Here is a 144,179-nt window from a genome sequence, read left to right on the forward strand (position 1 = left end):
TGAGCAAGGCAAGCCCGCCACCGATTGGTTTTGATCTAATAAAAGCATTCCTTCCATCTCTGGTCGGAACTCTATTTGCATGTATTAGCTCTAGAATTACCACAGTTATCCAAGTAATGTGGGTACGATCTAAGGAACCATAACTGATGTAATGAGCCATTCGCGGTTTCACCTTAATGTGGCTTGCACTGAGACATGCATGGCTTAATCTTTGAGAAAGCATATACTACTGGCAGGATCAACCAGGGTGCTATATATATAATAGCATAGTGCGTAAATCCCTCGGCGTCACCCCGAGAGATTTCATTTCTTAAAACAACGCAATGAAGCGAATGTTCAAATTCGCACAATTTGAATAAAATGTGCAGAGTATATAGAATACTAACGCAAGCGTTTACTACAATCGACTTTAAAACACTAGACTTCATCTAGCGCCCAAGAATTGATTGAGCTATGCGTTTAAAGTATAATATTCAAAAAGAACGCCGTTTTCACAACGAACTTCGTCATTTGCTCAGGCATCTGGCGATACCGAGCAGATATACATGGCAGTGCTCTCACACAATGCATAAGAGCGCTAAGCGGTTGTAAACTGCGTCACGCTGCTTTTGCACACTGCGCAATATTTTGCGACTAGCTCGGTCAAACGTTAATGAAACGAATGATCATTGCCAGAAGCTTTTGCCCACAGTATATTATACTATAGGAGCGTACTTGATTACAGCAATAATTTGTCGAGTAATCACAAGATTTCATATTTGTGGTCAGCAGACCCAAATAATTTTAACTCGCACCGATCGAACGTTCATAAATGAATGATCCTCGGGCGAGAAGCTTCGTCAGTTCTGCTTCACCACCCATCTATTTGACTTTAGTCCATTTGTAAAATAATCCTATATTATTAAAATATATAGATTTTATATTTGCGGTCCGCAGACCCAAATAATTTCAATCGCTCCGATCAAACGTTCATAAAACGAAAGACCATCGCTGCGAGAAGCTTTGCTAGTTCTGCTACATTCACATATATTTGACCGTAGTCAATTTGTAAAAATTCTATATTATTAAAATATATAGATTTCATATTTGCGGTCCGCAGACCCAAATAATTTCAACTCTTCTGATCGAACGTTTAAAAACGAATGATCCTACCACCAGTTATCTATAGCCGCAAACCAGCATCCGAATATATACGGGGTATATAATTCTAGATGGGCTCACAACATTATTAAAAGTTACGCTAATATATCATTGACAGACTAAAAGTATCGAATATGATGTTAAAAACTACACCGGGGAATGATATCCGTACCCGCCCGAACAACATAGCGTACTTTAGCCAGAGCTTGCTCGCATCGCACTCGACACGACCTATTCCCTATATAAGGCGCGCGGCCACAGCGTAAGTATTAGACTGAGTCCCAAGCGACTGTGCATTTTGACTGCGGCGAGGCGGCGCTCCGGGTTACGGTGTGAATCGTCAAGAAAGTCTGGGAAAATTTGAACTGTGAACCTTTATGATAGAAAAAATTTTTGTCGAAAATTGTTGTTAGTTCAAACAGTTTTATATATATGGACAATATGAATTATAGTTAATTATTGAGTTTTTAGGTGTTTTTTGGGGTTTTAAACTTTTGTATAAAATTATGTATTTATTGATTTTTTATAGATCTCAATGAATATAAAACGAATTTATATATAGTTATATTATTTTTATAATTATTTGTTTAAATTTTCTAATTTTACAATAAATGTTCAAACCAGTTTTCCTCGATTTTCTCTTAAACCGTAAAAGATACAAAAAAACTTTGTTCGTACGAAAGATGCAGAATAAAATTACGAATAAAATGGTATATAAATGGTTAGGTGTGTTCATATAATTTTCTCTAGATTTTCCGATTTTTCCGAATTTTCACGACGGCAACTCGCCTGTAGGCCACACCGTTGGGAATTCGAAGTTGTGATATATGGAAAAAGAACTAAGAATTTTGAGACCTTTCTAATGATGTATAATACTTTATATGTTTTTTTTAGAGAAATATCGAATCGTGAGGAGTATTGCTCCAACCTAGCCGCACTTTGCATTTTGACAAGTTAACAATACACAGATTGCTTATACTATCTAAACGTAAAAAGATACGAAAAAATTTGTTCGTACGAAAGATGCAGAATAAAATTACGAATAAAATGGTATATAAATGGTTAGGTGTGTTCATATAATTTTTCTCGAGCTTTCGATTTTTCCGATTTTCACGACGCAACGACGGACAACGCCTGTAGGCCACACGTTGGGAATTCGAAGTTGTGATATATGGAAAAAGAACTAAGAATTTTGAGACCTTTCTAATGATGTATAATAGTTTATGTTTTCTTTAGAGAAATATCGAATCGTGAGGAGTATTGCTCCAACCTAGCCGCACTTTGCATTTTGACAAGTTAACAACTACACAGATTGCTTTTATACTCTAAACCGTAAAAGATACGAAAAAACTTTGTTCGTACGAAAGATGAAAGAATAAAATACGAATAAAATGGTATTTAAATGGTTAGGTGTGTTCATATAATTTTTTCTAGATTTTCCGATTTTTTCCGAATTTTCACGACGGCAACTCGCTGTAGGCCACACCGTTGGAATTCGAAGTTGTGATATATGGAAAAAGAACTAAGAATTTTGAGACCTTTCTAATGATGTATAATACTTTATATATGTTTTCTTTAGAGAAATATCGAATCGTGAGGAGTATTGCTCCAACCTAGCCGCACTTGCATTTTGACAAGTTAACAACTACACAGATTGCTTTATAACTATCTAAACGTAAAAGATACGAAAAAACTTGTTCGTACGAAAGATGCAGAAATAAAATTACGAATAAAATGGTATATAAATGGTTAGGTGTGTTCATATAATTTTCTCTAGATTTTCCGATTTTTCGAATTTTCACGACGGCAACTCGCCTGTAGGCCACACCGTTGGGAATTCGAAGTTGTGATATATGGAAAAAGAACTAAGAATTTTGAGACCTTTCTAATGATGTATAATACTTATATGTTCTTTAGAGAAATATCGAATCGTGAGGAGTATTGCTCAAACCTAGCCGCACTTTGCATTTGACAAGTTACAACTACACAGATTGCTTTATACTATCTAAACCGTAAAAGATACGAAAAAAACTTTTGTTCGTACGAAAGATGCAGAATAAAATTACGAATAAAATGGTATATAAATGGTTAGGTGTGTTCATATAATTTTCTCTAGATTTCCGATTTTTCCGAATTTTCACGACGGCAACTCGCCTGTAGGCCACACCGTTGGGGAATTCGAAGTTGTGATATATGGAAAAAGAACTAAGAATTTGAGACCCTTCTAATGATGTATAATACTTTATATTGTTCTTTAGAGAAATATCGAATCGTGAGGAGTATTGCTCCAACCTAGCCGCAATTGCATTTTGACAAGTTAACAACTACACAGATTGCTTTATACTATCTAAACCGTAAAAGATACAAAAAAAAACTTTGTTCGTACGAAAGATGCAGAATAAATTACGAATAAAATGATGTATAACTCGATATATGTCATAATATATTTTTCATGAGATTTTTCAATTTTTACTTTAAATTAAAAAAGGTTTGAAATTTTTCGCTGACTTTAATTCATTTGCGGGTTATGCTTTTTTTACAATATTGTTTCAAATGAGTAAAAGTTAAATTAGCGAGGGCCTCAATATGCAAAAAATTGGCCCACCCTAATCTAATATATATATATATAATAGATATATATATATATATTTATATTTCAAAGAACTAGCAGCCCATTCGTCGAATAAAAAAGGTATAAAGTATAAAAACTTTTATTTATACGTTTCGACACAAGATGCGTGTCATCATTCAGCAACTATAACAATTTGAAAATTTTATTAACTAAATAAACACCAATATAGATTAATTATAGCATAGAGAAAACATTATACAACCACAGGACAAAAACACTTAACAAAAATTTATTTAAAAAATAACTTATAACATATTAGAGAAAAAATTATGAATAACTAAAAGATTTGAAACTAATTTGACTAAAAAATTATGAATGCATCATTGTGAACCATACTCGACTGAATTATTTCAATAGGCGTATTGATAGAATGGGAGGGGACGCATCAAGGACAAATGCTCGAGGCACGAACGCATCGAACACAGGTTTGAGCTGGAATTGATCAAAAGAAAAAGCAAACAATGTAAAGTTAGAACAAGAAAAACAATATTGTAAAAATAATATAAAATAATATAAAAAGAGATAGCAAATTATTTTTTTGTTTTTTTAATAAAATCAATAACAATCTGGTAGCTATCATGTACAAGGTGGGATGAGTTGCGTTTATTACACAAAGAGGAGGAATTTAATGAAATAAAAAAGGATTCAGTGTTAAAAGTATGATTGAGATTGAGCATATGATCTGAAAACATCGTTTTGAATCGGTTTGGATTTTTTGAATTATAAATATGTTGATTAACCCTCTTATAATATACTAGGAACTTTCTCAATATAACACAGTTGCAATCATTGCAATCCAACCTGTAAACAGAATCGGTGACCCTATCAGACGGGTTCCAGACTTAAGAACCGAAAAAAGGCAATTAAACGTATTATCAAAACTAAAAACTAATCGGAATCCTCTGAAGAAATAACTTTTTTTAAAAAATACGAAAAATTGCTTAAAAAGGTAAACAGATAGTTTTTTTGTATTGGCCGGAAGAGGAAGCTATGAATTTGAAACAAGAAGGTGAAAATGAATTAAACAAGAAGGTGAAAATGAATTAGAATTCGTTTGTAAATAATTTAATCTATTATTAATGATGTTGTTGACCAAGTGCGAAGGGTAACTATTGTCTTTGAGAACGGTACGAATAAGGGTCAAATTTTTTTCCCAAAACATACTGTTACTTAGTAAAATAGCCCTGTCTATAAGAGAGATAATGACAGAAATTTTAATGGAACGCGAATGAAAAGACAAATAATTTAAATATCTTCCTGACCACGTTGGTTTCTGATACCAATCAGTCAGGACAGAATTGTTTACTTTTTTTTTAGTAATTCTTAGGTCTAAAAAACTAATAGAGTCATCCGACTCAATCTCACAGGTAAACTGCAAATGTTTATTAAAAGAATTAAAAGAGTCTAATGTGTCTACAATCTGAGAATCGTCAAGGCACAACAGAACGTCATCAACATATCTATAATAAAGGTGAGGTGGAACAGAAAGATTAGATAAAACAAAATTTTCTAAAATTTGTAGTGTTAAATCAGCCACAGGGGGGCTAATACTAGACCCCATGGGTAAACCAAAAATCTGCGAATAAATTGATCATCAAAACAAAAGTAAGTGTTAACAAAAAATGAAATTTAAATCGTCTTAAACCAAACAAGTCAATCGAAGTGTGTGGTTAGATATCATTCCAACGGGCAGAAACAGCTTCTAAAGCCAAATCCCAAGGAATGTTCATGAAAAGGGAAAAGACATCAAAACTAACAAAGGAAGAATTGGAAGGAATTGTAAAATTCTTTAAATTTTTTACTAAATCAAAAGAATTGGAAACATTAAATTTAGATAAAACAGTAACCTTAGAGAGAATGGAGCTGATATGTTTGGAGAGTTTGCTTAAGGGAGAATTCAAGTCGGAAACTATAGGTCTGAGAGGTAAATTAGGTTTGTGAACTTTAGGAAGACAATACAACTTGGGAAAACTGGAATGAAAAACTTTTAAAGAAAAACCTAATGATTTGGAGATTTGTTTTTTTGTGATTAAATTGCCAATGAGTTTGTGCGTTTGTCTGTTTAAATGATCGGTGGGGTCGTTAGTTAAAGGTTTATAAAAAGTTTCGTTGTTTAATAAATCATAAGTTTTTGAAAAATAATCCGACCTATCCAAAACCACAGTAAGATTGCCCTTATCAGCTCTGGTAACTAAGATATCTGGATTATCCCTCAAAAACTTTTTGCAAAGTTTTAAATCTCTAACAATTTCTGACTGTAAAGGAAGGGAACTAAATTTTGAATTAATAATTTTGATGAAAGATAAAAGTTTGTTACAACACAAGGATCTAAATTTTGTTTCTTTATCTGGGTTGTTCAATTTTTTTAAACCCAACTCCAAATTACTAAGTACCTTTATAAAATTAAAATTTGATTTGAGAGGCGGAAGAGAAAATTTAGGACCAAGGGCAAAAATATACTTCAAGTTTGAGGGGATAGGAGTGTTGGAATAGTTTTTGAGCCATTTATCTATCAAATTTTCACTTATCAAAGGTACATTAGATTTATTAAAATGATCCAAAAGCTTATCAAATTTTTTCATGTGAGCCAATTTTAATTTTGTAGAAATTCTGTCATATTTTAAATTCTCAAATTCTAGAAAATTTTCTAAAATAAGAGGTTCTAAAATAGAGGTTAAAACATTTTTTAAATTTTCAATTTTAGATTTGATAGAAGAAATGTAGGAAAAACTATTCTTTAATTCAAGAGACATAGCTTCAAAACTAATGTTACATAACTTTTTGTTAAAGGAAAGAGATGTTAAATGATTAAACTTAAAAAGTAATGATTTAGTGTCAAAACACTTAGGAATTAATTTGTATTTTCGGCAACGTAAAAGAAAATTTTGTTTAGTGATAGCATTGATCAATTTTAAATTTGAAGAAGAAAATGTGGAGAGTTTTACTCTGGTGTGGTATCCATAATGTAACTCAATAAAGTTAAAGAAGGACAGCTGATCAGTAGATGGAGCAGGAACAGCAGGCCCAGAGTAATTTTGAAACGAAGGCGGAGGAAGATGATCTTGAACACAATTCCGTGGATGAACGCCGAAAGGGTGAAACGGAAATCGATTCCGATGCGAAGAACCATAATGATGAACAGGAAAAAACTGAGGTCCAAAAAACGGAGGTGGGTGTAAGTATAAAAAATGTTTCTTTGAAGGCCTAGGAAATGTATCTTGATAGTTTTTTCGACGTTGAAACATATTTCAAAGTAACTAGCAGCCCATTCGTCGAAATAAAAAAGGTATGAAGTATAAAAACTTTTATTTATACGTTTCGACACAAGATGCGTGTCATCATTCAGCAACTATAACAATTTGAAAATTTTATTAACTAATATAAACACCAATATAGATTATTTATAGCATAGAGAAACATTATACACACCACAGGACAAAAACACTCAACAAAAATTTATTTTAAAAATTAAACTTAATAACATATTAGAGAAAAATTATGAATAACTAAAAGATTTGAAAACTAATTTGGCTAAAAGTTATGAAATGCATCATTGTGAAGCGAGAAACACGCCCATACCGAGCAACCATACTTGACTGAATTATTTCAATAGGCGTATTGATAGGAATGGGAGGGGACGCATCAAGGACAAATGCTCGAGGCACGAACGCATCGAACACAGTGTTTGAGCTTGAATTGATCAAAAGGAAAAAGCAAACCATGTAAAAGTTAGAACAAGAAAAAACAATATTGTAAAAAATAATATAAAATAATATAAAAGAGATAGCAAATTAATTTTTTGTTTTTTTAATAAAATCAATTACAATCTGGTAACTATCATTTGAAAGGTGGGATGAGTTGCGTTTATTAACAAAAGAGGAGGAATTTAATGAAATAAAAAAGGATTCAGCAAATTTTCTAAGGTCACTATTTTTTTCGATATAAAGAATAACAGGATGTGAAGTGGTAAAAGTATGATTGAGATTGAGCATATGATCTGAAAACATCGTTTTGAATTGGTTTTGATTTTTTGAATTATAAATATGTTAATTAACCCTCTTATAAATATACTGGGAACTTTCTCCAATATATCACCAGATCCAATATACCAGAGCTGATAAGGGCAATCTTACTGTGGTTTTGGATAGGTCGGATTATTTTTCAAAAACTTATGATTTATTAAACAACGAAACTTTTTATAAACCTTTAACTAACGACCCCACCGATCATTTAAACAGACAAACGCACAAACTCATTGGCAATTTAATCACAAAAAAACAAATCTCCAAATCATTAGGTTTTTCTTTAAAAGTTTTTCATTTCAGTTTTCAAGTATATATAACAAAATTTTCAAATTGTTATAGTTGCTGAATGATAACACGCATCTTGTGTCGAAACGTATAAATAAAAGTTTTTATACTTTATACCTTTTTTATTTCGACGAATGGGCTGCTAGTTATTTTGAAATATGTTTCAACGTCGAAAAAACTATCAAGATATATTTATATATATATATATATATATATTTTGTATGATTCTGAATTTGATGTTGACATATGTATTAACAAAGTCTAATAATCGGGCATAACATCAATAAAAAACATGAATTTTTTCAAAAATTTATTTTAAATCCATACGTTTCGGCTATAATCCTAGCCTTCATTCAGTGGAAACTAAAATCAAATTAAAAACTAAAACAATTGAATTGGAGTGAAAGGAAAAAAATAAAATAGTACTTAGTACTTACAATTAGTTGATCTTATTGTTAAATTGGAAAATGTTAATAATCCATGGTATTAGGATATGGTAATGCACTACACTATGTATTATAAATTAAATAAATTTCAAGTTAATGTTTATAATACATAGTGTAGTGCATTACCATATCCTAATACTATGGATTATTAACATTTTCCAATTTAACAATAAGATCAACTAATTGTAAGTACTAATTACTATTTTATTTTTTTCCTTTCACTCCAATTCAATTGTTTGCAAGGAAATATTACTTTTTATCTCATATAACGAACTCAAAAATAATTAAGAATATACATAACTAATAAATTAGAATTACAAAATTTGTTCTTTGTCTGGAAAGAATATTATAAAAACACATTTTTTATTGATAAAATCGTTTTTAGTGAAAAAGTGTTAGTGTATAATCAATCATACAGATAATTAATTCTGTTTTTTCTTACCCTGCTTTCAAACTTTCTAACTTCCTAACATTTCTAATATTTATCCACTCATTTATTTATATTATTTTTATTTTTATTATATTATCATATTTTTATAATGTTATCTCTTCCACAATTTTATTCATTTTATATAAAAATCCACAATTTTATACTTTTCTTAAATATATTGTTTGTTTAAATTTTATCAAGATCATGTTACTTGACAGATGTCCTAAAGATGTAATAAACCTAGTAGCAAAACGTTGACAGTAAATAAATAAAGAAATGGTTCTTTAAATTTTTTTCTATTACTTTTTGGATTCTTTGTTCGGAGCTCTACAATATATATATATATATATATATATATATATATATATATATATATATACATATATATATATATATATATATATATATATATATATGTTGAAAATGTTTAAATTTGATGTTGAAATGTATGATTGATTTCTTGGAGGGCGTAACATCAAGTAAAAAAAAAAAAAGTGAAGTAAAGATTTTTTTCAAAACATTCTTTATTTTTCCATACGTTTCGACGTAAAATTCTACGTCATCTTCAGTGGTTCTACAATTTAAAAAACAGAAAGTAACGTTACAATTTGAATATACATAAGCAATAGTAAAAAGAAAAGTTTTAACTAAAGAGAATAGCAAAAAACATTACTTACTTGAATTATTCATATTATCACTAACACATATTATTATAACTTGTAAAAATTAATAATTATAGACAAGCACTAACTGTCAGTAATTTTTTTTTTTTAACCCGGTGCCAATGACGCTGGGTCATAATGACCCGAGACGTTTTTTAACGAACATATATTTTGTTTACCCGGGTTATGTGGTTTAAGCGTTTGAGTAGCTGAAGCGATGCCTCCCCGCTACCCGCCCCGATGGTTCGCTCAGTGCGACGCCGCCCGCGCAACGAGCAACTCGTGCGTCAAGTCCAATCGGGTATGTTTGACCCAGCGTCATTGTAAATGTAATATTTTCGTGACATACTTTTATTTTCTATTTAGTGATTATAGTGACATATTATGTGACCAATTTAGAAATATATAGCGGAAAGCAGCCAAGTGGCCCATACTCACTCAGCAACAAACCTTTTGACGTTGTAAATCGCGTCGTCTTGCCCGTTTCTAAAAGCCATCGTAACATAACATTCGACAATTGGTTCACGAGTTATGAATTAGTATCTCACCTCCTAACGGAACATAAACTTACAGCAGTTGGAACCTTACGCAAAAACAAACGGCAGATTCCACCTCAATTCATTACAACACGTGGAAAATGTCCAGGATCATCTACCTTTGGACATCAAAAGGACATAACTCTAGTCTCCTACATTCCAAAGAAAAATAAAGTTGTCTTATTGATGTCCAGTCTACATCATGACGAAAAAATTGATGAGTCTACAGGTGACAAAAGGAAACCAGACATCATATCCTTTTACAATCACACCAAGAGTGGAGTGGATGTAGTGGACAATCTTTCTGCGTCATACAACGTGAGTAGAAACACAAAACGATGGCCATTGACTATCTTTTTTGCAATGCTAAATATATCGGAAATAAACGCAAACATAATATACCGGGCTAATAATGATGATACACGCATGAAAAGAAGACATTTCCTAAAAATCTGGGACTCGCCATGGTGCAGGAACATTTACAAGTGCGACGAGCTCGAGTGAATTTACCACGTCAACTGCGCAAAAGAATCGCACAATTCACAGGTGAAACCACAGATGAACCACCTCGAAAGATTCTAGGCGTTCGCAAGAGATGCCAAATATGTCCGTCCAAAAAAGATAAGAAGACAAGTCATACCTGTCATGAATGTCAAATTTATATATGCCCTGATCATTTTATTACCTACTGCAATAATTGTAGTAGTTCGATGTCAGTAAATGAGGAAATAGAAGACTGATTGGCATTTATAATTAAAAATAACTTAATTTGATCTCTTTTTTAGTATTATAAGATGTTTGTTACCAATGATTATTAACATTACTTAAACCAAAACTTATATTTAACATATGTTGTTTGTTCAAAGTTGATTTTGCATGTCTTGTTAAGTATGTCAATAAAAGTTTAATTATTATATATTAGTTTTATTTTATTTATTTTTATGCAGAAAATACCTTTATTTAGTAAACATTAATGCAATTTAGTAAAAGTATATATTTTTTATTATAAATCCTCAATAAAACGTCGGGTCAAAATGACCCAACGTCATCGTTCTTGCAATTTTTTTCGCGTCATTGGCGCCGGGTTAATAAAAAGAATAAAAGATAAAAAGTGATTAATAAATAAAATATTATACGTAATACACTTGCATCCGAGGCCAGTGCCAAACAGAATAATATGTTTGTAAGTGTCCGAGATGTGAAGTCAAAATTTTAGAAAAAACAAACACATGTGCTCGTTTTTGACCGAACGTCTTGGCGCGCTAAGCAAGTGTGCGTGATAGTGTTTTGCAACCGTGGTGTTAGGTATTCGATATGAATTGGGAAACATTATTTAGAACAAATTGGTAATTTTCGCAAATGAAGCTAGTGTCTGTGCGTTTATTTAAACAATTATTTCTATTCAAGAAAATATAGGCCGATTCTGAAAAGCGCCTTTGTGAGACTTTCGATTCGTGATGAAGAAACTTTGCGTCATAAAAATTGAAAGTATGGTTATTTAGTTTTAAATGTTCTGTGATCATTGTTTGCCCTTGATTTTTGTTTTTTGAATTATTATCGTGTTGTTTCAAACGTTTGAAAAGGTTCTGTCCTGCTTTGCCAATATAGGTGGAATCACAGTCATTGCAAGATATTTTATAGACCACATTGGATACTCGTTCTAAACTAGTGCGCGGTTTTAAATTTGAGAAGAGGGAGTTGAGAGTTAAATCGATGTTGCATACTAAACGGAGATTTGCGTTGTAAAAAAGTTTTTTCCACATCGGATAAAGTTCTTCGATGTAAGGAAGGCAAATGGTACCTTCAAAATTATTGTCTTTTGTGGAAATTAAACTTAGGTTGGGGTTAGTTATTTTGTTTTTTAAAAAAGTGAGTCTATTGTTTGTGACGGATTTTATAAGATGTGGGGGATAGGACTTTTGTGTAAGGGTTTTGAAAAATAAATCTAAATTTGAGGTCCAAAATTGTTCATTAGAAAGGAGAACAGCATGGTCTACAAGATTAATGATAGTACCTATTTTCATGTTAGAGGGGTGGTAAGAGTGAAAATTTAAGTACCTACCTGACCAAGTAGGTTTTTGGTACCAATTTTGACATCCAAGAAGCTGATAGAGTTATTTTGTTCTTTTTCAAAAGTGAACTGAATGTGTTTGTTAAACGAATTGAAAGAATGAAGCAATAAGTCAAAATTTTGGGGAGGTATACAAGTGATAATGTCATCAACATATCTGTAATAAAAATAAATGTCTATGTTGATGGAATTAAAGACTCTAGTTTCTAAATGTTGTAAAGATAATTCGGCTAGGGCAGGGGATATAGAAGAGCCCATGGGAGTGCCAAAAATTTGAAGATAAAAACGGTCATTAAATTCAAAATATGTGTTCGTGATTATGAATTTGATCGATTCTAAAAACCAATGTAATGAAAATGTAGTATGGTAAGAGATTTCATCCCATCTAGCTGTTATAGCATCTAACATTAATTGTAAGGGGACGTTGGTGAAAAGGGATCATTAAAATTCTAAGTCGCTTAGAAGCAGGTCTTTATAATATTAAAAACACAGACCTAAGAATGAATACAAAGGCTACCTTTTGCAAAAACTTTATTTCCGCTATTAAATCCTTTAACTCAAAGAAAAATATAGAGTACAAAGACATCCTGAGAGATATTAGAGATTGCAAAATCTTTTTAAAAAATAATCCTGATTTGTTAGTAACTAGAGCCGATAAAGGTAACGTCACAGTTATAGACACACATATTTGGAAAAAGTCTCAAGATTAGTATCCGATACCAATACTTACTCTCCAATTATTTCTGATCCGACAGAGCGCATTAACCGTTCTCTTCACAAATTAATCAACAACCTAGTGTCCCATAAACAAATTTCAAAAGACCTTTCATCCACTTTAAAAAATTTACATCCCTATAATCCCAAACTTTATGGCCTCCCTAAAATTCACAAAAAAGACGTTCCTTTCAGACCCATAGTCGCTGACATAAATTCTCCTCTGTCCAAATTCTCAAAATTTCTAAGTAATATACTCTCCATCATAACTGTCCAATCCCCTCATTTCATAAAAAATTCCTTTGAATTTGTAAATAAATTAAATAATATAGTCTTACCCCACGAAACTCTATTAGTGAGTCTAGATGTTGTTTCCCTTTTCACCAACGTCCCCTTACAATTAATGTTAGATGCTATAACAGCTAGATGGGATGAAATCTCTTACCATACTACATTTTCATTACATTGGTTTTTAGAATCGATCAAATTCATAATCACGAACACATATTTTGAATTCAATGACCGTTTTTATCTTCAAATTTTTGGCACTCCCATGGGCTCTTCTATATCCCCTGCCCTAGCCGAATTATTTTTACAACATTTAGAAACTAGAGTCTTTAATTCCATCAACATAGACATTTATTTTTATTACAGATATGTTGATGACATTATCACTTGTATACCTCCCCAAAATTTTGACTTATTGCTTCATTCTTTCAATTCGTTTAACAAACACATTCAGTTCACTTTTGAAAAAGAACAAAATAACTCTATCAGCTTCTTGGATGTCAAAATCATTGAAAGCACAGACAACCGCATTATCACTAACTGGTACCAAAAACCTACTTGGTCAGGTAGGTACTTAAATTTTCACTCTTACCACTCCTCTAACATGAAAATAGGTACTATCATTAATCTTGTAGACCATGCTATCCTCCTTTCTAACGAACAATTTTGGACCTCAAACTTAGATTTAATTTTCAAAACCCTTACACAAAATTCCTATCCCCCACATCTTATAAAATCCGTCACAAACAATAGACTCACTTTTTTAAAAAACAAAAAAACTAACCCCAACCTAAGTTTAATTTCCACAAAAGACAATAATTTTGAAGGTACCATTTGCCTTCCTTACATCAAAGAACTTTATCCGATATGGAAAAAACTTTTTTACAACGCAAATCTCCGTTTAGTATGCAACATCGATTTAACTCTCAACTCCCTCTTCTCAAATTTAAAACCGCGCACTAGTTTAGAACGAGTATCCAATGTGGTGGCGAAACAGGATAGAACCTTATCAAACGTTTGAAACAACACGATAATAATTCAAAAAACAAAAGTCAAGGGCAAACAATGATCACAGAACATTTAAAACTAAATAACCATACTTTCAATTTTTATGACGCAAAGATTCTTCATCACGAATCGAAAGTCTCACAAAGGCGCTTTTCAGAATCGGCTTATATTTTCTTGAATAGAAATAATTGTTAAAATAAACGCACAGACACTAGCTTCATTTGCGAAAATTACCAATTTGTTCTAAATAATGTTTCCCAATTCATATCGAATACCTAACACCACGGTTGCACAACACTATCACGCACACTTGCTTAGCGCGCCAAGACGTTCGGTCAAAAACCAGCACATGTGTTTGTTTTTTCTAAAATTTTGACTTCACATCTCGGACACTTACAAACATATAATTCTGTTTGCACTGGCCTCGGATGCAAGTGTATTACGTATAATATTTTATTTATTAATCACTTTTTATCTTTTATTCTTTTTATTAAAAAAAAGAAATTACTGACAGTTAGTGCTTGTCTATAATTATTAATTTTTACAAGTTATAATAATATGTGTTAGTGATAATATAAATAATTCAAGTAAGTAATGTTTTTTGCAATTCTCTTTAGTTAAAACTATTCTTTTTACTATTGCTTATGTATATTCAAATTGTAACGTTACTTTCTGTTTTTTAAATTGTAGAACCACTGAAGATGACGTAGAATTTTACGTCGAAACGTATGGAAAAATATAGATATTTTGAAAAAAATCTTTACTTTACTCTCTTTTTTTTTACTTGATGTTACGCCCTCCAAAAAATCAATCATACATATATATATATATATATATATATATATATATATATATATATATATATATATATATATATATATATATATATATACGAGGTGTGTTCAAAAAGTACCCGGAATTACTAATAATTAAATTTCGCGGGTCTGGAGTGTCTGATTGTCAAAATTTTTTTTTATTGTGTTGGTATACATGCCCCTAAAGTATGATGAAATTTTCAGCTATATTCACTGTTTACTTTGTCTGTGGTAGTCGCTAAGGTTCGACGTGTTTTTCTGAGCTCGGCGATTTTTACAATGGAAGAATTGAAAAGTCAAAGAATTTGTATTAAATTTTGCGTAAAAAATGAAATAAAGTGTTGCAAAGTGCAAAAATTCACCAGATATGGCTCCGTGTGACTTTTTCCTATTCCCAAAGTTGAAGAGACCCATGAAAGGACGGCGGTTTTCCTCGATTGAAGAAAATCGCTGAGAGTGCTCAAGGACATATCAAAAAGTGAATATCAAGGGTGCTTCGAAAATTGGAAAAAACGCTGGCATAAGTGTATTATATCTGGGGGGGGACTACTTTGAAGAGGACCACATTAATGTAGACGAATAAATAAATATTTTTTTGAAAAAACGAAAATTCCGGGTACTTTTTGAACAGACCTCGTATATATATATATATATATATATATATATATATAAGGAAAGTCCCCGAGTGCCGGACACCTACGGTTATCTATAAATAAATTAAAAAATATTTGACGAAATGTTCATTAAATTATGAGTTATATTAGATAACAAAGTTAGAAATCAAAATAAATTAACAAAAACGCAACCTTTACTAAAAATAATTAATATTATCAATCAAACTTTGGTAACAAAAAATATGATTTTAAAAGTGGCACCTAGTACCGGACATTTCAAAATAACCTGTATTGAGCACATGTGTAGCCACGGCTACACTTTGGAATGTCTGCACATGTGTGTTTGACGAATATTCTTAGATGTGGCAAACAAAAATCACTATTTATCAACCCTTTTGGCTGGGCTACACCGATGCTCTCAGACGGTGCTTTTATCATAAGATTTTTATTCTTTGACTAGAAAATACGAAAAATAGGGGTATGCAGTGACCGCACTCATACAGAACAAAATTAAATAATTAGAATAAATTACGTCAATTCTCACAAGAAATATTAATATGTCCGGCGCTAAGGAACGATTTAGTGTCCGGTGCTAAAGGAAAGACATGTTTGTTTATTTGGTGGTACCTACTAAAATTGCATAAAATATCTAATAATATTTTACCACTTTACGAATAACAATCAAGTACTACTGTTATTTTTAAATGCCCATGCCAATTAGCAAGATCAGAAAACCATTTAGGAGAAGTATTAAATAATACACCCTTACAGAAGAATTTTATATATGAGATATATGTGTGTGTATGTGTGTGTGTGTGTGTGTATATAGGGAAGCTAGCGGCTTGTTGTAACAGTTTTTAATGAAATTAATTTGTCATATAAACTCTACTAGCTACATTTTTACGAAAGAAATAACCAAATACATAAATGCAATGGATATATAAGCAAATCAAGTAGAAATAATTACATAACTTGACTGTTATTCATTATTTTACAATCAATAATTCCCTAGAAAAAGTGCGTTGTTACAAATATTCCATATTTGGGGCTACACGGGCAACAGTAATGATAAAAAAAGGACAATAATATCCAGGGGCGTAACGTGCCTTGGTGGGGCCCCATATCAAAATCGGTTTGGGCCCCCCCCTAAAGATTATTCATAATTTAAAGAAACATAAAAAGATTAATAAATTCATTTAATAAAATTAAAAGAACATTTATTTATCAAATTTTCAAATATACATCGAATATTATTCTTAATATTTTACAAATAACTAAAATTAAATATTCACTCTCTTTGCCTTTTTATCAGCAAACTGATTTATTAAGTCATTTATAGCTGATGATGTTTTTAGTTTTTCTAATGTTTCTGCCTCTATGGACAATAGAGACAGGGCTGATAGACGTTCCTGTTTTATTGATGTTCTGAGGTAATTTTTGATTAATTTTAATTTTGAAAAACTCCTTTCAGCAGTTGCGGTTGTAACTAGAAGGGTCAAGAATAAAATGCAAGCTGCTATTACATCCGGAAAACTGGATGCAATACTATTAAATTTTATTAATAATAATTCAGCGAGTTCCTTAATGGAATGAATATTTTCGATTTCTGATTTTAAGCATGCTTTTAGAGCTATCAATTGATCGCAAAGATTACCTGATAGATCTTTGCAGTATTTTGTCGTCAGTTTTCCGGAAGCAATTATTATTTCTTCATTTGAAGAAGACATGAGTTTTTCCGGTTGCAATATTCTGAACATACTATTTACGTCACAAAGGTTTTGAAACCTTTGTTTTGTTTGAGAAATTAAAATATATAAACAGCAATAGTACATGTTTACTTTAAAATATGATTCAGAGTCTAAAATTCTCTAGTCTTGTGATAACTCATTGTAGTGCCCAAAGCGTGAATAAGAATAAAGAACTTAATTTGTAAAGCAGAAATTATACAAAACACTGGTTTGATAAAAGTTTATTCATAAAGAAAGAATGATTTAATGATATTTGTAATTTTGTTGTTCGCTTTTTGAAGACTGCTGTGCGAGAGAGCTCTAAAGATTGTGTTTTCGATAAGGAAACCTCGGTCGAGTAGTCTTCTGTCGTCTTCGGGGATCCTCGTATAGATTCGGTCCATAGTGCATAGGCATAGTTGCATAGATGGGACCTGTGCATCTTATATGTTTAAGTCGAAGCTGCATCGGGGAAATTATGCATAACATCATCGAAAAATCGCTTTGTTATCTTCCGCCTCTTGTTTTTAAAAATTGTTTTTATATTCCAATTCTTTGCTAAATCCTTAGTATTCCTTAACAAAATAATGAATGAATTTTTATGCCTCAATTCGCGCAGACTCTTTAAAAGATTTCTTAATAGTATGCTAGTTTGTTGTAAGTCATTACTCACATCCTGTATAGCTTTCGAAATTGGATTAATAATTTGAAACAATAAAGAAAAAATGTTACGAGCACTAAAAAATCATAGCTTTCTAAAAGGTTAATTAAATTCTTACATTCTTCACGTTCATCTTTTTTTAGAAATTAAATTTAATTTATACAGAGTTTTTACTATTAATGAATAGTTTTTGCTTATTGCTAATAAGGAGTCGTTCCTTGAAGACCATCTGGTAGGGCATACCCTTTTAAGTGTTACTAAATATTCCTCGGAAGAATCTTGATTTAGCATTGACCAGCGTTGTATTAATATTTTTTCGATCTAACAAATTTTTGGCACTTTTTATATGACTTCATCTTTTTTTGTTTAATTTTTCATTTCATAGCTTCGCTGGCGTAATCTCTTTTCTTTTCACTCATTGTTTTCTTTAAATCACCACAAACACCTTTCTACAAATCACCACTAAACCAAAACACTAGTGGTTTGTATTGTAATACAAAATGATTCAGAATCAACTGAAATATGTAAATAACCCCCGCTGTCTTTCAATATATAAAACCTTCGACTAACTCTGGCAATTATCATATGATTGTATTTTTTCTAACGTCTTTAGTTCTGTACCAAATGTTGTACTTCTTGTCCATTTTGGGTCAGTTGTGAATAATATTACTTATTAAAAGAAATCCCTGCTGTTCGTTCGTCGCTTGTCAACATATCATTGTATTTTGGGTACGCATAACTGTACATTGTTTATTGATGGTTTTTCATTGATTATTGAGGGTTAAACGCGGAAACCCCGTAGGCCAAACATGGCAATAATCGATGTAGGTTGTTCCGACAATAAAAATAAATTAATATTTTGACTTTGTCGTTTGTGAAATTAATAAAAAGTTTTTCTCAATTTCTGTTAACGCTCGTTGGGCGCCCCCTGAGCCCGGGGGCCCCGTATCATTGATACGGCTGATACGGCGGTAGTTACGCCCCTGATAATATCTCTGTTAAATTACTCTTAACTCATTTTTAAGAAAACTGGCAACATACCAAATAATATTATATTTCAATGTTACAACTAACCCAGATATGTTACAACAAAACCCAGGTGTAATTTTTTACATTAATAAAATTAACTATTTAATTTAGCGTTTAAAACTGTAACACATTATCAAGGATTGATCATTTTAATACGAAATGAGATATATAAAGTTTAAAATTAGTCGATAATAAGTTAATAATAATGCAAACTGAAATCTTGTAATAAGACAATTTTATATTACATGTTATAAATGACGGAGCTCTAATCTTTCGTATACAACGTCGGTCTGCGGAACGGTTGCCTTAACAACATGATGCGAGAGGGTGAGATTTAAAAACCCATTCAAGACAAAGAAGTTTATTAATATTACTTAAGATCCTATTGAAAAAAAGCCGTGTGTACTTGTTCCTGTTAAAATAAGCTACTAGCTTCCCTACTTTAGATTTTTATGCAAAAGATTTATTTTGAAACATTGCAATAAATCTATTTTTTAAACCGCTAGGCGACTAAAGATGTTTGCATTTGCCTCTGTCTATTGCGCAATGGGCGCCTTCTCACTGCGGCAACCCCGCCGGCAGCAAGGCATCCAATTCGGTCTTGCGCAATGGTCATATGGTGGAGCTTTGCGGGCCCGCTTGTGAACGGCGGACAGTCGCCCAGTCGCACAGTCGCACAATTAGAGCAGAGCGCGCTCCGAGGACTCGCAACGAAACATTTTGCTTTTCACCATTCCGCGCTCGCAAACCGAACACGCAACATCGGTAGAGAACATTAATACACGCGCGACACACCAAATCTTGCAGAGAATATAAAACATCACTAAAAGCGAACGGTTCCAAACGAGATATATTCGCGGGTTAGTGGTAAAAAGACTGATATTTTACTCAAAAGTGGTAAATAAAATAAATCGATATCAAGATGACGAGTTTTGGGTCGACGCAGATTTGTGCCAGTTTGTTAGTTCTTGTAGTGATCGTACAACAAGGTATTTTTAAATTTAATTGTGCCATATGTGAAAAAGCTTAATATGTTTTCCGCAAAAATATTTGCATATATATCACTGTAGCTCACATTTAATTGTTATATATAAAACTCATGCACATCAAAATAAAATCTTAAATGATGTTTAGTCGAAAATAAAGATTGACCACATGAAGAGAAAATTGTAAATTTAAATAAGCACGCTATTTGCGACGAAACATTTCAACCTTTAAATAGTAGGTTTATTAATGACAATATCAATATTTATAATCTACTTCATAAACTTAACTGCATTAACAGTTTTACATTATATACCTAAAGTTTTTGAAGATTGACCTGAACGTAATAACATTCGCACTATTTTTAAATTTATAACTAAATTAAATTTTCGCATGCTATTTCCTGCTGAAATATAATGCCGCTTTTTGTGATTTGAACTAATTTTTCACGTATTATTAGTAAATTCAAATATTATAACTTAGTATAGCAATAGTCTCTACTAATAATACTACACTATATTTCTAATCTTCACCGCAAATATATTTAACGAAATAGGTTTTATTCGAATTAAAGCATCATAATATTAATGCAGATATTATGTATGTATGAGTTGCTATTTTATAGTGGCTATAATAGGTATAATCTAATATAGCAAACATTTAAAACTATAATTTTTTTATATTTCAAAAATGTTATTAACTTCCCGTAGGGTAAGTTTGTAATGGGCCGAAAATCGGAATTGAAAATTTTTACATTTCTCGACGTTTTGAAGGTTTCTGAACGTTTTGGCATACCTCAGAAAAAATGGATGTGTGTGTGTGTGTGTGTGTGTGTGTGTGTGTGTGTGTGTGTATGTATGTATGGATACAAATTTTCGTCCACGTTTTCGGGCGTACGGATCAACCGATTTGAATGGTTTAAAAAACATTCGATTCCTATTAATAAGGAGAAGAGCTGATTAGTTTTTGGCAAAGACAGGTCCAGCAGTTACGGAGATAAGGAGCAAAGAGTGCAGAAAATAGAAATCGAGTTTTTGAGAGAACGGAGCATCCGATTTGAATGATCTAAAAAACATTCCATTAGTAATGATTGGGAGAAAAGGTTATTAGTTTTTCGCAAAGGCAGGCCCAGCCATTTCGGAGATACAGAGCTAAATGTACAAAAATGGCAGTTTTTGAGAGAACTAAGCGTCCGATTCAATTGATTCAAAGAACTTTCTGCTTGTCTTAGCAAAATAATTAATTTTGGAAAAAAAAAAATTTAGTACCATTTTTTTTTTTTTTTTTTTTTTTTTTTTAATTTTTTGTATATCGAAAATAATTCAGATTTTATTTTTAATTCTGACTATAGTTCTAATATACTTTAAACAAATAATTTCAACTCTGCAATTCAGTTTATATAATTATTATAAATATTAGACAATAATACAATATTTATAATAATCTATTTGAAAACATTCAATATTCCTCGAACGTTTCGTTACGGTACGGGAAGTTCCAGCAATTTGCCTTAAGGCACGATGCCACCCACCCCACTAGTTTTATAATGTTTTTATATGATGAAGTGCAATTGCATATTATCATCATTTTGTTTGCCACTTCCTTCGATATATTACCAGAAATGAACATACTTGTTTCTATTTCTAAGATATAAAAATAGATAGATAGTAAGGCAGATTTTTTTTAATTGTGTAAAGTAATGACTTTTTTATATTCTCATACTATTTTATTTTCTTTGCTACAGTGTTCCGAGTTTGAAATATTTTTCATTTGTTTTATTAAAAGTTATTAAATTTTGCAAATTCGAATAATATTGATCACATTATATCATGATTATTACTATTAGTAAATTTTGATATAATTAGAAAGTATTTAATAGTTTTGTATCTTTATAATAGCATGTAATTAATCTTTATCCTGAGCAAGTTGAAGAGATTGAAAAAACCAAATTGACATTTGAATAAAATATAATTTTCAAAAAAAATTTAAATGAAAAGATTAATGATTTTTTGTATGCTAACATTTTTGAAATCTATTATAATTATAAATTTGCAAACACAATTTCCAGATTTGAATCCATAATGTAAAAATAAGTTTGTTTAATATTACGCTATTTAAATACAACTTCATTGAATAGACTAATATAAACGTAAATTAAAGACTGATATAAGTTTTCAAATTTATGAAATAAAATTATATATTATTATTACAATAATTTTAATGCAAGTTTCTGACCGAAATTATATACTAATAATAATAAAGCAATGATTCTCAAACATATTAGTAAAAATATAAAGTTAAAAATTAAAAAAGTTTATTCATTTTTAACAGAAAAGCATAATTCATTTATGAAAAATAACTCACTATTAAATAGCTGTTTGATTCCTAATTAAATGTTCACTGATTATCGTGGATGGAACTTTTATAGTCAAAAATTTCTATGTGTATCTTTGAATCTTTATCGCCAAAACATTTACTTTTAATATATATTTAATCATTACAATTGTCAATAATATAAAATACATTTGTTGCAATATAATAATGATCGAAAAGGTATTTATTTGTTTATAAAATTGTAATGCAGTAATGTTAATATAATTAAAGGTTTACAACGAGCAATTTCCTTTTATTGTAATTCGAAATATTTAATGCTATATATCTGATTGGTTAAATGTTCCATGTTGTGTTATATTGCCCTGTTAGACTGTAAAATAGTATAATTAATAATTAACTGAATATATGTAATCTATTATTGTTGATTGAAATTAAGATGCGTGTTATAGTTTTTCATTGACAAAATAACGTTAATAAAATACTTCCTTAAAATAAAATGAAATATTGAATAAAATCTAACATATTCTATAAAAAAAAAATATTAAATCGAACAAATAGTTCAACAACGGGTTAATTTTCAAACGAACAACAACAATATTAAGAATGTATTTACTGATTTTTTGAGTGACTATGCGATATTTTTCAAGTCGCACTTTATTACATTCCCATAATTTAAGCGAGTATTACTTTATGATTGATTTCAAATAATTATCGAAATATAGATTAAACTACAGTTTAAGGTTTACATCGTATGATACATTCAATGGTACGATTGTACATTGAACTGTATTAGGTTTTTAATAAAAAGTTATATTTCTGCAAAACGTATTTATATTCAAATTTTTTAGCTTTACTACGTTCATTTACTGAACCAATATTATGTAGATATATATTGCAAATAATTTAAACTCGCTCAATAATATTAATATCACTGTTAATTCATAATATATTAATTTTAATACACGCAGTACATGCGTAATTTCTCACTTTTAAGCAGAAGTATGTCATTCATTGAAGTTCTTACAAGTTTTTTTAATGCGCGTATTATTATCTTTTTATTTATTTATTTATTCTAGCCTAATGGCCTAGAAATACAGCGATATCTTAATCCTACCTTACCCTTACCTTAATTTAAATTTATACGCAAATTATAAGCAAATTAATATAAACAAAAACCTAATTAATAATTTAGTAACTTTAGCGTATTAATAAAATGCGCTTATCAATATATATATATATATATATATATATATATATATATATATATATATATATACGTATATACATTGCTGGATTCGCAGTAGGGGCAATCGGGGCTACTGCCTAGGGCGGCAAATTTTGGGGGGCGGCAAAATTTGGATAATGAGAATAAAATTCTATACAATATAATCAACTTTTTTTTAACAACATTTTTTATTTCAAGAAATATAATTAACAAAACATAATATGATTGCAATGCAACATTTGGTTGAAATAACCGATAACTAAAATTTATTATTTTGCATTGCCTCCCTCTCCGAACGTAAATTTTTAAATTGGTTAATAAGTTATCAAATTTGGCAATTTGGCTAAAATAAAGATCCATAAACAAGATGAAAGTTTAACAAAAATATGTTTTTCAGTTCTCTAGCCCTCTTAAAATGACGAATTTGTGCACTTTCAAGCTTATAGCGTCGAAAAAAAATTTAAACTAGTGACTCATGGCATTGTGCCTTAAGACAAATTACTGAAACATCCCGTACTGAAAATTACATTTTATAAAGAGCTTTAAATTTTTTTGAAAAATGAAAAAAAAAGACTTTTAAAGCACATTTTTTGTATTTTGAAATTTTTCGAAAATTATGAACTTTTTGCAAAGCAATCGCGCTGCGTAGCTGTTTCAGAGAAGCAATATCAATAATTACGAAAATTACCATTTTTCGTAATTGCCTGTACCAAAGGCTAATCAGCACGACTCCCCATCAATACATATCTAATATTTTTTAATTATTCAAGTCGATTTCAAGAACACGGATAAACCGATTTAAATCATTCAATTCCTATTGATAAGGAGACGTGCTGATTAGTTATTGGCCAAGGCAGGTCCAACAGTTTTGAAGATACGGGCCAAAATGCCAAAAATGATAATTCGGTTTTTGAGAAAAAAGCGTCCAATATCATTCAAAAAATTTACAGAATAAATAACTACTTAAATTTGTGGGGGGCAGGTTTAGCGGTTTCGATGATCCAATAAAAAAAATTTAAAAAGAAACATTTGGCGGACAAAAGTGATCATAAGACATATGCACTTTAAATTATCAGATATTTTGAAGATATTATAATAATAAGTTTAAATTTTGTTTACATATTTATATGCGTTCTACAACATTGTTCACCCGTTAGACTGCGACGCGGCGCTTACGCGCTCCTATATTTTGTCCCTACGCAGCCGAAGCAGCGCGATTGCTTTAAAAAAAAGTTCGAAAGTTCGTAAAATTTCAGGGATGGGGCGGCATTTTTGTTAGTGCCCCGGGGCGCCAAATTTCTAAATTCGGCCCTGTATATATATATATATATATATATATATATATGTATACATATATATATATATATATATATATATATATATATATATATATATATATATATATATATATATATATCTTATATATAAAAATGGATCTCGGTATTATGTCTGGTATGGTAAAAAGTTAAAATGGCTGTACGGATTTGGCCAGGGATTAGTCTTGAAAAATTCGTGCTAATCCATAGATTGCGGGAAAGGTGAGATATTTTTACATTTTTAAATTAAAAAGTTTTGTCGTAGCGTAATTTAAAATGAAACAATAGACGGCGGCTCATGCGTCAAATGTAAAATGGTTTTGGCAGATGTTCAATTTTATTTAATAGAATGTTTAGATGAATCTTACTTAATTGTAGTAAGTATAATAGTTTTTTTTTGTAATTTTATTTATACACAAAAACGTTATTAAACGGGCAATAAATGTTATTAGAAATTCAATATATCAACTACTTTAAAATGTTAATATTAAAGTGCACATTTTGGTGTTATAGCATTCCATTTTTTAAATCATATTTTTTTCAAACTCGGTGCTCTGAAAGAACTCATTTGTATAATATATACTTATTGATATTTATAAAGCATTTTCTAGATTATATTATTTTTTTTATTTATGTTATTTAAATAAAGAACCTAAATTAGGAATCGATCAAAGGGGACATTTTGTCGAATAACTTATTCTCAGTTCTAACAGAATGAGAAGATTTGGTTGATAATATATAAATTTGGAACACACATCTGTAAAAATGTCAATGCACAAAATTACAAGTTCTCTGGAAGGAAATATTTTGATAATTGATTATAAAGCTCGCATTCTATTAAATGTATCAACAGTTTCAGTATTAGAACTAGCTTAGCAGAAAAATGATTCACTATGTTTATATTTTAGGCCTTGACAAATGTCCTACAATTTTGAAGGAATTGCTTTCACACGATATGTCAAACTCTATGCATTTTAGACACAGCCAGGCATCGTTCAAGTTTCATTAAAGTACTCTACAAGTTAAAAAAGATAAAAATCTTTAACTTTGGTAGTCAATATTGTTGTCGGCGCTTCTCGACAGCAGCCAAATCGGTTAGCCGATTTTGCTGGTTTCAACTAATCGTTGGCCACCACCACAACGGGTTTGTCAAATGAGTTTTGGAAGTATAAATAAATATATATTTGATCCAATTTAATAACCAATTCTCCCTATAATTACAAATAGATTTTTTGTGGATCACTCAAATCTAACGCTATGTTCTCTTAAAAACTCGAATTTTATTTTCTGCACTTTTTGCTCCGTATCTCCGAAAAGGCTGGACTTGTCTTTGCCAAAACCTAATTAGCACATCTGCCTTTCAATAGGAATCGAATGTGTTTTGAATCTTCCAAATCAGTTGACCCGTGCGCCCGAAAACGTAGACGAAAAATTGTATCCATTCATGTACGCGCGCGCACACACCCATACATACATCAATTTATTCTAAGATGAGCTAAAATGTTCAGAAAGCCTTGAAACTTAGAGATATGCAAAAACTTTCATTTTCGATTTTTGGATGATTACAATAACTTAATCTTTGGGAAGTTAATAAAATCAATGTTCTTAAAAAAAGTCAGCCCCGGGTATCGTTTGAGTCGCTCCTAAAATACTAAAAAAGTTTTCTCATAAATATATATTACTAATCGTTTTTCAATTCTATTTTTTAATTTGATACTGGTTTCTGAATTCTTTAAAACTACTAGTGTATGGCATCGGGCCTTAAGACAAATTGCTGGAAGTTTCTGTACAGTAACGAAATGTTCGAAAAATATTAAATGTTTTTAAATAGATTAGTATAAATAATGTAACATTGTCTAATATTTATATAATAGTTATATAATCTAAATCACAAAGCTAAAATTATTTATTTAAATTATATAAGTGAGCTTTAGAACTTTAACCAGAATTGAAATTAAAATCTCAGTTATTTTCGATATGAAAAAAAAATTTTTTGAAGAAGAAAATGGAAAAAAAATTAAAAAATTTTTTGAAATATTTTTTTTCCAAAAGCAATTATTTTATCGAAACAAGCAGAGAGTTTTTTGAACCATTTAAATCGGATGCTCAATTTTCTCAAAAACTGCAATTCTTTGCACATTTAGTTCGTTATCTCCGAAACGGTTAGACCTTTTTCTGTCGTCATTACGAATTGAATGTTTTTTAGGTCATTCAAATCGGATGCTCCGTTCTCTCAAAATCGCGATTTCTATTTTCTGCACTATTTGCTACGTATCTCCGAAACGGCTGGACCTGCCTTTGCCAAAAACTAATCAGCACATCTCCCTATCAATTGGAATCGTTTGTTTTTTGATCCATTCAAATCTTCAAAAATAAATATTATGGACAGAAAAATGAAACATCAAAATCAATGACAGAAAATCACAACATGTAATTATCTCATTGAAACCACTTAACCTTTGTATAATACTTGAATAATGCAGTAATTTCAAGTCTAGAATCTGTAACAGAATCATTGATAGAAAACTCAACTAGAAATAATTGCAACTATACATTGAAAAAAAAAAGCAAATAGATCTTAAAATAAAGACACTGAACTGGCTCATAGGAAGATTATCCAATCTCTCACTGCCTAATATTTTTTTAATAAATTATCAAACATATAATATTTATGCTTTAACTTATTATTTACTGTATATTTTTCATGATGTATATATGTTTACACATACCTATAGCATGTAATTAATATAACTTAGATTAATTGATATTTTATTGCGTTCTATAATTTTTGGAAATAGCAATATGCATTTCTTTTCAATATTGTTTCATTAATGTAAATCAGTCAACAAATGTGTCCAAGTATCGTACGACGCATTTTCTGTATTAATTTGTTTAACAACTTGTATCCATACACACATATCCAATTTTTCTGAGGTATGCCAAAATGTTCAGAAACCTTCAAAACGTGAAAAATTTTGATTTTTGGACGATTACAATAACTTGGGTTAGGGGTACTTAGAACCAAAAAAATTGGGAATTTTCAGTATTTTTTTTGTTAATAAACTATTTTTTTTACAAAAATAGGCAATATTGTACAATGTTTTGACTTGAAGTTACAAAAATTTCAGAAATTTTTTTTTTCCAAAGTTATAGCTGTTTATGTTGACCCAGTTTTTGAAAACGGTCCTGGCGGTGACAGGCATAACTCCTTGGAGATTCATCTAAAATCACTCGAATAAAAAAATTGTTTTATAAATAGATAATCCCAGGCCTGATCGAAGATTTTCTTTTTTTTGCAAAAATTAACAAAATGGCGGCATCAGAAAAAGAAAATCTAGATTTTTGGGAAAAAAATCAACAGTTAATTGGTCTTAAAAAATTTCAATTCTTGAAAAAATAAAAATTCTTTGATCAGGCCCAAGTTTACTATGTATTCTAAAAGCTGTATAAACTTCATTGAAATCTACTAAGCGGTTTTTGAGTTCCAGTTGTCACCAGTTTAAAAAACATAGTTTTGAGAAAAACGCGTTTAAAGTTTCACATTAGATTTACGCACAGAAATACAAATAATTAAATTACTAAAACCGAGTCATCTATTTCTCGGTCGTATATAATAGTTCATCAGTCATTGTGAAAGTTTCCAAAATTTTCATTTGCTGCTGCCTACGAAGCATTCTGGCCTCCTGAGTGTTTACGTTGGCACGCTGATCTGCCACTTTTGCACGTGCAGCATCCAATTTTTCAGCATACCAATGAGAATTATACCCAAAATTAGGTCCTAGGGTATCCATAATCAATACTAATGATTATGTATATATGCGTGCAGCAATTTGTACGATAGTTAAACTAGTATTCACGGTTTTTGGGCATATTATTCACACTAGTTGGTTGAAGCTCGCATTTTTTTTCTGATCATGGATTTAATCTTGAATTATACATCTTGAAAGTAAATTATCATAGCTGAGATCGTTTAATAGCTTGTAAAACATCAGGAGGTGAGGGAGAATAATCTTGAGTATAAGTATCGAGCATTCCACTTGCTACTGGGCGCTGGTGAGAGTCTAATAACTCAACAAGTAATCATTGGATATACTTGAAATTTTCGAAAAATATTTTCAAGATATTACACTTACCGAAAATTCATAAACACAAAAATCGATTTTTCAAAAATTCCAAGAACCCCTAACCCCTTATGTTAGATAACAAAGGTAGAAATCTAACTAAATTAACAAAAGCGCAATCTTTGCTAAAAATAATTAATACTATCAATAAACTTCGATAACAAAAAATATGATTTTAAAAAGTGGCACTTAGTACCGGACATTTCAGATTATTCTGCATTGAACACATATGTAGTCATCTCACTCTGGAATGTCTGCACATATGTGTTTGAAGAATATTCTTAGATATTTTAAAAAAATCACAATTTATCTACCATTTTGGCTGATCACACCGATGCTCTCAGCTACAGCATTCATCATAAGCTTTTCGTTCCTTGAGTAGAAAATACAAAAATAGGGGTATGTAGTGACTGTTAGAACTCATACAGAACAAAATTGAATAATTAGGATAAATTACGTCAATTCTCACAAGAAATATCAATATGTTTACTGTCCAGCGCTAAGAAAGGACTTAGTGTCCGGTGCTAAGGGACAGACATTTGCGTTCATTTCGTGGTACTTACTAAAATTGCTTAAAAAATCTAATAATATTCTTCCATTTTACGGTTAACAATCAAGTACTACTTTTATCTTTGCATACCACTCACATGTAAGTGCATTAATATACTAGAATTACTTCAATTGATATTTAGGTAACGCCGTGGTTTTGCGCCTAAAACAGCAAACGGTTGCTCCCGCCGTGGCAGTATGCGTCACAGGCGAGCCTTGGCGCGTGATCCTGTACTTGTCTGCCCCTCGCGCACCTTCACTTGTATTTTGGAATAAAAAGATTTATACTCGCTAAAATAATACGTGTTAAATAGAGTGTCTGGCGCTGGGTACCGACCGGCATTATGGGACTTCCCCCTAATAAAAATAAATATCAATAATCTTACACATATATTTTGCTCACTACACTTTTTGCCAATAGCTTTCTCTCAATTCATTAGAAAATCATAAAAAAATGAATTATGTACCAGTCTAAAGTAAAGAAAAGTATCTAAAAAAGGTTTTATAAATTGAGAAGCAAAAATTATTTACCTGTAATAATTTATATATCCATATCACCAATATTCTGTTAAAAGCACTCGTTTTTTCGAGAAGATTTGTAAATGTTTTTGACTTCACAAGACTATGTAACACACTGTAATGCAGTTCTGTCAGCCAGATGTAGGCAATATATAGGCGAATATCTTTTTTTATGGCTCTTGTATTGACAATTTTCAAAAAAAGGGAATGTATTGCCTTAGCAAATACTGAGAAATATTGTTAACTTCCCGACGGAAAAGTTTATGTTTTCATCAAAAAATCCGATTTGATAATTTTATGTTTACGTTTTTTTACGTTTCAAGCCATTCTGAATCGAATGAGACCAAATTTGGAAAAAGTATGTGTGTGTGTGAACAGATTTTTTGCCGTAAATTGATTTCAAAAATTTAAAAGCCATTCGATGTATCTCGATGAGGACTAGTGTTTCTCAATTTTGTGCGACTATCGGCTGAGCCGTTTCTATGTAAATCGCAGAAAAGCGAAAATAAAATCGTTTTGAAAATTTTATTGTCCACGTTTTAGCCCGCAATTCTGAATCGATTTTGAAAATTCCAAAACCGTTCGAAAGATATTGGTTGTGAAAGATACTGATTAGTTTTTGGTAAAGATCGGCCGGGACGTTTTCTTGTAATAAAGTGTTAATTTTTTTTTCGACGATGTTCATTTTTTTTTGACAATAGATACCATAGTCTTCTAGATCACACTAAAATATTACGGCCCTACGACAACTCGTTCAGCTTTAAAAATTCTTCAAAGTTTGCAAAACTTAGTATCGTTTTTTTGGCGTTTGTCAAAATTAGAAATTTCATCGACGTTTGCTCAAAAACCCCTGAACCGGTTTCAGTAATTTAAAAGCGATTTGATGTATCTAGATGAGGATTATTGTTTGTCATTTTTGTGCGTCGATCTGTCGTGTCGTTTCTTTGTAATTCGAAAAAAGTTGTACAACTTTTCGTCCACATTTAAGCTCATACTACCGAATCGATTTCAAAAAGTCAAAAACTGTTCGAATCATATCAGTGGGCAATGATGCAGATTAGGTTTAGGTGAAAATCTACCGAGCCGTTTTCTTATAATTAACTGTTGAAAAAAATAATTAAGTCGATTTTTATGGAACTTTTTTTGGCGTTATATATCATGGTCTTATAGAACTTATTAAAATATTACGGACTTACGACAAGTAGTTTAATTTTAAAAATTTATCAAAGTTTGAGAAAATGAGTATTTTTGACGTTTGTTAAAATTAAAATTAGACGATTAATGTAACGATAGAGTACTTAGTCTTAATGAACATACTAAACCTTTGAAGTCCTACGGAAACTGGTTCAATTATAAAAATCATTGATTTGTGAAAATTTCCTTTTTAAAAAATATTTTGAGTTAAAGTATTCGTTCGTTTTCAATCATGCGTAATAAATCCATTCGGAATACTTTTAATCACTAATAAATTAATTTGTTATTGATTAAGTCGATTATTCACACATGTCGGGAAGTTCTTGTAACTTACCTCAAGGCAAAATACCATTACTAACTGGTTATGTATATATTTTCATGTATAACCACATGCACACATCGACATTTATGAAAACATATATATATATATATACATATATACATATACATATATACATACATACATGTACATACATATATATGTACAAATATATATTGTCATGAATGCTCTTTTTATTTGTTATGAATTCCCTTTTATTAATGTTCTAATTTATTATTGTTGTTACATTCGCGGTCTTTCTACAACCTTACCGTGACGTCGCGATCCTGTAAGAGACTGATTACTTTAATAAAAATGCATTTGTTCGTTACTTAATTAACTAACCTATATTTAAACATAATAATCCCTTAATCTAAAACATTTCTTATTCTAACATGCACCTTATTCTAGACTTATCTTTAACCACGGCGCAACCAGTGCCCATAATCAGTTCATACATCGGGCCCGATTCACTTCACATACAAATACTTTTTACATTTACTTCACTCCAATAAACTATACAAAGTCTACTTTCGGATATGGGGGCCAGCTTCCGAAATGCTGTCTCCCCATAACGTTCCCTAGACTCACATTATAAACATTTTATTAACACTTTTGTGCGCTGGACCGCACGTTTGCCGGCTCTGAAGCCATGCAGGCAACTCACACCCTCGACCACGACTACATCAAGACTCTTTCTAGACTGTCTATGCAAACAACTCTCAGCCCTCGACACACTCATCATCAGAGACATGGCGGTTTTATGCATATAGGAAGAGGGGAAGTTACGTGTTATCTGTGTATGGGTGCTCCCCCACACATTCGTAACACTACCCCACCTCCTCTAAAGATCGCCCTCGATCTTTCAAAGCTTCATCCCTGGTGCCGCACCAGCTTTCTCTGCTTTGGATATCCTCGGTGGCGCACTCTGACACCTGTCTGCTCCCCGGATGAAACGACGATGGCGCATTCCACCTTGTCCGATCTGTAATCTGCTCAACTCCCGTAAGCTCAGACTTTTCCTCAGTCTGGCATGGCATCTCCAACGCCCGATCCACTATTCGGGTCGCAATGTTTCGGTCATGTAGTCGTACACGTATTTAATTTTTCACTGCACGGTCGAATTTACTTACTTTACAACAGTTTTCCACAGAAAGTAAGATCACATTAACAGTTTTAACGTTTTTATCCAAAAAGTGTTATAACCAACAAAAAAAGAAAATAAAACATCACTTAGTCCGCTTTTATCCACTGTCTTTTAAAACTTTCACCTGAACTTATTGCTTTTATTATTACCTACCTAAATTACATTCTAATACAATAACATAACTAAACAATATAATATAAAAAAACAAATAACAAAAAAACACTCGGAAACTGGCTACAAAAATATCTAAACTTACCACTATTATTTATATAAAACAAAAAAAAACATAACACTATATCTTAATATTCTTATATTAACGGTTTTTTAATTTATTCTACCAATGGCAACATTAACAACACGTAAAGACAATGACATTATAACTACAACAAATATACATTGAACATAAATATTTGACTTGTGTAAAACATAAACGCATTTGTTTCTTAATCAACCTAAACCTAGTTACTTACTTATTACCAACAATGTTTACTTAACAATGTAAAAACAGAAAACACAAAAAAGAAAAGTATTGCAAGAGTAAGACTAAGCGAGAATAAGAATAATAAAACTCAAATTGAACACAATAATTAAAATACTCTACATATTATTTTAAAATTTGAGAACTGCTGATTGTTTTGAATTCGGCGGTCCCATCTCTATTAAACGTACAAAGCAAACATAAACGTAATTTTACTTTTACCCTAGTCTAACTATTCCTATTACTATTAAACCGTGTACAGCAAGTGCGCTTCTCAATATAAAAACAAGAAGTGAGTCGTCGGAATGCTTGTTTCCCCGGTGTTTCTAGGCTCCAAACGGTGCTAGATGCCCATAACACCTTGCCTATCCAATAAAAGACCTGAAGCAGCATCGCGCCCGCTTATAATTTCAGAAGGAAATTACCATCAGCAATAAAAACCAAACAATACACAACGTCGCGCGACGCTTACTGATGGCGGAAGTTTTTGAGCGGGTATCGGGAGCGGATATCTGCTCAAAACTTCACATTAGCGGCAGTACAATGTGGTAAAAAGTACCGGCCCTAGCGTGAAATCTACAAAATTTCACTAAAATACAAATATCATAACAAAAAACAACCAAAGCTTCAAAATGGATAGCGTGATAGCAATCAGCTTGTATGTGATATATCACGCTTCAACGGTATCACTCAGAGCACCAGAACCCTCGCTGGGGGTGCTTCCACAGCCCAAATCTATATCCCCATGCTGTGAGATCAAAATCAAATCCATAATCAATAACCATAACAACAACAAAACATTAGCACGGGCGATTTTTCCCCAAAACCGTAAAACCCCAAATTTTCCCAAAAATCGCGAAATCCAATTCTATCCTCAATTTACTTTTTACAATTTTAACACAAAACAACAATCAATTAAAATTTACATTCACTTAAATCTTGCATTAAAACCTAAAATTTTAAAACGAGGGAAAAATCAAAATACACTTATCTTTTATACTTTGCTGGCCAGCTGACACTCATAAAAATATGCATACTCACACACAATTTCTCAATTCCCGACTGAACTAAACAACCACTTTCACAATCAAATCAAAATAATAAGAAATACCATTAATCATTATCTCAATCATCACTCAACCCCAATTTTCTCTTTTTGCGTCGTTTTCCTTCATACGCGAATTATTTTCCCGAATCCCTCACAACGGCATATTTTCTTCAACATATTTTTCCCCAACATCTTTTTATCCCAATTTTTTTTTCTCAACGGTTATAAAGTATCGCCCAGTGCTCTCTGAGTGATGGAAAAGAAACACCAAAGTACAAACCAACGTCTCTGTACTTGCTGTCAATTATAACCTATTTACTATCCATATCCCTAGCATTACCCCTACATCCTGCATATTTATCTCTATCAAAAATATATCCCTAATACAACTCGTCCGATCGCGCCTGCATTGCAAAAACGAATTTATAATTATTTTATTTTTTATGATGGATTTACTCACGAGAAGAAAAGCAGGTACAACAAATAGATACTATAACAAAAAAAATTAAAAAAAACAACAACAAAATAAAATCATACGAATTTTTTTTAATATTTACTATAATAAACCGACACAACCAGATATTTTAAATTTTAACAAATTATCAAATTATTCAAAAGTACTCAATCTATGAGCTATTCTGTAATTCGCCTTTTTTTCACTTTACTTTGTAAACAATCTCACTTATAAGATTTGCTACCTATGCATTTATTTTTATTTTTCGACTTATGTATTCAACCTAATTACTATTCTTAACACTATTCTATCTGGGCATACATGATTTGTCAAAAAAAAACAACTCTATAAACAAGCAAATTTTTTTTTAATATATATAATAAGTCTCGTAAAAACAACAAAGAAACAACAGGCGTAATAAATAACAATTGTATCAAAAATAATCTTACAGAATTTATAAAATATTTGCAAACCGAATCATGCATTGAACTAAAAAAAAAAAATTATTAAATAAACTAACTATTTGACCTATGTGTTATACGGTAACTCGCCATTTTCGTTTTTTCTTCTCGCTTTGCTTTTTTTTTGTAACCTATCTCTTTCATAAAATTTGCGACGTATGTATTTACTTTATCTTATTACTCCGTCTTAAGAACAACCCTCTGTCCATCCTTCTCTTCGACGTTCGTCGCCTTGCGCCTTGTAAACGCCTCTTTTTACGCATCTCTAACAGTTCCGTCTCACCTAGAGAGTACCCGTTCGCAAATTTATGTAACTAGATTTCACTGCGTATCTATTAATTTTCTCCTATTTTGCAATTATGATCTTACTAAATTATTATATCCCTAATTCTTTTTCTTATCTACCTTATCTATAGTTAAATATACATGTGACTGCCGTCTTGTTTCGCTGATGGAATAATTGCAAAATAACATAACCGGTTGAATGAGAGGGACGAGAAACCTATGATTTTTAAACTGAAAATAAAATTTATTCGACGTTTTCTTTAACCATTTTTTCTACCGCAAAAACTGACTATCAATCATTAATTTAAACACTGTAACAATAATTTAAAAAAATTAATAATGAAAACAGCATCAAAATATTTTTCAAAAGTAACAACCATAACAAAAACTATCAGATATAAAAGTTAAATTTCTAATCCCATTTCACTATTGGCAGTATGAGCCGTATCAATCTTGATGTCAGTGGGCTCGACTGATTACAATTTGATCGGGGTGACTAAGTTCGCTCTAATTGAAAACAACCAAAGACACCCTGATCAATTCAAATGCATATCGAAAATCGGTGTCACCAAGATCTTTTGCACTGAATTATATACAAGCTATCCAGGCGGTGGTGATCTACCTAACAAAAATTTGCCACAATTCAAATCCCTGAAAGCAGTTGTTTTCGACGCATTCCCAAATAAATATTCGGCACCTCATATGCACGGAGGCGAATAACTCCGCAATTCTCAAAACTGCTCTAAATTTTGAGATAAAACTAAATGATAAAAAAATACTATAACGCAATAGCGCAAACAAAACTAAACTAAAGAAGAAATTCGCTCGTATTTTACAAACAACCACATGTATTCAAAAATGATTGTAAACCCCTGGCCGAGACAAAAAAAACGGATTCCTACAAATTTAAAATCATAAAAACATAAAAAAAAACTTTTAAATTATTGCATTACGAGTGCATACCGCCCGCGATATAGCTCATGTCGCAATTCTCGGACGTGCGACGCTACGAACGGACGGGACCGTCTCGAATTCAGTTCCGCGTTTCCTATTTTTTTTTACTAAAGTGCTCTTGCCACACGCATTTTCAAAGAATACTCGAAACCCTAGAATCAAATCAATCAACTTTGTCAGTTAAAATTCCTAAGTCCCTGGAAATAAATAAATACGACGGTTCGCGTACTCTTGCAATACGATATTTTACAAAAACTTCGAAGAATTTACCAATATCTCAAAGCAACAAAAAAAACTCACAAAGCGGTAACTCTGTAAATACATATTTTTAACTAAATCTATAATTTCTAAAATAAAATATCTTGAACAGTAATTTATTTCAAAACACACGCACACAAATTAAATTCTGTCAAATTTTATACCAAATAAAATCTACGAAGTAAATGATAATATACTCAACATTATAAGAATAATCAATATTTTTCCTAACAAACGAATCTTCAAGCGTATACGAAAATATAACTAAGACCAAACTGTATAACTCATTATAAATATATAATCTGGTTTCACTAATTCTAACTTAAAATCTTTGTAATTATACTTAAAAACCTATGTAATTTGGACGAACAAAAGCCTTTCCTGAAAACCGAAAAAAAACTAAGAAACCCGCACGACCGAAAGAAAAAACGATCGAAAACACACAAAAAATAGATTCAGCATTTCAAAATTATTATAAAGAACACTTCGACATCAATAAAATAAATCTCTAATAATCACTCGAACCACGTGATTTTTCATTTTCGCGCAAACACATTTTGCGAACTGCCTTTACAATCGCGCATTAAACACATCATCAAATTCTATAACCGTAATCAATACCATTTATGTACTCAGAATAACAACTAATTTTCAAATCTCTTTGCTTACGTGTTCTAGCAATCATTTGTACACTAAACTATAGTAACCAAGAGTTCAACAAATCATTTCATAAATACCAATTTAATACTAACGCGTAATCAAGAAATGCCGAATCTTCGCGAAAAAAAAATCGAAACCAGAAATTGATCAATAACAAAATAAAAACAAAAATAAAATAACGAAACTGTAAACTTACGCGGAAGAAAAAATAACCGCGAATGAACCAACAATAAAATTGTTTTACCGAGATCGTAATAATGCCGTCGATGGTGGATCAAATAATTGCCAAAACAAATTAATACTATTTAATCATTTGATCGTTAAACCAACGAAAAGCATACCCGAGTGCTTGCCACCATTTGTCATGAATGCTCTTTTTATTTGTTATGAATTCCCTTTCATTCATGTTCTAATTTATTATTGTTGTTACATTCGCGGTCTTTCTACAACCTTACCGTGACATCGCGATCCTGTAAGATACTGATTACTTTAAATACTACTAATGAAAAGGCGTTTGTTCGTTACTTAATTAACTAATCTATATTTAAACATAATAATCCCTTAATCTCAAACATTTCTTATTCTAACATGCAAATTATTCTAGACTTATTTTTAACCACGGCGCAACCAGTGTCCATAACCTGTCCATACATCGGGCCCGGTTCACTTCACACACAAATAGTTAACATTTACTTCACTCCAATAAACTATGCATAGTCTACTGTTGGTTTGGGGGACAGCTTTCGAAACGCTGTCCCCCCATAACGTTCCCTAGACTCACATTATAAAAATTTTATTAACACTTTTGTGCGCTGAACCGCACGTTTGCCGGCTCTGAAGCCATGCAGGCAACTCACAATTTCGACGATTACATCAAGACTCTTTCTAGACTGTCTATGCAGACAACTCTCAGCCCTCGACACACTCCTCATCAGAGACATGGCGTTTTTATGCATATAGGGAGAGGGGTAGTTACGTGTTATCTGTGTATGGGTGCTCTCCCACACATTTGTAACAATATATTGAAATGATATAGGGTGTTCTTTGAAATGGTATCAGGCTCAGTTGATATACACTGTCACCAGGATACAGATTGTCCACTTCTTGGTCCACGCCGTTACTAGTAAGTTACAGATAGTCGTAGCCTTCTTGGTCCAACCTTTCAATAGTGTGTAGAATTCTCTCAACTCCTGGCCTAGTGTCGTGGGCAGAGTAGTAAGTTTTAATATAATATGATAAACACTGGTAGTAATTTCCTCGGAACCGTGAGCACTTCATTCAGGTGTAGGCTGAAAGAGTTCTCTACGCAAAATCTAATTGAAACACTGAATTTAGTTGACTGCCACTTTATTTTAATCTTCAATTACACTTTTAGCTTATCAACTATAAAATTTGCAATGACTATAAAATAATCCTAGACCATTTTAAAAACACCTCTATATCTGAATGAAGCGTGTATTTTTATTATTTTATTATTTTACAAAAAACATATGTTTGCCGGTCTTTTTACACTTTCACAAAATTTGTAAACACAATTCATTCAGTATTTAGACGTTAGCCAATTTGTACACACTATAATGTAACCAAAACATTGTCAAAGAAATAATTAGTTTAAATGTTCCAGTTATTAATAGCTTGGTTTATCACAGTGTAATAGTGTAGTGTATTTTTGTATAATTAATTCTGTAAGTACTTATATATATATATATATATATATATATATATATATTAAGTTCTATAACTTTATATTATTTTCCTCCTACATCATATAAAATCTTTTAGTTTTTCCACTAAATGACGGTCTCGATGAAGACCGAAACGTATGGATGAATAAAGTATTTCAAAACTACTTTAGTTTTTTTACTTGGTGTTACTGCCCGATTCTAAATAACTCATCAAAATATATATTTATACCATATAATACCTTTCCTATCAGTTATAATTTGTTTGTTGTTAAGTGTTGCTGTTTTGTTAATTCTTTTCTTATATTTATAGTTTTTTACCAATCCACATATATTATAATTTCCTAGTTACACTAATTTTTATACTGTTTTTAGATCCACTGATGATGACATTAAATTGAATGTCGAAACTTTTGGAATTAAAGATTAATTTATAAATCTTTGCTTTTTATTTTTTTATGTATCGCCCCACAAGAACTTACTCATATATAAATAAATAGATATATATATATATATATATATATATATATATATATATATATAAAGAAACTCGTAGTCTTTATATTATATATTATATCATTTATAAAACGTAGATATTATTTGAGTATTTATAATGAAAAAGAAAAGAAGTGAAGAATTATAATTTTGGCAGTTCGACAGAGAGAAACAAGAGAGAGATCCAAACTGACACTTGCACTTTTTGTTTTGCGCAGTGCTGTCACTATGATGAGCCAAAAATAATATTTATCTGTCAAGTTGAGATGCGATGTGTGTTGACAGGTCACTACAGATCACTCCCCCCGACGAGGGGCAATCATTGCAATTTATTTTGTAGACAATATTGCCCCTCTACGTACATAGGTGAAACCGGACAAAATTTGATAAGAAGACTCAAACAATACGACAATAATTCGAAAAACCCCAACCAAAACCAAACTATGATAACAGACCGCGTCAAAAATTTCAAACACTCTTTCAACTTTTATAATGCCCGTATTCTCTACCACGAACGGAACACCATTCAAAGACGTTTTGCAGATTCTTGTTTCATAGCATTAAGTAAACAGGCTATAAACAAAAGATGTGATACCTCCTTACTCTGCAAAAACTACCCAGTAATACTAAATAATGTTTCCAAATTTATCTCCTCTGAACATAACTAATTCTGACCATACAAACCTTGCCAACACTACTAGTTCAGAGCCTCGGAGCTTGCACATTCCACAAGTTGAGGCAGAAAATACTTAATTTTACTCACATTTTTGTTCAAATAAAACTATCATTTTTCTTTTTACATCTTACAAAAAATGATAAAAATTCATAGTGTGGACAAGTATATTTATGTATATGTATATTTGTATATGTATATATGTATACTAATTTTTTATACTATTTTTAAATCCACTGATGATGACATTAAATTGAATGTCGAAACGTTTGGAATTAAAGATTAATTTATAAATCTTTGCTTTTTATTTTTTTGATGTATCGCCCCGCAAGAACTTACTCATATATCTCAACATCAAAATTAACAAATAAATCAAAAAATAATATATATATATATATATATATATATATAATAATATATATATATATATTAAAGCGGTCGATTTGTATGGGCAAGAATTTTAGTAGGATATATTATAAGATCTTTATTTTATAATAAATTATATAATCGTTAAGATTTTTGTATACTAGGGATCAAATTAAGGTACTTTGCCGAAGTAACCATATTTTTTAAAATTAATTCTGATGTCCCGTGCATTGTCCATAGAGGAAAGTACCACGGGCTCAGGCTTGGCCCAACTATGAACAACTCTTGGCTAGGCTCGATTACGACGACTGGACCATGCTTATTTGCCATGACTGCGCCATCCTTATATGCCACGACTGGGCCGGGCTCGGTTGCCAGAATGCAAATTATTTTTTTTTTGTTCTATAGACAAAATGTAAGAGCTTATGAATTAGACAATGACGTTTATTTAACTTAAATAATCGGAATTAAAATAAGGACATTGTCTAATATTAAGATTAAATATTGGAAGTATATAAGAGATGTTCAGAACTTTAGCTACAATTAAAATTCTTTTTCCTTTTAAAAGTACTACAAAAAAAAATTATTTTTTCTTTCTGTCATTTTTTGCACATTAAGCTTTGTATATCTGAAACGATAGGACCTGTCTTTGCCAAAAACTTTGTTTTTTTGGATTATTCAAATTGGACGAAAAATTGTATCCACATATACACACACGCTCCCACACATTCATTTTATCTGAGGTATGCCAAAATGTTCAGAAACTCCTGAAATGTAAAGATATGCAAAAAAAAATCCATTTCGATTTACGGGAAGTCAATAATACCAATAATAGTAAATACACATTGATAATGACTTACTTTTTATTTATATTTATAGTTAAATTATATTAAATTAAATTAGTTAAATTTCATTATTAATAATACGTAATTAAATTAGGTACGTCCGCTGAGCATGTCCACCACCTTCTCTGTCTGTTATTCAGTAACAATTGATATTTTGTTATAATAAATTCTGAAACAATAATGAACAATAACAATGATAATAATAATAATAATAATAATAATAATAATGATAATAATAAATTAACAAATATTTAAATGAAACAATAAGTTGTAAGATTCAATTTCTCTTAAATTTTTTTCCCTCGCCTTTTATTTTATGACCAAACCCACTGTATTGCAGCTGAACTTTTTGCTTTATACATTTCCATTATTTTATGAACATCTTCGACCAATCCACTAGAACTCAATATCACAAATTACTGACTGAAGCAATATCACACTTTCATAGGATGTCGGCCTAACTGCCGCCCGTAGCGGGTCTTCGATTCTTAAAATTATTTCGCCACTGGTACATATTTAATACAGCATTGCATCTTATTTAGTTTGTGCATTGTTTTAACGTTGTTTAATAATAATAACGTGACGGAACAAATATATCTATGATATAATACATTTTTATAGACAAAGTTTTTTAGGTTGAAATTTCATTTAACAAATCAATATTAAATTGCAAATATATTATCAAAACATACTAAACATAAAAGTTTTAATTATGTTTGTGATAATATCTTACAATGATATATACGGTTTTGCGCTGCTAATAGAATATATATCGTGATGTTTTTTTTTACAAACGCGATTATTACTTTGAGATTAGTGAACATTGGATAAATCGAGTCAGAAAAAATATGGAATTCATCAAAAATTTTAAAGATTTAACTAATATTGAATTTTGAAGTATTTAATACGTAAAAGTTATATTATCATATACTTTTTATTACATGCAGTAGCGGCGCTAGGCATTCTCTCGCAAGAGGTCCCGGATATTTTTTAATTATTTAAAGTTTAGTTAATTTTTATACTAATGTGCGAGTAAAGAAGGTGATTAGTGGTTTAAGGGCACTATCATATTACTGTCTTATCGGTTATAGACACTATCTAATATTGTCTGTCAACAGTATAGATTATTAAATTTAAACAACTTCGCCCGAACTAATTCTATGATTGTTTATATTTGTGTATTTCTTATGTGAGCACAATGTAATGTAAACCATTATTCATTTTGGGAATAAATACGAGTGGAATCTTAACGTATTCAAACAGTAATTAAATATTCGAGGAATAAAATTAATCAATGATCAATAAAAATTTATCAAAGAGATAATACTAAAAACACAATATTTTTTTAATCATTCTATGAGAATGATCAGTTTTATCAAAAACTGCATCACCAAATTGACAACCTTTTTTATCTCTCCAAAACCGCTGAACCTGCCTTTGACAATTTACCAACACGAATCGAATGTTTTTTAAATCATTTAAATTGATTGATCCGCTCCCATAACGTCAACAAAAAATTACAGATTCTTAAAAAAACGACATTTAGACATTTCTAAACCAATTTGGAAAATTAAAATCTAAAAGTTTCGAAAGTTTTCAGTTGGCGATCGTGTTGAATAGTTTTTCGTAAAGATCGGCCGTACCGTTTCTTCGTAATTTATTCTAAAAATCTTCATTCAAAAACTTCAAATAGAGAAAAATTAACGTGTTATCTAACATACATTTTATGGAACTACAATTTATTTAACACATTTTCATTAAATTTTCATTTAATCGAAATATTTGGAAAAAAACAAACTTCTTTGGGATAATTATTTAATTTCAGTGTTTTTCTAATAGCTGGAGAACAAACCATTTTTGCCGAAGAGCTCTTCAGAGAGAACAAACTAGTTTGTTAATTTTAACTTGTAAATTTTTTGTCTATTTCAATTGGTGTATTTATCTGATTGAAAATCAATCTCATTTACAGTTAGAGTAATCGCAAAAAAAATAAAAATGAGAAATTTTATATGTCTTTAGATTTCAAAGATTTCTGAACATTTTGGCAAATTTTCGTCGACGATTTTGTGAATTTCAAAAATTCAGAAAATATTTGATTTGTATTGTAGGTAAGAACACGTGCTGATTATTGGCAAAGGCAGGACAAGACGTTCCGAAGATACAGGGCAAAAAATGCCAAACTGATTACATTTTTAGGAAGGCAGGTCTAGCGGTTTTGGAGATCCATTAAAATAGTAGAAAAAAGCCATTAGGCAAACAAAAATGATTATTAGACATATGCACATCAAATTATCAGATATTTTACAAAGATTTTAATAAGTACAAATTTTGTTTACATTACTATGCGTTCCGTTAGGCTGCATAACCGTTAGGCTGCAACGCGGCGTTTACGCGCTTTGTTATTTCATCTCTAGCAGCTAACGCAACGTGATTGCTTTGAAAAAAAGCAATTCGAAATTTTCAACAAAATATTTCTAATTAAAAAAAGTCAATTTCTCTCACTTTTCAAATTTTTCTTAAAGCTTTTCAAAAATTTAAATTATGGCACGAAAAGTTTCAGCAATTTGCCGTAAGGCAAGATGCCATGCACCCCTAGTCAACTTACAACTGGTAAAAAAGGGGGGCCTTGCAAACGAATTTTGCTGACGCCCACACATGGTCTAGCGCCGCCACTGATTACATGTTTAAATAAATTTAAACAATTAACTTTAATAAAGAAGGAGACGTTATCCAAGTTATTATCAAATTCTCGTAGATTACACGAGTCTGTATCACTATAAGATCATTATCCTCATTTTTAAAACTGATTGCTAGCATTCATTTAATTATTGACACCTTTCCTGCTAATAATTGGATTAGTTTCTTTATTTAAAACTTTTGTTTTTTTATTTAACGCACTCGACCTTTGAACTCTAAGGTAATCAGCTGACGTGATTACTTTAAACGGCAATCAATAATAAAAACAAATGTGACTTAGAGACTTGTCATAAAAAATTGACCGACTGAATAGCGCACGATGTATAAGCATAGTTTACACAGACTAAGCATCGATACTATGAGCCGTTTACAACAGCCAAGTGTGGCTGACGACTGAGCGCTAAACCAAAATACTCGAATCATGCCGTGAATAACCAAACGCACGACAATCTTGGTCCAAGTCTGAGTGATCATTGAACGGCAAAGGCTGGATTAGTCAGTCGTGGCCCAAGTCTGGGTAATCATTGGCATGGCCAAGGCAGGGTTACCCAGCCTTCGACCTAGCATGAATAATCACTGAACGGCCAAGGCTCATCATCAATGTAAATTTTTACAGCTAAAGTATATATTTTAACACATTATAAAATATTTAATTTAAATTTTTTGTGATTATGGATACAAACTACCGACTTTCTGTTACAAAGATTGACAATATTCTGAATAGGTAAAATATGTGTGGGAATATTTAAATACAAAATTATGAGTACCAACAGATAAAGGGATAAGTATAACAACAACAAATAGAGCGAGCGCTTTGCATAGTATTATCAACAAATATGAAAAATAAAATGAAATGAAGAAATTAAAATAAATGACTAAAAATAATAGTGAAAAAACATTAGGCTAATCATTGAACGACCAAGGCTGGGTTAGTCAGTCGTGGCCTAAGTCTGGGTAATCATTGGCATGGCCAAGGCTAGGTTACCCAGTCTTGGACCAAGCATGGATAATCATTGAACGGCCATGGCTGGGTTAGCCAGTCGTGGCCCAAGTCTGGGTAATCGTTGACATGGCCGAGGCTGGATTAAGTAGCCCGGCCCACGCCTGAGCCAATACTGATATGCCAAAGCTAGGTTTCCCATTACTGGCCCAAGCTTGGCCCCATTGTCAAAAATTGGGTCAAATTTTAAAAAAATCCTGTTTAGGCTCATTTAGAGCGCCTCAATAATGTCCAAATGACCGACCCCCAGTAACTTTGGAAAGCCGATCTACTCATGCCTACGGTTCACTCCCTGGGACCTCCCTTTAGAGGTCCCCCATACAAGTGTTGCATCATTTTGGGTACTTTAACATGACAAAAATCTGCGATTTATTTTTAGTATAAAATGTATTTAATCATAAGATATGTAAACAAAACAATGTCAAACTCATAAACTATTGTTTGAAGTTTTTTTTAGTTTCAAGTCTGAAAAATTTTGCATGGCACTCTAATATTGCCGTAACAGCCTCTAGCTAGCGTAGAAGCGCAGAGACAAAATGCATTAGAAAAATTGAAACAAAGAAGAATTTTAATATTTTTTTTGTAAAAAAGTTTTTTTATGTATGCTTGAATCAATATCTGATATTTTTTTTTTTAAATAAATTTTTTGCTGAGTAAAATACCAAAAACGATAATTTTTTGCAATTTTTGTATGGGTGACCTCTAAGGGGAGGTTTCAAATTTACTGCGGGTCGGTCATACATTTGGACGCAATTAAAGCACTATAAATGGATTAAAACGGAATTTTTCAAAATTCAATCCCTATATTTGGGTCAATGCACGGGATATCAGAATTCATTTTAGAGGTATGGTTTCTTCAGCAAAGTATCTTATTTTGATCTCTAGTATCCGAGAAATATATGTCCCTAAGTGACTCTTAAATCGACTCGCCCTAATATATATTTAGAAATATGTGAGTTTGGTGTTGATATATATTTTGATGAGTTATTTAGAATCGGGCAGTAACACCAAGTAAAAAAAAAAAAAACTAAAGTAGTTTTGAAATACTTTATTTATCCATACGTTTCGGTTTTCATCGAGACCGTCATTCAGTGGAAAAACTAAAAGATTGTATATAATGAAGGAGGAAAATAATATAAAGTTATAGAACTTATATATAAATACTTACAGGAAATTAATTTTACAAAAATAATACATTGTGATAAACCAAGCTAACAATAACTGGAACATTTGAACTAATTATTTTTGTCCATTTTTGATTACATTCTAGTGTGTACAGATGAACTAACGTCTAAATACTGAATGAATTGTGTTTACAAATTTTGCGAAAGTGTAAAAAATCTGGCAAACATATGTTTTTAGTAAAATTATAAAATAATAAAATACACGCTTCATTCAGATATGGTGGTGTTTTTGGAAATGGTCAAGGATTGTTTTATAGTCATTGCAAAGCGAATTGTTATCTAGTCTTTTATTTATGGCCATGTCGTTGTGTAAAGATATTAGGCATTCTTCGCTAAAACGTCTTTTAAAAAAAATATTTTCGAAATGTAGGATCGTGGGATTGGAAAAGTCAATGTTATGTTTAAGCTGATTAATGTGATCCGTGAATTGTGTTTTATTCTGATTTTTATTTTTAGAGTTGTTTTTGTGTTGTTATGTTCTTTTGTACAGGTTTTGACTGGTTTCACCTATGTAGACGCAATTACAATCTAGGCAATTAAGTTTATAAACTAGATTATTTAAGATTCTTGGGTTAAATTTCGATTTTAATTTTGTAAAAAGAGTTGAAAAAGTGTTTTCGGAAGTACAAACTACTCTAATATTATTTTTATTGAAAAGTTTTTTCCACGGGTAATGTAATTCTTCAATGAAAGGTAAACTTATAGTTTCGACGTAGTTTTCATGGTTTGGATTATCAATCGAATTATTGTGACATTTTGGAGATATAGGTTTCTATTTTTTGTTATGGATTGGATGAGGTGTTGTGTGTCCGATTTGTAGGTTAGGATTTGTGAAATGAGAGAGAGATTCTTTTTTAAAAATTTACTGTGTGATAATAATAATGCGTGGTCTATTAAGTTTATGATTGTGTTTATTTTGATAGAGAAGGGGTGTTAAGAATGGTAATTAAGATAACGGCCTGAGTATGTTGTTTTGTGATACCAATCAGTTATTATAATATTATTTTTGCGAATGAGTTGGACATAGAGGAAACTGATAGATTTATTATTTTCTAATACAGAAATGATTTGCAATTGTTGGTTGTAGGCATTAAAAGAATTTACAAGAGTTGTTGTGTCACTATTTGGGATGCATGTTATGATGTCATCAACATATCGGTAGTAAAAAATTTGTTTATTGTAAGAATTTAGTATTGTGGATTCTATGTGTTGTAGGGCTATTTGAGCTAAAGATGCGGAGGCTGGAGATCCCATTGGCCGCAACTTTGGAACGGCTATACTTGCCTTCGCCAAAAACTAATCAGCACGTCTCCTTATCAATACGAATCAAATGTTGAACCATATACATTTTTTTTATTTTATTTTCATTCTGCAATCTATAAAAATAATTATACTTAGCAGAGAATGCTGACAAGTTGTTTACAATTGATTGTTTACAAATTAGTATATACACCCGGTGGCGTATCTACTATAGTTAATATAATAAAAAAACTAAAGACAAATATGGAGAAAAAAAATATATATAAAAATTAACTAAATTAGATCTCGTGGTATTTTCCATCTGAGCCTGGTCGGCTGACCTTCCTGGAATAAGTTGCATGCTAGTTGGTTTGGATGGGCGTCAATTCTATTCTTATAATTACCTGCAAACATTGATAAATGTTCTTGAACTGTAGATATACCCGTGTCTTTGTGGAGAATCCATGTTGGCGTATAGTAAGGAGCGTTTAATATTTGCTGCAGGAATTTGTTTTGTGCTCGTTGTATTATGTTTAAATTGCTCTTTTTAGCAGTACCCCAAAGTTGTAATCCGTAGGTCCACACGGGTTTGATCACAGCCTTATATTTAAGTAATTTGTTGTAAGTTAATAATTCTGATTTTCGGTGCAGGAGCCAATAATAATTTTTGAACATTGGATCTATTTGTTATTTTTTGTTTTTTATGTAAACTTTCCAGTTGAGTTTCCTGTCTAAGTGAATGCCGAGATACTTTATTGATTCTTTGGGCGGAATAATTGCATCGTTGAGTACACAAAATGGGTGCACATTATTAAAATCTCTATAAAATATCTGATAATTTGATGTACATATCCAATAAACATTTTTGACCGCCAAATAGCAATTTTTTAACTTATTTTTATTGAGAGTCCATAACCGCTAGACCTGGCTTCCCAAAATTTTTACCAGTTGTTCATTTTGTCAATACAAGTAAAATGTTTTTTGAAATATTGAAATCGGACGCTCCGTTGTCTTAAAAACTGAGTTACCGTTCTTGGCACTTTTTGCCCTGTATCTTCGGAACGGTTGGACCTGCCTTCGCCAAAAACTAATCAGCACGTATCTTTTTTAATTTTTTGTTTTTTGAATGTTTTTTGAAATATTCAAATCGGTTGATCGGTGTTCTCGAAATCGTCAATGAAAATTTGTATCCGCACGCACACATACATCCAATTTTTCTAAGGTATGCCAAAATATTCATTTCCATTCATTCCATCAAGTATAAATAAGTCATTAGACTTTACGGAGTCATCCCAGTTACCTCCCCAGGCATAACAGTGGACGTTAAAATCACCGCGTAAAACGAATCGGTTTTGGAACTGTGACAATACGTGATTCCATTGAGTTACTGAGATATTGCTGTTAGATACGGTACAACATAAATCGACTTTTTTATTTGCTTATATAAATTACAATCTATCGTTATAAACAACATTCAAATTAATTGTAATGGTTAATTATATAAGAAGACTAGTGGGGTGTATGGCATCGTGCCTTAAGGCAAATTTCTGGAACTTCCCGTACCGTAACGAAATAATCAAGGAATATTAAATGTTTTAAAATAGATTATTATAAATATTGTAACATTGTCTAATATTTATAAGAATTATATAAACTGAATTGCAAAGTTGAAATTATTTGTTTAAAGTATATTAGAACAGAATTAATATAAAAATATGAATTACTTTCGATATACAAAAAAAATTTTTTTTGGAAAAAAAACATTAAAAATAAAAGTTTGAAGTAAACATTTTTTTTACAAAATCAATTATTTTGTTAAAACAAACAGAAAGTTTTTGGAATCATCCAAATCGGACGCTAAGTTCTTCCAAAAGTTCTTTGCTGCCTTTGCCAAAAACTAATCAGCACATCTCCCTATCAATAGGAATCGAATGTTTTTTGAACCATTCAAATTGTATTCATACATACATACACACTCACACACACACATCCAATTTTTCTGAGGTATTCCAAAATGTTCAGAAACCTTCAAAACGTCGAGAAATGTTAAAAATTTCAATTTCGATTTTTGGCCCTACGGGAAGTTAAAAAGGTCGAAAGGTCAACTAGTAGTGATCCGTTTTGATGTTAATTACGTATATCTTAGAGATGTAATAGTGGCATTGATGAGAAATTAAATAAAACCTAAGGTAGTAATTGCAGTATTATAAATTAGTATACAGTGCATAATAGAATAATGTGTATCCAAATGTTAGTAAAGCATTTCAGAAAGGAGCCGTTTTCTTTTGAGTCGTTTGATGCCGATTTCACTAATTTTCTGGCCATGATGTTTGGGTGGTTTTGTATTCTCTCTTTATATCTCAAACTGAATTTTTCAATTTTTTCTTTATCTGTGTTCACGTTCAAATCTGTAGGAACCAACCAATTTGGGACATACTTGGGTGCGTTTATAATTTCTTTCGAAATTTTGTTTTAAAGTCTTTGAATTATGGCGATGTTGGATTTGCGTACCGTTTCTCAGAGCTGTATTCTGTACGTCCAAATTAGATTCACATTGAATCTCCAAAGTTTGACCTAGTGTTCGCTCTTTAGTAGATGTGATTGTAGGTGAGCTGTGGCTTGTACTGGGTTGAGACAGAAGAGCTGTGTCGTCTGTATAAGTTGCGATGGTGATTTACCTGTTTGTGGAAAATCAGCTGTATAAATATGGTACAAAATTGGGCGAGATTACTTTCCTGAGGTACCCCGGATCTTACTGGGCGTTTAATTGAAGTAGCATCTTTAATGCAAATTGCAAAATGTCTATTTGCTTAATATGATTTCAACAACAGGTACATGTCAGTAGGTAATAGTTTTGGATGGCAGACCTTGTCGAATGCTTGGCTTATGTCTAGGAATGCAGCAGAGCAATATGAATCGGCTTTTTCAATGTTGCTTCTAGCCCAGGAATTGTCGTTTCTTTGTATTGGAGGAACATAGATTGGACTAAATATTTCAAGAAACCAACTTCTTGCTCAATAACTGAATTACCATTTTTCGATTTTTTTACCCCGTATCTTGGAACCGGCTGGACTTGCCTTTGCCAAAAACTAATCAGCATGTTTTTTTATCTATACGAATTGAATGTTTTTTGAATTATTTAAATCGCTTGATCCGTGTTTCTGAAATTGTCGACAAAGATTTGTATCCGCACACACACACATACATCCATTTTTTCTAACTATAAGGTATGCCAAAATGTTCAAAAACCTCTGAAACGCAAAGATATATAAAATTTTTCATTTTAGTTTCTTGCTATTACTATAACTTATCCTGCAGGAAATTAATTATTGAAAATGTACCAGTGGCTAAAAATAAAATAGTTTTCCAGCACCATAACGACTCTAAACACACTGCAAAATTTCGATTTATTGGCGATCACTGTTGGATCTTACTTGTGCGACAAATGAATTGTTTATATTAACCATATACAGAAGCAAAAAGTTTTACTTTATATTCTTTTTCTGAACTTCAATTAGAAATTAACACTATAATAAAAATGTAACCAAATGGTCGGTCTATCTATTCTTATAGCATTAGAATTTTTTTATAATCATAGATTTAAAATTTGACAAGAGCAAAATTGTACAGATTTTTACAAGAAGACATATTTAACTTTCCGTAGGGTAGTTATAGTAATGCGCCGAAAATCGAAAATGATTTTTTTTCAAATATCTTCACGTTTTGAAGATTTCTGAACATTTTAGCATAGAAAAACTGGATGTGTATGTATGCGTGTGTGTGTGTTTTGTATGTCCGCATTTTTTTGTTCACGTTTTCGGGCGCACGGATCAACCGATTTGAATGGTTAAAAAAACATTCGATCCCAATTTCTATGGAGATGTACTGATTAGTTTTTGGATATGGCAGATAAAGCCATTACGGAGATACGGAGCAAAAAGTGCAAAACATTGAAATCGAGATTTTGAGAGAACGGAGTATCCCATTTGAATGATCCAAAAAACCTTCGATATGTAATGATTGGGAGAAGTTGTGTTTAGTTTATGACAAAGGCAGGTTCAGCCGTTTTGGAGACACCAAGCTAATTGTGCAAAAAATGACAGTTTTTGTGAGAACTAAGCATCCGGTTTGAATGATTTGTTTTTGAAAAAAAAATTATTTCAACTTGTTTAAATTTTTTTTTTTAACTTTTGTATATCGAAAATAATTCAGATTTAAATTTTAGTTCTGGCTAAAGTTTTAAAGATGACTTATATACTTCAAATAAATAATTTAACTTTGCTATTCAGATAATATAATTCTTATAAATATTAGACAATGTTATAGTATTTATAATAATCTATTTCAAAATATTTAATATTCCTCGAACATTTTGTTACGGTACGGAAAGTTGCAACAATTTTAGTTTGATCTTTATTACTTATTCTTACCCCCGTAGGGTAAGTTATTTTAATAGTCCAAAAATCGAATTTGAAATTTTTTACATTTCTTCACGCTTTGAAGGTTCTGAATATTTTGGCATATTTCAGAAAAAATTATTGTGTGTGTGTATGTATGTATGGATACAATTTTTTGTCTACGTTTGCGGACGCACGGACCAACCGATTTGAATGGTTCAAAAACATTCGATTTCCATTGATAGAGAGATGTGCTGATTAGTTTTTGGTAAATTCAGGTCCAGCCGTTTCGGAGATACGGAGCAAAGAATGCAACAAATAGAAATCAAATTTTTGAGAGATCGGAGCATCGGATTTGAATGATTCAACAACATTCAACTTGTAATGACGTGGAGAAGTGGTAATTAGTTTTTGGCAAAGGCAGGACCAGCGGTTTAGGAGATACAGAGCTAAATGTGCAAAAAATGGCAGTTTTTGTATGAACTAAGCGTTCGATTTGAATCATTCAAAAAACTTTCTGCTTATTTTAACAAAATAATTGCTTTTGGAAAAAAAAAATTCTTTTTTTCCATTTTTTTCTATATGTTTTTGTATATCGAAAATAAATCCAATTTTAATTGTAATTCTGACTTAAGTTCTAATATACTTTAAACAAATATTTTCAACTTTGCAATTTAGTTTACACAATTTTTATAAATGTTAGACGATTTATAATGTATAATTTTGCCTTTATCGTCCTAGTTGTAAAAATTCAGAACTAAATTGATTAAGACCTGATATTCTTAATATATAAATAAATACTGTAATATTTATACGAGGGGCATGTAAAAAATCAAATCCAACGCTGTACACTCGCCGCGCGAGATACTAGGGAAAATCCGGCAACACCATTTTCATTGTTGATCCCTGCCACTCCATTCCAACTACCTGTAAGATCACTGCAAAGCTTAGAGCCAGTCTAACAGCCATCCGCGATGGAGCGCGCAATCGCCGCCACCGCCAGGTGTGAAATCCGTTCAGTCATTTGATTTTTAAACGTGAAGTAGCTTACACCTATTGAAATTTATAGACTGTTGGAAGAAGTTTATGGCAAAATTTGCATCAGCATACAGCACGTCCTCAAATGGTGCAGGGAGTTCTCCAAAGGACGCACCGACGTTCACGACGAGCAAAGGAACGGGAGGCCATCGAGTTTCGGGACCGAAAATGTGTCTTGCTTACCGAGTTAATGCTTAAAAGGTCCACTATGAATTCGGACAAGTACTGCGAGACACTAACAAAACTCAAAAACGCCATGCAAAATCGCCGGAGAAGAAGACCGAGCAAGGGCGTGGCGGCGGTGGCGGCTTTCAGAAGTGGAAAACTCCTCAGAAAAAATGCGTTGAAAAATCTGGCGACTATGTAGAAAAATAGTTTGAAATACAAGCCTTCCGATGCTATACACATTTATTGCAATAAAAAATGCCTCAATCCTGAAAAAAATACGGAAACTTTACTTTTTACATGACCCTCGTAAAAATCTATTTGGAAAAATTTAATATTGCTAGAAAATTTCGCTACGGTACGGGAAGTTCCAGCAATTTACCTTCAGGCACGATGCCATACATACTACTAGTTAACTTCCCGTAGGGTAGTTATAGTAATGGACCAAAAATCAAAAATGAAAATTTTTGCATTTCTCGACGATTTGAAGGTTTGTGAACATTTTGGCATACCTCAGAAAAAATGGATGTGTGTATGCGTGTGTGTCTGTTTTATATGTCCGCATTTTTTCGTCTACTTATTCGGGCGCACGAATCAACCGATTTGAATGGTTCAACAAACATTCAATTTCTATTAATAGGGAGATGTCATGATGAGTTTTTTGCAAAGGCAGGTGCAGCCGTTACGGACATGCGGCGCAATGAGTGCAGAAAATACAAATCGAGTTTTCAAGAGAACGGAGTATCCAATTTGAATGATCAGAAAAACATTCAATTTGTAATGATTGGGAGAAGAGGTGATTAGTTTTTGGCAAAGGCAGGTCCAGCCACTTCAAAGATGCAGAGCTAAATGTGCAAAGAATGGCAGTTTTTGAGAGAACTAAGCGTCAGATTTTTTTTCAATTTTTTTTTTGTATATCGAAAGTAATTCAAATTTTAATTTTAATTCTGACTAAAGTTCTAGTATACTTTGAACAAATAATTTCAACTTTGCAACTTATTACTGCACTTACCTCAGTGCTACGAATTATGTAGTTATAGCTACAAAAATTTATATATTTAAAATGACCTACAATTTACTTTTTTGTGCGTATCATCAAAATGGATAGACTTGGCTATACATTTTTTTATATTAAATAACGTTTTTTTTTTCAATTATACAAATAAGTTCAATCACTTTTTCACATAAAAAATCGTTAGACACATTGAATCTGATTTAAAAAAAAGCTAAAATAATCGTTTAACTTTGTTTGTTTTACGATTTTGATAAAATGAAAATACCAGTTATATTAAAAAATATCAGGCGTTATTCAATTCAGTTCTGAATTTTTACAACTCAGACTATAAAGGCAAAATTATACATTATAAAATGTCCTTTTACCTTTATAAAATAATAACCGTGTTTTCTAACTATTTTTGAATATATTTGCATTAAGTGCACATATATAGATATAAGTTTCATGTAACGCTGTATTAAAGCTAATTGTTTTAGGTTAAACGTATTAATTGAGTATAAGGTGCGTTATTGCTAATTAGGTGTCATCGAGAACAATAGCAGGTCGCACATACAAACATGTTAATATTTTCAAAACATGCTTACAGTAACACAAAGTATGAAGTTATATACAAAATAAAAATTAATATGTTTATTACATTGGAAATTATCTCCGTAATATTAAATGTAATTATTTTTTACAAATCTTATTATTTAACATTAAATGTGATTTTTGTATATATTTGTTATTCATATTCGCAGTTTCACACGTCTTTATATTTCATTAATTTATTCATTGAAAATTTAATTATATGAAAACATTTTTTCAATTTGTGTAAATGTTTAAATATTATATTTATATTGAAAATTTAAGTAATGTTTCTCTAATTTCCGTTGAGAATATTTGTTTAATCATAAAGGAAAGAATAATTAATACTCATCTGCTTGTTTTTGAAACATATACGAGGTGTGTTCAAAAAGTACCCGGAATTACTAATAATTAAATTTCGCGGGTCTGGAGTGTCTGATTGTCAATTTTTTTTTTTATTGTGTTGGTATACATGCCCCTAAAGTATGATGAAATTTTCAGCTATATTCACTGTTTACTTTGTCTGTGGTAGTCGCTAAGGTTCGACGTGTTTTTCTGAGCTCGGCGATTTTTACAATGGAAGAATTGAAAAGTCAAAGAATTTGTATTAAATTTTGCGTAAAAAATGAAATAAAGTGTTGCAAAGTGCAAAAATTCACCAGATATGGCACCGTGTGACTTTTTCCTATTCCCAAAGTTGAAGAGACCCATGAAAGGACGGCGGTTTTCCTCGATTGAAGAAAATCGCTGAGAGTGCTCAAGGACATATCAAAAAGTGAATATCAAGGGTGCTTCGAAAATTGGAAAAAACGCTGGCATAAGTGTATTATATCTGGGGGGGACTACTTTGAAGGGGACCACATTAATGTAGACGAATAAATAAATATTTTTTTGAAAAAACGAAAATTCCGGGTACTTTTTGAACAGACGTATGTTATTAATATATTTGCACATAAAAATGTTTATTTTAATATTTGTGCGCAATATGTTCGGTTTATATTTACATTTTTTTTTATTTATTAACTTCCTGTAGGTAAGTTATAGCAATCGCAAAAAAATCGAAAATGAAATTTTTAACATATCTTTACGTTTCAAAAGTTTCTGAACATTTTGGCATATCTTAGAGAAAATGGATGTGTGTGCGGATACAAATTTTTCGTCGACGATTTTGGGAACACGGATCAACCGATTTGAATAATTAAAAAAATATGTGATGATTAGTTTTTGGCAAAGGCAGGTCTAGCCGTTCAGAATATACGGGGCAAAAAGTGCCAAAAACGGTAACAGAAATTCAAAATACATTTTACTTGTATTGACAAGACAAAGAACTGTAAAATTTTTCGACAGGCATGTCCAGCGGTTGTGGACTCTCAATAAAAAGAAGTTAAAAAAAGCCATTTAGCGGTCAAAATTGTTCATTGGACATATGCACATCAAATAATCACATATTTTATAAATATTTTAATTATAAGAACAAGTTTTGTTTACTTTTCTGTGGATTCCGTACGCGGTTATATATTTTGTTTCTACGCAGCTAACATATTGCAAATGCTTTGAAAAACAGTTCACAATTCCCAAAATATTTCAAATTATAAAACAAATAAAAAAAATCAAAAAAGTCAATTGATTTCAAAATTTTTAACTAGTGGAGCGCATGGCACCGTGCCTTAAGGCAAATTGCTGAAACTTCCCGTACCGTAATTTTGACATAAACATTCGAGAAATGAAAATAATCAATAATTAATTTGTATAATTTCAAATAAAATATTTATTATAAATACATACTGTAAACTTACAAGTGCTTTTAAAATTAGGTAACGAGCCCCATGTAAAAATTGATGTGGGAGGCTGAATCTACGAGCAATCGTCATTGGTCAAATTTGAAGCCTTTATCGACAAATCGCATTATTTTTTACTTTTTTTATTGGATCTAGAAAATTTCATCATATCTTTATTTCGTCAATACTGTGGGGAATCAAGCAATCTAGATTTTAAGGAAAAACCAAAATGATTTGTCCTATTTTTATATTATTACATTTTTTAATCAATAAATTGTTTATATTTTCATCCAATAAATTTTATATTTTTATATATATATATATATATAACTATTTTCCGCACTGGTGACCTACGACGTTTGTGATAAAGACAGAGAAGATGCATTATTCGGAGATTTAAAATATAGATTTTAATGCAGCACCATAATCACTGGTCTTCCGTGACTACTTAAAAGGTACGTCTAGTCCTCGGGTCAGTGCGAGTTAACACATTTACTCTACTGACAGCGGACTTCTGTTGGTATGCCCATTTTGTATACCCAGACCTCAGTGTTATTGCTGACACAAAAATTAATTCTGAGACTAGGCCTTGGGTCATGAATTAAATTCGTTATCAAATGGTTCATTGAAATCGCAATTCAACCTCTCCTTGTCCGTTAGCTCACCAAATCATTTTTTGATGCATAAGACTTTGTGATTGCATCTTGTCAAGATGATGACTCTTTAATACGCTCTCCTTCGAATGACATCCGATTTGAGAATCCGATGGATGATCCAGACGGCTACTGAAGTCGACAAGTTTATTTTAATCATTACGAAAATTCATATTCTTACACAGCGCCATCTGTTTATCCAAAATATTGTAGAATTAAAAATTAATATAGTAGATCGAGGCTGAATCTTCGAAGTTTACCAAGACATCGAGGTTCAGTAAATTCACCACATGATTTATATTCAGAACCATACGCAGAGTATGAAGATGATGGAAGGTCGAATTACCTATCATACGGTGGATCTGCCGACGAAACTGTCATTTATTCCATTGGATGAATAACTAATTGACCAGTATCACAACACCGCTATAATCTGCTTCTTCACCATATATTTATAACGTGTTTCACTGTATTTTTCAAATTGTGAGGTCAACCCTGGGCAGGGAGTGTGTGGGGAATCAAGCAAGCTAGATTTCGAAGAAAAACAAAAATGATTTGTCATATTTTCATATTATAACATTTTCTTAATCAATTAATTGTTTATATTTTTTTCCAATGGATTTTAAATTTTTATATACATAACTATTTTCCACAATACAAATAAAATGTGTTTTAAATCATACAAATCGGACGCTCCGTTATCTCAAAAATCAGTTACCATTTTTGGCACTTTTTGCCTCGCATCGCCGAAACGGCACGACTTGTTTTTGAAAAAAACTAATCAGCACATCTCCCAACCAATACGAATCAAATGTTTTTTAAATTTATCAAATTGTTTCACCCGTGTTCCCGAAATCGTCGACGAAAATTTGTATCCGCTAACCATTTAAATGTGATGTGAAAGATCGTCGTTATAGAAAACAATGAATTAAAAAAAAAATCTCCAGTAAATGTCGGATTGTGAAAATTTTGGCAGGCGATCTAATCAATGATCTATATTTTTGCAGTGTTGATAAAAAATGGTAAACTTGCAAAGCAAAATCGATTTTATAATTATTCATATAGCATAAATTTTCTGGTCGCCTGATTGCCTAGTTGACGCTTTATAGTACAACAATTAGCCTGATATTTCAATATTTTTATGGTTTCTTTTTGGCATACAATTTGAGATTTGTATGCATATTGAAATTCAAAAATAATTATTTCATATAATAAAATGAAAAAAAGTTTCAACTGTTTGTAAACAATTTCCAAATACTTATAAAATCCTTAGATATATGAACAACACATTATATGACACATTTGTGGTGGGTTTTAGGTTTCGAAATAATCGTACTCGCGGATTTTTTTTTGATTGGCTTTGTAAGCTTGTACATTAGTCATTATCTAAAGAATTTCACAACTACAAAAACTAAGACTAATATATATATATATATATATATATATATATATATATATATAAATCCACATGCATACATAATCATTCACACACATATTAACACACACACACACACACACACACACACATATATATATATACTAGCAAACCCGACGAACTCCGTTTCGCCACAATTTTTTGTTTGTTTTATATTTGAAAAGGAAAAATGTGATTTTATTATACAACAGTAATGAATTTCTTTCGATTACAAAAATGAAGTGTTTTTTAGTTCAACTTCTCAAAGTAAATAAAAGTGAATCCGCAAATTATCCGTTTTATTGAAGTGCTCTTTGCTAAACCACATTTTTTATTTTTTGGTCTGACGTTAACACAAACAAAGCGGATTGATTTCCAACTCGTGAACAGGCAACGTATAACTGCCCATGTAAAAAACAATGATTTTCTAAATAATCTATTTGAAATTTATCCTGCAAACACTAAGCGATTGGCCTTGTTATTGCGAACGCACGGCGAACTGGAAATTGCAATCGTTTGAAGTCAAACGGAAGACCAGTCGGAATCATTGGTATGTCACCAAATCGCCAGCAATTTTTGATTGAATGGTGAAATTCAGTGCGTGTACATCATTTTTCTTTGCGGCAAGAATTGCTCTTTGACTTAACCAAGCAAAATTCTGATATTTCTCACTAATGTAATTACTCGAAGTTCCAGTAGCTTGCATTAAGGCACGATGCCATGCACTGCTAATTTTCTTAGCTATAAACCTTGCGGAGCCCGAGACCTTTCCAACGAATGCAAAATTGTCGAAATCGGTTCGTGCGTTCTGGAGTTATTTCGTCAGGAAGGAAAACCCGACTTATTTTTATATATATAGAAGATAATCTATTTGCAATTATTTAAAATAATTATTGATTATTTTTATTACTCGAATTTTTAATTACGGTGCGTGAAGTTCCAGCAATTTGCATTAGGGCACGATGCCATGCACAACTAATTTTCTTAGCTATAAACCTTGCGGAGCCCGAGACCTTTCCAAAGAATGCAAAATTGTCGAAATCGGTTCGTGCGTTCTGGAGTTATTTCGTCAGGAAGGAAAACCCGACTTATTTTTATATATATATAGAAGATATATACAAAGATTTTAAACAATTGTTGATTATTTTTATTACTCGAATTTTTAATTACGGCGCATGAAGTTCCAGCAATTTGCATTAGGGCACGATGCCATACACCACTGATTTTCTTAGCTATAAACCTTGCGGAGCCCGAGACCTTTCCAACGAATGCAAAATTGTCGAAATCGGTTCGTGCGTTCTGGAGTTATTTTGTCAGGAAGGAAAACCCGACTTATTTTTATATATATAGAAGATATATATATATATATATATATATATATATACATATATACATATACGCATATATATATATTAGGGTGGTCCTTAAAATGGTCATTTTCGAATTTCCTTGCTCCCAGGGGCTCAAATGGTTCCAAATGGATAAAAAACAATTCTCTGAAAGTTTTAGCTCTTAATATTAACGTTTAGATAGAGCGCAATTCAATCAAAGTTTTGTATGGAAATAGCATGGAAAAATTTTCAAAAATTTTAAAAATGTTTTTAGATGTAATTTAGCGAACAAATGAATGAATAAAACTCATTCATTTGTCGCTAAGTTATACCTAAAACATTTTTTTTAAATTTTCAAATTTTTTTTCATGCTCTTTCCATACAAACTTTGATTGAATTGCGCTCTATCTAAACGTTAATATTAAGAGCTAAAACTTTCAGAGAATTGTTTTTTATCAATTTGTAACCATTTGAGCCCCTGGGAGCAAGGAAATTCGAAAATGACAATTTTAAGGACCACCCTAATATATATATATATATATATATATATATATATATATATATACTAACACACACCTACACACATATACACCTAATTTTAATTATACTATTTTGAATCTCTATACCATTAATCTAGTTTCACATAAATACTCGTACATAGCATCATACGTTGCTGTGTTTGCCAACAGCAGTCTCAGGTTTGTGGGAAGTGGAATCCTCAGTTTTGTTAATTTATTCCATAGTTCTTCTCTTTTTTCCTCCATATGTCTACATTCCATAATTAGGTGATTGGCATCTGCAGTATTTGCTTCGCCAAAACAAAGACAGTACGGATTGATATTTATTCCGATCCTATTCAAGTGGAAAGGCGTAAAGGTGTGATTGGATCTCGGACGATTAAAAATGCAGTAAAAATGACGACTCCTCTTAAATTTGTCGTACCATGGTCTTAGGGGAATTTGTTCTTTTATAGCTGCATAAAATTGTCCTTTTTCACGACTTGACTCTTGGAATTCCAATTGCCACTCCTTATATATCTTTGCCTTAAAGAGGTTTTTGATATCTTGGTGGGATATTTCATCTTCTACGATTAAACCCGTGCTTATTGCAGCTTTTGCTCCTTTGTCAGCAGCCTCATTCCCTGTTCCTCCAATATGACTTTTGATCCAAATTAAGTAAACAGATTTTTTCGAGAGTATGTTGTGTATATGATTAAGAGTATCTAACACTAAAAAACTTGGATCCCTGACTATAGATAGCAGGCTCTCTAAAGATGATTGGCTATCACTGAATACAACGGCTTTCTCTAAGCCAAGTGAGGCGATGTTTCGCATACATTTGTTTATGGCGTAAATTTCAGCTCTATAAATCGATGCAATTATATCTAACTTATATTTAGTATATAAGTTAGTGTTCTGATGATAGATGCAAGCACCTACGCCCTCAGATCTGTGAAGAAAATCTCGAAGTTCGGAAACGTGTTTTTAATTTTATCTTCAATTTCTAACCTATACTCCCAATTAATTGGACTGCTATATGTATTACAAAATTTCGTCTGTATGATATTTTGAAAGTTTGTAGTCGTGATTCCATAGTCGAAGTAGAATTTTGTTGCTTTGTTTTGTTCTTCTAATGGCTTGCATTTGTACTCAGTTTCTGAGAACACCGACATAAGTATAGCTTTCTTCTTATTTTGCAAATATATTGTCTGTTCTGACAGTTGTTAGCACTACTAATTTTTTGTATCACCTCTACGTTATTGGACCTAATTCTGTCAACTGCATTATGTGTGCTTCCACATGTAAGGCGTTAATGATCGTTGAACGCAAAACTTCCAGGCAATACATTACAGCATTGCAGGGTATCCAGTTTGCGCAGTAAATTTTTACTTGCATCCCCATAAATAAAGCAGCCATAATCGAGTTTAGATAATATAAGCTGTTTATATATCCTGATTGCAACCTTTACGTCAGCGCCATACATCATGTGATTTAATACTCTCAAGATATTTAATGCATCTTTACATTTTCTTACTACATTTTCCAAATGTGGACCCCATCGTAATTTGTTATCTATAGTCAAACCCAGACATCTTGTGGTAGTTTGTATTTTTAAGGTGAATCTACCTAATTTTATTGACTCCATCGTAATAGAATTGCTTTGTCTGGTGAAAAAGGATACTGCACTTTTATTCTCGGAAATGGAAAATCCCAGTGATGTGGTCCATTTTCCAAATGACGTCATGGTCTAATCCATTTTTTTTTATCACATCATTTAATGACACTCCACTATGTGATAATATTAGATCATCTGCATATTGCATTGTCCGAGCGTCCTGGCTAATCTCATTTTGAAGGTGTGCCGTGTATACGTTGAACAACAAGGGACTAAAGATAGAACCCTGAGGTAAGCCTTCCGACATATACCGTGGCCCATAATGCGTATCTTTACATCTGAGAACTAATTTTTTATCTTTCAATAAGTGATAAATGTGAATAATAATTTTCCTGGGGAGTTTTAATTCATATAGATTGTTTATTAAAATCGGTATTTCAACCCGGTTGTATGCGTTCCCCAAATCCAGGTTTATACTCAATACACAATTTTTCTTGGCTAGGTGGTTGTGAATTTCATAGACGAAACTAGTTAGAACATCACATGTGCCTCTTTTGTTTCTGATACCTTGCATATAACTTGGCAATATATTTTTATTCTCGAGCCACCACTCGATTCTTCTTTTCATTAAGCGTTCGAATGTTTTGGACACACATGACGCTAGAGAAATCGTCCGATATGATTCTATTTTTGTTGCATCCTTATTAGGCTTTAGGACTGATATTGTGATATATGTCCTCCATTCTTTTACAGCGATATCTTTAGTCCACATGTCGTTGAAGACCTTCAGTAGATTATTTTTCCTTTATCTGATGGGTTACTTAGCATGGCGTAGTGTTTATTATCATTACCCAGCGCAGTATTACTATTCCTTTTTAGTGCCAAATGTAATTCATCAATGGTAAAGGGACCTTCTATTTCGTCATTTTTTTCCATGTCCTGTATGTTGACGTCATTAACTACCATATCCGGAGTAAGTGAGTTGAGAAACTGATCAACTAAGTTATTAGGAAATGCATTGGTTCGAGTGGCTCCATTTTTCATAACTTTTATATGGTGCCAGATTTGTTGTGAAGACATGTTTCTGGAGAAGGAGTTACAAAACTCTGCCTATTTATCATATTTTTTCTTTTTAAATATAAATCGACACTTAGCTACCGCTCGCTTGTATTTTATATAATTGTCTATGTTTGGTATTTCTTTGTATTTGTTAATTGCTCCCAATTTTATTTTCTTCACTTTGTTGCACTCCTTGTCCCACCAAGGATTTGACTTATTTTTATATTTCGTACCCAAATACGGATTTGTTTTTGGAATATTCATTAGTGCTGCATTATTAATGCAGTCAATAAACTTGGAATAGGAAATCATCGGAGTGAAGTTGAGATTAGTATTCGACAACATTCTGTCTACAGTTTGCGATATCTGTTTACTGGACTATGATCGTATTTAAACCTACTCTCGTTGCCTAATTTAAAATTAATACTAATTGCTAAATGGTCAGACCCTAGAGTTTCATTTATTACACTCCATTCAGCCCTAATATCACTGATGGACTGCATATTATTATGTCTACCGCGGAAGGATTCCTATCGTGTCTTCTTATCATTGTAGGTGCTCCGTCATTCATAAGGCATAAACCCTCTGAGTTTATAGCTTCACTAAGGTTTATGCCTGCATTATTGTTTTTTAACCCTTCAAATATTATATGGTAAGCATTACAGTCTCCTGCTAGTATTAACGGTTGATTTAGTTCCTGGAATAGCAACACCCAATATTCCGATCCTGTCTTGTGACCGGGGGCACAATAAATCGCCACAATATTAAGTGTTATGTTATGTATAGCCAGCTTAATTCCACAAATCTGAATTTTATTGGTAATGAAACTGTTTAAATTTAACGTCTGAAATTGGTATCTTTGGTGGATAAGTATTCAAAGTCCTCCATAACCATCTTCTCTATTCTTTAATATAAAAGCGTATCCAGATATCTGAAATCTATTATTATCTTTGAGCCATGTTTCAGATAATATTACGATATTTATATGGTTGGTTTTCAAATAGGATTCCAGATGCAGCTTATTTGAAGAAACAGATCTGATATTGATTTGAATAATTTTTAGCATATTTTTTTTTGTTTTTAATGTTATTATTCCTAAATAATTTTAAGCTTCTATACGTAATATACTGTGCTCACAGCAAAACCAAACTTGTTTGTCGGGTCTAAATTTAGACCTCATCATTTTGTTTAGTATTTCTGACAACAGGTTATAATGTTCAGCGCAACTAGGAATGTATATATGTTTAATTTTTTCAATGAATTCGTTTAAGAAATTTAATTAACCATTTTGTTGAACATTGCTATTATTTTCGACTATTGCAGATTCACGTTCCACGCTCGGTTTTAACCTTTTTCTTGGGTTGAGGTTAAATTCGGTTTTATTGTTTCTATTTGATACAGGTTCCTTCACTAACTGTTTTTTTTTTATTGAAGATCCAAAATTGAATGAAGTATTGCTTTCGGTAATTTTGTAAGTCGATCTTTTAGATTTATGAGAGGTTGTCGGATTCAAAAATTCCGGTTGCTCCTTCTCCTCTAGATCATAAATATCGTCGAACCTAATTTTAGTTTTCTTACTGTCTGTACTGGATGCAGGTTTTGCATAAAAACCTGTAAATTCTTTATCTTTGCCCGTGAAACTGACTCCGACTTTTGACTTGTTTGCATAGCTGTCATTATACAATATATTTCTGGCTTCATGGTATGCTAGATTTTGCCAAGAAATAATTTCTTTAATTTTTTTATTTCTAATAAATGCCGTGCATTCTTTATCATTTGCAGGGTGATCCCCATTGCACAAAGTACATAGAATATTTGGATGATATACATATTTTTGAACATTTATTATGTTCTCCGGAACATTTCATACATCTCTCTTTTCCTCTACATTGGTCCTTAACGTGATTGAACCGACAGCATTTGTAGCATAGGACCACTTTCTGTACAAACGGTCGAACCTCATATTTTACCAAATGTATAGCTACTTTATTCGGTAAACTTGCGCCCCTAAACGTTATTTTGACACATTGTTATGAGTATTTTATTGTATTATCATTTTTCGGTCTTAAATATACAAATTCTATAATCGGAATGTCTGTTTCAATGGCGTTTATAATTTTTTGTTCTGAGAGATTGGCATCCACATCATATATTATGCCATGCCTTGCGAGTAGGTATTTTGGGATGTATGCCTTCAAATTATTTTTTTCTAAACTTTTGTCATCTAGAATTTTGTTCGCCACCCTGGCGCATTTAAATTCCATCTTCACTTTATTTTTTCCTATAATCGAAACTTCTGTCAAACCAAATTTGAAATATGCCCCTGCATTATGTATGATTTTTCCCAAGGCCTTCGGGTGCAGTCGGCCTATATTTCTGTTCTTGGATTCAACATATATAGTGCAAGGGCCTTCGTGTAACCTTCAAAACGTATCAAATTATTTAATGGATTAATTCTTTCATCTGATTTATTTTGATTGTTTATATTGCTGTCATCACTTATTAGATCTTTTGTTATTTTCATTGTTGTATCACTATTATTTGACGCTAAATTACTGTTTTCCCCTTTGTTTTCCTTTTGTTCTCACGTTTCCCTTTTATTACTATCTGCACTTACATCCTTGATATTATATTTATAATTAACATTAACACTATTCTTAATATTCAAATCACAACTACTAACTGATTCATTTTCTACACTAATTACACTTTCAGTATCACAAAAATCCATGTCACTCGATCTATTTAAACAAGTGTTCCTTGCATCTGCTGTTGATTCTCCAATTGCAGAGCGGCAGGTAAAAAGGTTTGGGTCAGGTAGTCGCCCGCACTGACCATCCGACTCGAAACACATTATGTAATTATTTACGATTATTTATTCGATGTGAATCGCTCGGCTGCTACAATCAAACTGTACTCGTGGATTTGTTGGGCGGAAATAATACCTCTCTGACAGCGGAGTCAAATCTTAACCGATCCGGCATCAGATATAGAGATTCAAACTAAAACCATTTGACATTTCGCCGCTGGCCACTTTTTCATTTTAAATTGCGCTGCTCCAGAAAAAATCAAAAATGTATAGTTTCTATGCGGCTTAAAAATAAAATCTCGCCTTTGGCACAATCTATAGATTAGCACGATTTTTTCAAGGCTAATAGTGGCCTAATCCATTCAGCCTTTTTCGACTTTTAGCATACCTAACATTCTGTCGAGCATTATTTTTATACATGAGAAGATATATATGTATATATATACTAATTGACCCGACAGACGTTGTCCTGTACCCACATCTACGTTTTTTTAATATCCTATACTAATATTTATACCGTTCAGTTAAAAAGAATTATTATTGGTTTTCGAATTACTATTTACATCAATATATGAGTGATGTTAAATGTAGAACTGTTTCAAATAAAATGATTATTCTTAATTCCCACAGTTAACACTTTATTTATCCATTTAACAAATATTAAAAAATGTTCAATAAAATTGTATATTAAAAATTATACACTTCAAATTTATTTCCAATAGCTCAATTAATTTTATTAAAAGGGTTATACAATTTTTCAGTCATACCTGATGTGGATGTAGAAATAAATGACTTTTTGTTTATTCACGACTACAACATTGATTTTCCAAATTTATCACACAAAAAATCATCGTCTGCCTTTGTGATCTATGGTCATAGCATAAAACACCCGTGTTGAAAATTGAAGTCTTTTAAAAGGTATAACAAATTCAGAAAAAATTAATATATAGCATTCGCGGTATAGGTACAATATCACCTGGATTGGATTGGATTTGTCTACCCAAAATAATTGCTTCAATAATGTTGCCTATAATTTTTTCAATTAAGTTCCATATTTTAACTGGCTTTTAGTAATTTACGATCTAAATTAAATTTTTTTCACTAATAATTCAATATAAATTATAGAGCTGTGAACCGGATTCGGTTCCCAAAATTTGGCGACGGTTCCATTTTTTTTAAATTTTTTTTTGTCGCCTATAACGTTTTATTTTTATATCCTATATTATTATTTCTAATTCTTATTAAGTTTAACTCAACATTTCGAATATTCAAATATAAGAATTCAAGACATTATTTATTTCCATTTCAAAGCCTAATTTCAATTCAAAATTAATTAACTTATTCGAATTAAGAAGTTAAACCTATTATAACTTTCGCGAAGGAGTACTATGTTTTAGCCAGAAAATCTGACTGGATAATATTATGCTAATAATTCGTTCTGTATTGTTAAAGACCACATTTGCCAGCTTTTCAAAGTAAAAAAAATTATCTTTTTTTAAAAAAATAATTTTAGGTAGGGGAAGTTCCGTCAATTTGCCTTAAGGCTCGATGCCAAGCCCTACTAGTTTACCTTTCACTTTCTCACAAACTGAGCTGTTGTTCATTCAAAACTTTTTCCTAAAAAAATTTAAATCGATTTTGAATATTACTATTCGAAAAATTTGGGGATGTACTGATTAGTACATCGAACGGGTATTTTTTTGTAATCAACCGTTAAAATATTTTTATTTACGATTTTAATTAAATATACAACGATTTTTTACCAATAATAATAATAAATTATAAATTAAGTACATTTCAGTTCAATATTCAGCTTTAAGAATTTATAAATTTATTAATTTTGGTTAGTAATTTGAAAAATAACATAATACAATAATATGTATTACGTGTACACGTTGACAAGTAATACATATTCCAAGCTGACAACATGTTCGTTTGGAATAAGCTTTTTTATAATAAAATATATTATTTATTTTAATTTTACAATTTTTTAAATTTGCCATAACTCGACGTTTTATCAATTTTTTATTTCATATATATTTTTTCGTGCAATTTTGTGTGTTTTTGTGTTATTTTTCAAATTTGTTTGTATGCACTAAAGATGGGTCAAATCGAGACCCGAAACGTATGTTCTCTGAGTAAAAACATTTTTCAATACAACTGTTTTTTAATTACTGGATGGATGCCCAAGAAACAATTTTATCATATATATATATATATATATATATATATATATATATATATATATATATATAAATATATATATACATTTCAATGCTAATTGTGTGTTTAGTCAATAAAGTTGAATGCCATCTTCTGTAATCATGTATGTATTATTTATTGTTCTATCATTATGAATTGTGGTTTACAGGTTCGGAATTAAGATAGTTAAGAGGAAACAAAATTGGAGGTATTATCGAGTATCACCTGATAATTTTCATAAAGTAAGGAGGCATCACACCTTTTATTAATGCAAGATTTATTAATGCTGATTAAACAAGATTCAGCAATCTTCTCTGAATAATGTTCCGTTCGTGATAAAGTATACTAGCGTTGTAAAAGTAAAAAGAATGTTTAAAATTTTTAATATGTTCTGTTATCATGGTTTGATTGAAGAATGAAAGTTTAAATACCTGCCCGACCAAGTATTTAAACTTTCATTCTTATCACCCCTTTAGCATAAAAATAGGTACTATAATTAATTTAGTTGACCACGCCATACTTCTCTCGGACAAACAATTTTGGTCTGCTAATTTATCGTTAATCCACACAACACTTATTAATAACTCTTATCCTTCTAATCTCATAAACTCTGTCACGAACAATAGACTCAAAGGGTATGGGCGCATTGTCATACAAAATCGGCCCCACCCTTGTATTTAAATCATTTATACGATATTTTATAGGTCTAGATGATAAAAACAGATATACCAATTTTCAACTTTGTACCCCATCTTATGGCCGAGATATCATTGAAAATATGCCAAAGTGGCCCCTTTTTCAAACTCACTTTTTGGCGTGACAATAAGATTTATCGAAAAAAATTTAAGTGATTCTACTCACATTGACTCGGACCACATTATGTAGAACAATCGATGCCAAATACTCAATTATTATTAGCTGAAAAAGATAAAATAATTTTTCAATTGATGTTTTCCGGTAGTGCGTTTTGGACCACCTTGTAATTCGCATTATTCGAAAGCCTATTATTTTTTTCTTTTAGTACTGAAAAGATTGTTTAAATCAATTTTGTGGAACATATTGGAAAATTGAAAAAACCGGAGTCAGTAACGCTAATAGTACCCTGCAATTGCATGCAGTTCGTTCGGACGCGAAACAGTGCGCGATGCGCCTGAAACCATTCTCAAGGAACTATAAATGCGAAAATATTTATTATATAGATATATGTATAATATCATAGATTTTGCAAATTTTAGGCGTTATTTGTTCTACTATGTTAATTAAAATACTAAAACTAGTGGTGTATTGCATCGTGCCTTAAGGGTCCGTAATAAAGTATTCGAAGAATATCAAATGTTTTCAAATATATTATTATAAATACTGTAACACTCATTATTCGAATTTATGAACAAAGTATAAGAGCTTATAAATTGGACTATGACGTTTGTATATGTTTGCCTGAAAAGTAAATGAACAAAACCCAATGAAGCGGAGTTAGAATGAAGAATATTATCTAATATCTCTAAAAATTACATAAACTGAATGGCAAAGTTAAAATTATTTATCTGAAGAATATCAGAGATCTTTTTTCACTAGAGAATTTTAGCTAGAATCAAAATTAAAATCTGAATTAGTTTTGATATATAAATATATATGTTTTGAAATTCATTTTTTTTGCTATTTGCCTTGTCGTCCAAACAAGCAAAAGCTTTTTTAAATCATTCAAATCAGATTCTTCGTTCTATCAAAAACTCGATTTCTATCTTTACTCCGTATCTCCGAAAGCGCTGGATATGTCTTTGCCAAAAACTAATCAGTACATCTCCCAATCGGTTGATCTGTGCGCCCGAAATCGTAAATAAATAATTGTATTTATACATTCGTACATGAAATGTAACACAAATACACAGACACACACATACATTTTCTCTATTGTATTACAAAAATGTTGAGAAACCTTCGAAACGTGAAGATATGCAAAAATTTTCGATTTTTGAACGATTACAAAAACTCACCCTATATATATATACTACGGAAAATTAAAAATATCACTGTATTATAATAATTAATTAATTATTATAAAATTAAAATTATAAAAAAATCACAAATATTCACATAAACCACACAAAAATACAAACATTAAAAAATCATATAATTTTCGAAATAAATTCAAACGTTTTATATTATGAAAATAATGATTATTAGAATACTTTCAGTAATACTTTTTGTAAATTATTGAAATACTATATAGAAAGCTGCTACATCAAATGGCGAATATAATATAAAAATTTTAAATTATAATTCAAAAAATTTTATATCACCATTTGTCATTTTCTTTTTAGTTTTGTAGTTCTGATAAAGATAGGACACAACAAGGGCTTTATTATTATATTGTTACAACTATCAATAAAAAAAAACGTTTCTTGGGTTTGTTAAAATTACAATGTTTTATAATATCATTATTTTATATGTATACATATAAATACATATAGTTATATGTATACATATAAAATAATAATATAATGAAACATATATCATTAATACAACATAACATATATAACTATATAATAAATATTTTCGCATTCAGAATTCCTTAAGAATGGCATCGCGCACTGCTTAGCGTCCGAACGAACTGCATGCAATTGCAGGGTACTATTAGCGTTACGCGCGGGTATACTGACTCCGTTTTTTTCAATTTTCCAATGTGTTTCACAAAATTGATTTGATCAATATTTTCAGTACTATAAGAAAAAACAATAGGCTTTTGAATAACGCTAATTAGAGGTGGTCCAACTAAACGCAATACCGGAAAACATCAATTGAAAAATTATTTCATCTTTTGCAGCTAATAATAATTGATTATTTGGCATCGATTGTTTTACATAGTGTGGCCTAAGCCAATATGAATAGAAAAAGTGAGTTTGAAAAAAGGGGCGACTTTCACATATTTTCAATGAGATCTCGGCCATAAGGTGAGATACAAAGCTGAAAATTGGTATTTCGTTTTTTTTTTCAAAAAACCTTTAAAATGGCGTATAAATTATTTAAATACCAGGGTGGGTCCGATTCTGGACGTCAAAGCGCCCATACCCTTTCTAAATTATAACATTAATACATCTTCTTCTTCAATCAAAATCTCCAAAGACAATAACATTGTTGGCAATGTTTGTCTCCCGTTTATTAAAGAACTCTTTCCCATTTAGAAAAAAAAACTGTTCCACAAGGTCGACTTAAGATTAATTTGTAACATAGACTTAACCCTTAGCTCTCTTTTTTCCAACCTCAAATCACCCACTAGTTTAGAACGCACATCAAATATTGTCTATAAATTAACATTCAATGATTGTGATTCCATTTACATAGGTGAAACTGGACAGAATTTAATAAAACGACTAAAACAACATGATAATAACTCAAAAAATCCGCGACAAAATCAAACCATGATAACAGAACATATTAAAAATTTTAAACATTCTTTTAACTTTTACAACGCTAGTATACTTTATTTCAAACGGAATATTATTTAGAGAAGATTTGCTGAATCTTGTTTAATCAGCATTAATAAATCTTGCATTAATAAAAGGTGTGAAGCCTCCTTACTTTGTGAAAATTATCAGGTGATACTCCATAATATCTCCAAATTTGTTTCCTTTTAACTATCTTAATTCCGAACCTGTAAATATACCCTTACGCGGTACGATCCCGAACTTTGAATCTTAGCCTCTTTTACCCATACTTCGAAACACGGATTGTAAAAAGCTCGCCAACTATCCTTCAAACGGTTTCTTCAAATAATTTTTTAGCTCATGTGGCAATATTGCCTTGGAAACGTTCGCATAAACTACTTTTTCCGTGCAAAATATATTATATATCACAAATATTTTGCTATTCTCTGTTCAACAAAAAACAAAAAACAAGTTAGTGTATATATGATAGTGCAAAATTATGTGCCATGCGCTAGTTACTGATGTAAGACCATATTTATGTAAGTTACCTTTGTAGTTTATATATATGCAGGGCCGGTCCTGCCTTGCATGCGATGCATGCAAAAAATGCAGGCGCACGCCATAGGGGGCGCCAAAACGAGTTTAATGTGATAATGTGACAATGTCATCTACATAACGGTAATAAAAAATATGTTTATTGTAATTTTTAAAAATTGTATTTTCAAGGAGTTGTAAGGATATTTCTGCTAGAGATGGACTTGCTGGGGACCCCATTGGCGCCCCAAAAATTTGATAATAGAAAGAGCCATTGAATTCAAAATAAGTGTTAGAGACAATGAACTTGACGGTTTCCCTGAACTTCTTTATCTTTACACTGGTTCAGGGAAACCGTCAAGTTCATTGTCTCTAACACTGTAGATGACATTATCACTTGTATCCCTAGTGATGATGTCACTATGATAATTGATCAATTTAATAACGTCAATAAAAAATTAAAATTTACAGTGGAATTGGAGACAATGAACTCGATAAGTTTCTTAGACATAAAACTTATACGTACTACAGATAACAAACCAATAACAAATTGGTACCAAAAACCAACTAACTCCGGACGCTACCTTAATTATTTTTCTTATCATCCACTCAAAATGAAAATAGGTACTATAATAAATCTAACGGACCACGCAATACTTCTATCGGACAAAACATTTTGGGACAACAACATCAAATTAATTACAAAAATTTTAACAGATAACTCTTATCCCCTAAAACTTATAAATTCCGTAACTAGTAACAGACGAACGTACCTTTAGAATAAAATGGACAATTGCACAGTACATAACGATTTACCTGACTCAGAAACTCATTCTGGTGTAATATGTTTGCCATACATTAAAGAATTGTATGTTCCTTGGAAAAAACTTTTTTATAAATCTGGACTTCGACTTGTAACCAATTTTAGTACAACTACTAGCACTATTTTTACCAAGACGAAAACCCCATTTAATATTGAACGACTCAGAAATCTCGTCTATCAAATAAATTGTTTAGACTGTAATTTAATTTACATAGGAGAAACTAGCCAGAACCTCAACAAACGGTTACAACAACATAAAAACAATTTAAAAAACCCCAAACAATTCAAAACTGTTCTTGCAGACCATATAAACACTTTAAAACACAATATGGACTTTTCTAATCCGACTGTACTACAATTTGAACAAAATTTATTTAAACGAAGAATTATAGAGGGATCTTTTTTAACTATTTATAACAATAAGACAATAAATAAACGGAATGAACTCAACACGCTGTGCGACACAAATCTCTTCTATTTAGATAACATTTCCAAATTTATTACAAAACAATAAAAGCGTTCGCGCAAAGGATTTACAATTCGTTTCACACATGTGCAGAATCTTGGTAAAAATATTTTTTAAAAAATGTCTTTCTCCATTACATCTTCAACCAGTCTACAAATAACACACTATCCATTTGTAATTTTTTCAAATCAGTATTTTGTGAAAATATTGTGTAATTTCAAGTTAATGTTTATAATACATAGTGTAGTGCATTACCATATCCTAATACCATGGATTATTAAAATTTTCCAATTTAACACTAAGATCAACTAATTGTAAGTACTAATTACTATTTTATTTTTTTCTTTTCACTCCAATTCAATTGTTTTAGTTTTTAATTTTATTTTTAAATGAACGGAATTACGTTCATTGGTTCAGTTGTGTGAACCTTATTGCGGGAGTCATGAAATTGACAATTTCTTGACAAATATATGTTCCATTTAACTATGGAACTAATCTCTTATTATTACTGATCAAAAATTTCATACATTTGAACCGATTAAGCTTATCGGAATCGAATAAAAACCTTAAGCAATGGAACCGTCACATAACCTAACTCGCGAACAAGCCAGTACGAAATGGCGATCGAGTCAAGACCGATGCTTTCAAAAGCTTTTTACGGCTTTAAAAACTAATATTTATATTCGAAAATCGTACTATTTTATTAGGGTTCAAATTATAATTGATGTGCTATTGAATAAAGTTATTATTTATTGACCGTTTTCTTATTTTGCGATCAAAATGAAAAACTCCCGTAATAATGTACTATCCCGGAATAGTGTACGTTTACCTTAGTTTTGTTTTTTAATGTATTTCAGGAAATGTTAAATTTCTTTGCATTTTTTACTGATTTTTCGACAATACTTGTAAAACACGTTGAATATTTAACTTAGACCCTTGCGACTCGGATGCCGCCGCTCCGGCGACAAAATTTATATAAATCTTACAATTCGCGAGTGGAAAGGGTTAAAATAACAAACTGATACTCTGAATATGACGAGAAAGCAAGGATGAATACAATTGGGCTCTTACGATATCAATAAGAAGTTTACGACGCAATTTTGGATATTGTAAATACATAATGAATTAAAATTTGAAATTAAAATGGATTAAAATTTGAAAAATACAACATAAAATACGAGTGTTATGATTGAAAATGAGAAGCTAGTTTTTTTTAGCTCTCTTGACATTATTCGCTCAATAGAATAAATTGCATAATAAATAAGTAAAATGTTTCAAAACCCTAATATTAATATTGCACATACGTTAAAAATAATTGTATTATTTGATTATAATCAACCCGTGAATCATCTCGATTTTCTAAATAAATTTAAAATCAATGTATTTCATACGCTTTTAGATTATATCTAATTTTTGTGTACTAAATCCAGAACAATTGAGAATAAAATTTAATAAAAAATGCAAATATTTATATAATTTTAATGATAAACTGTTAAAACAGTTAAAATTAATAGGGGGGGGGGGGGCGTTGGAATAAAAGTTGCATGCGGGCGCTAAGAACCCCTAGACCGGCCCTGTATATATATATATGTATAATATATATATATATATATATATATATATATATTTTGTATGATTCTGAATTTGATGTTGACATATGTATTAACAAAGTCTAATAATCGGGCATAACATCAATAAAAAACATGAATTTCTTTCAAAAATTTATTTTAAATCCATACGTTTCGGCTATAATCCTAGCCTTCATTCAGTGGAAAAATTAGTTGATCTTAGTGTTAATTTGGAAAACTTTAGTAATCCATGGTATTAGGATATGGTAATGCACTACACTATGTATTATAAACATTAACTTGAAATTACACAATATTTTCACAAAATACTGATTTGAAAAAATCACAAATGGATAGTGTGTTATTCGTAGACTGGTTGAAGATGTCAACCATCTACATCTTCAACCAGTCTACGAATAACACACTATCCATTTGTGATTTTTTCAAATCAGTATTTTGTGAAAATATTGTGTAATTTCAAGTTAATGTTTATAATACATAGTGTAGTGCATTACCATATCCTAATACCATGGATTACTAAAGTTTTCCAAATTAACTCTAAGATCAACTAATTTTTCCACTGAATGAAGGCTAGGATTATAGCCGAAACGTATGGATTTAAAATAAATTTTTGAAAGAAATTCATGTTTTTTATTGATGTTATGCCCGATTATTAGACTTTGTTAATATATATATATATATATATATATATATATATATATATATATATCTTTATATAAATCAATGTTATTACTCTAGTTTCTCCCTTTAGTTTGATAAGTGTTTTTGTTTTGTTATTTCCTAGTTTTTTTCTCCTATTTATAGGTTCTTTATAAAATTATAATTTCCATAGTAACCTAGTTTATATATTTAGTTCAAATTTTTTGCCTTATAGATCCACTGATTATGACATCAAATTGTATGTCGAAACGTTTAGAATTAAAGATTATTCTATAAATCTTTGCCATTTCTTTACTTGATATATCGCCCTCAAAAACTTACTCATATATATATATATATATATATATATATATATATATATATATATATCGGAAACGTTCGCATAAACTACTTTTTCCGTGCAAGATATATTATATATCACAAATATTTTGCTATTCTCTGTTCAACAAAAAACAAAAAACAAGTAAGTGTATATATGATAGTGCAAAATTATGTGCCATGCGCTAGTTACTGATGTAAGACCATATTTATGTAAGTTACCATTGTTGTTTATATATATGCATGTGTTTGTATATATATATATATATATATATATATATATATATATATATATATATATACGAGTATATATATATTTATATATATATATATATATATATATATATATATATACATATGTATTGATTGTTTCTTTTTCGAACAGTAAATCCAATAATAAAAAACAATTTGTTTTTTGAAGATGTTTAATACGACGTTTCGGAACTAGGTACGTTCCATCATCAGGTTTATTCTGTCAAATACAATGTTTTTTAAAAAAATATTGATTAACATTAATTAACGATGGTCAATACAGATTAATTAGAAAAAAAATTTATAAAGGAATGGATTATGTACCGGGGTAAAGAGTAATAAGACTTAACTAAAAAAGGTTTTATATAAAATTGAGAAGCAAAAATTATTTACCTGTAATAATTTATATATCCATATCACTAATATTTTTTTGTTAAAAACACTCGATTTTTTTGGAAGATATTTTTAGATGTTACGACTACACAAGACTTAAACACACTGATACGGATTTCTGTCTGCCAGATGTAAAGGACAATGCACGGAATTCTTGGCAAAAATGATTTTTTATGGCTCTTGTTTGGTAATTTACGAAAAAAGAGGAAATATTGCTTTAGTAAATGTTGAGAAATATTATGTATATATATATATACATACATGCACATGTATATGCACACCTACATACTCATACATACATATGCACATATCTATATATCAATGTATCCACAATTATATACATGAACATATATGCAAGTGCATGTATATAGTGTACACACAAAAACATACACATAAGCACATATATGGATGTACATATATTATTACATATATACATGTATATATATACATACTCAAAAATTATTAGGATTAATTATTTTTAATCAGGTTTAAAAAATTTAAATATGAGTCATGAATGATATTGTGGTCTGATCTTTTATTAACACTATTTGACGAATTCAAAAAGATTAAACTGCTTTCAGAAAAAAGTCTTTTAAAAGTACAATCCTCTCTATATAAAATATTGGGTTCAAAGGTGAAATTATGTGAGTTTTCGATGGAATGCTGGACAAGAGTACTTTGGAAATTTCGGCTTTTATGATGAGTGACGCTTAATTCGTGTTGTCTCATTCTCTTATGAATGTACTGTGATGTTTGGCCAATGTATTGTTTTTGACAATTTTTGCAAGGGATGGAATAAACTATGTTAGTATTGAATTTAGGAGGGGTGGTGGATTTAATTTTTGAAAACATTTTTTTAAAAGAATATAGAGCTGTTCCTGAAATGAAAATATTTTCTTCTTTGAGTAATTTGGCAAAATAATCAAATAAGCCTTCAATGTAAGGCATGCTGTGAAAAGTTGGTTTAATATTGTTGTCTTATAATAACTTGGAGATGGATTGATAATTGTTACTTTTATGATAGGAAAGTCTTTTATTGGTAATGGAATTGATGAGGGTGAGGGGATATCCGTTTTCTAATAAAGTTTTAGTTACTAATGTTGTGTTTTGGGTATGAAAAGAAGAGTGAGACAACATGATTGCGTGATCTATCAAAGAAATGATTGTATTGACTTTATAATTTTTGGGACAATATGACGCGTAATGAAGGTATCTCCCGGACCATGTAGTTTTTCTGTACCAATTTGTGCAAATAATGTTGTCAATTTTGTGTACAGTCACGTCTAAAAAGTTTAATTTGTTGTCGATTTGTGTTTCATGTGTGAACTGAATGCTCTTATTGTAATTGTTAAAGGTATCGATTATCATATTTGATTGTTCTTTGTCTATTATAAAAAAAGTGTCATCTACATATCTAACATAAAAATATATTTGGAAATTTAATGTGGAGAAAATGGAAATTTCAAGAGTTTGTAAAACTAGGTCTATAATGCCAGGGGATAATGGGCAACCCATAGCAGTACCTTTGATTTGTAGATAAAAATTATTGAAACAATTAAAATAAGAGCAATTCAGGACAGTGTTAATGATGTGTTTGAAAGTAGTTATGGGAAAGTCGGTGTAGTTACAAATAGTGGGCCAGCGTTTTTCAATTGAATCAAGTATTAAATCATGGGGAACACATGTGAAAAGGTTAATTACATCAAGGCTTAGAAAAATTTGATCGTCCGTAATGTTTCGGTCTTTGATTAGATCCACAAATTGGTAAGAGTTCTTTACATAGTGAGGAGAGAAAATTGTGACATTTTTTAAAATATTAGCAATGTGTTTAGCGATATTATAGAATGGGGAGCCAACGTAGGATACAATGGGTCTAAAGGAGTATCTAACGTATGTATCCTACGTTGGCTCCCCATTCTATAATATCGCTAAACACATTGCTAATATTTTAAAAAATGTCACAATTTCCTCTCCTCACTATGTAAAGAACTCTTACCAATTTGTGGATCTAATCAAAGACCGAAACATTACGGACGATCAAATTTTTCTAAGCCTTGATGTAATTAACCTTTTCACATGTGTTCCCCATGATTTAATACTTGATTCAATTGAAAAACGCTGGCCCACTATTTGTAACTACACCGACTTTCCCATAACTACTTTCAAACACATCATTAACACTGTCCTGAATTGCTCTTATTTTAATTGTTTCAATAATTTTTATCTACAAATCAAAGGTACTGCTATGGGTTGCCCATTATCCCCTGGCATTATAGACCTAGTTTTACAAACTCTTGAAATTTCCATTTTCTCCACATTAAATTTCCAAATATATTTTTATGTTAGATATGTAGATGACACTTTTTTATAATAGACAAAGAACAATCAGATATGATAATCGATACCTTTAACAATTACAATAAGAGCATTCAGTTCACACATGAAACACAAATCGACAACAAATTAAACTTTTTAGACGTGACTGTACACAAAATTGACAACATTATTTGCACAAATTGGTACAGAAAAACTACATGGTCCGGGAGATACCTTCATTACGCGTCATATTGTCCCAAAAATTATAAAGTCAATACAATCATTTCTTTGATAGATCACGCAATCATGTTGTCTCACTCTTCTTTTCATACCCAAAACACAACATTAGTAACTAAAACTTTATTAGAAAACGGATATCCCCTCACCCTCATCAATTCCATTACCAATAAAAGACTTTCCTATCATAAAAGTAACAATTATCAATCCATCTCTAAGTTATTCCAAGACAACAATATTAAACCAACTTTTCACAGCATGCCTTACATTGAAGGCTTATTTGATTATTTTGCCAAATTACTCAAAGAAGAAAATATTTTCATTTCAGGAACAGCTCTATATTCTTTTAAAGAAATGTTTTCAAAAATTAAATCCATCACCCCTCCTAAATTCAATACTAACATAGTTTATTCCATGCCTTGCAAAAATTGTCAAAAACAATACATTGGCCAAACATCACAGTACATTCATAAGAGAATGAGACAACACGAATTAAGCGTCAGTCATCATAAAAGCCGAAATTTCCAAAGTACTCTTGTCCAGCATTCCATCGAAAACTCACATAATTTCACCTTTGAACCCAATATTTTATATAGAGAGGATTGTACTTTTAAAAGACTTTTTTCTGAAAGCAGTTTAATCTTTTTGAATTCGTCAAATTGTGTTAATAAAAGATCAGACCACAATATCATTCATGACTCATATTTAAATTTTTTAAACCTGATTAAAAATAATTAATCCTAATAATTTTTGAGTATGTATATATATACATGTATATATGTAATAATATATGTACATCCATATATGTGCTTATGTGTATGTTTTTGTGTGTACACTATATACATGCACTTGCATATATGTTCATATATATAATTGTGGATACATTGATATATAGATATGTGCATATGTATGTATGAGTATGTAGGTGTGCATATACATGTGCATGTATGTATATATATATATATACATAATATTTCTCAACATTTACTAAAGCAATATTTCCTCTTTTTTCGTAAATTACCAAACAAGAGTCATAAAAAATCATTTTTGCCAAGAATTCCGTGCATTGTCCTTTACATCTGACAGACAGAAATCCATATCAGTGTGTTTAAGTCTTGTGTAGTCGTAACATCTAAAAATATCTTCCAAAAAAATCGAGTGTTTTTAACAAAAAAATATTAGTGATATGGATATATAAATTATTACAGGTAAATAATTTTTGCTTCTCAATTTTATATAAAACCTTTTTTAGTTAAGTCTTATTACTCTTTACCCCGGTACATAATCCATTCCTTTATAAAAATTTTTTCTAATTAATCTGTATTGACCATCGTTAATTAATGTTAATCAATATTTTTTTAAAAAACATTGTATTTGACAGAATAAACCTGATGATGGAACGTACCTAGTTCCGAAACGTCGTATTAAACATCTTCAAAAAACAAATTGTTTTTTATTATTGGATTTACTGTTCGGAAAAGAAACAATCAATATTTGAAAAAATCCAGGACTTATCTATTGAAAATACATATGTATATATATATATATATATATATATATATATATATATATATATATATATATGTATGTGTATATATATGTATATATACATATTGCATGTATATATATATATATATGTGTATATGTGTATGTGTTTGTACATGTATATTGTATATATATATATGTACTGTTTATATGCATATTTATGTATATGTATTACGCTTTTGTATGTTTGTATATATTTCTTTTTACTTTTCATTTCTTATGTTTGTCTATCTGTTTAGTTATAATAGTTATTGTTGTTATAATTATAATACTTGTATCTATAGTTCTTTTTCCAATTTTTGTCATTTTTTTCCTAGTTTATAATTATTTATCAATGTTCATTCTGTAGATCCTCTGATGATGACATAAAATCCTATGTCGAAACATTTGGAAAAAATTAAAGATTAACTTCTAAATTTTTGCCTTTTATTTGATCTATTGCCCTTGAAGAACTTACTCATATTTCTCAACATCAAAACTAACTTCTTCAAGACACACACACAAACATATATATATATATATATATAATATATATATATATATATATGTGTATATATATATATATATAACAAATGTATTCTGAGTGGATAATAGATATTAATTTGGAAATATGAACAAAAAACACTCTTTTTTGCACTAATTTATTAAATAATAATTTTTTTCAGGTTTGTCTCATCATCAGTGTGTTATAATTTAAAATTTAAAATATGGAAACCTAAATTAGCATTATGTGTTATCCATTACAAGTAGCTTGATATACTGTCTTCTGCCACACCAACGTTCGTCGAAGTACGAATACTCTAACCACTTGAAAACCACTTGAAATAGTCACTTGAATAGTCACGCGATCAGATAGGAAAGGAAGGATTAGGGTCCAGTTGAAAAATAGATGTAGTTAGGAGAAAAAATATTCTATGAATGAGACGGTTTGTTTATAAAACTTGTTTTAAATTGTTATAATTAAAATATATATGTACATATATATATATATATATATATATATATATATATACTCACTCATATGTACAAATGTATACCCAAAGTACAAAACATCACATATACAACATAAACAACATACACATACATATATAAATACGCACATATATACATACACATATATTCACATATATATATATATATATATATATATATATATATATTAACAAAGTCTAATAATCGGGCATAACATCAATAAAAAACATGAATTTCTTTCAAAAATTTATTTTAAATCCATACGTTTCGGCTATAATCCTAGCCTTCATTCAGTGGAAACTAAAAATAAAATTAAAAACTAAAACAATTGAATTGGAGTGAAAAGAAAAAAAATAAAATAGTAATTAGTACTTACAATTAGTTGATCTTAGTGTTAAATTGGAAAATTTTAATAATCCATGGTATTAGGATATGGTAATGCACTACACTATGTATTATAAACATTAACTTGAAATTACACAATATTTTCACAAAATACTGATTTGAAAAAATCACAAATGGATAGTGTGTTATTTGTAGACTGGTTGAAGATGTAATGGAGAAAGACATTTTTTAAATATATATATATATATATATATATATATATATATATATATATATGTACATATATATTTTATTTATAACAATTTAAAACAAGTTTTATAAACAAACCGTCTCATTCATAGATTATTTTTTCTCCTAACTACATCTATTTTTCAACTGGACCCTAATTCTTCGTTTCCTATCTGATCGCGTGACTATTCAAGTGACTATTTCAAGTGGTTTTCAAGTGGTTAGAGAATTCGTACTTCGACGAACGTTGGTGTGGCAGAAGACAGTATATCAAGCTACTTGTAATGGATAACACATAATGCTAATTTAGGTTTCCATATTTTAAATTTTAAATTATAACACACTGATGATGAGACAAACCTGAAAAAAATTATTATTTAATAAATTAGTGCAAAAAAGAGTGTTTTTTGTTCATATTTCCAAATTAATATCTATTATCCACTCAGAATACATTTGTTATATATATATATATATATATATATATATATATATATATATATATATATGTTTGTGTGTGTGTGTTAAAGAAGTTAGTTTTGATGTTGAGAAATATGAGTAAGTTCTTCAAGGGCAATAGATCAAATAAAAGGCAAAAATTTAGAAGTTAATCTTTAATTGTTTCCAAATGTTTTGACATAGGATTTTATGTCATCATCAGAGGATCTACAGAATGAACATTGATAAATAATTATAAACTAGGAAAAAAATGACAAAAATTGGAAAAAGAACTATAGATACAAGTATTATAATTATAACAACAATAACTATTATAACTAAACAGATAGACAAACATAAGAAATGAAAAGTAAAAAGAAATATATACAAACATACAAAAGCGTAATACATATACATAAATGTGCATACAAACAGTACATATATATATATACAATATACATGTACAAACACATACACATATACATATATATATATATATATATATATATATATACATGCAATATGTATATATACATATATATATACATACATATATATATATATATATATATATATATATATATACATATGTATATATATAATATATATATATATATATATATATATATATATATATATATACAAACACATGCATATATATAAACAACAATGGTAACTTACATAAATATGGTCTTACATCAGTAACTAGCGCATGGCACATAATTTTGCACTATCATATATACACTAACTTGTTCTTTGTTTTTTGTTGAACAGAGAATAGCAAAATATTTGTGATATATAATATATCTTGCACGGAAAAAGTAGTTTATGCGAACGTTTCATATATATATATATATATATATATATATATATATATATATATGAGTAAGTTTTTGAGGGCGATATATCAAGTAAAGAAATGGCAAAGATTTATAGAATAATCTTTAATTCTAAACGTTTCGACATACAATTTGATGTCATTATCAGTGGATCTATAAGGCAAAAAATTTGAACAAAATATATAAACTAGGTTACTATGGAAATTATAATTTTATAAAGAACCTATAAATAGGAGAAAAAAACTAGGAAATAACAAAACAAAAACACTTATCAAACTAAAGGGAGAAACTAGAGTAATAACATTAATTTATATAAAGATATATATATATTTATATATATATATATATATACATATATATATATATATATATATATATATATATATACAGGGCCGGTCTAGGGGTCCTTAGCGCCCGCATGCAACTTTTATTCCAACGCCCCCCCCCCTATTAATTTTAACTGTTTTAACAGTTTATCATTAAAATTATATAAATATTTGCATTTTTTATTAAATTTTATTCTCAATTGTTCTGGATTTAGTACACAAAAATTAGATAAAATCTAAAAGCGTATGAAATACATTGATTTTAAATTTATTTAGAAAATCGAGATGATTCACGGGTTGATTATAATCAAATAATACAATTATTTTTAACGTATGTGCAATATTAATATTAGGGTTTTGAAACATTTTACTTATTTATTATGCAATTTATTCTATTGAGCGAATAATGTCAAGAGAGCTAAAAAAAACTAGCTTCTCATTTTCAATCATAACTCTCGTATTTCATGTTGTATTTTTCAAATTTTAATCCATTTTAATTTCAAATTTTAATTCATTATGTATTTACAATATCCAAAATTGCGTCGTAAACTTCTTATTGATATCGTAAGAGCCCAATTGTATTCATCCTTGCTTTCTCGTCATTTTCATAGTATCAGTTTGTTATTTTAACCCTTTCCACTCGCGAATTGTAAGATTTATATGAATTTTGTCGCCGGAGCGGCGGCATCCGAGTCGCAAGGGTCTAAGGTAAATATTCAACGTGTTTTACAAGTAATGTCGAAAAATCAGTAAAAAATGCAAAGAAATTTAACATTTCCTGAAATACATTAAAAAACAAAACTAAGGTAAACGTACACTATTCCGGGATAGTACATTATTACGGGAGTTTTTCATTTTGATCGCAAAATAAGAAAACGGTCAATAAATAATAACTTTATTCAATAGCACATCAATTATAATTTGAACCCTAATAAAATAGTACGATTTTCGAATATAAATATTAGTTTTTAAAGCCGTAAAATGCTTTTGATAGCATCGGTCTTGACTCGATCGCCATTTCGTACTGGCTTGTTCGCGAGTTAGGTTATGTGACGGTTCCATTGCTTAAGGTTTTTATTCGATTCCGATAAGCTTAATCGGTTCAAATGTGTGAAATTTTTGATCAGTAATAGAAAGAAAAAGAAGAAATTGTCAATTTCATGACTCCCGCAATTAGGTTCACACAACTGAACCAATGAACGTAATTCCGTGAGTATCCCGCAATTACGAGAAGAAGACTTGAAATAGTTTTATCTTTTATTTTCAACTGTTCTTAAATTCGGCGGTGTTTCTGGTTTTATTAAGTTTGTTAATGACTACAGAATACTGTAACGTAATTACGGTATATGTTTTTTCAAATGTTTAACCCTAATAATTGAGTTTGAAATGACTACTCTTTAGTAAGAAAGTACATGATCTTTTTCACTTATTTGCATTGTCCCAATATACCTAGAATATTGTAGTAATGAGAGAATCATTTATTCCTACCTTTTTATCTATGATCAATTATTTCTATTATATAAATTGAATAAAAATACAGGTATACCCCGTATAGCGCACGGTACTTATAGGGCGCGAATTCACTAGGGCGCTGGTATGTATGTATGTATGCAGATATCTAGGGACATTCCTGTAGACACGATAGTTTTAATCCGATTAAGCTTTTGGAATATAACCATTATATAACCTGCATATTATTAAAACGAACATACATCGTAAGTTATTAGATTAATATGAATTGCAATTACTCGAAAATAAGTTGCCGAGGACACTCTTCAATGCAGTAACTTTCTAATAGTCTAATACAATTTATTAAATATTATTAAAATTAAATTCAATATCAGTAAATTTATTTGGGTATAATTTTAAATCGGTCTTTCAGTTTTTCAAAGAACGATGGCTCCAATTAAATATTCATCCAAAACCCTGAAAAAGGCTTTAAAAGAAATTTGCCATATTATATTAAATGAATTTTAAACCTTCTAAAACATACAAAATTTCCAATCAAACCTAATTTAAGCTAGTAGTTATTGTTAACTTGAAAGTCTTTAAATATTATTTTAAAGTCTTTAAAGATTTACGTTTGTAGACAGAATTGCAACTTTTATTTCAAGTTTATTTTTTTTTATTTTGAGTTTAAATTTTATATTTATTTTAAGTTTATATTTTAGTTTAATTATCGTTAAAAATTATTTCTTTATTGTTTCATTTTTTTGATTTACCGAAACAGTATTGATAATGATTATTATACTGCTATTACTATAATAATACCAGCTTTCATTTTATTTTTATTTCATAAGCTTTTAAACTTCTTATAATTTTATAACTTTTATAAAACTAAATAAATGTTTAAAATCATATCAAAGTATTATTTCATAATTAACCGTACTTTTTATAACCTTTCAACTATATTTATCAAGGCAATACGATCAAAAATGTATGCTTCGAGCGCTATCACGGAATTACGTACAACGACTCCCGGCATTATATTCACGAGCCGATTTTTGTCACGGAATTAGGGACAAACGCGTGGTTCACCAAAATGCCGATTATTTCTATAAATGACGTTCTACGACGAAAAATCTTGTTTTATAATAATCTTAAAAGTCTAATTAATAAAATATAACAGATTTAGTTCGTCCACTTTCCTATTTTCTCTAAAATTCATCTTTAAAGTCAAACGTTCCTTAACATCCCGTGCGAATATATATATATATATATATATATATATATATATATATATATATATATATATTCATATGTGTATGTGTTTGTACATGTATGTTGTATATATATGTACTGTTTATATGCATATTTATGTATATGTATTACGCTGTTGTATGTTTGTATATATTTCTTTTTACTTTTCATTTCTTTTGTTTGTCTATCTGTTTAGTTGTAATAGTTATTGTTGTTATAATTATAATACTTGTATCTATAGTTCTTTTTCCAATTTCTGTCATTTTTTTGCTAGTTTATATTAATTTCTCAATGTTCATTCTGTAGATCCACTGATGATGACATAAAATCCTATGTCGAAACGTTTGGAAAAAATTAAAGATTAACTTCTAAATCTTTGCCTTTTATTTGACGTATTGCCCTTGAAGGACTCACTCATATATAAATATATATATACATATATATATATATATATATATATTTATATATATATACTAGCTGACCCGGCAAACGTTGTCTTGCCATCAAAAATATTTTGCCGCCTTGCAGTGGTTATTATTTGAACAACATGGATCAACCTGGATCCAATACCATTGATCAAAATTTCCTTAGAATTTATATTTAAAAAAAATTTAGTTTAGCATAAATTTATAAAATTTATCATGATTAATCAAGTGATAATTTTACTTATAAAAGTATTCGATTCAAATTGGTTGTAAAGATTTTTTATTAGTATCTTTATTTTTCAATTTATAACCAGTGATATTTAAATTATATATATGTATGATATATTTAAATATTATTCAAAATACACTTCTAAATAATTTTCGTTATAATTACAAATAATTATATTATATAACATTCTAAGCAAATTTGCTATTAACTAATTAAAACACATTACTTTCAACATACGTATATTTCATAAATACCATTATGCAAACAAACAATTAACTGCATAATATTTTCCTAAAATTGAATATCATAATATATAATATATATATATAATATAAATAATTTATTACAATGTATAAATAATTTATTACTAATGTATGTAATCATTATTCTAATGTCAATTATTTACACGTTTCAACATCTAACATTCTATATTGCTGTGTCAGATATTCCCATTCAATTATTATTACTCAATAATGAATGCTTTTATAAATGTAGTTTAAAACTAAATGATGCATAATATTTTTGACCAAATCCTCTTTGGTCAACATATAATTACCCTGCAAAAACATTGATTTTCTAATTCAAGTCCAAAAACGGGCATTGTTTGTCCCTGAGCCTTGGTGATAGTCATCGAAAATGCCAATCATATCAAAAATTGCAACCTCTTAAATGGTATCGTGCAATCTGATGGTATCGTAGGAATCCATGGTATAAAAAACACTTCTCATTTAAAACTTCCTTGCAGCATTCTTTGCAACATTCCATATAGCTGTATCAGATATTCCCCTTTAACTAATATTACTCAATAATGAATGCTTTTATAAATCTAGTTTAAAACTAATTGATGAACAATATTTTTGACCAAATCCTCTTTGGTCAACATATAATTACCTGTGCAAAAAACATTGATTTTCTAATTCAAGTCCAAAAACGGGCATCGTTTGTCTCTGAGTCTTGATGATAGTCATCGCAAATGCCAATCATTTCAGAAATTGAAAACTCTTAAATGGTATTGTGCAATCTGATGGTATCGTGCAATCTGATGGTATCGAAGGAACCCGTTGTATGAAAATTACTTCTCATTTAAAACTTCCTTGCAGCACATGCTTTCTGTTTTATTTCTAAAGATCATTGCCTTGTTCATTACCATAAATGATGCTCGTGTTAATGTAGATATATCTTGGGCTGTAATATTAACACAATCTGTTGCAGTCTGTAATATTAACACATTTTATTCATTGTAGTTTTCTGCTTAATTTACTATCAAACACTTACTATGTTTTAATACTTACTTGGTTATTTTTCTTTCTTGGCATATGTGAACAAACATACCATGAATCGTAATATTCTCTGCTAAAACTTTTCTTTCAATAAGCAGAATTATTTTCAAGCAAATTTGATTGCATAAACGATTCTATTAATATACATCAATAATTATCAATAACCTCACTTCACACTTTTTTACCATTAATAAACCTAATAAACGTCACTTATACTTTTTACCATTAATAACCTCACTTTACACATGCATGGTTTTTTATCATGTTACCAACCGTACAATCATAGAAACGCATCGAATCGATCGTGCATTCGTTGCTCTATGGTCTTTGCTCTAGAGTGGTAGACTCTCGACAGAACTCAAACTATGGTGAAATGTCAAAATGTTTTCTTAATTAAATAATGTAAAATTTCGGCTATTAATTGAGATTTTTAATATATCCTATGTTCTAAATGGGATCCACATGTACACGGTGAACAAAACCAATTTTAAATCGGTTCAGTATTTTAGGCGTCCATCGCAGATGTGAGGTGTTACACTAAATTTATATATATTAAGATATATATATATATATATATATATATATATATATATAGATATATATATATATCTATATATATATATATATATATATATATATATATATATATATATATATATACATATATATATATATATATATATATATATATATATATATCTTTATATAAATCAATGTTATTACTCTAGTTTCTCCCTTTAGTTTGATAAGTGTTTTTGTTTTGTTATTTCCTAGTTTTTTTCTCCTATTTATAGGTTCTTTATAAAATTATAATTTCCATAGTTACCTAGTTTATATATTTTTTTTCAAATTTTTTGCCTTATAGATTCACTGATTATGACATCAAATTGTATGTCAAAACGTTTAGAATTAAAAATTATTCTATAAATCTTTGCCATTTCTTTGCTTGATATATCGCCCTCAAGAACTTACTCATATATATATATATATATATATATATATATATATATATATATATATATATATATATATATATATATATATATACATATGTAAGTAATATAATAATAATATATGTAGTAAGTTCTTCAAGGTTCCTCTTATCGATTCTGCAATACTTCTTTTAAATAAATCTTTTTCATAATTTAATATGTGCGGATTATTGAAATCGAAACCAGGGTTATTCGAGATAATTCAATAAACCGCACAGATTATATTATGAAAAAGATTTATTTAAAAGAAGTATTGCAGAGTCGATGTTAATAGCTCATACATATAATAAAGTAAATTTACGGACAGATACCAATATATTACATGATACATATCTAAATCTTATTAATTCTTTGTATTTTTATGTACTTATGTTTGTATATGTATATATGTGTATGTTTGTGAGTATAAGTGTATGTGTAATATGGTTGTATGTATGTGAGTATATGTGGGTGTTTTTTTTATGTATATGTAGGTGTGTGTCTGTGTGATGTGTATATGTGTATGTATATGTATTTATGTATGTGTGTCTGTATGTATGTATATTTTTATATATATATATATATATATATATATATATATGTATGTGCGTATATATGTATATATGTATATATATATATATATATATATATTTATATATATGTATATATATATATATATATATATATATATATATATATGTGTGAATATATGTGTATGTATATATGTGTGTATTTATATATGAATGTGTATGTTGTATATGTTATATATGTGATGTTTTGTACTTTGGGTATACATTTGTATATATGAGTATGAATATATATATATATATATATATGCATATATATATATATATATGCATATATATATATATATATGTACATATATTTTTAATTATAACAATTTAAAACATATTTGATAAACAAACCGTCTTATTCATAGAATATTTTTTCTCCTAACGACATCTATTTTTCAACTGGACCCTAATCCTTCCTTTCCCATCTGATCGCGTGACTATTCAATTTCAAGTGGTTTTCAAGTGGTTAGAATATTCGGACTTCGACGATCGTTGGTGTAGCAGAAGACAGTATATCGAGCGACTTGTAATGGATAACACATAATGCTAATTTAGGTTTCCATATTTTAAATTTTAAATTATAACACACTGATGATGAGAAAAACCTAGTCTCAAAACGTTTGTGAAAATTATTATTTAATAAATTAGTGCAAAAAAAGTGTGTTTTGTTCATATTTCCAAATTAATATATATATATATATATATATATATATATACATATATGATTTAATTGTTATTTTTGATGTTGAGATATATGAGTAAGTTCTTGTGGGGAGATACATCAAAGGATAAAAAGCAAAGATTTATAAATTAATCTTTAATTCCAAACGTTTCGACATTCAATTTAATGGCATCATCAGTGGATCTAAAAACAGTATAAAAATTAATATAACTAGGTAATTATAAGATATGTGGATTGGTATAGAAACTATAAATATAATAGAAAAATTAACAGAACAGCAACTATGTATATATGTCAGTCCCAAGAATCTTGTTTGGCTTTCGCAAAACTTTATAAAATTCTTTATAAAAAAAAATTACTGACATTTATTGCTTGTTTCAATTATTAATTTTTTATAAGCTGTATTAATATGTGTAAGTGATATTCTAAGAAATTCAAAACCACTGACGACGACGTAGAATTTTAAAAATAAATAAAGATGTTTTAAAAAATCTTTACTTATTTATATTTTTTACTTGATGTTACGCCCTCCAAGAAATTCGACGTAAAATTCTACATCAGCGTCAGTGGTTTTGAATTTCTTAGATTATGACTTACAAATATTAATACAGCTTGCAAAAAATTAATAATTGAAACTAGCAACAAATGTCAGTAATTTTTTTTTTATAAAGAATAAAAAATAAAAAGTAATTAATAAATAAAATATTAAACGTAAGCACTCGTGTATCCGAGGCCAAAGCCAAACAAAATTCTTGGGACTGACATTTGGTGCTTGTTTCAATCATTAATTTTTTACAAGCTGTATTAATATGTGTAAGTGATAATCTAAGAAATTCAAAACCACTTATGATGACGTAGAATTTTACGTCAAAACGTATGAAAAAATAAAGATGTTTTAAAAAATCTTTACTTATTTATATTTTTTACTTGATGTTACGCCCTCCAAGAAATTAATCATACATCTCAACATCAAATTTAACTTTATTTTACTTTCAATATATATATATATATATTATTTTTATTTATTAAAAATTAAGTTAGGGTCAGATCTATTAATTATTGGAAATGTTTAAATTCCTCCGTTGAGCGATATATGTATTTATGAGAAACACGTCAATGAACTTATTAACATTGTCAAGAAATATGCAGGTTGTAAAATTCTATTCGTGGGTGACTTCAATCTTCCTGATACTAGATGGAGCCACAATGGCACGGAATAATTTTTTGGTGACTTAGTACAAGCGGGTTTCGTCATGGAGCATTGTTCACTAATTGGACTGTCACAAATGAACAAGGTGGCAAATAGTAATGGTAATTATCTTGATCTCTTCTTCACTAATTGTGATCTGTTAGATAAGAAGTCGTTGAACCTGGTACCGGAGGAACCAGGTTAATCCTGCAATTGGAACGGAAATTAAATATTTTGATACAATTAAACCTAGAGTAGTGAAATACGTCAACTTCAAGAAGGGTGACTATGGCGCTCTCAACAACCTTCTTTTGCAAGCGAACTGGATATCTATGTATCAGATGAATAACATTGATGATGTTATTGCTCAATTTTATAGGATTATCTGGGATGGATTATTTACTACAGTATCTCAAGTAAGCAAGAAGTGCAGTAGATATCCGTGCTGGTTTAGCAAAGATTTAATTAGCAAAATAAAGGCAAAGAGGGTCGCTCACAGTACATATAAGCGAACAGGTTGTGGAACTGATTACACAGCTTTCAGCAACTTAAGAAATGATTGTAAGAAGATGAGTATTCAGTGCTACAATAACTTCACTTTTAGGGCAGAAAAAAAGACAATCCTCAGTATTTCTGGAAATATATTAAGATGAAAAAAAGTTCTGATAGCGGTATTCCCATCTATGGAATGGATTGACATAATGGAAGATGGAGTAGAAAATATATGTAACTTGTTTGCGGCATTTTTCAAGAGCACATATGATAGGGAATCAAAATTACTACCAAATGAATTTGACTAACTACTGAATGGTCTGTCCAATGGCAGCACTAATCTAAGTAAAATCGAAATCAGTTTTGATGAATTGCTCCAAGAATTGCTATCATTGGATAGTTGCCTGGAATTTGGGCCAGATGGAATACCGAACTTTTTACTAAGAGAATGTTCAGTGGGCTTGTGCGAACCTTTAAGTTTCATCTTCAATAAGTCTTTGAAATGGGGTGTGTTTCCAGTTGTCTGGAAAGATGCATATGCTGTCCCCGTGTTCAAATCAGGTGTGAAATCTAATGCAAATTACAGACAAATTTGCATTCAATCAGCTCTACCTAAATTATTCGAAAAATTAATTTATAGTAGAATAGAATTTTGGTTTAGAAGCACCCTAATTAATCAACAGCACGGTTTTATAAAGAGCAGGTCTACAACTACCAATCTCATGACATATGTGGAATATATAATGCATCAACTTGAGAACAGAATGGAAACACACGCTATATACACAGACTTTAGTGAAGCCTTTGATTTGGTAAATCATGATGTGCTCTTGTTGAAGCTTAATAAATATGGGATTTCTGGCCCGTTATATAATTGGTTTGAATCCTATTTGAGAGGTAGAAAACTACGGGTGAAATTAATTGACTCCGCAAAGGAGTGCCGCAAGGATCTCATCTTGGACCATTGTTATTTTGTATATTTGTGAAAGACATTGGCAATGGTTTCTCGTCTGAGTTTTCCTTATTTGCGGATGACTCTAAAATATACAGAGGCATAAGGAACGAAAGTGATTTGTGTGCACTCCAGGAAGACCTAAATCGATTATCTAGATGATGTGTAATAAATAAATTTAAACTGAATGGAGTAAATGCGAAGTTATTAAATTTTGTCGCGGCAGTGAAAGCTACTCTAATCATCGATACTTGATAGCAGAAGAAGTACTTTCGCGGGTGGATGGTATCCGTGATTTGGGAGTATATATAGATACAAAGCTAGCATTCGATGGTCACTTGAACAATCTTGTGTCAAGGGCAAATAGTATACTCGGTGGTCTGCTTAGAAACAGTGGAGAACCCTGAGTGTACTATTTGATACCTTAGTTAGACCATTATTAGAGTATGGGTGCATAATTTGGGACCCGATTTACCAATATCAAATTGACAGAATTGAATCTGTCCAGAAAAATTCGTCAACCATGTTAGATTCCGCAGATACAAGAATAATATTCAGATAAGTCGGTCCCAAATGTACAACCATCTTAACATTACGCCACCTGATGCTAGTAGAAAATACCTCACCTTCTGCTATGGAGTGAATATTGTGAAAGGTGCTTTAGATGTGCCTGAACTTCTTGAACAATTCAAATTTGTCATACCTAATGTTAGGTTACGTTACAATAGAACTTTAGAAATACCCACTGTCAAAACCAAATTTGTTTTACGCGCACCCATGTTCAGAATATCGAAAATAATAAATGAATTTGCTTCTGAGATTGATATCTTTGGTCTGTCGGTGACAAATATAAAAATTCAAGCCAGAAAAATTATCCTTAGAAGACTGTCTTGAGTAGTGATTTATAGTTTATCAAATGTTTAGTTTTATTAGTTTTTATTTATGTTATATATTTGTAGTTTATATATATTAAGTGTTATGTATATATTAGAGATGGGTAACTCACTCCGGAGTTATGACTCCGACACAACTCCTCAATCGGAGTGAATCCGAGTGGAGTTGATTCACAGGATTTGTCATATCCGACATTTCTAAACTGGTATTAAATCTGTTAACTTGTGCATACATTTACTGTTTTTGGTGTTTTTGCTTTGGGAAGGAAGCGGTCGCTTTCTCGTCTCAAAGGCAGTTTTATGACCTTTTAGGTACAAACTCAATAAATACCATTGTGTATTTTCCAGAAAATACAAAAGTATTTCTTCGAAGATACAGAACAATGAAATTGTGTTCAAGTGTGAATAGCTCAAATATATAATTCATTGAATAGTAAGGGTTCATATTTCTAACTACGACAATCTTTAGCAGTGAATGACGGCAATCAGGAATAAACATACCGAAAAATACATGAACGAAATACATTTAATCTGGTTTTTACATAGCCTGAAATGACAATACTTTAGAGCGCAAAATTTATCAGTGATATCAGTAGTATTTAAGCAGCAAAAATATTTAGCATTATATTATTACTTTTACACAATTATATAATTGTGTAAAAGTAATAATATACTAATCGAACTACCCGATATAATATTAATTTTACAGAAGTATTATCATTTGGTGAAAATATTTTATGATAAATGTTTTGCTTTCATTACAAAGTTAATAATGTAGTATTATTTTTATATAAAATTATTCCAAAAAATCCATTATTTTCTCACCAAATGAAAATAATTAAATTGAATTTGATGCTCTAGTTTGGCGTTTTCACTTTGGTCAACACTGCTAAAATTACGAGTCATTGAGTTGATCATCTGGTCGACTAAAAAATTGTACAATCCGTCATTCATTTGTGATTTTTTTAGAAAAAATATTTCATTGATATTTATTCATAAATTTTCATTTCAAACAATTAATGGGATTTGACAAATTGATAGACACATGAACAACGCACTATAGAACACATTTGTGTCGAGCATTTTGCTTTCAAAGTTGTCGGAGTCGTGGAGTAGTTAAGCGGATATAACTCCACCATGAAGCGGAGTCAAATCCGAGTAGATTCGGCTTCGGATATGATAAGCCCATCTCTAGTATATATACAAATCTATATATGAATTCTTAATATTCAAATGTTCTCATATTATCTTTAGTTTATAATTTGTACACTTTAGAATGTAATTATACTGTATTAATGCCTTGGGCGTTAAATAAATAAATAAATAAATAAATAAATAAATAATTAAATAAATAAAAAAATCCATTAGACCGCTTAGAATAAGCGGTTTTTATGGTCGGTCAGGTCGATTTGTTTACAGAAAATTTTACATTTAAAAATTGAACACATGCTAAAAACTGTTTTAAGAAAAAATGTGACATTGCTATCTTAAACTCCGAAGACTAAATACATAGTTTCGACAACTTGTTAAATTATCATGGTTATTAGTGTGTTTGCCATTTGTGATGTTAAAAATATATATATTTTATCAATGTGCACATAATAATACCATGTATTAATAATGATTTCATATGCTATATTAGGATACAAAATTTTAATTTAATTACCATTGAATGATAAATAAGATGCTAGCTGAAACGTATGGATTTTAAATAAATAAACTTAAAAAAAACTCTCATACTATTTTTATTGATGTTACGCCCCAACTTTAAATTCAAATTAAACATATATGTCAACATCAAATTCAAGACTATACATATATATATATATATATATATATATATAATATATATATATATATATGTATATATATATATATATATATAACAGTCATCATACTACTCCTAGGCCTTCAAGGCATAAAGTTCTCCACAACATTATTTAAGAAGATCACATACTCGAAATGTTTATCAAGAATTTTGTTCTTCGAAACCCATTACTCACGGACATCTTCCAACCATTTTCAAGGTCACCTTTCATTTTACAATATTGTGGAGTTACATTATAGATACCATACCAGGGTCAAACTTTCTACTTTTTCTTTCTTGAATCTAAAATTAACCAAAGCTATAAACAAACAAAATTTTCTTTTACGATGTCGTTTATTTAAATTGTTACCCAAGTTTTTTGACACAAAAACTATGTTTCGTAAGTTTAATCATTTAACTTTCTCTTTCTTAACCAAAAAGTATTCCAGTATTAGTTTAGCTATTCTTATACTTCATCTCTCAAAAATAAAACTGAATCAATAAAAAATTTCTTAACTTCTATTTTGGAACCTTTTATATTAAACAACTTTTTCGAATGTGAAAATTTAAAATATGACAAAGTTTTCTCAAAAATCAAACAGTCACAGATCAATAAATTCAATAAACATTTAGAAAATTATAATAAATTTTCTGTTTCCTTAATCAATGCAGATTCAGTTGCTAAATGGCTTAAAAACTTTTCTAATACTACAATTCCACCTAATTTAAAGTATATTTTTGCTCTTGGTGCTAAATTTTCCCATCCTCCTTCTAAATCAAAATTTAATTTTTTAAAAGTTTTTAGTAATTTGGAGATTGGAATTAGAAAAATAAAAGGCATAGAAAAAGAAACTAAATTTAGGTCTATCGCTTGCAATAATCTTTTATTTTTATTAAAAAAAAAAAATAACTGTTACGTTTGTTCTTTCGCTTTACATTTGAAAGTTGTAAGAGATCTTAAATTATGTGTAAAGTTTTTGAAAGATAACCCTGATAATTTGGTCACTAAAGCTGATATGGGAAACTTTACAGTTATGATTGACAGGTCTGATTATTTTTCATAAACTTGTGATTTGTTAGATGACGGTAATTTTTATATACCTCTTGTTAATTATTCCACTGATCATGTTTTTATAGCAAGCTATACAAAGTACATTCAGCTACATTTGTTACAGTTATATATTATTTGACTGCGTGAGAAGGATCGCTATCCTTCGATAGCGCCTTCATAGATGTTATGTTATATTTGGTAGTAAATCATTAGAGATTCTTTTTTGAGACGCTTTGGTGGTAAAGGCTTGAGCAGATCTGACGCTAATACGTTTGGATGACGACTTAGACGAGCTTTGTATCTGGTGCAGTAAAGACTAATTTCTTTTTCTATAGTTCGAGTTCTGAGATCTTGATGTATCAACCAATTGGGAACGTATTTTGGAGCGTGCACGATTTCTTTCAAAATTTTATTTTGGAACCTTTGTAGAATAGTTATGTACTGATCATGTGAATAAAAAAACATACAAATTTATCAGTACTTCAGTTTCAAACAAACAAATCTCCAAATCTTTATGCTTTTTACTTAAAGATTTCCATCCTAGCTTCTCTAAACTTTACTGTCTTCCTAAGTTTCACAAACCATATTTACAATTTAGTCATATCGTTTCTGGCATAAATTTTCCTTTAAGCAAACTTTCAAAATATATTAGTTCTATCCTTTCAAAAGTTACCATTTCTTCAAATTTTAATGTTTCCAATTCTTTTAATTTAGCTGAAATTTTGAACAATTCCGAAATTCCTTCTAACTTTTCTTTTGCCAGTTTTGACGTTATTTTCTTGTTTACCAATATAACATCCAACCACACACATCTATTTACTTAATTTGGTTTAAAACTATTTTAAATTTCATTTTTAAAATTACTTATTTTTGTTTTGACGATAATTTTTTTTGCAAAGTTTTGGTTTGCCCATGGGCTCTAGTATTGATCCTCCTGTGGCTGATTTAACATTACAAATTGTAGAAAACTTAATTTTGACTAATCTTTCCATTCAACTTAATTTTAACTTCAAATATGTTGATGACATTTTTTTATGTTTAGATACGGTTTATGTATCTCACACTTAAAACTCTTTTAATTCTTGGGGTTAGTAACTCTATTAGTTTCTTTGACATAAAACTTGTCAGTGACAATAATGTCGTCCTCATTCACTGGTTCCAAAATCCAACTTGGTCAGGACGATATTTAAATTATTTTTTTTATCACTCTTCATATATCAAAATTTCAGTTGTTATTTTCTTAATAGATGGATTGGAAAAACCTAACTTTAATTCGTACTGTTTTAAATAACAATTCTTGTTCTTCATATTTAGTTAATACAGTTATTAAAAATGATTTGGCGCTTTTACAAAACAATTTAAACAGTTCTTTCTCTCTTAATAATTCTTTTTCAAAATCAATTTCTTCCTCTTTAAATAAATATAAAGGAGTTATTTGTTTACATTTCTTAAGTAATTATTCTTATTTTGTTAAGAAGTTATTTGCCGCTGAAGATTCTCTTTTAGTTATCAGTTTTGACAACACGTTCAGTTGCCTTTTTTCCGCTCTTAAATCAAAAACTCCCGCTGACAGGGTTACTGATTCGGTTTACAGGTTGGACTGCAATGATTGCAATAGTTGTTACAATGGTGAAAGTTCTCAATATATACACAGGAGGGTTAATCGACATATATATAATTCTAGAAACCCAAATCAATTCGAAACTATGCTTTCAGAACATATGATTAACTTGAATCATACTTTTAACATGTCAAATACTACCATCCTATACATTGAAAAAAATTGTGACCGTAGAAAGATAGTTGAGTCGTTACTTATATCCCTTAATACTTTTTGTGTTAATGAATGTAATTTGTCTTATCTCTTGCATGACAGTTACAAAGTCATTATACATTTCATGAAAATTATTTCTTTACAGTATTAGAGTCTTTTGTTCGTTATATCTTTTCTCTGCTTCTCATTCCTCTTTTGTTTTTTACACCCCTCTCCAACTCACTCACCACACATGCTGCGTAATCTTGATCAGTTGATAAAGTACATTATAGGAGGGCAATATGTACTCCTTTAATTCTTCGTTTATTAATATATTAGTATATTTTTTGTTTATACAATTTTAGTGTTCAATAAAGTTTACATAATTTTTTTTCTGTTGTTTTTCCTGGTTTGGTATGAATATAATTTTCTCATTTTCTTATATATTCATATTTATTATCAACTTTTGTATTTATGTAATATGTTTTTTAGATTACTGAATGATGGCACACATCATGTGTCGAAACGTTTAATGAAATAAAAAAAATCTTTTTAATCTTTTTCAATTCAACGATTGGGCTGCAAAAAAAATTTAAATATATATATATATATATATATATATATATATATAGCTGTCTTACTCGCTCAATAGCGTATAGCTTTCTCACTTGCTCATCTTGGAAAGACTCTGCGTCTCTTGGCGGCAAGTGGCCAAAAACGTATTATTTATGTAAATATATTATTTACTGAAATTACTGTATAATCATTGATGCAGATTTATATTTATTTTTATGGTGTAACTGTTTTCTTACTACCGATAATTTTATTAAAGCAAAGCGAGTAAAAACTAACTATATTTAAAATCTACCAGTATTTTTTAAAGTTCATTTTTACATTATTTTTAACTATGACGACTTAATATTAATATATTTATGCAAATTATGGCGTAGAAAATTTTATTAGTTAGGATAATGGTTTAGCATTACTTTTATTAGTCAGGATAATGGGTTAATTACAGTTAGGAAAATTACAGTCTATTATCAACCTCGGTACGGTCAACAACTAATTCTTGCTCTTTAGTTTTTATTTATTTTTCCTGTTAAATCCCGTTATTATTGTAGTTCTTTATACCTGCGCGAGTGTTTTTCCAGTACCTTAAGTTTATTAAATTTGTGATTTGTGAATTTATTTAAATATTTCATATCGTTTTATCTTTTTATTCTATTTTTTTAAAAGTTAATTACTCAATTTATTTAGTTTCTCTTTCTAGTTTACTTATTTCTTATTAAATATTTCAAAATGGTTGTTACACGAAGCCAAGTGCCAAGTCAGTCCTTAGATTCAAGTGTCTCAGTTTTGAACGACTCTATCGATTTGAATTCTACTCTAATTGTTTTCATTTACAATCTCTTGTTCACGAAAGAGATATTAAAATTGATAGGCTGACAAAAGAATTGTCTGAGATTAAGATAAGGAACCAGAATCTCCAGCTCAGGATTACTGGTATGGCGTCCCCTGACATCTAGCCATAATAAAAGAAGAAACAAAAGTGAACTTAGTAAACATAATCATCTTTTGTTATAGATGTCAATAAAAATATTGTTTTGATCTAAAAAGTTTACATGTTTGTTTTTCTGATCGAATTAAATCTTCATAAAAGTCAAATCGTGTTATTATTTTTATAAAATTAATATATTGAGCACAAAACTATATAATTAGTGACTCCGAACGCGAATAAAAGAACACGCCGAAAGTGAAATACATGTGCATTAATTTACATGTGACTTGATCGTGAGCAGGAAATGCATCTATATAATGGGTGAGTACCGATCCATATAATTGGTGACTCCCACAAAGCAAGGAACACGAGCTAAAATTTTAACTTAGGTATACTATGAAAAATACAATAATGTTTGCAACATCTACACCTTCAAGAGTGGCCCAAGATTATGAAACGGATCATACGCAAGAACTTCTGATTGCATTATGTAGAAAAATAAATGATCTCACATCAGAGATCGACAGCTTAAAACAGGGTCGTAGAGACAACAGCGAGAGCAAAACATCCAGTAACCACTCAAGCAACAGGCAAGGTAGGTCAAAAACATCTACCACGTCGCATGTATGTTATTACCACAATAGGTTTGGAGAAAATGCCAAGAAGTGCATAGAATCGTGCCTTCTTAAATCCCAAAAACTAGCATCACCATCAACATTGAGAGCTGCATGCAATGATGGTGATACAAATTCTGTCCGTTCAGAGCTCCATATCTTGAAATCCATATATCCTTAATCGGTGCAGACTTGCTGAGCTACTACAATTTGCTCATAGATCTGAAAGGTAAGAGATTGATTGATTCCTCTACAGGCTTAACCTCTGATGAGAAAGTTCTGAAAGCTGATAATATCAACATCTCCACAATAGATCCCCAGCAACCGTTCAAGAATCTACTAACAAAATATGTATCCCTCACTAATGAACCACACACATTAACTATTTAGCAGTTTTCTTCTGCGCACAGAATCTCTACAACAGGTCTACCAGTAGCTGACAGGTTCAGGAAAATTTTCGGTGAAAAAGCTATAGCAGCAAAAGCCGAAATTCAAAATTTTCTGAACAGGGGCATTTTAAGATTATCAAGCAGTCTGTGGGCAAGCCCTATTCATATGGTGCCAAAGAACAATGGAATATATAGACTTAGCGGTGACTACAGGAAACTGAATGCGAGCACATTACCTGATAAGTATCCTCCACCATTAATTCAGAATGTTTTTCCAGCATTACATAGGAAAACAATATTCTCTACATTGGACCTTGCCAAAGCTTATCATCAACTTCCGATGCATGAAGAGGACATTCAGAAGACAGCCATTATAACCCCATGGGGATTGTTTGAGTATTTTTGTATGTTGTTTCGATTGGAGAATGCTACTCAGACTTTCCAGCGATCTATAAATCACATTTTTCAAGATATTGACTTTGTGTTCATATACATGGATGACATCTTGGTCATGTCTGTGAGTATGGAAGAACATCATCGTCACCTTTGAGCGACTTCAAGAACACTTACTTGTCATGAAGTAGATTTTCTGGGATACAAGTTTAGTGCGAATGGCTATTCTATATCAACACACCGAGTGGACAAAATTTTAAACTTTTCACAACCATCCACAGTTCTGGAACTACGTAGATTTCTAAGAATTGTGAATTACTACAGGAAGTCAGTACCAAAGGCAGCAGGAATACAATCACCCTTAAACAATTATCTACGAAGTTCAGAGAAGAAGGATAAAACTCCAATACTTTAGAAATGCTCACGAAACTTTTTGAATATTGCGCTGTTGAAATTAATCTCTCAAATGACGTCGTGTGTCTTATATGCGTTTATCGATCACCTGACCAGAATGTTGATATGTTGATGTCGCTGATGTACGAATTGATTCATAACCCTTTTGCTAAATATTCCAAAATCATTGTTTGCGGCGATTTTAATATACATTTTGATAAGTAATCGAAATCATCCATTGAATTCAATTTGAATATGCAATCTTTTGGTTTAATTCGTACTATACATGCATTGATAATTTCTTCACCAATTTAAAAGACTTTAGTTTGCGTGCTATAAATACCACTTTTTCAGACCATCGAGGCATAATATTAAATTTTTGTAATTTTTCAACTTCTAAATCTACCTTTATCTTATACAAACAATATTTTGATGAATCAAATAAATTGATTTTTAAATGTCTTTTGGAAAAGGAATCATTTGCCTTACTTAACAAGTCCGAAAACTCAAATACAATGTTCGACAACTTTATTTCTACATGTTTATACCACTTCAATCAAGCTTTTCCTCTCATTAAGAAAACCGTTTGCCCAAAAAATAATACTGCAATCTTTTCTCAATAAATATGATATAATCAGCATGGTTTTCGGAAGAACCATTCTACTTCTCACTCAATTTATAATTTAGTTCATAACATCATTGACTTCTTCTAAGAAACCACAAATTGTACTGCAATATTTTGCGATCTGTCTAAAGATTTTGATAGTATTTCTCATCAAAGACTTCTTGACCAATTAGAAAATAGGTATTCGCGGAAGATCACTTAAACTATTTGAATCTTACCTGTCTAATCGGACACAAAGCGTTTACTTAAATAATGATCACGAGCAAATAGTTTCGGATAATTTGACAAGTACATTGGGTGTGCCCCAAGAATCAATTTTAGGGCGTCTCTTATTTCTCATATATATTAATAATTTACCCCATTGTACAAATCTTTGTGATTTCATTCTTTTTGCGGATGATTCCAGCGTTATCACCAAAGCCAAATCTCTTAATGAATTACAACTTAGATTAAGTGTGGTTATGTTAGAAACAATGAAATGGTTTTGTAAAAATAATCTAGTCCTCAATAATGATAAGGCCCAAATCATATCTTTTTGTACAAAAAATCGTTTATCCAATAGTATTACTTCTTTAACCATTAATAATTCAGCATATAATTTTTCGCATGTATCAAAGTTTCTTGGTATCCATATTAATAATAATTTAAAGTGGTCTGATCATATCTCTATTTCAATATCACGAACTTTATCTAGAACATGTTTCATGTTGCGCACCCTAAAACCCACACTTGGTTTAAATTGCTTACTTTCAGTTTATTATAGCAACTTTTATTCTCACTTTTATTCAAACTTTTTAAAGAATTAGCTTTTTATGACATTACTGAATTTTTTCAATTTGATTTCAATAACTATTTTCTTGCATAATCCTTATCATTTATCTATGTAGTCTGACCATTTGATCGCCTGTACAACCATGTGTTTTTTTTTCTTTCAACTTTCAACCTTGTGCAAGAATTTTGAGCTTGACTGGTAATCAAATTGACTTTAATATGATGAACTTGATGATGAACATTGTATTTAATGTTCGAATGCTTTTTTCAGCTCTTTTTTTCAGAAGCAAAATGGGGTATATTAAAAATATTAATTTATATCCAAAATTTTATATTATTGAATGAAAAAATATTTTGACGTTTTACCTTAGTTCAGTTTGAGTTCTGTCGAGAGTCTAGAGTCTAGACTCTAGACCAAAGACAATAGAGCACCGAATGCAACGGATGTAACGAGCGATTCGAATGACGGTTGGTATCCTAGATAAATTAGCACATAAGCATGCATGTGTAACATGGCACAAAAGTTTAAAGTGAGGTTACTGATGTTTATTAATGGTATCGTTTATGAAATCAAATTTGCTTGAAGATCATCCTGCTTATTGAAAGAAGAGTTTTAGCAGAGAAAATCACGATTCATGGTATGTATGTTCATATATTGAACAGCGTCATTTTATTACACGATACAAATCAGGCATTATAACAAAATTTATCATTTTTTTAACAGCAACTAACTCTAATAATAACTAAATCTAATAAAGCACAGTGGTAAAATTCAAATATTCAAATGACTGCTATGGATGATTAACGTGCAGTTGGTTGTGATTATTAATAATTAAGTTAATTGTATTGATGGTGCACTATTGAGTCTATTGAAAAATTATCATGAAAGTATTAAAACATAGAAGTGTTTGATAGTAAATTAATTAAGCAGAAAACTACAATGAATAAAATGTCCAAATATTACAGTCTGCAACAGATTGTGTTAGATTTTACAGATCAGATATTACAGCCCAGATCAGATATTACAGCCCAAGATTGACAAAGGCAACAAACATGCTCCAATATTTTTAGGCAATGAACTTTAGAAACAAAATATAAGCAATGTGCTGCAAGAAAGTTTTAAATTAGAAATGATTCTTGGATTTCGTGAACAATGGATTTCTTCGATACCATCGAATTGCACGATATCACTTAAAAGGTGACAATTTCTGATATGATTGGCATTTGCGATGACTATCACCAAGGCTCAAGGACAAAAAATAACCGTTTTTGGACTCGAATTAGAAAATCAATGTTTTTTGCACAGGTAATGATATGTTGACCAAAGAGGATTTGGTCAAAAATATCGTTCATCAATTAATTTTAAGCTAGATTTACAAAAGCAATCATTATAGAGTAACAATGTTAGATGTTGAAACGTGTAAATATTTGAAATTAAAATAATGTATGTAATGTAATAAATTATTTATATTGTATATTTTTATATATTGTGATATTTAATTTTTGGATAATATTATGCAGTTAATTGTATGGTATGTTTGCATAATGGTGTTTGTGAAATATATGTATGTTAAAAGTAATATAAATGGTGTTTTAATTAGTTAACAGCAAATTTGCTTAGAATATTATATATTATAATTATTTGTAATTATAACGTGAATTATTTAAAAGTGTATTTTGAATAATATTTAAATATATAACGAAAAAAGGTTAGAAATTAAAAATAAAGATACTAATAGAAAATCTTCACAACCAACTTAAATCAAATAAATTTATAAGTAAAATCATCACTTGATACTTATGATAAATTTTATAATTTTTTTCTAAACTTTAATTTATTGTTTTTTTATTTTTTTATTAATATGAATTTGAAGGAAATTTTGATCAATAGTATTGATCCAGGTTGATCCATATTCTTCAAATAATAAGCAATTCTGCAAAGCGGCAGAATATTTCTGATGGCAAAACAACGTTTGCCGGGTCAGCAATTATATATATATTAATATATATATATATATATATATTAAGATATATATATATATATATATATATATATATATATATATTTCCGTATGCCAAAATGTTCGGAAACCTTTGAAACGTAAAGATATATAAAAACTTTCATTTTCGAATTTTTTGCGATTACTATAACTTACCCTACGGGAAGTTGAAAAGTTTTACACTTTATTATAGAAATCACATCTACTTGGACACTCGTTAAAAATTATTGATGCTTGATTGTGATGATTTGTCACATCTACTATATTCCTGATATTGCACTTTTAGATTATTTTTTGTTTTGATCTTTTAAAAACTCCTTGAATGATAAACAATATAATGCTTAAGATGGTGTCAATTTGTACCTGATGTAGTTGTTTGCTAATTAAAATCATAAATTTTATGAAAGTGGGATAATGATGCTTCGAAAAATAACAAAAGTTTCTAGATCTCCAAAACTACTGAACCTGCCTTCCCAAATATATAATCAGTTTTTCATCTTGTCAATACAAGTGAAATATCTTTTGAATTATTAAAATCAGACGCTTCGTTCTCTTAAAAATTTAGTTACGGTTTTTGACACTTTTTGCCCCGTATCTTCGAAACGGCTAGACCTGCCTTTGCCAAAAACTAATCAGCACGTCTGCTTATCAATAGAAATCAATGGAGGTATAGAGCGCAAAAGGTGTAAAAATGGTCATGCAATTTTTGAGAGAACAAATCATCCGATTAGATTAATTCAAAAAACCTTTTGATTGTGTTTAACGGTGTGCAAAAAATGGTTCTACAAATAATTTTATAGTTTTGAACTCAAATTTTTGAACTTTTTCATCATTTTCCAAAATATAAATTTTGAAAAGTTTCGGAAAATATTACAATTAAAAAAAAAACAACAATTTCTCACAAAAAAATTGAGATAATTTCGAAATTCAAAAAAAATCGGATGTTTTCAAAAATTTCCAGATTCTTATAAAATTTAAAAAAAAATACTTTTTTTTCAAAAATTCCAAAACATATCGAACTTTTGAAACAAAAAATTAATATTTTTAAAAAATTTCAAAATTATGAAAAAAAATCAAATTTAAAAATTTCTTGTAAACATAAGTTGTTTGTAGAAGATTCCCGTCGCCCAATATAATAAGCACTTAATAAATTTAAAGTAGGGGGAAGTCCCGTAACGCCGGACGGCGCCAAGCACCGGACACTCTATTTAACACGTATTATTTAAGCGAGTATAAATCTTTTCATTTTGAAATACAAGTGAAAGGGGCACGGGGGGCACACAGATACAGGATCACGCGCCAAGCCTAGCCTGTGACGCACGCGGCCACGGCGAGAGCAAAGATAAAAGTTGTACTTGATTGTTATCCGTAAAATGATAGAATATCATTAGATCTTTTAACCAATTTTCGTAGGTGCCACCGGTACTAGGTGCCCCTGTTTAAAATCATATTTTTTGATACCAAAGTTTGATTGATAGTATTAATTATTTTTTAACAAAGATTGCGGTCTTGTTAATTTAGTTTGATTTCTAACTTTGTTATCTAACATAAATCATAATTTTATAAATATTTTGTAAAATATTTTTTTATTTGTTTATAAAAAACCTTAGGTGTCCGCCACTTGGGGACTTTCCCCTATGTATTTACATTAAATAATATATTTGAAATTATTTAAAACAATAATTTATTATTTTTATTGCTCAAATTTTTAATAACGATACGGGAAGTTCCAGCAATTTGCTTTAAGGCACAATCTCATGCACCACTAGTTTACTTCCCGTGGGGTAAGTTATAGTAATCGCAAAAAAATCGAAAATGAAAATTTTTATATGTTTTTACGTTCCAAAAACTTCTGAACATTTTGGCATATCTTAGAAAAAATGGATGTATGTGTGTGTGTTGCGGATACAAATTTTTGTCGACGATTTCGTTTCAACCGATTTCAATCATTCAAAAAAAAATCGATTACTTTTGATAAGAAGACGTGCTGATTAGTTTTTGGCATAAGCAAGTATAGCCGTTTCGAAGATATAAGGCAAAAAGTGCCACAAACGGTAACTCAGTTTTTAAAAGAACGGAGCGTCTGATTTTAAAAATTCAAGTGAATAAAGTAAAAAAAATGCCATTTGGCGTTCCAATATAATCATTAGACATATGCACATCAAATTATCAGATATTTTATAGAGATTTTAACAATAAGTATAAATTTTGTTTACATTCCTATGGGTTCTGTTCCATTATTTATCAGTAGGCGGCGTCGCGGCGCTTACGCGCTTCGATATTTCATCTCTATGCAGCTAAAGCAGTATTATTGCATTGAAAAAAAGTTCAAAATTTCCAAAATAAGTCAAAAAAAAAAACAAAAAAGTAAATTTTTATCAAAAATTTATAGTTTCTCAAAAATCTGATTTATTCAAAGTAAAATTTTTTCAAAGATGTTAATCTAAAAAAAAAAAAAAATTGGTACGGGAAGTTCCAGCAATTTGCCTTAAGGCACGATGCCATGCGCCCCACTAGTTGTATGATTTAACTTCATGACTTAATGACCTTAATCCATCGAATTCAAGGTATTTTCACAAAAGTCCAGAATTATCATTTAATTTACTTTTTTCCCAGCAAACTAGTAAATTAACAAAATTAAGCTGATAAAAAAAAAGTGGCATGACCGTATCCAGTCTTTCGTACATAGAAAATTAGATATTCTGGCGAAAACATAAACTTTTCTTTTTTAAGTATGAATATCACCATTAAATTTAATTTCTCACAAATAGATAAGCAATAATTTATTTTAAAGCCAACAAAATTATTTTATTATTTAATAATACAAGTTGAAATCCCATTACAAAATTTTATTTTATATAAAACGATATACATAAACTATACAAATTAATTTGTCATTGTGATACTTACTAAAAATATAAACTAATTGATTGTAATTCCTATTAAATTTTCAAGCAATAATTAGGAATAAACAAAACTATTTTATGTTTTAAAAATATTTGTTGAGATCGCATTACAAAATTTTATTACATATAGACCCATAAACTATACGAAAATAAGTATTAACTAATTAATCTGAGCAATCTGAGGGTATCGTAGAAATCCGATTTAGGAGATTCACTTCTCATTTAAAACTTCCTTGCAGCACATGCCTTCTGTTTTATTTCTAAAGTTCATTGCCTGACAATATTGACATACTTTAATCATTGCACCAATTGCAATCTTTCAATGAGCAAAATAGTTAATAATCGAAAGCAAGACGAACAAATAATGCTCGTGTTAATGTACAGCAGGTTTGTTGCCTTCGTCAATGTTTCAATACTTACATGGTTATTTTTCAATAGACTCAATAGACGCACCATCAATACAATTAATATAAGTCTCAATGAACTGCAAGTTTATCACTACTAATATTCTCTGGTAAAACTTTGCTTTCAATAAGCATTTGACATATAATAACCTAACTTCACAAATGTATTTCGTCGTATGCTTATTATCAACACAAAATCACAATTGGCAGCATGAAAATACATAATATTTTCCAATCGTCACCATAGCTCATAGAAACGCATCGTAATGCGTTAACCGTTATGCTTATTTATCTATGGCGTTAACTCTTGCATCGAATCGTTCATTGCATTCGGTGCTCTATGGTCTTTGGTAAAGCTATGGTAAAATGTCAAAATGTTTTTTAATTAAATAATATAACATTTTGGCTATAAATTGATATTTTTAATATACCCTATGTTTTAAATAGGATTCATATGTGTACGGTGAGCAAAACAAATTTTAAATCGGTTCAGTATTTTAGGCGTTCACTGTGGACAACACCTGTGACACTAAATTTATATATATTAAGATATAAATAAATATATTTCCACGTACAAAAATATATATTAATTTTTTTTTATTATAAAACTTTACAAAATGTCATGACCACTTGTTTCTCTCAAATTCCGCCTAGCTCACTTGATACCCAACATATACTCCATGTACAGAGTTGACCTCACACTAGTTCAAAGATATATTTTTTTGGCGGGAAAGCAGATTGTAGCCGTGTTGTGAATTTGACTTTTTTTAGCACGTGAAATCTTACACAAATTCATTAAGGTATGAACACGATCGTAGTCCATCACAACAGGATAAGATTCATCTCGCATAATTTTCGAAGTTAGTAAAACATTATACGAACTTGTTGGTAGAGTATCTGGGACAGTTCTCTTGTCGTTTTTTTATGCATATTCATGCATAAAAATATATTTTAAATTTATAATAAAAATGACCATTTGTTTTTCTCAAATTTAGCCTAGTTTACTTGATTTTCACACATTAATCAAGATAACTATTTTATTAATTTAGCAGTCATATAAATTGTTACACATTATTAAAGATTGATAAAATTAATGCAAAATTAATTGATTACAATAACGCAAGCCGAAATTTTGTGATAGTAATTTTGTACTACACGTCAAAAATAACGGACTTGCACAGTTCTGAATAATCATGAAAGTTTATATGCCCAATCGAAAACAGAGTTATGTTGTTTAAGATCCCATTAAAAACACATATTAATACTTACCCCTGTTACAATAAAATCCTAGCTCTGCTATATCATGGCGTGTCATCTATCTAATTGTTTTTTTTTTTGCTAGGTAAAGCACTAAGTTGTTACGAATGCAACAGCCACAACGACACGCGATGCTCAGAAGACATACCCCCAGAAAATTTGAAGAAGAATTGCGATGACCACAAAGGGGGCACAAAATATACGATGTGCCGCAAGATTACGCAAGTCATCGAATTCGAAGTGAACGGATGTAAGCATCACTTAATCAAGTTTGCTATTTATCTGTCAAGCCGCCAGCTTATGAGATAGACAATAAGAAATTGCCAGCTTATGAGATAATATTAATAAGAAAAAATTAATACATAATAGCTGAACGTAAAGGTGTACGGTCAATACGACAAAAAAAAAAATCGACCTAAAATTTATATATGCCAGACTCTACGTTCAAGGCAAAAAGTGTTTGGTGCACTATCATAATTATAGCATAAGCTTCAGGTTTTCATAATATGTAATAATGATAAAAGACATTGTTATCATAATTCCAATAAGAAAAGTGCATGTTTCGAATAAATATTTTACTGGATATTAATACAATAATCTCAGAGTTCAGTTCAGTTAGTGAAAAAAATAAAACAAATAAAACACGTTTACTATCTATACAACTGCCAAACAGAAAAAATTTATTAAATCAAAACATTTAGATATACTAAACTCATAGACTTATTATAGTACTGTAGTATAAAGTCTGTGACTAAACTGTAAATAACGTAGTCTATATAGACTACGAAAATGATATTAAATATTACTATAAAATTTTACTAATGGCAAATCTAATTTAAATTCATAGCTGAATTATTATTAGCAAATATTAATTGACATCGAGAACTTTAATGTATCTTACAAACTCATCTTACGTTAATATATTTTTTTGGTATTTATTAATGATAAAGATAAGCCAACCACTGACATTCGCCAATTTTTATATCGCACTTCTAAGAAATATTTTTGTGAGATTTTTTCTTGAAAATTATATCTGCAAATACAGTTAAAATATATTTAATGGAGTGAAATTATAATGCATAAATTATATTTCAATAAAATCAAATGATATTAATATATGAATGAGTAATTACTTTTACTAATGTTACTATAGAATTTGCCTGGAGTCAATAAAATATCCTTTTAGCGCCTGAGCATAGAAATAAATCTAATTTACATCTTTACTTTGCTTCTTAATTTGTCGAGGATATTCGAATAATTATTTTGACACTTTTTCATGATTTATGAGTACATCGCTGGATTATGTTGTGAGACATATGATTAGAATTTTTCATTTTTGTGATGCCGATTAATTAGTTCAATGCGATTACATGAGATAAGAGTAACCTTGGTGACATTTGCCATATCGCGACAATTTCCTAACGGAAAATATCCAGAACAACGTGCACGTCAGCATTCAAACCTCGACAAGAAAGAGATTAGTAAAGATCGTCAGATAGAATTTGAAACATTCTGCAATAAAATTTAAACTATTTGTAGAGAAATATCCACACGTGAATTAAAACGAAGCGAGAATTAGTTTACCAAAATGTTATTAACAGAGTAATGAAATAATTAATTGCTTATAAAATATATTTACCAACATAAACTGAAAAAGCGATAGACAGACATAAAATTCAAAATTACGTTTATATTTTATATATTATTTTCAAAAGCAAAAGTTTGAGTAATAATCCACATGATTTAATTGGCTCATTGTTATTTTAGTACCTTAATAATTTGTGTAATGGTATCTTGTAATTTTTATATCAGTCTCGAAATAATAACTTTCAAACCCAATTATACTCTTCCATTTAAAATAATACGTTTTATATATCATAAATACTGCATATAAATAGATATTATAGCTTTAGTTATAATTAATTTATTATTTATCTATCTTAATAGAGAAAATATCACAAATCGTACTAAATTTAATTATGTTTTGTACCAATGAAGTGACTATGACAATTTTTGATTGTCTAAATATCATTTGTGGCATTTAAATAAATTTAATTATGTTTTGTACCAATGAAGTGACTATGACAATTTTTGATTGTCTAAATACAATCGTCGTTTCAAAGTACTGGATGTTTCCGCGTACTGAGAGTAATGCCAAATCAAAAAATAGAGCAGGAAGTTTTTACTAATGATCTGCTTCCGTTTTATCTTTACAGTGCCGCCTGACACACGTGTTATCAGAGGTTGCGGATGGGACGAGTCTAGTTACAAGGTGAGGAAAAACTATTAATTTCAATTTGAAACAAAGTTTTTACAATACTAGATGGCCCGACAGACGTTGTCCTGTAACCACATCTACGTTTTTTAAATATTCTATACTAATATTTACCATTCAGTTAAAAAAAATAATTATTGTTTTTCGAATTACTATTTACACCAACATATGAGTGATATTGAATGTAGAACTGCTAGATAATTCTCAATTCCCACAGTTAAGACTTTAATTATACCTTTAACAAATATTAAAATATGTTCAATAAAATTGTTATTAAAAATTATACACTGCAGATTTATTTACAATTCATATTAACGCCAAGGGTTATATAATATTTTAGTCATACCTGTAGATGTAGATGTATAAATAAATGATTTTTTGTTTATTCTCAACTAAAACATTGATTTTCCAAATGTATCACACAATAAATGATCGTCTGTCTTTGTGATTTCTGGTTATAGCATAAAATACACGTGTTGAAAATTGAAGTCTATTAAAAGGTAAAACAAATTCAGAAAGAATTATTATATAGCATTCGCGGTAAAGGTACAATAACTCCTTGGATTTTTCTACCCAAAATTATTGCTTCAATAATGTTGCCTATAATTTTTTTAATTTCGTTCTATATTTTAACTGGCTTTTAGTAATTTTAATATTTAAAATACATTTTTTTCACTAATAATTCAATATACACTATTACTTAAGTTTATATTTGAAGTGAATTAAATTGTCCAATCCTGTTCACATGTGATCTATTCAATCTCCGAACAACAAAATTATTGCAGTAAATGGAGAGGAAAAAAGCGTGTGCCAAAAATATAAACTATTTTAAAGGTAATTAAATGAGCTACAACTTTCTCTATAATAAATTTTACCGTAACTTCTCTTATTTTGAAACGGCAAAGAGTTAAAGGGCTCGAAAGACACTCTGGTTAGATAGCCGCGCACTCTTTAAACAATCATATCTCTATCAATATTTGTGCAACAGAAAAATAATAAAAAGCAATAATCAGTCAGAACAAGACCTTGAATTATTATCTATATTTCTATACGTATCTTTTATTCTTTCAGATATATAATAATGAGAAATTTTTTGTTTTTTTTTCTAATATATTTTTTTTGTGTAATCATGAGCTTTTTGGAAATCGATTGTACTAATGTTGTAGTATTTTTTAGAGTCCGTCAAGATCTCTCAACTCATGTTAATTCTAGAGGCAATACGATTATTTTTAATTTTGGTGGAAATGGCGCTCATAAACCATTTGATTTAAGTGAAAAAAACATTGTATGCGTCTTTTATCCGCATGATAGTTCACTCATTTTACACGCAGAACTACTCATTTTAAAGCTTATTTTGAGTACTCTAAAACCCCATTTTCATACCATAACACTTTATAAAACACCGATTTATTAAGATTTTAATTGATATAATTTTGTTCATTACATGATTTTCGTTAAAATGTATATTTTTAGAAATATTTGGAAAAAACTATGAAAAACGTCAAAAAAAAAAACAAATTTTCAGTAGCCAGAAACTTGAAAAGTAATTTCTCTTTTAAAAACATTATTAAACGCATTTCTTTTTTAATTAGTTCTATTATCGATAAACGACGTTATTTTTAAAGAGATACAATTGCACCATTGAAAAAGGATGTCATCCTCCCGGGAAGTAACAAAGAAATCTAAATTATTTTCACTTTTAAACTTGAGAGTAAGATGAATCTAATTCTCAATGCAAACTGGAGCACATTAAAAATGTACAGACCCAAAACTCTTCATTGATTTGAGTAAATCTTTTGTATAAAATGACAAACATATGAATTTTTGGCACAATGAAACTTCTAAATAATTTTTTGAATAAGTAAAATATTTTTGAATCGTGATTTAGTAAATTAATACAAAACACGACTGCATTTTAAATGTTAAAAAATAATAACCTGTCAAATTGAATTATAGGCTAAGTTTGATCACTGACAGATGCATGCGCAGATTGCATCACCTGTCAGACGCTTGTTGACTATATCTTATTATATTACATATTTCAATTTTTGGCACATCTCAGCTGCTTTTTGGCAATAATAATTTGACGTTGCATTTTTCTTATGTATAGTCATGAATTTATTATATTTTAATATTGTCTTAGCCTATAAGTGAATGAAAATGTTTGGCAAATGTCTTTCGGTCTTCATTTGTTTTTAGTGTCAAACTATGCCTTAAATATTTTCAAGGTCAAACAATGATAAGCGGTTTTTTGTAATTTTTTTCATTTATTTCTAACTATATTTTTGTGAATCAAAAAATCCTAGAAAATTCTTCGAACAAACTTCAGGAAGATTTATGAAAATCCGAGTAATAGTTTAGGAGGATTAATCTTTCATACGCCATTACAGAAGAATTTTATATATATATATATATATATATATATATATATATATATATATATATATAGTAATGAGCAATGAGTTATTGGTTTTTGTATTTTTTCTTTCTAAAACTTCAATTACAAAATGTCGAAAAAATATTTCAGATTTTCCAAAACACCCAATAAATGTTTTGTGCCCAATGAAGCTTAGATAGCCCTGAAAAATTAAAGGATAGTTGGTTAAGAATAAGAGGACAGTCTACAGAATTATTGCAAAGTTTAAATAAGAACATAATTGTACAGATAAATCGACGTGATACAAGAGAAGGAATACCAAATTCTTTTAGTAAAGTGTTGTGGTCAAAGATAAATTCAGGATAAATTTTATATAGTTTTATAAGAAAGATATTTCAGAAATTTTCGCTGAACCTTTTCTATCGCATCAGTGTTGTTGATTTGATGAACGTACATTAGAATCGTACATGCAAAGAAGTGCATTGTTAGAATTGAAGTGTTTAAAATTTTTCAGTATCAAACCTAAAGATTTATGTGCTTTATTACAAATATCAGTTATTTGATCAGTGAATTTAGTCTGATATTTTATTACATCTATCAATGCTGGTGTTAGAGATTTTATAATCAAAATGTATTGGAACGCGCTTATGTGAAAAACTAAGAATCTTGCACTTTGATATATTTAAATGTAATTTGTTATAGACACACCAAGAGTGGAAAAAGTCAAGTTAAGACTGTAATAATAAGCAGTCATCAATAGAATTTATTTTGAGATATAGTTTGAGATCATCTGCAAATAATGAATATGGACAGCTAATAATTTCAGATATGTCATTAATAAAAATAATAAATAGTAGTGGACCAAGAAATTAAATTGCCATTAAACTATAACTTATCATTTTTCTATGACTTGATTTATATAGCTTTATTAAAATATTTCAACACTACTTGTTATTGATTCAAAGCCTATCAACCTCAATTTGAATTTCGAATTAATTAAATACTGTTTTTGTTTAAAGGATATTTTATTTTTTTGTCAGATTTATGGGGTAATTCTGCCGTAACAAAGCTCATAAAATAGCGTTTTCATGGCAACGCTCTATTATGCTCGTTCTTGGTTGTGAAAATTATGAACATGTATATATATTTGGCGTATTTCACATATAAACAACGCAAGGGAGAATGTTATAATAATTGCATCATCGAAGATTCTATTTTTATATGATTGTTCCTTGCACGTTTTCAAAATAACGCAATTTTTATAATTTTCACTACCAAGAACAAGCATAAAAGATCGTTGCCATGACAACGCTATTATATGAGCTATGTTACGGCAGAATTGCCTCATTAATGTTTCGCAGTTGTATTCTTTAGTATTACATGAAATTTCATGTTTATTAAATATTATTGAAAAAAAAAATTAAAAGGCATACAGGATGCGACGCATTTGGGGTTCTTACATACTATTCAGTTTTAAGATGCCATTTAAATATTTCCTTATCTTAAAATATTCATAATTGTAATATTTTACTTAAACTAACTCATTTCAGGGCAAGTGTTACCAGCGTTCGGGTTTCGGTGGTCGCCAAGAGGTCTGCTCTTGTTTAGAGGACTACTGCAACGGGTCCAGCGGACTTCAAGCTAGCACAATCACCTCCCTAGTTTGTTCGATGTTTGCACTAATTGCCTTTAGGGTGCGTTGATAAGAAATATCTCACAAAAAATAAAATGAAACGCATGTACACCTAGCAAAAGAAATGAACTCATCCAATTCATTATAAAAAGGGTGAAATGTGGCATGCAAAAACAATCCATATAAATAATAAGTTAGGCCATCGCAAATATAAATAAAATATTAAAAAAAAAAAATCGGTAGTATTTTGCAGGTAAAAACTTCTTTATTTTTGTGTGTTAATATTTATATAGAAAATTTCTATACACATTCAAGAATTGTAGTATTTTTTACATCTGTTTACCTTTAGTCTATCAGAATCTTTTTAAAGCTTGCAGAAGTTATGTAATGGTTTTTACTCATTACTTTACCCAAAAAGAAAGAAAAAGTCTTTGAAAAATATTATTTTCTATAAGCGAATAATTTATGTCGATACATTCGTCCAGCCGATATATAATATCTATATATGCTGTACATTATTGTATGAAAAGCAAATTTATTTTTGAACTGTTTGAGTTGATCCACAGATTTCAATAAAACTTTGTAATCAAATTAAATTAGTCAGCAAACTTAGCAATTAAAAAATTAAAATAAATAAATTTATTAATACTAAATTTTATGAAATTTCACATAATTTTTGGGATTTATATAATGTGGTATATTCATATGAAATGATTAACAGACATGACCAACGATTATTTGATCACAGAAAAGCCCAGTTTAGAATTTCATGTATGGACAATTAAAAAAGTTTTTTTTTTTAATTATTTATCTGTTATTTATTTTAAGATTAGTAATATGTAATGCAATCATTTGAAATTAATATTCTTTATATTACTAATAAGAGATAACTTATATGCTCATACAAAACAATTTATCTGTTTAACATTTTATTCAAAAAACGTAATTAATGTAAAATTTTAAACAAATTGAGACTTGTACATTCATGATGCTATATCAATTTGTTTTTATAGATACATATTTTAATAAATATATGTATATAAAACGTAAACATTTAGATACAAATGTATGTAGTGTACTTGAATATATGTAGCAAACATTTGAATATATACAATGCAAACATGTTAGTAATAGTAGATTAATTTTATGATAAAAAACATGCACCAAAATTTTTACTGCCACATAAGCTCTACAAATACATACATGCATACACACATACATATATAGCACATATATATATATATATATATATATATATATATATGTGTGTGTGTGTGTGTGTGTGTGTGTGTGTGTGTTTAGGATACTTATAAGATTAAGCTTATATTTGAAACTATAACTCTACATTTAAAATCAAAGATAAGAATAAAGAAATATACTTCGATCAAAATTGTTTTCTTTCTATTTCGAGAAATGTAAATTGTTTTATATATTGATAATCATTATCATCATCATCATTACAATTAGTACAAAAATTAAATTGCATTCTAAGAGTCTATAATTAACAAATAAAAAAAACTAATTGTTCCAAAATTATTTTTTAAATATCTTGATGTCAATTTACGCTGCAAAATACCTTTAAAAGTACAGATCACATCGATATTGCATTAGGTATTCTCAACAAAAAAGCTCACTGATTTGGCTCATTATTCTACTTCCAAAAATGCTCTTGCTGAACGATTTTTCTATCTAAATTGTATAAAGCTATAAAAGAACTTCAACAATATTTGTATGATCTAAGTAATATACATATGAAGTATCCTACTTAAGTGATTTGTCTGTTTACGAAAAGACTTATTCAACAATATCTCTTATTATAAATGATGATGGTTGTAGGTCTAGATCAGCAGAAACCAAGGTCATTACTTTTGCAAATCATCCTGAAAAGGTCTATAGTCTTTTACCTTGCAATGTACACAATGTACCGTAATTTCATAGATAACGGTATTCTACGAGATTAGGAAGCACTGGTATTGATGTATTGATGCCATTGCAATTGGACTTCTAAAATATCTTTCTGATAAAGGTAAGAGGTTTATAACTATTGCAATGCAATAGTACGGTTAAAGCGTTTGCCTTTATCATAGAAATTGGCGAAAATAATCTTAATTCTCATGTTTGAAAAAAAAGCATAAGGTAAATGTACACTATTCCGAGATAGTACATTATTACGGGAGTTTTTAATTTTGATCGCAAATTTAATCCTAACAAAATAGCACGATTTTCGAATTTAAATATTAGTTTTTAAAGCCGTAAAAAACATTTGAAAGCATCGGTCGTGACCCGATCGCCATTTCGTAGTGGCTTGTTAGAAAGTTAGGTTATGTGACGATTCAAAATCGTGAAATTTTTGATCAGTAATAATAAGAGATTAGTTTTATAGTTAAATCAAACATATATTTGTCAATAAATTGTCAATTTCATGACTTCCGTAATTAGGTTCACACAACTGAACCAGTGAACGTAATTCCGTGAGTATCCCGAAATTACGAAAAGCCGACTTGAAATAGTTTTATCTTTTTTTTTCAACTGTGTTTAAATTCGGCGGTATTTCTGGTGTTAATAAGTTTGTTATTGACTATAGAATACTTTAACGTAATTACGGTATATGTTTTTTTCTTAAATTTTCAACCCTGATAATTGGGTTTGAAATGACTACTCTTTCGTAAGAAAGTACACAATTTTTTTACTTATTTGCATTACTCCAATATACCTAGAATATCGTTGTAATAAGAGAATCATTTGTTTCTACCTTTTCATCTATGATCAATTATTTCTGCTATATTAATTGAATAAAAATACAGGTAAACCCCATATAACGCACGGTACTTATGGGGCACGGATTCCATATTTTGCTGGTATGTATGCAGAGATTATGGGACATTCCTGTAAACACAGTAGTTTTGATTCGATTAAGGCAGTGATCTTTTGGAATATAAATATTATACAACCTGCATATATTAATAAAACGAACATACATCATAAGTTATTAAATTAATATAAATTGCAAATACTCAAAAATACGTTGCCGATGCTTGAATGCATTAGCTTTCTAATAGTATAATACAGTTTAATTAAAACTATTAAAATTATATTCAACCTAAATAGGGTACGATTTTAAATCGTGCTTTGAGTTTTTCAAAGAACGATGGCTCCAATTAAATATTCACCCAAAACCCTGAAAAAGGCTTTAAAACAAATTTGCCATATTGTATTAAATGTATTTTAAAGCTTCAAAAACATACAAAATTCCTAATCAAGCCTGATTTAAGCTAGTTGTCATTGTTAACTTTTTTTTTTTTTTTTTTTTTTTTTTTATTTGACTTCGTTATATAACATTTGGTCATATACAAAACAAAATGAATATACATTAAGGATAAATACATAACATCTTATTACTAAATTAAATTATATAACTAATTTAGATTTTACAATAAATTCATATAATATTTTATAATTTCTTTCATTTCTTATTATGCAAATCCATGCAATTGGTTTTATTATACTTTTGTCGTCATAATATTTGTCCAGCATTTCTTCTCGTTGTTTTATATACCTGCTACATTTCATAATAATATGTTCTATATTTCCGTCTTCTTCTCCACATTCACAGATAGCTGAAGACCTAATACCAATTTTATATAAGTGACTTGGAAAATTGCCATGGTTTAATCTGATTCTACTTAACGTAGTTACAAATTTTCTATCTTCATTTTTAAGACTTTTAAACCAAGTTTTTTTTCTAATTTTATTCTCTATAGTCTTATATGTTTTTCCCTTTACCGTGTCATCCCAAATTTTTTGCCATTCCTCTTCCACATTTCTTTTACTTATGTTTTCGACATCACTTTTCAGCATAATGTCCATTTTTTCTCCTTGTTTCGTTGCTATTTTTGCTAATTTATCCACCTTTTCATTTCCCTCTATTCCATTATGTCCTCTGATCCACGTAATTTTTATCTCATTTCCTATCAATTTTATATTTTCTAACTCGCTTCGAATTTCTGTATAAATTGCTTCCTCAAAAAGATTTTTTTTGTTTATGCTTATTAATTTTTCTACACAACTTTTACAATCGGTATATACAATTGCTCTTCTTATGTTCAAGTTTTTAATATATTTTACCGCTTCTCCTATAGCTACTAATTCCGCAGTATATACTGAAACAAAATCTGGTAGTTTTATCAATTTTTGAAATTCTTTATTCTCATGGATCATGGCACACCCTACTTCATTATTTACTTTAGAGCCATCTGTGTAGATTTCCTCATATCCTCTACTGTTTATAATATTTGTCTCTTCATTATTAATATTGACAAAAAATTGTTTACCTTCATCAAACCATAATTTTTTAAGATTAACGTTGTTTTCATATATCTTATAGACATTAGTTTTCTTCATGAAATTCAAACTGTCTACCATAATATTTTGCTTATTATCCCAAAATTTATTATTCTCCATTAATTTTTCCAATTCTTCTAATCCACTAATAATATTTGGCTCTCTTCTTAATATCTTCTTATAAATATATTTATGGATTAAATATTTCCATCTTAGTTTTAGAGGTAATTCTCCACTTTCAACTAACATTGCATTTATTGGCGTGGATTTCATTGCGCCAATACATATTCTGATACATCTATATTGTACTTTATCCAATACCTTTACATGTGGACTACTGTGATAAGCAATGCTACCATAATCTAAAATTGGTCTAATCAAAGTTTTATATAGCTCTAAACTCGTTTGTGGATGAGCACCCCACCATGTTTTGTTCACCACTCTTAATAGGTTTATCCTTTTTTCTATTTTCTTTTTAATATCTTGTATACATTCTTTAAATTTCAATTTTTGATCCAACTTGACTCCTAAAAATTTATTACTATTTTTAACCGCTATTGAATGCTCTTCCGTACTAATATGAGTTGGTAAATCATTCAACCTATGTCTTGTGAATACCCCTATCGAGCTTTTCTCATCCGAAAGTTCCAAGCCTTTATCCCTCAACCATTCATGAAGTTTTTTAATATTTTCCTTCATAATATTAAACGCTAGATTTAAATCCCTTTGTTCTACATAAATGAGTATGTCATCGGCATATTGTATAATATTAGTACCTCTTACCCAAATATTATCTATATCTCTTACATATATAGCATACAATAATGGGCTAAGTATACCTCCTTGTGGTAGTCCTTTATTCACTACTCTTTCACCAATTATTTTGTTATCTTTCTTCACTATTATATTCCTTTCATATATATTAAATGTTAAGGCTGACACCAATCGGAATGGTAATCCTATTTTAATTAATTCTTGGAACATTATACTTGGAACGACATTATCATATGCCCCTTTAATATCGCAAAAGAGTGCCACCACATAATTATTTCTTGAAAATGCCAAATTAATATCAACCATTAATTTACATAAATTATCCTTCGTACTCAGCCCTCTTCTGAATCCGTATTGACTTTTAGATAATATTTTATTTTTCTCTACAAACCACTCCAATCTTCTTTTTATCATTAAATCTTTGGTTTTAGCAACACACGATGCTAGTGATATAGGTCTGTAATTATCTGTATTATCTGCATTTCCATTTGTCTTTTTAAAGAGAATTATATTATATTTATTCCAGTCTCTAACTATTTGTGTATCCAACCAGTACTTATTGATTAATCTTAATAGCACTTCCTTACCTATATTTGGTAATTCAGATAACATAACGTAATGAATATTATCTATTCCTGGTGCAGTGTCTTTTCTCCTATTCATTGCGACGTCCATCTCCCATATATTAAACGGTTTCATGACTTCTTTGATATAGTTTTTATCTTTCAAGTATTGCAATCTCATACAACTATCCTTTACTCCCATTGGGGCTATTTTATTCAATAACATATCTATCCAATTGTTGTCGCATCTTTTATTTTCTTTTTCAGTATCTTCTCCAATATTTTTCAATCTTTTAATCATACTATATATTTGCTTGGTTGGTGTATTTGGGTTCAGAGTTTTAATGTAGTTATCCCAGCTTTCTTTTTTCTTTTGCTTTAACTTTGCTCTTACCTCATTTTTAACAAGATTACATTGTAAATAGTTTTCTAAGTTCATATTTTTCCTATATTTTTTTTCTGCTTCTCTCCTTTTTTTAATTAAGGTGTTACATTCTTCATCCCACCAAATTTGTTTTATTATCCTTTTTTTTCCTATTCCTTCAGTTTTTGGGATACTTTTCATTGCTGCTTCATTAACAATATCCACAAAAGTGTCATAATTTATTTCTTTTTCTGAAATCTTAATTGTTTCAATTTTCTCTTCAATTTCTTTTCTATATTGCTCCCAATTAGCCTTACTACACCTCCATTTTCTATTAGATGTAGTTTCATCAAAGATCTTTTTTTCATTTAATTCCATTATTATTGGATAATGATCTGAGCCTAGATCATCATTATACATATCCCATACTATTTTATGTGCTATGTCTGAAGAGCAGATAGTAATATCAACTATTGATTTACATATTCTATTACTAATTACTGTATTATTATCGTTTAATATAAAAAGTTGGTTCTCCTCTATCGCTTCCAGTAGTCTACGTCCTTTTGTATCTTCATAGTCACAACCCCAAGCTTGACTATGGACATTAAAATCTCCTCCAATTATACAGGGTTTTTTAATTCCATTCAGTAACCTATTCCATTGCCCTTCTGAAATATTAGCCTTTGGTGAAACATATAATGATACACATACTATTTTCTTACTTCCTAATAATATTTCTGCAGCACACATTTGACATAAATCCATATTAATGTATTCCCTATTAATTTTATATTCTTTAAACTTCATATTTTTATTAATCAATATAGCAGTTCCTCCTTTTCCATCTAATCTGTCTTCTCTAATTATAATAAAATTTTTAAACTTGTATTCCTGAGTTATTTTAAACCAAGTCTCAGATATCAAAATAACATCAATGTTTTCTTCATAAATAAAATTTTCTAAACTTTCTCTATTTGACGGTAAAGATCTTGCATTCCATTGCATAATTTTAATATTTTTATTTTTAAATTTTTTCATATTTAAAATATTAGTTTTATTTTTTTCCATAATAACTCTACTTGCCATAATTGTTTTGTTGTTGAATTTATTATATTTTAAACTATTATTCCGTACCTGTATCTTCAATAACATTGCCTATTTTATTAGTTTCCATCACTGCTTTTTCAGTACACAATGATTCTATTTCTTCTTCCAGGGCTGTCCATATATTCTGTGTGTTTATCTCTGTTTTAAAACTTAATCTTAGCCTTATTTTGTTAAAAATTTCTTTGAATTGTTGCTTCATCTTCTTTTTTTTTTCTTTTTCATCTTCATTTTTATTTGGGTTATTTTCTTCACTATTGTATTTCGTTACTTGCTTTCTCCTTTCCTTGTATTCTTCTGCATTTATTTTTTTTTGTCTTCCTTCAATTCTTAATGTCGTGTGCTTAGGTTTTCTAATTTTCAATATATTTTCTTCATTAATTTCTACTTCTTTTTCTTTAATATGATTTAACATTTCAAACTTGTTATTATTAAATCTGTTTAATTGATTATCTGATTGTTTAATTAATGAAGGAAATACATTTTGATAATCTCTGTTATAAAATTTGGTCTGTACTATATCTGCATATGTTCTCTTACGCAATATTTGCTTAGCTTCACTTATAGAAATATTCTGATATGCTTTCAACTCCTTTAATTTTTTATTATATAAATACGTTTGACAATTTCTATCATTCGCTTGATGATTATTTCGGCATAAAGCACATATTTCTATTTGGCTCACACATTCTTTTACATCATGTTCATCCGAACATTTTCTACATCTTTGCCTGCCCTGGCACTGAAGACGAATATGGCCGAACCTCCAGCATTTGTGGCACTGTATAACATTTTCAATAAAAGGTTGAACCTCGCAAGCTACTGAATGAATAAATACATTTTCTGGAAGATAACTGCCCCTGAACCAAATCTTCACTCTTTGTGTTTTATAACTGCTATTATATGCCTTTTTATTTTTAATACACTTCACTTTAATAATTTCAACATCCGTTTTAATGCAACTCATGATTTCATCTTCTTCAATCTCTGGGTCTACATTAAATATAATACCTATTCTCGTAGTTTTATGCTTCGGAATATAAGTTTTAATATTATACTCGTCCAGTAATTTCTGTTTCACCACTGTATTAGCACTCTTCCAATCATTAAAACATATTTTTATTTTATTTATACCTATAGCTGCAACATTACTTATCTTATTACTAACACTTGACACTTTTGTATGTAAAATTCTTCCTAACGCCATTGGATGTAGTCTACCCAAATTTTTATCTTTTGATTCTGCATATATAACAAATGGACCTTCGCTCCTTTCATCATAATAGAAAAACTCCTCTTCATAGGTTTTTTTATTTAAATTACTATCCATTTCTTCATTTACTTCACTTGCCCAATCGATATTTACATCGTTTTCATTAATTCCATCATTATTAGTTTTCTCTAAATGTGTTTTGTTAACTTGTACTTCAATTTCACCTTTTTTCCTTATCACACTTAACTTTTCGCGATTCTTATCAAATATTTTATTACTTAACAATCTTCTTTTCTTTCTAAAATCTATTACTCCCTTTTTAATACTTTTCTTATTACTTTTTTTATATTCACAATTTTTAACTAAATTAATTTCACTAACTTTTGTTTCATTAATATTATTATCCAAATCATTTATTTCATAATCACTAATGTCATCCATTTCGTATTCAAACTCTTCTATTGACGTAATTCTGTTATCAACTGGATTCAATTCACAATCCTCAAAATCATGATGACCACTGTCATCGTCGTCACTTTCCTGGCCGTACTGGCCAGACTCCATTGTTCACTTACTGACTCACTCGCTCTTATCAGATTATGTAAATTTATTTACCGATGTGTATCGCACGAATGCTCGATGCAGACTGCATTGTTAACTTGAAAGACTTTAAAGATTATTTTACGTTTGTTGGTTTGAATTGTAACTTTTATTTCAAGTTTAATTTTTTTTATTTTGAGTTTAAATTTTATATTTATTTCAAGTTTATAATTTTGTTTTAAATATTCCTTCATTGTTTCATCTATTTGATTTATTGATTCACCAAAACTTTCAGTATTGATAATGCTTATTATACTATTGGGTCATTCTTTTACAAATCGTACGGATTTTCGAAAAAATAAAATGTCACGTTTTAGAATTGTCTGAAATTTTTTTTACAGATATTATACATAAAATCATTTGACACGTATTTCAGGATTTTGCTGAAAAAAATTTTTTTACGTAAATATTCACGATTGAAATATGGATTTTTTTTCTCAATTTCTATGAACATCATCTGCGGTAAATTAATTATCTCCGGATGTGCTGATCGGATCAGTATTATTTTTTTTTTTATTACACTCATATTGAAGTGAACTTTGTAATAATTAATTTTAACAAAAAAAAAAAAAATTTAATCATTACAAAGTTCACTTCAGTATGAGTGTAATAAAAAAAAAAAAAAAAAAAAAAAAAAAAAAAAAAATACATATGCGATCAGCACATCCGGAGATAATTAATTTACCGCAGATAATGTTCATAGAAATTGAGCAAAACATCCATATTTCCATCGTAAATATTTACGTAAAAAATTTTTTTAACAATATCCTGAAATACGTGTCAAATGATTTTATGAATAGTATCTGTCAAGGGTATCTGTCTATGAATAGTAATGTCAAGGGTAATTGGTGTTCGGTTTGTAAAAGAATGACCCATTACTATAATAATACCAGGATTTTTATATATATTTTGGATGTTTTTCAACTTCTTATATTTTGAAGATTTTTATAAAAATAATTGAAATAAATGTTTAAAATGATATCAAAGTATTATTATTCAAATTAATCAAATTTTTTATAACCTATCAAAGTATATTCATCAAAGCAAAACAATCAAAAATGTATGCTTCGAGCGCTATAACGGAATATTGTACAATGACTCCCGGCATTATGTTCACGTGCCGAATTTTATCACGGAGTTAGGGACAAACGCGTGGTTCAGCAAATTGTCGATTATTTCAATAAATAAAAAAATCCGTAAAATTTTGGTCTATAATGATGTTATAAGTCTATTTTATAGAATAGAATAGTTTTAGCTCGTTCACTTCCCTACTTTTTTTACAAATGAGCTTTAAACTCAGACGTTCCTTAACATTCCGTAATATGGTACATTTACCTTACTGATGCAGTTTTCTCTCGGCTCATTAGTTTTCTGCCAAGCCTCTTGAGAATTTTTGAAAAAGTTATTCACAAAATATTGATTCATATTTTAGAAGAAAATAATTTTGTGCTAAAAATGTCAATTTGGGTTTATAAGAAAACACTCCATAATTGAACAAATTCACAGAGTCGTTGATTTTATTTATGAAGTTTTCACTTTAAAAAATATTACTCAGTTCTTTTGCTTAACATCAGTCAGGCTTTTGATAAAGTTTGTTATATAAATTAAAGCAGAGTTTACGATACAACTATTATATTCTACTAAAATCATTACTACCTTCTCTGAAAATCATATTTGTGTGATAAAAGATTTTTTGTCAGTTTCAATGATGCGTCATCTGTTGTTAGAAATATTTCTTCCGGAATGTTGCAAGGTAGTGTTCTTGGTACGCTGCTCTACATTATATATACTGCCGATACACCCACAAATGCAGAAACCATGATTGCAACATTTGCAGATGATACGAGAATTTTAGTTCAACATGACAACTAATTTGCTTGACTCCAAATATCTACGAAAACACGTAGATGAAATAGAAAAGTGAAAGAAATAATAGAGAATAAAAGTAAACAATTCTAAATCAGTTCATGTTACTTTTACCCTACGATAAGGTTTATACCCTCCAATTAGATTGAGTGATGTATCGGTTCCTGTATCCAATGTAGTTCAATATCTGAGAATACCTAAGTAGAAACGAATCGTGACGCAATATTGTACTTTATATGAGCTCTATATAGTTTACCAATATTGCTATAATATTATTCTGTTAACATTTTCCCATAAAGCCAATATTAAACCAATATTGGCTCCATATAAATCCAATGTTGATAAACAATATTTGAATCCCATCCAAAACTAATATAAGCTCAATATTGAAAACCAATATAAAATTAATATAAATAAACAACATTTTCGCCAAATTCAAAATTATTATTTAACCCACTTTAAAAAATATTATTTAATTTATATAGAAAAACAGTATTTAACTCGTTGATAATAAAAGTTTATTTATTCTAAATGAATACATACATTTTTAAATAGTTTATGTATTGAATCTTAATAATTTTATTAACAATTTACACATTATTTTATGATAACAGGATATATTACAGCTGATTTTACATCCATTTCAATTTAGTCAATCTAGAATAGATAAAATACATAATTGTTTACTGAACATGTTTGTTGATTTATATAATATAAATAATAAATATACTTACGTAGGGTAGGGCGGGGCTAGTTGAGCAAATTTTTACTTAAACGGATGTAGTCCTCAATGAAAAGTCTCAATAAATTGCTATACGGCTTAATGGATTTGTTGTTTATCGCATAACAAAAGTGTTAATACTAGTTTTTCGTAATAAATAAAATTTAAAAGCTACAGCTGTTTAAATGCAAAAAGTCAAGTATGCTCAATGTACCCCATAGGTGGGGCAAGTTGAGCACTAAGAAAGTATAATGAAATTATAGGTTCAATGTCGATTAGTGATGAAATAAAATAAGTTTTTAATAACCAGTTCTATATTTATAGTCTTTATTGACAGAGAAAACAAAACTTATAGTAATTTGCTTTGAATAATTAACGATTAAATAATTTAGGAATTATTTAGTAATTATTTTTATTCAGTATTTTTGTTTAAAATCATTATTTTTTTATATCATTACTCATAGACTTAGCTTAAATCTTAAAAATAATAATTAATTTCTGGAAGTTAATGATAATTGTCTTAGTGATAGAACAAGTTTAGCAACTATGCTCAACTAGCCCCAACTCGGATTTTCAAAATAAAAGTGAGTTTATAAAAAAACCGTGAGAATTATACCCAGAATCTCTGTGCATATTAAAAGTACTATAATTATATGGAAGAATAAAATTTACCTGCTTAAAAATGAATAAAATTTGACTAAACTAGACGAAAACTCGTGATGAATGACTTTTTTACTTTTTGGTCTCAAAATAATCAAAACGCCCGTGAGCCTCACTCATTTGTCCAGCGGCCACTAGCGATCGCGGGATGTTTATTTCTCCCAAACCTCTATCTTTTTGCCATATAATGCCTAAACGGACGGTGAATAGTTTTCGAGATATTTCGATAGCTCAACTTGCCCTTATGCTCAACTAGCCCCGCCCTACCCTACTTTAAACATAAAACTCAAAATTATGTTAATTAACCGCTTGATTTCAATTATAAACTATTTACAAAATAAGTTTTTAGCCAATTATTATTTGATATCATAGATCATTTTATTATTCACTAAATGTTCACTAAAAATTCACGCATTAGAAGAAGAAGAATTCACGCAGAGGAAAAAAAAAAAAATTTGTTTTTTTTAGATCGATTCAAGTTGGGGAAAGGCTGAGTAAAACCTTTGTAAATATTTAAGGGTTGTTATTGTTAAGAAAATTGCAAAAACAAAAAAAAAATTAATCATTACAAAGTTCACTTCAGTATGAGTGTAATAAAAAAAATAATACTGATCCGATCAGCACATCAGAAGATAATTAATTTACCGCAGATGATGTTCATAGAAATTGAGCAAAAAATCCATATTTCAATCGTAAATATTTACGTAAAAAAATTTTTTTAGCAATATTCTGAAATACGTGTCAAATCATTTTATGAATAGTATCTGTAAACAAATTTTCAGACAATTTTAAAATGTCAAGGTTAATTGGTGTTCGGTTTGTAAAAGAATGACCCATTACTATAATAATACCAGGATTTATATATTTATTTTGGAAGTTTTTCAACTTCTTATATTTTGAAGATTTTCATAAAAATAATTGAAATAAATGTTTAAAATGTTATCAAAGTATTATTATTTAATTAATCAAATTTTTTATAACCTATTCAAGTACGAGTATATTCATCAAATCAATACAATCAAAAATGTATGCTTCGAGCGCTATCACGGAATAATGTACAATGACTCCCGGCATTATGTTCACGGGCCGAATTTTATCACGGAGTTAGGGACAAACGCGTGGTACAGCAAATTGCCGATTATTTCAATAAATAAAATTCTATCATAAAATTTTGGTCTATAATGATGTTATAAAACTATTTTATAGAATAGAATAGTTTTAGCTCGTTCACTTCCCTACTTTTTTTTACAAATCAGCTTTAAACTCAGACGTTCCTTAACATCCCGTAATATGGTACATTTACCTTACTGATGCAGTTTTCTCTCGGCTCATTAGTTTTCTGTCAAGTTTCTTGAGAATTTTTGAAAAAGTTATTCACAAAATATTGATTCATATTTTAGAAGAAAATAATTTTGTGCCGAAAACATCAATTTGGGTTTATAAGAAAACACTCAATAATTGAACAAATTCACAGAGTCGTTGATTTTATTTATAAAGTTTTCACTTTAAAACATATTACTCAGTTCTTTTGCTTAACATCAGTCAGGCTTTTGATAAATTTTGTTATATAAATTAAAGCAGAGTTTACGATACAACTATTATATTCTACTAAAATCACTACTAACTACTCTGAAAATCATATTTGTGTGATAAAAGATTTTTCGTCAGTTTCAATAATGCGTCATCTGTTGTGCGAAATATTTCTTCCGGAATGTTGCAAGGTAGTGTTCTTGGTACGCTGCTTTACATTATATATACTGCCGATACACCCACAAATGCAGAAACCATGATTGCAACATTTGCAAATGGTACGCTGCTTTACATTATATATACTGCCGATACACCAACAATTGCAGAAACCATGATTGCAACATTTGCAGATGATACGAGAATTCTAGTTCAACATGACAACTAATTTGCTTGACTCCAAATATCTACGAAAACACGTAGATGAAATAGAAAAGTGAAAGAAATAATAGAGAATAAAAGTAAACAATTCTAAATCAGTTCATGTTACTTTTACCCTACGATAAGGTTTATACCTTCCAATTAGATTGAGTGATGTATCGGTTCCTGTATCCAATGTAGTTCAATATCTGAGAGTACCTAAGTAGAAACGAATCGTGACGCAATATTGTACTTTATATGAGCTCTATATAGTTTACCAATATTGCTATAATATTATTCTGTTAACATTTTCCCATAAAACCAATATTAAACCAATATTGGCTCCATATAAATCCAATATTGATAAACAATATTTGAATCCCATTCAAAACTAATATAAGCTCAATATTGAAAACCAATATAAAATTATTATAAATAAACAATATTTTCGCCAAATTCAAAATTATTATTTAACCCACTTTGAAAAATATTATTTAATTTATATAGAAAAACAGTATTTAACTCGTTGATAATAAAAGTTTATTTATTCTAAATGAATACATACATTTTTAAATAGTTTATGTATTGAATCTTAATAATTTTATTAACAATTCACACATTATTTTATGATAACATGATATATTACAGCTGATTTTACATCCATTTCAATTTAGTCAATCTAGAATAGATAAAATACATAATTGTTTACTGGACATGTTTGTTGATTTATATAATATAAATAATAAATATACTTACGTACTTTAAACATAAAACTCAAAATTATGTTAATTAACCGCTTGATTTCAATTATAAACTATTCACAAAATATGTTTTTAGCCAATTATTATTTGATATCATAGATCATTTTATTATTTACTAAATGTTCACTAAAAATTCACGCATTAGAAGAAGAAGAATTCATGCAGAGAAAAACAAGAAAAAATGTGTCTTTTTTTTGATCGATTCAAGTTGGGGAAAGGCTGAGTAAAACTTTTGTAAATATTTAAGGGTTGTTATTGTTAAGAAAATTGCAAAAACAAAAAAAAAACATTACAAAGTTCACTTCAGTATGAGTGTAATAAAAAAATAATACTGATCCGATCAGCACATCAGAAGATAATTAATTTACCGCAGATGATGTTCATAGAAATTGAGCAAAAAATCCATATTTCAATCGTAAATATTTACGTAAAAAAATTTTTTTAGCAATATTCTGAAATACGTGTCAAATGATTTTATGAATAGTATCTGTAAACAAATTTCAGACAATTTTAAAATGTCAAGGTTAATTGGTGTTCGGTTTGTAAAAGAATGACCCATTACTATAATAATACCAGGATTTTTATATTTATTTTGGAAGTTTTTCAACTTCTTATATTTTGAAGATTTTCATAAAAATAATTGAAATAAATGTTTAAAATGATATCAAAGTATTATTATTTAATTAATCAAACTTTTTATAACCTATTCAAGTATATTCATCAAAGCAATACAATCAAAAATGTATGCTTCGAGCGCTATCACGGAATAATGTACAATGACTCCCGGCATTATGTTCACGGGCCGAATTTTATCACGGAGTTAGGGACAAACGCGTGGTTCAGCAAATTGCTGATTATTTCAATAAATAAAATTCTACCGTAAAATTTTGGTCTATAATGATGTTATAAAACTATTTTATAGAATAGAATAGTTTTAGCTCGTTCACTTCCCTACTTTTTTTTACAAATCAGCTTTAAACTCAGACGTTCCTTAACATCCCGTAATATGGTACATTTACCTTACTGATGCAGTTTTCTCTCGGCTCATTAGTTTTCTGTCAAGCCTCTTGAGAATTTTTGAAAAAGTTATTCACAAAATATTGATTCATATTTTAGAAGAAAATAATTTTGTGCCGAAAACATCAATTTGGGTTTATAAGAAAACACTCAATAATTGAACAAATTCACAGAGTCGTTGATTTTATTTATAAAGTTTTCACTTTAAAACATGTTACTCAGTTCTTTTGCTTAACATCAGTCAGGCTTTTGATAAATTTTGTTATATAAATTAAAGCAGAGTTTACTATACAACTATTATATTCTACTAAAATCACTACTACCTTCTCTGAAAATCATATTTGTGTGATAAATCTTTTTGTCAGTTTCAATGGTGCGTCATCTGTTGTTAGAAATATTTCTTCCGGAATTTTGCAAGGTAGTGTTCTTGGTACGCTGCTTTACATTATATATACTGCCGATACACCCACAAATGCAAAAACCATGATTGCAACATTTGCAGATAATACGGGAATTCTAGCTCAACATGACAACTATTTTGCTTGACTCCAAATATCTACGAAAACACGTAGATGAAATAGAAAAGTGAAAGAAATAATAGAGAATATAAGTAAACAATTCTAAATCAGTTCATGTTACATTCACCTTACGATAAGGTTTATACCCTCCAATTAGATTGAGTGATGTATCGGTTCCTGTATCCAATGTAGTTCAATATTTGAGAATACCTAAGTAGAAACGAATCGTGGCGCAATATTGTACTTTATATGAGCTCTGTATATTTTACCAATATTGCTATAATATTATTCTGTTAACATTTTCCCATAAAGCCAATATTAAACCAACATTGGCTCCATATAAATCCAATATTGATAAACAATATTTGAATCCCATTCAAAACTAATATAAGCTCAATATTGAAAACCAATATAAAGTTAATATAAATAAACAATATTTTCGCCAAATTCTAAATTATTATTTAACCCACTTTGAAAAATATTATTTAATTTATATAGAAAAACAGTATTTAACTCGTTGATAATAAAAGTTTATTTATTCTAAATGAATACATACATCTTTAAATAGTTTATGTATTGAATCTTAATAATTTTATTAACAATTTACACATTATTTTATGATAACAAGATATATTACATCTGATTTTACATCCATTTCAATTTAGTCAATCTAGAATAGATAAAATACATAATTGTTAACTGAACATGTTTGTTGATTTATATAATATAAATAATAAATATACTTACGTACTTTAAATATAAAACTCAAAATTATGTTAATTAACCGCTTGATTTCAATTATAAACTGTTCACATAATATGTTTTTAGACAATTATTATTTGATATCATAGATCATTTTATTATTCACCAAATGTTCACTAAAAATTCACGCATTAAGTTTTTTCCATACTTACTATATATTATGAATATTTTTTAATATTATAATAAATTCTAATGTGGCGAGCATAGCTACATGGTAGCGTGTTCGATTCACATGACAGGGGTCTTTGGATCAAATCCTGTCATTAAATTATAATATTGGGAAAAACTTGTTTAGTTAATTTGAAAACAAATAAAAATTGAATTTGCTAAGTAGAATTTGAATAAAAATAGAGAAAAATGATAATAATCGAATTCGAATAGTCGAATTGTATTAGGAGTAAGAAGAGAACTTATTAGAACGATTAGAAATTAGAAATTTAAAAGAGAAATATTAGAACTTGGAATTAAAAGAGGAATGAAAAAAAGTGGAATGAAGCTAGAAATTAAATTTGAAATAGAGCAAGATTTGAAGAAAATATGAAAAAGAAAAATTAAGAAGAATATAGTATAGGATACATATATAGATTGTAAATAATATGAAAATTAGAATATAAATAAATAAAAATGTTGTAGGTGGCTAAATGCTAAAAAAATTTAAAAAAAGAAATTCTAAATTCAACAAAAATTGCTGAATGCGAAACAACTTTCATTCTACTGAAAAATGCGAGACTCTGTGCTTGGTTCGATGGTGATGCAATAGACTTATAATTAGACAACTTAGAGCAATGTTAATCAAAGGGCGGTTTCAACAGGTTTTTATGTTTTATGTTTTTTATGTTTTTGCATCATTTTATGTTATGAAGTATACGTTCATTAATTTGTCTATACATAACTCCTTTTTCATTCATTTAAATATGAGATAGTTAGTAGATTACATAATCTGTGAAACGTTACTTAGAAAAGATTTAAAACAAAATTAATAAAATCGCTATTAATTATCATTATATCAAATATGTTTACATTTATGAAATTTTAAATGTTTAGATTTATTGTTAATTTTTTTTCTGAATTATATTAAATAAATTTTATCATTACGAAACAAAATTAATATTTTCCTTATTATATTCTACGTATTGGGCTTATAGATTCTTTTCTTCTTCAAGAACTAACAAACAAATATTTTTTATAATCACACTCTTCTTCCATGTACAAAATAATAAATTGAAAGAAATCTTATTTTGCCTTTAAATTAATTTCTTAATTAAACTTTTACTCCTAAAAAACTAAAACATCTAGTGTAATCGTCGCCGTAAAATTATAAAATATCATTTCATATAACGGTCAAGAGAAATTTTGTCAATCCCGTAAATAGGGAACGATCCTGCCCAGGTTCGACGGCTCATATCATTAGGTTATAAAATAAGTCAATAAAATGTATTCCGTCGGGCCTGAAATTGGGATATATTTCCAGTCTAGTATTAGCAGTCAAAAAAGAAGGACGTATTTGTAAAATAGTATTAAATAAATTCAACGTGAATATAACAGGACTTTCATTTTCTAAAACAATCATCGTGAAGATTCCACATTTCGCCGATTATAAAAATTACAGTCCACTCAAGAAGCATATCAGCATCGACGTCATATAAATCGCTCAATTTAGTCATCTTCGACCCAGATATTTAAAGTTGATTTTAATCAACGTTTTGAGCCACGCATTTGAGCTTTGGACAGACCAGTTATCAAGACAAAAGCTTATTAGTACTAATACTAATGATAAACGTATCAAAATAATGAATAATAATAATAAATCAAAATAAATAATTATTCCGCTGCATTGAGAATTAAAAGTGATTGTGAAAGTGAAACTGTAAAAAGTAATCAAATTTCAGTTTACAAATACACCTGCTAAATTCAAGTTGTTTTAAAGAGCAGTAATTTAAGCATTAACAAAGTTATTGTTTATGTAAATTGACGTGTAATTTACGGTGAATCAAAGGACGCTTTTAGTGCATTTGCTCGAATCCACTACTGATTCGAAGCACCGCCGGAATCCAATACGAGTTTTGGGTCCCCTCGAAGATACCGCCATGTTTCCCATCAAATCAACAGAACACCAGATAAGCCATAATTTTATTTCATTTTATAAACCTGTACAGATTATTAATTAAAATTGGATCTTGCCTTGTGATTTTGGGCCAATTTCCTTAGTCTTTAGGTTTTAAATTTTATGAAATATTATATTAAATATTATAAATTAGTATTGGATTATCTAATTGTTAATTTATTTACAACACATATTTATATCATTGCTATATTAGCCTCCAATTGTAATAACATAACATTAGAATTGTTAATTAATTTGAGATTTATTAATTTATATTCATTCCGCTGCATTAGTCCGTTTGCATAGCCTAACACCTGTTATACGATATATTGTATACCATATATTGTAACGGTATACCATATATTGTAACGGTTTGCGCTTTTTTATCAAAAATATTTTATATTTAATTAAACATATTAAGTTCTAATGACAATTAAAATGGCAGAACTTAAAAAACTCATTAAAAGGCGTCAAAACTTCAAATCGTATCTTGAAAGAATGAACAGTAATAGTTGGGACGAACATTCATCGGAAATGCTTAAGGGTCTGTAAATAATGTTTGATAATAGATTCGCGGAGTATGAAAAGGTTACGGCAGCCATCCACGATTCGCTGGATGAGCAGAAAAAAGACATTTTAATCGACAATCTTTATCTCAAACTAACTATTAAATTTACACATCACATGGATAATTTAAATAGTAAATAAAATAATAGTAAAAATTGCATTAATTCAGCTATAAAACTATCGAATATTCAGATTCCAATTTTTGATGGAAAATATAACAATTGGATTAGTTTTAGAGATTTATTTATATCCACAATACACAAAAATGTTAATTTATCGGATGTTGAAAAACTGTACTATTTGAAATGTCATGTGTCTGGCAAAGCTGCAGCTTTAATTAATAATATAGCCCTCACTGATAATAATTACTCCGAGGCACGGGATTTATTATCGGCTAAGTTCGAGATCACGTGTATAATTGCCTATTCGCATTTACAAAAGATCATGGATATTCCAACGTGTTCAAAACATACAACATACAAAGTATTAAAATCTTTTTTAAATATTGCGCAGCAGAATGTAAATTCTCTCAAAGCATTGGGCATAAGAGTTGAAAATTGGGACCTTTTAATAGCCTTTTTATTATTGAATAAATTAGATTCAGAAACTAAAATAATGTTTAATACCGTTCGAGCACAAAAGGAAATGCCAACTATGTCGGAGTTATTTAAATTTTTAGAAAATCGTTGTTTAGCTTTAGAGCTTTCAAAAGTTATATCAAGCGTAAGACTTTAGTTACGGTTTCAAATATTCAGGCAGTTTGTAAACTTTGTTCAGCCGCACATCATATTTCAGAATGTACAAAATTTATTAAAATGGAAGTACCAAAAAGAATAGACATTATTCGCGATAATAACGGGTGCATTAAATGTTTGGGTGACGGACATACAGTCCGATTATGCAGATCAAAACATAAATGCAAAAAGTGTAATAAATCCCACAACACTTTATTGCACTTACAAGCAGAACAAATTTTACAAACTGAACCTAACACTATACAAATTTCCGAAACGTCCTCTGCAGCTTTACCTGCCTCACAGGTTTTGCATGCAAAATTGTCAAACACGTGCGCATTGTTACCGACAGTTTGTGTGTACTTAAAAAACAGAAGGGGCGAGAAAATTCGTACTCGATGTCTGCTAGATACGGGTTCAGAAATTAATATTATTAGTCAAAATTTGGTAAAATTGTTAAATTTAGATTGGGTTCCTAATACTGTACGGCTGACTGGGGTCAATGGCATAAATATTTATGGCAATTCCATTATCTATATATCAGTTTCAAATGCGACATCAACATTTTCCAAACGACTACCTTTTATTATACTAGAAAGAATTACAAATAAAGTCCCGTCGCAATATATCGATCCTTCGCTTTTAAATTTACCTGATAGCATTACACTTTCGGATCCAAACTTTAATATAACTGGCAATATTGATTTACTAATCGGTGTAGACTCGTTCTTTGAGATAATAAAAGGCAAAAGTATTTCTTTAGGCCATAATTTACCGGTATTGCAAGACTCGGTATTTGGGTTATTTTTGTCAGGCGAGATTAACGCGTACACTGGGAATGTGTTTAATAGTAAAAGGGTGTTTACAGTAAACAATATTTTATTGCATAAAGTATCGAGATTTTGCGAGTCGGAGGAGCTTAGTCGTAGGGAAATTCCAGAAAAGGGTAATGACAATTCTGTAGAAAATATATCTACAAATTTAAATAATCGATATAGGGTTGCATTACCGTTAAAGTCAAGTTTATATATAACTCTATGCAAATCTTTATATAAATCAAACCGCAGATTTGTAAGTCTAGAAACTCACTTAAACAAAAACACGGGCTTGCAAACAAAGTACAAAAATTTAATAAATGAATTTATTAATTTAGAACGTGCTTCTAAAATTTCAAATTATGAACCGAATACTTCACTAAATTCATTTGAATATTACTTGCCCAATCGTGCTGTTTTTATGAATGGAAGTGCCTGAATTCGAGTAGTATTTGTTGCGTCCCCAAAAATATAATCGGGCATTTTTCTGAATGATATGCATTATTTAAGTCGCAAACTACAAGAAGACATTTTTACCAATTTAGAGCGTTATAAATCTTGTAATTTTATTTTAACAAGTGTAGTAAAAATACTCATTCAAATTCTTGTTAAAAAAAGGCATCATAATTTAATAGATATTCAATGGCACGAAAATGACGATGATAAAATTAAATGTTTTAAATTAAATATGGTAACTTACAAATCTACTTCTGCACATTTTTTAGCTAACCGATACTTGAAACTCGTATTTGATGCAGGAAAAAATTATTCTTTAGTTTCATACTATTGAATATTTTCATATTCTTGAAAATCATTTTTTACGAAGCTGACATTACTTTTAAGTGAAATTTATTGGAAAAGACAAACGGGTTTAGGAAAAGGATAACTCAAACTTGTAAGCATGATAATTTCCAATTGACATGGGTTATCAACGAAGTTAGTATCCTTGATTCAATACCAGTTGAAAATCTTGAATCCAATGATTTTTATGTAACCGACAATACAAACAAATTAAATTCCTTGGGGTTGCTATGGGAGCTAGTCAGCTATGTATTTCACGTTTTTTCTACCAACTGCATTTTATTATTCCATGTAACAATTCGAGCCTTTTTCTCGTCTATTGCCAAATTTTCTATGAGTTTCGGTATTCTTTCGCCATGCGCAGCTCTAGCCAATTTAGCAACGCAAGACATACGGCAGTTAATGACAGGTTGGAACGAAGCGGTATATATCTGCATCATGAATTGTTACCGCGATTTTGAGAATAATATATTTCTCATAAAAATATGCTTATTCTACGTCACTTTTTACATTTGAGAAAAAATTGTAGGATTAAATTTCACGGTTTTTGTGCAGTATCTATGAGAGCTATTACGACTGTTTACTGTGGTAGAGAACCTACAATACACTTATTACATTCAAAATTTATAAGCTCTGTTAAAAGTATAACACTGTCTAGGCTTGAAATCTGCGCTGCGCTATCGCTCATAAAATTATATAAAATTACCATTAAGTTCTTAAATTTGGAAATGGACAAAACTCACTATTTGATTGAGCTTAGCGATACTTTACGCTGGATTATTATACAAACCAGCCTATTAATACAGTCTCTAGAAAATATTACGGAAGTGAATCTAATACCTGAAATATGGCAAGTACAGACAACCGCTGATTTAATTTCTCACGCCATCTACGGTTATAAATTAGTAATACAGATAGAATCCATAATTGATTCAAGACCTATAAGCATTTTCAATGGTATGGATAATCTTATGTTTTTGAGGCTCGGGCATTTTTTGATATACAAAGCGCTTACCGCATTTTTGGAAAGCATTGCACGGGTAATAATAGCTTCTATAGAGATAAAAAATGACTCATTTGTGAGCTTCATTACTAAAGTTATGCATTTTACCAGTAAAAATTGTGAACTAAAATTGATTTTCGCAGAATTATTATTATTGCTTCATATTATTTTTGCAGTATAATAATTTTAAAATTGGTATTAAGAATTATGGTTAACGATAAAGTTAATTTTATTGAACTTAGTAAGAAATTTTCCTAACAATTTTGACAAAATCATTCGTTTCATTATTTACTAGGATGTAAATTAACTTTGACTAATTCTATGTTAGATATACATGTCATATTTAGGAAATATTTTTGGTTAACTCTGTTCAAATATATGTCATATATACAATTACTTTGTAATTATAAGATTTCACATTTCGCCGATTATAAAAATTACAATCCACTCAAGAGGCATATCAGCATCGACGTCATGTAAATCGCTCCAATGTATTACTAGTAGTTATAACAGATATATATATATATATATATATATATATATCTATATATATATATATATATATATATATATATATATATATATATATTAACTTCCCGTAGGGTAAGTTATTGTAATTGGCCGAAAATCTAAATTGAAAATTTTTACATTTCTCGACGTTTTGAAGGTTTCTGAACATTTTGGCATACCTCAAAAAAAATGGATGTATGTGTGTGTGTATGTATGTATGGATACAAATTTCCAGTCACGTTTTCGGGCGCACGGATTAACCGATTTGTTCAAAAAACATTCGATTCCGATTGATAAGGAAAAGAGCTGATTATTTTTTAGCAAAGGCAGGTCCAGCCGTTGCGGAGATACATACTACTACTTTTAAATATTGTTGTCAAAAAAATTCTAACTTTACTTGTTTTTGAGATATTGGCAGTGGATCTTATTACCCACGAACTTTTAAGCTCCGCTCTTCCCTAATTTTTTTTTCGACTATATATTAATTTTTCGCCAGAAGCGAAATTATAAAATATTTTTCAACCAAAAAACAATAAGATTGTCATTCGAATGCGACAAATGAGTACAAGTCTTTGAGGTCCCCGACGTGAAAAGCGCGGCTCGCGCTTGAAAATATTTAATATCTTTCAACGTAACAAAGTCTCCAACAAATTGTAAAAAGAATTTTTTGGCAGAGGAAAAAAAATATGTTTTTTTTTGGATCGATTCAAGTTGAGGTAAGGCTGAGTAAAAATTAATTTACCTCAGATGATGTTCATAGAAATTGAGCAAAAAATCCATATTTCAATCGTGAATATTTACGTAAAAAAATTTTTTTTCAGCAAAATCCTGAAATACGTATCAAATGATTTTATGAATAGTATCTGTAAACAAATTTTCAGACAATTCTAAAATGTCAAGGTTAATTGGTGTTCGGTTTGTAAAAGAATGACCCTATTTGGAATGTTGATTTTTTTTAGTTTATCATTTAGGATTTTGTGATCAACACCACCATATGCTTTATTTATGTCAGTAGAGATCAGCATTAAGAAGTTGTTGTCGGAATTGGAGATTTGTATATCATTTACGAGCCTTGTGAGGTAATCCATAGTGCCTTTACCCTTTCTTAAGCCATATTGAATATTGCTTAATAATGATTGATTTTCTGTAAGCCATTCTAATCGATTCTTCAAAATTCTTCCGAAAGTCTTATTAACACATGACGGTAAGGCTATGGTTCTTTAAGATGTAGGATCTTGAAGATTCTTATTGTTTTTTAAGATAGGAACTATGATTTGACATTTTCAGTCCGGCGGGATGTAATTCTGAAGAATAATTTCATTAAATATTTTAGTTAATATTAGTTTGGCATTTTTTGGAAGGTTATACATCATGACGTAGTGAATATTGTCGATTCCCGGTGAAGTATTTGAATTCTTTTTGATAGCACGTTCAGTTTCTTCCAATGAGATGGGCAAGAACGAATGATCCACCATAAGAGAGTTATTGTCGTACAGCAAAGGGGTGTCGTTTCCGATTGGAAATATAAATATTTCTTCAAATATAGTCCTTTGTTAGGTAATTGATAGTTTTTATTTTATTAATCCTTTTAAGTGTCATTCATAGTTGTCCAATATTGGTCTCTTTGTTTAACTCGCTGACAAAATTAATCCAACTTTCTTTCTTACTCTTTTTAAATAATAATTTTGCTCTGGCATTCCCTTCGTTATATTTTTGGAAACTTTGGAAGTTATTATAATATTTTTTATATATTTTTTATACGCTTTTCTTCTTTCGAGGAAGATTTCCTGACATTCATTATTCCACCATATTGCCGTCGAATATTTCCTGATGTATATGGTAAACTGTTCTGGGCTAGGTGGTAATGTTTTTGGATGTAGGTTCTGGATCACCAGTACGACCAGGAACTGTAATGGTAGGCTGGACCCGAGCGGTAAATAGTTGAATAGTTGTTGAAATATTATATTTGTTATATGGACTCTCCAGAGTCCACTGGCAGTGTGAAAGGCCTTTAGGACAAACAGCGATTTGATAGTAATTTGTAAACACACTTCTTTCTTTGAATGATACTTTTATTATTCACTATTTTTACAATCAATATTTGTTAATAACCTTTTGGTTATCATATCAGCAAAAACTACATTTTGCTGATGTCTGACTAACTCTATGCCTGTCTCCGAGCCTGACTCCAAGTTTGACTGACTGTCTAACTTTTATCAAACTCTTATATGGGTCATTCTTTTACAAACCGAACACCAATTAACCTTGACATTTCAGAATTGTCTGAGAATTTGTTTACAGATACTATTCATAAAATCATTTGACACGTATCTCAGGGTTTTGCTAAAAAAAATTTTTTTACGTAAATATTTACGATTGAAATATGGATTTTTGGCTCAATTTTTATGAACATCATCTGCGGTAAATTAAATATCTCTGGATGTGCTGATCGGATCAGTATTATTTTCATTCATTACACTCATATTGAAGTGAACTTTGTAATGATTAAACAATTGTTTTTTGTTTTTGCAATTTTCTTAACAATAACAACTCTTAAAGCCTTTCCCCAACTTGAATCGATCCAAAAAAAACGTATTTTTTTCTTTTTTCTCTGCAACAAAATTCTTTTTATAATTTGTTGGAGACTTTGTTACATCGAAAGATATTAAATATTTTCAAGCGCGAGCCGCGCTTTTCACGTCGGGGTCCTCAAAGACTTGTACTCATTTGTCACTTTCGAATGACAATCTTATTGTTTTTCGGTTGAAAAATATTTTATATTTATGCTTCTGGCAAAAAATAAATATATAGTCGAAAGAAAAACATTAGGGGAGAGCGGTGCTTAAAAGTTCGCGGGTAAAAAGATCCACTGCCAATATCTCAAAAACAAGTAAAGTTAGAACTTTTTTAACAACAATATTTAAAAGTAGAGGAATATTTAAGTTGGCTTCAACCCGTTCTGATATAATCACTGTTAAAGCTTACATGTGGGTGGGGTAAACAGAGTCAACCACACCTTCATACTGGCCTAGGTGTAAATAATAAGGAAATAGTAAATAAAAAATTAAATTAAGTTAGAAAAAAGCTATTTTTCTGCTGATATATATTTCTGACAAAGCATCAGATCAAAGCTATATCTAGTATTTTCTTTAAAAAAATATACGAATGAAATTTTTATTTAACATTGGCTATATAATTTAGCTATTATTACGTAAAATTTCTTTAAAATTAAAAATAAGTTGATCCCTTTTTATCCAGGCTATGGAGTAAAGACGAAAAATGACCAATTTAAAAAGAATAGCTGAAAATATTTTTTTTATTATTAGAAGAATCTAACTGAACAATCCGTCTACATTCAAATATTGTTGTTAAAAAATTTCTAACTTTACTTGTTTTTGAGATATTGGCAGTGGATCTTTTTACCCACGAACTTTTAAGCTCCGCTTTCCCCTAATGTTTTTTTTTTCGACTATATATTTATTTTTCGCCAGAAGCGAAATTATAAAATATTTTTTAAACCAAAAAACATTAAGATTGTCAGTAGAAAGTGACAAATAAATACAAGTCTTTGAGGTCCCCGACGTGAAAGAAAATATTTATGTCCCCCGCGCTTGAAAATATTTAATGTCTTTCGATGTAATAAAGTCTGTAACAAATTGTAAAATAATTTTGTTGCAGAGAAAAAAAAATGTTATTTTTTGGATCGATTCAAGTTGGGGAAAGGCTGAGTAAAACTTTTGTAAATATTTAAGGGTTGTTCTTGTTAAGAAAATTGCGAAAACAAAAAAAAATTTTGTGATCATTACAAAGTTTACTTCAATATGAGTGTAATAAAAAGAAATAATACTGATGCGATCAGCACATCCGGAGATAATTAAATTACCGCAGATGATGTTCATAGAAATTGAGAAAAAATCCATATTTCAATCGTAAATATTTACGTAAAAAAATTTTTTTCAGCAAAATCCTGAAATACGTGTCAAATCATTTTATGTAAAATATCTGTAAAAAAAATTCAGACAATTCTAAAATGTGACATTTTATTTTTTCGAAAATCCGTACGATTTGTAAAAGAATGACACATATACCCTTGCTCCAATAGCTGTATTAGGCTATTCCATACATTATATACTAATGCCTC

General features: G+C 29.7%; 1 protein-coding gene and 1 pseudogene across 1 annotated transcript; both read left to right on the top strand.

Annotated features, from left to right (window-relative positions):
• Positions 1-9,860: 9,860 nt before the first annotated feature.
• LOC113375776 lies at positions 9,861-10,896 on the top strand (annotated as a pseudogene).
• Positions 10,897-19,762: 8,866 nt separating this feature from the next.
• LOC113377575 lies at positions 19,763-116,580 on the top strand. The gene is made up of 4 exons (XM_026617940.1): positions 19,763-20,072; positions 110,151-110,315; positions 112,282-112,337; positions 116,268-116,580. The coding sequence occupies exons 1-4, from the start codon at positions 20,006-20,008 to the stop codon at positions 116,418-116,420; spliced, it is 441 nt and encodes a 146-aa protein (XP_026473725.1). The 5' UTR covers positions 19,763-20,005; the 3' UTR covers positions 116,421-116,580.
• Positions 116,581-144,179: the final 27,599 nt, after the last annotated feature.

Source organism: Ctenocephalides felis, unplaced genomic scaffold (assembly GCF_003426905.1).
Source record: "Ctenocephalides felis isolate EL2017-DRISC unplaced genomic scaffold, ASM342690v1 CF-g0.4_SCAFFOLD_01886, whole genome shotgun sequence".
NCBI classification, from domain to species: Eukaryota; Metazoa; Arthropoda; class Insecta; order Siphonaptera; family Pulicidae; genus Ctenocephalides; species Ctenocephalides felis.

Coding starts and splice junctions, on each gene's coding strand:
- LOC113377575 (XM_026617940.1), top strand. CDS start 20,006: ATGACGAGTTTTGGGTCGACGCAGATTTGTGCCAGTTTGTTAGTTCTT. Junction 20,073..110,150: donor TGTAGTGATCGTACAACAAG/GTATTTTTAAAT, acceptor TTTTTTTGCTAG/GTAAAGCACTAAGTTGTTAC. Junction 110,316..112,281: donor CGAATTCGAAGTGAACGGAT/GTAAGCATCACT, acceptor TTATCTTTACAG/TGCCGCCTGACACACGTGTT.